The 143,431-nt window shown below is 42.8% G+C and overlaps 3 protein-coding genes across 9 annotated transcripts; all 3 read left to right on the top strand.

Annotated features, from left to right (window-relative positions):
- The first annotated feature begins 38,417 nt into the window (after positions 1-38,417).
- CCDC112 (coiled-coil domain containing 112) lies at positions 38,418-49,823 on the top strand. Of its 3 annotated transcripts, none has more exons than XM_055698586.1 (10): positions 38,418-38,461; positions 39,114-39,229; positions 41,490-41,611; positions 43,817-43,906; positions 45,170-45,245; positions 45,818-46,202; positions 47,015-47,431; positions 48,141-48,236; positions 49,475-49,593; positions 49,676-49,823. In XM_055698586.1, exons 1-10 carry the CDS (start codon positions 38,435-38,437, stop codon positions 49,704-49,706), a joined length of 1,479 nt encoding a protein of 492 aa, XP_055554561.1. In that variant the 5' UTR covers positions 38,418-38,434; the 3' UTR covers positions 49,707-49,823. The 3 variants fall into 3 exon arrangements, with proteins under 3 accessions (XP_055554561.1, XP_055554563.1, XP_055554562.1); XM_055698588.1 differs by having other exon boundaries at positions 49,475-49,598; XM_055698587.1 differs by lacking the exon at positions 38,418-38,461 and adding an exon at positions 38,571-38,767.
- A 61-nt stretch (positions 49,824-49,884) lies between these two features.
- On the top strand, positions 49,885-88,567 carry PGGT1B (protein geranylgeranyltransferase type I subunit beta). Of its 3 annotated transcripts, XR_008730176.1 has the most exons (10): positions 49,885-50,329; positions 56,467-56,585; positions 64,093-64,160; positions 70,035-70,186; positions 73,551-73,683; positions 79,284-79,329; positions 80,901-81,085; positions 81,362-81,470; positions 85,255-85,533; positions 87,593-87,719. XR_008730176.1 is itself a non-coding variant. In XM_055698589.1 (9 exons), the coding sequence occupies exons 1-9, from the start codon at positions 50,028-50,030 to the stop codon at positions 87,775-87,777; spliced, it is 1,299 nt and encodes a 432-aa protein (XP_055554564.1). In that variant the 5' UTR covers positions 49,885-50,027; the 3' UTR covers positions 87,778-88,567. The 3 variants fall into 3 exon arrangements, 2 of the variants coding, with proteins under 2 accessions (XP_055554564.1, XP_055554565.1); XM_055698589.1 differs by lacking the exon at positions 85,255-85,533 and having other exon boundaries at positions 87,593-88,567; XM_055698590.1 differs by lacking the exons at positions 85,255-85,533; positions 87,593-87,719 and adding an exon at positions 84,952-85,237.
- A 21,638-nt stretch (positions 88,568-110,205) lies between these two features.
- LOC102046691 (E3 ubiquitin-protein ligase TRIM36) lies at positions 110,206-141,088 on the top strand. 3 transcript variants are annotated; one of them, XM_055699587.1, is made up of 11 exons: positions 110,206-110,305; positions 119,137-119,368; positions 122,493-122,522; positions 126,957-127,282; positions 130,503-130,649; positions 131,714-131,809; positions 132,720-132,973; positions 133,604-133,728; positions 134,269-134,559; positions 134,863-135,160; positions 136,682-141,088. In XM_055699587.1, exons 1-11 carry the CDS (start codon positions 110,243-110,245, stop codon positions 137,034-137,036), a joined length of 2,217 nt encoding a protein of 738 aa, XP_055555562.1. In that variant the 5' UTR covers positions 110,206-110,242; the 3' UTR covers positions 137,037-141,088. The 3 variants fall into 3 exon arrangements, with proteins under 3 accessions (XP_055555562.1, XP_055555560.1, XP_055555561.1); XM_055699585.1 differs by lacking the exon at positions 122,493-122,522 and having other exon boundaries at positions 110,207-110,305; XM_055699586.1 differs by lacking the exons at positions 110,206-110,305; positions 122,493-122,522 and adding an exon at positions 118,113-118,272.
- Positions 141,089-143,431: the final 2,343 nt, after the last annotated feature.

Here is a 143,431-nt window from a genome sequence, read left to right as displayed (position 1 = left end):
TATGGACAGCATTGTGTCTTCACAAGTATGTGTGATTTTTGGATGGTATGCCAACTTTGGATGGACAAAATCAGTGCTAAGGATCTTCTGAAATCCTTGCCAAGGTAGAAAGAGAAGTTGTGTTGGCCTCACTAATTCTGTCAGGCTCCCTTGATACCTTATGCAGGTAAAGCCATGAAATACTTCTTTTATAGTCTATCCCCAGGTGAATTCCAGGTAAAGTTGTCACTGAAGGATGATGACTCTGTGGCACTTTGTATACCTGTAAGCTCTCTGCCTAGAACCGATAGGAAAAGGAAAGAGCCTGTGTAGTCTGTAGTAAAGCCTTGGGATTAGGCTGCGGAAGACATAGACAATAGCCCTTTGTGATCACTTGGGGGTTACAGTCTCCTAACAAGTATTTCTTTAACCATGTAGGTCTCCAGTTCTGTCTCCAAAACAAGGGAGCTCCAACTGAAACTGCTGCCCAAAGCCCACGTTGCACAAGCAAGCCATCCCAAGGCAGAGAGGTGTGGGGTCTGCAGTGAGACTCCAGCAGTGCTGTGGGGAAAATACATGCCATGGTTTCATCCCTTGTGCTCCAAAGTAGTCCTTCACACTGGCAGGACTCAGGACTGTTGCTGTGCAAGACTAGTAAGGAGGTGGTGTTGCAAGTGAGTGGAATACACCTCACTCAAAAGAGAGAAGCAGCAATAGGTTTTCTTGAGGTAAAATAATAACTTGACAGAGTTAAATAAATTCGATGGAATTTAACAAAGTTTAACAGTGGTTTACCCAGGTTCGATAAGTTTGATGGCAAGGTCCACCTTATGAATTACCACATGGAAGAAACATATAAAGGAAAATTGAGTTAGAATCGAGTTAGAATGATTCATACAGAGACCAGTGATACAAAGGGTAAGGAATAGCCTTCTATTGAGTCACAACGTTCAGAGTGGACCCCTTGTTTTCTAAACTCCTGATAGAGTTTAGGTGCACCCAGCTCCAACCTTAGTCTCAGACCTGGGCAGCAGTTTAAGTCTAATGAAATTATCTATTAAAAGTTTATAATAATTAATGCCAAGAAGCTGCGAGGATTAGTATTGTTTCATTAGTATTAATTCAACATACTATCAGTCACTTACTGAGGATCTGTTGCAAGTAAGGGATCTCTCTGCCTCGGGCAGGGAAGGACCCCTTGGTCTCAGGTAAGGCATATCAGACTTTGAGAGGCGTCCTGCTCAAGGGGAGAGTCACCTGGCTTGCAGTCCACATGCAATTCAGGGTGAGATCAAATTGGGCCTGTCCTGATGGAAATATTAGTACTTGGCTGCTAGTCAATAGTATAGACAAGATAGATGTCTTCATTTTAGCTCTGGTATCTTGTTCCATACTTTGGCTATCTTGCACCTCTGGGCTTCGAAGCCACCTTCTGAAATATTTTTCTAAGGCTCCTTTACTCCCCTGCATGCCAGCCAGGAGCTTTGCAGCTCGCAGGTTCGCCACAGGGCATAGGGCCTGTTGCTCCCTAGGCTTGATGCTAACTACAAATAGAGGTCAGGTGTATCCATCACAGGTAAATCTTTACGTGCATGCTACTGGCTGGGATCAAGGCATGGACAGGCTTGCTGGCACAGTAAGCCTGGACGTGATGAAAGGAAACAGATGTTCAAAGCATGGTACACCTTGCAACGTTCAGGTACGATGGTCCATTCTCAGCACCCAGCAGAGACACAGGAAAACTGCACATATTGCAGGAATACCACAAGGTGTCTTCTCAGCTGGCAGATCAGACCTGTACAGAGCTGCCAGGTCCGCATCTTGCAAGAGCGTCATCGTGTATACAATATGTCTGGTCACACAGACGTCAAATGGCACATCCAAATAGCTCTGAATGAAGCTGGTTATACTGCTGGCGACACAGCGCTCCCATCCCCGGCTGCAGGGCAGCAGAGGTGAGGCCATGCTGCAGCCCTGCATTTTCACAACCACGTAATGTTCAGAACTTTGTTAGCTGCATGGGCAAAACCTGAGACAACAAGGACTCTACATACCTTTAAGTAGGGTTGAGCTCTCTTCCAACCATGGGCTGGCATGCCCTGCAGGGTTATCTGAGGCTACCCAGCTATTTAGCTTGCCAAGCAGATTAGCTCATAGTGTATTTCTGAATAGGTATTGCCTGAGATGATAACCAAGTGAGTCCAGATACTTTTCTCCCTTTGCTATAAAGCATTTGCATGCTTTCCAGTTCATCTGATTTTGTTAATTCTTAGGCATGACTCGTTGAACTTTTTCAGATAGCAGGATCAGTCCCACAGAGTTAAGTACATCAGCTCTTTCAATTATAGAATCATAGAATCATTTAGGTTGGAAAAGACCTTTAAGACCATTGAGTCCAACTGTTTCAACACTGTCAAGTCCACCACTAAACTATGTCCCTAAGTACCACATCTACACATCTTTTAAACATGTTCAGGGTTGGTGACTCAGCTGGTTCCCTGGGCAGCCTGTTCCAATCCTTGACAACCCTAATAGCCAAAATTTCCTAATAGCCAATCTAAACCTCCCCTGGTGCACCTTCAAGCCATTTCTTCTCATCCCGTTGATTGTTAGCTGGGAAGTGACTGACACCCACCTCTTTTAAAAGGAGCAAACCCACGACCTTCTTGTGCAACTAAAAACATATGCACCATACTTCATCCACTTGGAGCAACACGGATACAGGGCCTGGCAACTCTGCTCCTGACTTCTGTCCTTGTGACTCCTTCACCCTGCCCAAACTGCAGTTTCAATAGTCCACAAATTTGTTTTAGGTTCTGTTCTCAAAGAGCCAAAGATCTGTTAGAGTACCTCTGTGATGTCTATGAGCTAGTTCTCTGTGAGCCATGGTAAGGTACAAGTTATCAAGATCAGTCTTTCAGTCATGATAAGAAAGCCAGGGAGAGTTTTCTGTGCACATTTGGGTACACTTTCTACAGAGTTTCCTCAGAGCTGGGCATTAATGCTGGTCAGAAAATATTTGGCTTCAACAGTAATGTAAATAACATTTTTGGGGGAACGAGTTCAACATTTCATGTTAGGAGTACTCCCAAATACCTCACAGAAAACATGTTTTGTGTTCTCCATCCTCCCATTTTGCCTTAGTTTATGTAGTCCTAGTAAGATTTTATCTCCTGTCATGTATCACCTCTCCCCTCCCTTTCCTCCTCTTTACACCAAGAGGACACTCAGGCCAAATGGGAACATTTGATTTGTCTGTTGAAGATGTTTTCTTCAGCTACATATTCTTCCATTGAAACTACCAGCCCTATCAAGCTTAAACATGGTTTCATACATGTTTCATACCTTAAATGGTATGTTGACCTCTGTTTTCCCTGTAGGTGAATAATTTTTTTTTCCTAAAACCACACGCTAGCTAGACAAAGACAACTTTATTCCAACACGTTTCCAATGTCTTTGCTCAGGTTGATAGAAAATCATGTTAAATAAGGGATTTCTACTTATTTAAGCTCTCCTACCATGCAGGAACCCAACATCATTGTCTCCTTACTCTCTTTGTAATATAGAAATCACAGCAGAAGACATCTCCCACATATTTTTTTAAAAAATAAATTTAAAAGAAAATTAGTATGTAGTAGAACTAAGAGAAAGACAGGATCTCAGACATGCAAGAGCTTCAAGAGCTCCAGAACCCAGCTGCAGTGGAGATGCAGGCAGAGTCTCTTCCTTGAAGAGTGGCCAGTGCAGCATCTGGGCAAAGCAAAGGATGGAAGCTGGTGACTTCTGGCACCAAGTGGAAGGCTCCTGCTCTATCTGAAGGCCTGTAACTATGGCATAGATTCACCACCCTCAAGGCTGAGGATAAGCTGGGTATGCTTTCAAGAGAAGCACCTAGGGCCAACTGACCCTTAACCATGCAGTACCACCATAAGGAAGCAGCAAGTGACAGCAGTGGGCGACTCCCTGCTGCAGGGGACAGAGGCACCCACCTGCCTGACTGACCAGTTGTCTACAGAAGTTCACTGCTTGCTGAGGGCCTGGATCCAGGATGCTGTGGGGAGACCACTGAGGCTTGCCTGGCCCTCTGACTAGTATTCTGCATGTGGACACCAACGATACTGCTGGGGCAACCTGGAGTTTCAAAGGTGACTGTAAAGCTCTGGACGTGCCAGTCAAGGGCATGGGGAACAAGACAGTGTTCTCAGTCCTCTCAGAGAGGGTAGAGGGTGTTGGAAGGAGGGCACAGGTACTGCCTGTCAACAGCTGGTTGCAGAGCTGGTGTCTGCAGCAAAGTTTGGTTTTGGACCATGGGATCCTGTCTGGAGAGAAGTGTCTGCTTGGGGGAGATGGGATCCACCCCACTAAGTGGGGCAAATGTATCTGCCAGGAAGATGGCTGCCTTAGTAAGGAGGAAAAAATACAATGACGATCTTTGGTCAATGGCATAATATCTATTTAAAATAATAATAATTACTATTTCTGAGAAATAAGAGAGATATTTTTTGCAGAACAGAGGGCTGAATGTTAAACTAAACACCATGAAAACCAAAGTCCACTGTTATTAAATTTGGAGAAAGCTCCCGGGATGGCACTGGCACATATACACTGGTGTGACATGGAGGACTGATGTGATCTGGTGTTTCAGAGGCTGGAACCTGAGGACCAGAAGAAATGTCCCTGGCTCCCATTCAGATGGTTGCACATGCATCTCCTGGTACCTTCCCTGGTGGGTGCCCACAGGATGGCGGGAGCCCTGCCTGGGGCGGGCACCTTCTCCCCAGGCACAGGACATTCCACCACCTGAGCAACAGGTGCCAAACCAGAGTTAGTCTCTGTGTCCTTCTCCTCCATTGTGTGGGTCCTGCACAGAGGGCTTCCATCTTGCCCAAAAAAAGCAGGAGGAGGTAGATGAATGTCCCCCCTGCAGGATACGTTTGTATTGTGGCACTCATGTTTGACAGTATCAGCCCTTAGCCTAAGGAATCTCAACAGGCAAGGAATAAAACCTCTGCTTGTGTGACAGCTCCAAACAGCCGCTCTGCCTTTTGATGAAGGGTGCTGGCAGCCAGCCCACCCAAGGACTTGCTGGCAGCTCTGGCATGTCCAGCACACTGCAGCAACGCGGTGGCTCATGCCCGCCAAGCAAGCCAATGTGCCCTGGGAGCCATGTGCCATGTCAGCTGGCACCCTTCTCCCAGCCCAGCAGGCCGAGTCCTTAATAATGAAGATGATGGCTAGTGCATGCACTGTGTTTGTTTTTGGTTTTGGTTTGTTGGGTTTTTTTGGGGGGTGGGGTGGGGTGGGGTGGGAATGGAGCAGGGAGAGGGTCAGCACTGAGCAATGGTACTTACAAATCAACATCTTTGTGAAAACACCAACCACTATGCTCAGCGTTCTCTAGCCAGCATGATGTTCTTGCCTGGCATCTCAATTCCTGCCAGGATTTCTGCTCTTTCCTGCTCCTCTGCCATGGGTACACATGCCTTTACATAAAAGAGGTAAAATTAAAAAAAAAAAATAATAAAAAAAAGAGTTTACATGGCAAATTATTGTTTGGTGAAATTCTGGTCTAATGATAGAAAGGAAAAGATAATGTCACAACCGATATCTAGTATTTTGCATAATATTAATAACATAGCATAATCCAAGTAATGCTATTATTACTATTAAGTGTGACTAAATAGACAGGTAAAAATAGCTTTTCTCATCTCTAGAATACATTTAGCCCAAAGTATCCCTTTTATTTAAGATTTTTAATTTTGAGTGCTGAACATGTGAGGCAGAGTTTGACAGCTAAGAGGATTGCTTGTCAGTGAAGACTGGATAATTTTTGCAGAGCTGTGGGTATGACAGAGAAGCTATTTTGCAACTTGAGTCCCCATACCATGTGTGTGCAGTGTTTAGGGGACTGAGCCCTCCAAGCTTAAGGTTGTTACTGCCACCAAAATGCAAATGTGAAGTCATTAAGCTGCAGGAGCCCGTCAGGAGCAACAGCCCCGGGGCCCCCATTGCACAAGGGCACTGTACAAGCACGCAGCCACAACGCCACCAAAAGCAATGTGCTCAGAGGTTATCTTTGACAGTGTGAGCCCTCCCTCTCATTGTGCCTCTCCTTGCATGGTCTCCCAGGGCAAGCCAGAAAAGCCCTGCTCACTTTTGCTTGCTTTGGGAGGTATGAACTGAAAGGGTCAATTCTAGAGGGAAGAAAGGCTCAGTAGATGTGAACTGAAGCTGGTCCACTGTTTTCAACAGAACTGTGCCAGTTTGTACCAGTAGACTGGTACAATTCTCAAATTGCCTTATCCAGTTTAGCCTTGCAGGGCTGACTTTAGCAGTGTTGTTGAAATATCTGACAACAGACAGAAAAATATCTGTGTATTTTAAAATATGTGTATATATTTCTAGAAAGTGATGTCAGGAGCAGGGGGAGGGAGGGTGGAAAAGAAAGACCTAACAAAAACTCCCAGGCTTCACATTCCCTTGCCTTTTTCATGGACTTTTACTGACAACATTTATCTGATGCCATTTTTTTTTTAAAGTGACAGTAAATTTATTATGGCCATCTCATCACCACAACCGGTAATTGGTATGCTGTATGTGCTAGGGAGTGGGAAAGTGGTGAAAAAATTGTGCTACTGTGCGTAATTGTGGACTGGAGCTCAGCACACTGCTGGAGAGCTGCAGTGGGTCTGAAAATATCCAGCTCCTTCCCCTCTACTGCAGCCTTCTTCCTATTCCCCCTGCTGTTTTGGGGGTGCTTCAGGATTCTCCCAACCCTTCGGCAAACCTCTGCCTAAAAAGTAGCTTTAACATCATATCCTTCATAGCATAAACATGAAAAGCCTCTAAAACATGTGCTAAGAGGGGCAATTATTTCCTTGGCTCACAGTGGTAATTATTAGTGACTTAAACCCACTCAGCATTTTGGGTAAGCTGAGCACTGAGTATGAATTTCCAGTGCTTTCTGCAGCAGGTATGAACTTTATCCCACTGCATGTTAGTTTTATTCAGGAGAGTTATTCACACGTTGTGGCAAAGTGAAAAACCAATAAGGGCTTTTTTCCTCCTCTTTTCTGGAGATTTGTTTTTCGGTGCAGGTTAAAGTTCTCTTCCCCCAAAACCACTAGACACTGCTATTGGCTGGCTCACCCATTACTGATAGCAACAGCTATCAAAAAGTTTTCAGTCCTTCAGATTTTAAAGTTATGTCAAAGGCAGTCAGTGTAATAAGTTACTGCAATTTAGTATAAGTAGGAGCCTGTTCTGTGTATTTCATGAGCACACCATGTCTCATCTCCCTCTCCTTTTAGTGTACAAAACCTTTTACTGAATGGGAAGTAGAAAAAAACTATTATTTAACCTTACCTGCAAGTCTCTTCCTGTATGAGGGTAAAGTTTACTCTTGCAAGGTTTTGTGCTGACTCCAGTAATGTTTATTTGTCTGGGCAAAATGCACCTAGTTCAGCAAGGTGATCAGGACTGTGTCCCTGGGTTGCTGCCTCTTTGGCTATTTGTTTTTCTACTGAGGATGAAGCTCCAAATGTTTGAAGAACATTTTGCAAGATCGGGAGCTAGCCATTTAATTGTTATCCTTTCTTAATTTTCCCACAGTCCTGTGCAAAGTAATAGGAATTATTTTCACTTGGCCTATGGGAAAAAATGAAGGACCACCAGTACAGACCTTTCTGCATCTGGTACACTAAGAGGAATGGATTTCATCTTTATGCAGAACTTTTTGCTTTCACACTCTCTACAAAATGATAATGAGTAAGTTCAGTGCAATTGCTCTAAAGGTGGAACGTAGGCAGCCACTGTGTACTCAGTATTGTTTACATTCAGTTGGGTAACGCAGGCTGTTTCACTGAATGGGCTAAAGCTGGCTGAAAAGCAGCACCCTCTTGTAACAAAATCTAGAATTATTGGCCTTCATGATCACTTTCGTTACTTCCTGCTGTGGGCTTCTTTCCTCAGTGCTACTGAGCTCATGTACTCCAGACTACCTGCCCCCTGGCAGTGCTGTGTGCCTGCAGGAGACAGCCTCAAGGAAGACCACCACCACCACTCTCCTTTCACACAGGCAGCCTGCTTTGCAGAGCCAAAGAAAAAGTAAGGCTTTTTCTGTTTCTAACCCAAAATTCTGCTACAAAGAAAGAGCTTCACTGCCTTCTTTATAGTATTTAGGCAGGGCTGGACGGCTCCCTGGGATTGGACCTGGACCTGGAGATGAAGATGGTGCATTCTCTACCCCATGGAGGGGCTCTAGTGTTGGCCCTAGGTGCATTCCCCAAAGCTCTGCCCTGCTCTGTGGGTTGCCAGCTAAGCCAGGACCCAGTGCCACTCAGTTGCCACACCTGGACAAAACAAACATGTCTAAGCAACAGCCTTTTCCTTTTTGTCTCCATCATGCTGAACACATCCTCTTCCTGCCCTCAGTGCAGGTACAGCCTGGTCCTCAGCAGCACCGAGACCTCCCCTATCCTGTAAATACGCTGTTGCTGAAGCTACCCTGACAAGTTTTCTTGTCATCTAAAAACAGCTGTTCCTGTACCCATGATGCTAGATGTTAGCGCAGCTTTGGGAGCCCCTCTTGCTTAGCTAGCTCCCACTTGCACAAAACCCTGCCTCCAGCTGAACATCTCTGTAAGCTCCTATTATGTGACACTTTTGGTCACAACTGTCACTGCCCTGAAACTTTCAGCACAGTGTGCTGTAAAGCAGGAAGAGGACACATACATTTTTCTTGGGTCCAGGAACACCTGTGGCAGGTTCAGTAGCGTCAGCTTACAATGCAGTAAAGCTAGCATTTCTCTCCCTGGGATGGCTGCAGTATGTCATGTCAGTGCCACCTTCAATGCCCCATTCTGCAGAAAAGAGTCCCTACTAAATAACTACAGAGTGGTTCAAAAGCCTGTAAAAGTATGGATTTCAGTGAAATCCTACAGGAATTCCCTATACATATAACTCCTGGCGTATTTGAAATATCTCAGTATGGCCCTCAAACTTGAGAAGAGATAATACCATAGAGTGGAATATGTGGTAGCTTTATTTTTGGTGTCTTTAATCACCTCTGCCTTAAATATATGTGCTGCTAAATATGAGCAGCATGTAAGGATGATGCTCAAAAGCAAGTACAGTCCTCTGAATCTGAGAATACATTTGCCTTGCTACACATCCTAATAGGGTCTCCTCTAATAACACTGAAGCTTTGGTGGAAAAGGTCAGCGAATAACCATGCAGCTCAGAAAATTCACACATCGTAATCCCAGTCCTTCAGCTTCTCTGTTCCCCATGCTGTGCACTGTTCATCTCCAGACGAACACATTACAGCTCTCCACCTCCTGTTCTCTTCCTGCTGTTCTCAAACAAGAGCAAAACAGCCTTCCTCTCGCTTAATTGAACTTGGCTCCTGTGATGCTGTGCATGCCACATTTTGTCAGAGAGTTTATAGTTATTGACATTCATTTTATTAGAAAGAAACCTTTGAAACAAAATCAATGCATTGCTCACGCGTGAAGCATGTTTTGGACAGTGGTGGTTTTGTCTGCAGCCCACACCTCTTTCCAGCTGTGAAAGCCCAGCTGGATGCTGCAGGCTCTCAAAGGACTGGTCAACGAGGAGGTGGGAGAGAGGAAGGAATAAACCTCTGCATAATAAAACACAAGATGGGGAATGTTTCTCTTCCCTTGCATGGATTGCCCACCATCTCAGTTCATGAGTCCACAGTGCAGGTGCTTGGCTTTTTATGTGGAAAGGTGAGGAAATACAGTAAGAGTGTGAGAGCACAGGTGACAGTGCTGTGCTGCAAAGGTGGCCTGCTGGCATGACAAGTGAGAAAGGCACTTCCTACCCCCCTCAGAATTCGATCCTGAATCTCAAAATATTCATGACGAGTCAGGAGATTAAATAAAGACAGTGTAGTTTTCTTTCTTTTTTATAAGAAAAAGATAAAATAAGAGTATATTTCTACTTGTCACAAATGTAAAGAAAAGCTAGAAAATGCAAGTTGAATGTTGTTCTAAAGGTCAAAAAATGAGACAGCAACTAAAAAGAGCCCAAGCTTTATTTTAATCTCCCGATATTTTTTCTAGCTAATTACATGATTCTGCTGGGTCCTGCAACTTTTAAACATCTGGGACCAGCAGTGCTCATTTGCACCAGTCACAAGGCTATGCTACTGCTCATCCCCCTCCTTTGAGCTTTGCTCAGGGGTCAGCTCCTGCGAAGCTGCTCACGTCAGAGCAGAAAGCAAGGCAACCCAGTTCACCAGCAGCCTCTGGCTCTGCTCACAGTTTCTGGGGCACCAGGTGAGGAAACACGTGGCACTTCTGTAAAACATAACATAAATTGTTTTTACAAATTAGAAACCAAAGGAGGTCCGAGGAGAATCTCCATCCTTTACTGGATGCAGCAGGGAACATTGTCACAAAGGATGAGGAAAAGGCTGAGGTACTTAATGTTTTCTTTGCCTCAGTCCTTAATAGTAAGACCATTTGTTGTCTGGGTACTCAGCCCCCTGAGATGGAAGGTGAGGATGAGGAGTAGCAGAATGAAGTCCCCACCATCCAGGAGGAAACAGTTAGTGACCTGCTGCTCCACTTAGATGTCCACAAATCTATGGGGCCAGATGGGATCCAAGGGTGCTGAGGGAGCTGGTGGAGGAACCCACCAAGCCACTCTCCATCATTTATCAACAGTCCTGGAAAACTGGGGAGGTACCAGAAGACTGGACTTCAGCCAGTGTGAAGCCCATCTACATGAAGGGCAGGAAGGAGGATGTGGGAAACTACAGGCATGTCAGCCTGACCTCAGTGCCGGGGAATGTTATGGAGCAGATCATCCTGAGCGCCATCACACAGCACGTGCAGGACAACCAGAGGATCAGGCCCAGCCAGCAGGGCTTTATGAAAGGCAGGTCCTGCTTGACAAACCTGATCTCCTTCTATGACAAGATGACCCACTGGATGGATGAGGGAAAGGCTGTAGATGTTATTTATTTGGATCTTAGTAAAGCCTTTGACGCTGTCTCCTACAGCATTCTCCTGGAGAAACTGGCTGTTTAGGGCTTGGATGGGTGTATTCCTTGCTGGGTAAAAAGCTGGCTGGATGGCCAAGCCCAAAGAGTGGTGGTGAATGGAGTTACATCCTGCTGGTGGCCGGTCACAAGTGGTGTTCCCCAGAGCTCAGTACTGGGGCCAGGCCTGTTACTAAATTGTATCTTTATTGATGATCTGGACAAGGACATCTAGTGCACCCTCAGTGAGTGTGCAGATGACACCAAGTTGGGTGGGAGTGCTGACCTGCCTGAGGGCAGGAGGCTCTGCAGGGGGACCTGGGCAGGCTGGAGCGATGGGCCCAGGCCAGTTGTATGAGGTTCAGCAGGGCTCAGTGCCGGGTCCTGCCCTTGGGTCACACCAGCCCCACGCAGCGCTACAGGCTGGGGCAGAGCGGCTGGAAAGGGCCTGGTGGGAAAGGGCCTGGGGGTGCTGGGTGACGGCCGGCTGGGCAGGAGCCAGCAGTGTGCCCAGGGGGCCCAGGCGGCCAGCGGCACCCTGGCCTGTGTCCCCAGCAGTGTGGCCAGCAGGACCAGGGCAGTGACCGTCCCCCTGCACTGGGCACTGCTGAGGCCGCCCCTCGAACCCTGTGTTCAGGTCTGGGCCCCTCACTGCAAGGGGGACATTGAGGGGCTGGAGCGTGTCCAGAGACGGGCAGCGGGGCTGGGGAAGGGGCTGGAGAAGAAGTTTTATGAGAAGCGGCTGAGGGAACTGGGTTGTTTAGTCCAAAGAAAATCAGACTTGGGGGGACCTTACTGCTCTCTGCAGCTCCCTGACAGGAGGCTGTAGGCAGGTGAGGTCGGTCTCTTCTCCCAGGTAACAATCAACAGGACAAGAGGAAATGGCCTCAGATTGCACCGAGGAGGTTTAGATTGGGTGTTGGGAAAAATTTCTTCACTGAAAAGAGTGGTTAAGCATTGGAACAGGCTGCCCGGTGAGGAGATGGAATCTCTGAAGGTGTTTAAAAAATGCATATGTGTGGTGCTTAGGGACATGGTTTAGTGATGGACTTGGCAGTCCTGGGTTAACAGTTGGATTTGATGATCTCAGAGGTCTTTCCCAACCAGAAAAATTCTGTGATTCTATAAGGATGATATAGAAGGAATCTTGGCTCCCTGGCTTGACCTCTCCTGCTGCCACAGAAATAGCACCTTGAAGCAGTACCAGTGCTGTGCCTTTTCACAGTGCAAAGGCACTGCAGTACCCTCCAGCAACCTCAGAGGCATTTCTGCCTGGTTTCTTCTGGGTTCCTATGGTCAACAGCTGACAGACAAGTACTTTGTAGGCTGATGGGCTACACTTCATACCAGGGTCTCACCACACCCCTCAGGCTGCACCATCAGGTGTGGCAGACTGTAGAAATGGATAAATAACATCATAGTTGAGACCAACCTTATTTCAGGGCCATTCGTGCTTTCTCCTAGCTCCAAGAAAGAAAGAGCTGATAAGATATATGGTAAGAAATAGTTTGAAACACACTGAAAATGAAGGAAATGATCTTGAATGGAGGTGAAGCCTCCTGCCATATCTATTAAAACTGTTCTGGGACACAGAAAGCCATCCCCAGGGTCTTGAAACCACTCACCTGGAGAGGAGTGCCAGAATGGTCTGGTCTCAAATGAATTCTTCTCAGCCACCTCTGGTTGACCCTGGTACTCTTCTCAGAAATGAATGATCTCTTCTCTACCACATAGTTAACATTAACAGGAGTTTCTCAGTCATTACCATTCCTTAGGTGTTAGTGTCTTAAAAGTAGAGCTTGCCAGCTTCTGTCACTGAGCGCTACACACCCAGGAGCAGACTTGGTCCCAGCACGGGCTGTCAGAGTGGATCTTCGCAACAGGTCATTGCTAAGTCATACAGTGGCTAAACCAGTCAGATCGCCTGTGGTAGCTACTAATTGTTTTTGTTTAATTTCACATTTTGGTGCAGCTGTTAAGTGTCAGTGCTGGAGCTGCTGGAGCTGGTTGCTGGACTGAGTACTGACCAGGGAAGTCGTGGCTGTGCAGTGTGGGCCTCTGTTTTATTCTTTTGCGAATAAAGCGGAACCTAGCCCAGATCAGCAAAAATCACCTATTAGACATCTCCCCCTGCCAGAGTAAGGATTCACTTTAAAGCCATTCAAATTGCAAAGGTTTATTCCATCTCCTCATAAATTGCTACAGCTCAGTAGCTGCTCAGATTTCCCTCACACTGAGGAGGTCTAGCAATTTATTGCCACAGCTTGCAAACGGAGAGTCAGACTGCCACCTTGTCATCAGGTATGGTTTGTCTGTAAGGCTACAGCTGTCCTAGGGGTATGCATGACTCCTCACAGTCTGGATGGACTGTGCACAGGGTTGCACTGCTCCAGCTCTGGTGTTAGAGAGTACTGACCCTCCTCTCACTGAAACCACTGCAAATTTTGTGCCTATATAGATACTACATTTATACTCACATCCCTTCAGGCTTGCCTTCTGCTGTCTGCTTGAGAGGAATGTACATGTATGTGTGCATATGCACAAGTATATGTATGCATTTAAACTTTGCTAGGACTGTCTAGACCCAAGGGTGGACACCTCTAGCCCTGTCTACTTCTCACCCAACAGGTGACACCACAAAAAGCCATGATGTACTCGGGCAACCTGGACTCTCAGTAGACATCATCTCTTCCCTGGACCTCAGAATCTCTCTATGGCAAATTTGAACTGTCTAGGCCAATCTCAGGCCCCGCAGAGCCCATGAGTGTGTGCATGCCGTCCTGTGTGTACAGCGAGTGCATGCTGTGGGGCAATAGCAAAGTGCGACACTTTAAAACAAGGTATGCACCTCTCTCTTACATTGATTATCATTAAGATTTTACATTTGTTCTTGGTTCCTTTTCTTGCTAATCTAAAAATAAGCTATGGAAACTAACACACAGCTTCTAGGCCCCACTTTGCCCCCTTTCCATTATGCCTAAGGTTTTGTCTGTACTTGATTATTAATTGATGTAGCAACCCTAGATAATGATACTGGCTTTATATATATATATATATATATATATATAAAGCAAGCAACAGAACAAAAACTGTTATGGAGGCCTTCCTTGGCTATACAAAACAGATCAAAAGGAGGCAGTTACCTATACCAATTACCTAAAAGTTTCTTCCCATTTTTACTCATAACCTGAGTGCCCTGCTGCAGTGTAAAGCTCTAGACAGAAACATTTTTCCTAGCACTTCAGCAGTTCTAATTTCTGGCTGGCAGCAGGTAAACCGCACTGAAAACAAGAGGAGACATTTTCCTTTTCTGTTTCTTTTGAGATTACTGGATAGTATTTCAGTATTTTCACCCCAGTACATCTCATTTTTTGCCTAACCACCTAATTGCAATTTCCTTCTTATTACTAGCAAGCATGAACTAGCAACCTGCAAGAAAATATGTCCAGTCTCAAGCTGTCTGCAATCTATATCTCATCTTGAGAGATGATCCAAGTTTTTGGAGACAAACAATGGGTCTGTGATTAATCCTTGTGATTTTAATAGGCAAAAATTACACCTGCAAATGAAGAACTAGGGGGTTTAAGATGAGGATCTGTATGTTGCAATGTGAGTTCCATTTTGACATTTTAGATGTTCTTACACTGGCTTATCTGAATGAGAAAATAAGTTGTTGTGTTTTGTTGGAAGAAGGGTTCGCCGGAGTCAAGAAGACGCTCAATATGAGTTATGCATCTTGCTCAACTTTATTAGTTTCTAACACTACTTGTATAGAACCGATACACATGCATATTCGTAAATCAGAAATAGAATTGGTTATTAGTCTCTAAGCGTGTGTGGTTCTCACACCCCTAATTATCATGACTAAATAAGCATTCTATCCATGTAGCTAATTGTGTTGCTGTGCTTCAGCCTTGCAGTTTGTTACTCCCTATTTTCCCATACCGGTCCCTACCTTTCTTGGCCCTGCACCTGCTTTCCCAGCAGCTGTAGCTTGTTACAGCCACGGCCTGTTGGCACAACATAATTACTTGGTCTCAGGATTCAAGAGTAGCTCAAGGCTGCCTTTCTTGTTAACTTCAGCACAGCAACTTCAGTACAGTTCTGGTTACAGGCCTATTCTAATACCAGGCCTGGACTGTGCAGATCTTCAGAGATTCTAAAGCCATGTTTCTGCAGCCATTCTTCTGCAGTGTTTTAACCCCATCTGGCATCTAAGCCCCACACAGGCGCTCACTTACTACCCCAACAGTGCGATTGGGTAGAGAACCAGACGGGTAAAAGTGAGTAAACTCGTGGATTGAGATAAAAACATTTCAATAGGTGAAGCAAAAGCCACACACACAAGCAAAGCAAAACAAGGAATTCATTCACCGCTTCCCATCGGCAGGCAGGTGTTCAGCCATCCCCAGGAAAGCCGGGCTCCATCGTGCGTAATGGTTACTTGGGACGACAGAAAACACAGCTCTGAACATCCTTCCTTCTTCTTGCCCCAGCTTTATCTACTGAGCATGATGTTCTAAAGTGTGGAATATTTATTTGGCCAGTTAGGGCCAGCTGTCCTGGCTGTGACTCCTCCTAACTTCTTGCGCACCTCCTTACTGGCAGAGCATGGGGAGCTGAAAAGTCCTTGACTTAACATTATTCTTATACCAAATCAAAACCACAGCATTGTACCAGTTACTGAGAAAAAAGTTAACTCTATTTCAGCCAAAACAAGGACATAAATCCCTTAAACAAATAAAACAGTATGGATAATTTGCTTTAGATTTTTACAAGACGAGTTGCCCATGTGTGTTCTCTGTTTCCCTGGCTACCAAAGATTTAATACCACAGTTAAGCCACACATACATTTTCTATTCCATTACAGCAACTGGAATATGAATGAAAAAAACCTCAAAATTGTTAAGACATGAACAAGACTGCAGGTGTAACCTCAAACAGGAGCCTCCCAGACAGGGTCAGATGGAAGCAGACAGAGGAAGCAGAAAGTTCATCATCTGCATAGGCTTCTCAGTGATGCTCTCTCTTGCTTTCCTAAGTAGGTAAGACTTGCCTGGGCAGATTCTCTTTCCTTCAGCATTCTGAAGCTGCAGTTGTTTTTGCTTTTGGCATCACCTGCTTGACAGCTCAAAATATAATGAATTAGGCCATGCACATATTTTGGACTAAAGGTCAGTCCATTTTCAAACCAGTTTTCATAAGCCCTTGCACAATCATTATTGTGTGATACAATCAGAAGCTCCATCCCCAAAGCTACCTTAGGTGTGCAGATTTACTAATCTTACAAACCAGTTCACAGACAAATTGACTCTTTCTGTTCACTCAAGCAATTATTCAGTCTCTGAATATTTGCTTAGCATTTTCTAAGTCTTTTGCAAGTCATGACTGTTTTTCCAAAAATGGACAGAGTAGTGACTAATTCCAAGTTCGTTGATAATAACAACAACTGGTTTAAATCAAAAGCTGGTTTAAACAGCCTTACAAAATCCACCAGATGACCTTTAATGGGACTTGTTTAGACTGGATGAAAGAGCAGGAAAGACCTAGAAAAAGCTGGTGAGTACTTTCGAAAGAGCTCTTCCATCTTTAGGTGGTGGTTTCTTTGGGTTTAGTAAACCTAGGTGGACTTTTTCCATTAATTTGTTGAGTTAGTTTGAAAATTCAAACAACTATCATTTACAATGTCTTGCAACAAGGAGTGATACAAGTGAGTTGCATGTTTTGCGAAGACCCACCTCCTTGTGCTCAGCTGGTACGCACGATGTTTATTTCAGTCAGTGTTCCCCAGGTTTTGTGTTGGAAAAACCCACAAAATGGTCAACTCCTACAAGTCACTCAAGACTTTACAGACCTTTGAGTTCTGCTCTTTTCCAGACTGAAGTGTCTTAAATTGTTTGAATTTTTATTGTAGGAAAGCTGTTCTCTAGCTTCATAAATCTTGCCATTCCTCTCTGTAACTTCTCGATTCTTTGACTTTTTCTGAACTGTTTCAAACCAAATGCAGTGTCCAAGATGCAGAGATATCATAGATATACATGCAGTGGCATAATGGCATTCCCTTTTTAGTCCTTTACCATTTTATGAGCAGCTCAGGTCTTCCTTCACTTCTCTGACTATTGCTGAGAACTGAGTTGATGTTTTCACTAGATGTACCTCACATTCTACAAGCCCTTTCCTTTTCTTGTTGCCAAAAAAGAGGAGAGACAGTTCCTAATTTAAGTGCCTCACTTCAGTCTGTAAATTAATGTGATGAATTAGGTATTTAAACCTTGTCTGAGAGAAACCGTAAAGAGAATTTTAGGCAGAATATAGCAGAATGTCATTATTTACTTTCAAAACCTGGCAAGACACTGAATTTTGTGCTGTTCTCTGAACACTTGTTTTCTCTTCCACCTACTAGCATCTGCACAAAGCTTTCTCTCCACTTCTTCATGTTTCTGGCTTCCTTCAGAAGGAGAGGAACATGTGTGAGCTGTGGGGTGCCAAGGCCCTGAACTGGTCACTGAATGGAGACAGCAAAATGCCATTACAGGTGACATGGGATTTTACTGAAGCGCTGAGGTGTATCTTATCTCCTTTTTCACATCAGTGGTGGTTGGTGCTTGGTGTCAACGTTTTCACTGAGGGTCCACCACTGACCCCTGCATGTCCCTTAAGCTCCATGAGAATTTCACTGACACTGGGAGATATTCCCTGGGAAGCAATCCGGCAGATCTGAAGTCACTTTTTAATGGCAACATCTGCTGGATGGGGGAAAAGGCTAGTGTGAATCAAGCCATGGTAGTGAAAGGCCCTGACAAAGCTTCTTAGCTGGATTCCCAAATGTGTTCTTGCCCATGGTGTAGGAAGGTGAGCTGGGAGGGACCTACCAGGGCAGGTTTCTTTTTTCCAAAAGGCATCAAGGGATATTACTACCCAAAGCTCGCAGGGCAGTAATATGCTAGAAAATGCATTAGAAATGGGTTTGTAACTAGGCTTTCAAACTTTATTTTGATTGGTTATACTGCAGAAGAAGTCCTAAAAAAGATGGTGGCCCCTGCTGCAATAGAAGACTGCAGGCTTGCGGTTGGAAAGGGTTCCTGCATTGGGAAGCCTTGTAAAGGCAGGATCATTAACTTCAATTCCCTCCCAGGAGGGTGGCTTCCTTCATGACTAATGCTCAGCACAGTTAAGTGGCACAGCTAGAGTTCTTGGCAGAGCAGCATATGGTGTTTTCAAGCACTGTAGACATTTCATTGCATAGGTTTCCGACCGCTACCTTGCAACTTTGTTTTGTTTGGTATGGCTGCGCTAGTCCTTTTTACCTTATTTTTCAAAGTAATTATTTACAGTATTGATACTAGAAATTCATAATACAAAGATAGATAAGCCTGTTTACACACTCTTTTAGGGTTTTCTTGTAACTGAGACTCCAAACTATGCAAAAGCTTTTCAATGCCAGACTGTCGCTACTTTCCATCATACTGTGCATGCTACTCATGAGCTGGGGACTCCATGCAAAGCACTGAAGCCTTGGCTTTATGCCAGCTAGAAACTCAATACACTTTTTGACTGCTTGGTATGTATCGTTTGGAACAACAGCATTTTCATTTGCACAAGTAGCCTTTACATAAATAGGCTTGGTTCAGAAGCAGGCAGAAAGATACATACACACATGGAGCAACCACACCACGGGGGGCTTACCAGTTAATACAGTGTGTTTATTCAGGGAACCACATTTGCCCTCTCTGGAAAAGCCATTGTGGTATTTTCTCCAGAGTCTAATGAGGCAGTTCCAGAACAATCCTAGTGAGTCATCAGTTTCTATTTGCACAAACCTGATGTTAAATGAAAAGAGAGGCAGATAATCTGTTTTCACAGAACTGCTGTTACAGTGAAATGCGATGCTTCAGAGAAGGTCCACAGAGGGCCAGACTGAGCTAACCTGGACTGTTGAGAATGGAGGTGGACTCACCAAAGAAGCCAGGTGGCTGTAACATCGAACTTCTCTTCCCAAATCTGTGTCCCATTTATTTCTTGAGTATACACTGAGGAACAGGGAAAGAGTTGTTGTATTTTGCTGGGGTCTTCTTGAATTGGCTAAACTTTCAATCCTTCACATGTTGAAGAGAACAGATTGTCACGTAAACCAAACAAGAGTCTATGATAGCAGTGGTAATTTTAATAGACGTCCTGCCCTGGGGAAAATGAGAACCTTTGTGTTTTCAACGGCATATGGCCAAATCATTGAAAAGTGATTCATGCACAGTAAGAAATCAAGCATGAACAATGCAAATACATGTAGGGCACTCTCCGCTGTAAGCTGGCTGCTCCAGTCTGGTTCAGTGGTGTCACCCAGCTCACAAAAGCAGCGTGGCACATCATGTGCTGACAGCCCCTGCGTCGTCTTTGCCTCACCACTCTTGCTCCCTGCAGAGATCATTTCACAGAGGGGGGCCAGAACTGAGGCAACCTTTTCAGAGAAATCTTCAAGCTGCTGAAATTGCCCCAAGCCCTGATACCAGCCATCATGCACAGAGACCCTGAATCTGATCTACACTTTGGTGAGATGAGATTGACCCTATAGTGAGCAGAAAGGACAACTGGCCCAGCTGAGTTTTCATTTCTGAGTTTTGCAGCATGTATCCTGGGTGTCAAACCTTAAGGCTTTCTTGGGAGAGCACAAAAAACCCAGAAGCTTCATGACCTTGGGAAAGCCAGGATAGTGACTAAGTCCCAATTGCCATGGTATGTAAAGAAGCAGGGGTTCCTCTCTAACCTTTGTAGGGGTCTGACTGGACATCACCCAACCCCGGAGAAGTCCAGGTGGTTTTCAGCACATCTTCTGATGACTTTTAAATCTCTCACGATAAAAAAAGAAAAGCATGTAATCACTCACAAATGAGCTAAACTAAAATAAATAAATAAATTAATAAATAATCACATGTTGTAATGTGTCACCCACATTGTATATTGACTTCTATGAATGGGAGAACAGCTGAAGAGTAAATCATAGCCAACTAAACCAAATGGAATCAAATGCAGTAAGATAGTACTATCACTGGTTCAAAGTCAAATTTACCTGTAACTTTTGACTGCTCAAAAAAACCCATATAGGCATATTTCATTCACAATGCTGCCTTTCTTCCAGCAAACACTTTTGTTGAAAATCTATAGTGCTTAGTCACTGCAGTATGTGTTTCTGAAGTTTATCCTTTTTTCTTGATTTACGTCCGTGTTTGCAATAATTTGTGGGTTTAGAAAAATCCTACCTCTTAATTTCAGTTTGGTGTGGACCGTGTCAGGTCCCCACAGAAGAAATAAAAGCTAATTTATTTTACTTTAAGATGATATAAACAAGTTCACTAACTTGTTTGTGTTCCCTGATACTTAACTGAAGTTCATTCTCTGCCTGGGCAGCACTACGTCAACCACTGACTTCACTCACTAGATAAGCTTGGCAAATGATGTGATACGATCAGAGTAAGGTAAATTGGGCAATGGTGCATTCTATCTGATAAACAACTGTTTGTACTTGTGGACAGCTCATTTTCAGTGAACTTGAGCTTTGTAGCCTAGTGGTACTTCATTCTCCCCTCACAGGCACAGGACTTTCTTCCGTCCTGCCTTTTATAGGTGTAAATAAGGAATGCATATGTGATGTAAACAAAATCAGTAATCTGGTCAAGAGCATCTTCATTTGGACCAAATGGTGACCCCTGTTTTGGCTTCAGAACAGGAAACTTAGAGTAGTAGGTCTACAGGAAGCACACCAGCAGTCCAGCTTATTCTGGAGCCTATTTCTGGGAAGGATTAGCTGCATGTGTGCCCATCTTAAACCATAAATGTGTCTATGGTTTCATAAATATCAGATTTTGAATAATTCCCTGTAATAATAATATTAATAATAATACCACCACAATAATAATAATGCTACCACATTAATAATAATGAAAAGAAGTAATTTCATGGAACAAATTCAGGAGATTTCACATGGAGGCTTCTAAAAACTCTTATACGTAGCATTATGGTTGGAGTTGATGATCTTAAAGGTCTTTTCCAACCTAAATGATTCTATGATTCTATGCTACATTAATAGTAATACCACATATTGGTAGTAGTGCCACCTAAATAACAGATGCTGGAAAAAGTCAAATCAAAACTGTCTCCCCATGAAAAATGAACTGACATTGACAGAATGTGTAAAACATATTTTCACACACACACACACACACACACGCACGCACGCACGCACGCACACACGCGCACGCACGCACGCATGCACACACGCGCACGCACACACACGCGCACACACACACGCACGCACACACACACACTCTCTCTCTCTCTCTCTCTCTCTCTCTCTCTCTCAACCCATGCTGACTTCACCTAGCTGGTCTATTTTAGCACATTGAACATGTATATTTTTACTATCAAAGTCAACAGCTCTGTTGTGCACAGGTTACTGCAAGACCCTTCCTGTGAGTCTCCTAAATAACTTTTTTTTTTTTTTACCAGATAAGACCATCAGCCTTCCAGTGCAGCCCAAGACACACTCAGCAATTTCTATGCTGGTTTAGAACAAGTCAGTTTCTGGATGGAAACATAGGAAAACACATACTTCAAACTAAACACTAAATGTGTGCTTAAGATTTTCTCTCATGGTAAGTCTTCATGTTTCCCCATTAGCTGAGGATGTTTCCTTTGTTGGAAAATTAGTTTTTAAATTCTTCCTTTTTCTATACAAAATAAATGTATCTACTGAAGAATAAATACGCAGCCACTCTGCGTAGGCCTGTGACATGTTGTAAGCCTCTGTAAGCTTCTGTAAGCCTCTTCAGAACATGTACAGGCTAGACTGCAGGGCAGTACCTACCAACTTGCTCTCATGGGGACCATCGGTGGTGCTCTCAGAGGTAAGCTGTCCACTGTCAGACCTCTGCTGTCTGCAGCTGAAACCTCTGGCCACTACAAACAGGCAGCAAGCATTTACAGCTTTACTACTATGATATTTCAGAACTGATGACTTCTTTCTGCCTCTGTGACTTTCTTCCCTGGTAGACAGTAATTTCTCAGTATATACACTGGAAAGGGTATTAAAGCCATATGGGAAACACAACCTGTACATCTTTTTTAAGTCATGGTCACCCTTCATTAACAAAGAGACAGTTCACCACAGTCTGAAGCTGTACAGGCAGCTGTAACAGGTGAGATTATTGTTATTATTATTGCTATTATTATTGCTATTATTATCAGCATTGATACTACCATTATTCAAAGTAATGTTTCTCAAACACTTTCCAGCTATTACTTCTGTCTAAGGATCTGTTGCAGTAATGAAATGAGCATCACTTTGTCTAGAGCATGTGGGATCGGGCCTTCATGATACGTTCTCCTGTGCCACGACATTTAAGGCAGTGCTTGAAGAGCCCTGGCTCTTTTTTTTTGGTCTCATTCACGCTGCATCTGCCTATATAATCATCAGCTCTCTTCGTCGCTGCAGTATATCCATTCTTCAGCTAAAATTAAACTATCTCTAAACTAATCAGAGAGAAATTAGTTAGTGTAACACCTCAGGCCTCAGTCTTCAGATAGGATTTCTGGCAGATCTGTGCTTGCCTGAGATGCACCCTGCTGCAGCTGCATTGCTGTAGGTACCACACCCTTAAGTGTATGTTTCTAGCTGGTTGCTACCAGACCAACTGTGTAGAAGTCAACAGGAGAACACCAACCAAAAAAGGTGTGATTAAATCACAGTTAGCCCACTGTGTCCAGGAAATGCTGGGAGGCCAGAAAGTGGAATATATACCCAAAAGTTAAAATCCTGATATTGGCTAGTCAAGCTGATGGAAGATACTGGGCATATTTGCAGCTTCCTAGGCCAGCAAAAAAACTGAGCTAAAGTAAATCATTACAAGTCTGCTGTGAACTGCACTCAATCCAAGGAAATAAAAATAAACCATATTCAACTAATGCCTCCATTAATTTGCCATAAGTAATTTATATTTTACTTAGGAACAGGTTTGGCCTCCTAACTTTTTGCTCTGCTGGCACTTGGGCTCTGAGCTTGAAGAGACAGCCTGGGCTGTTCCCTGAAGCAGTGGATGGACCCTCTGTATGTAAGTCCCCCTTAATACAGAAATCTATTTTTTCCTGATATTTCTTTTCAGAAATTGATTTGTTTCTTGATTTAACTTATTTTCTTGTTCTTTCTAAAAAATAAGGCAGGAAACCTGCCCCCTCTTTTCAACTTTTCTTCCAGATGTTAAAAAAATCTTCATAGTTTTTATAAATTCAGGCTTTCGTGGTTCCTTTGGAAATGCTGAAATTTGCATAGGAAGAAAAGAAACAAGAATTCTTGTTGCTTCCATTATGACTGAAATGCATCAGACCTTTTGTTACTCTGACGGTGCAACAAGTCACTTATAAGCTGGTTAGCCAAGCCCTCACAGAAAGTAAGAGTGAAATATCCTTTGCTGTTAGGAATGGAGTCAAAAAGAGAAATTGTGTGGGTTTTTTCCCCAAAAATCTTTTTGCACAGAAACACTGGTGACAGGAAAATTCCTCAAAGTGCAAAGGGTTTGTTCTGGGAAGATTTGCTCTTTTTAACATTTCAGAGCTCCACTTTCCCTTCAGAAAACTGTCATTTTTGCAGATTAACCATCTGCTGAAGGACCTGCATATCTTATCTGCAAACTCAATCCAACCATCACTGAAGTTCCAGGATTTACTACTAACATTAGAAGACACACAGGATTTCAGGCGCCTGGGCTGGAGTCGGGTGAGAACAGCCTGAATGTCTCCCTGGGTTTCCCACAGACAGCCTTTGGACAGGAACTCATGCTCTTTTCAGCTCTACTTTTAGGCAGTACCATGCTTGATCTAAGTTCTGAAGGCTGCAAATGGATTTTCACTTGACCAGTATCCATGCCTTGTCTCCCTCAGGAAGTTTTACCATTCAAATGTTTGCCAGTCTATAAGCCCAAGCCAGAAAAATACCAAGCCAAAAAAAGTATCCCTGTCAAGCCTTGCAGTGTAGAGCAGCTCCAACAAATAGGGACCCCATCTTCACTAGCGTCTTTGCTGAATGCTGCAGTACAGACAAAAGCAAGAGGAAGAGCATGGAGCTAAAACTACCGGCATTTATCTTTCTCCTTGTTTGCCCAAAGAGATCTGAGAACACCTCACCAGCCAAAATCCTTTGAACAATCAAGGATAATTTGAATAGGGTCTAATCTACAAAATTCCTACTGTAACTACACATTTAACAATTTTTAGTATTTTGTGCCCACAAAATGAAGTATTGGAACTGTATGAGGGCATTGACAAGTTTACCCATTTGGAGAACAGTATTTCCCAGAAGAACAAAGCTTTTTAAGGCACCAGATGGTAAAATAAAAAGCTAAATATTTTTCTGTCAAAGAGATCAATAAGCTAAATTAAAAAGATGCCATTCATAGCAGAAGTTACATGATGCAGAGGACAACAGTGGAGTACTTTTCTGCAAACATCTGTTAGATGCATTGGCCTGTAAGGGGATACCTGGCAAGCATGTCTGCAATCCATTCATCAGCTCTGGCAGCTATTTTGAGCCTTGCAAGGGGGCAGCCGTGTGTTTCCAGGTGGTCACCATCCCAAGAACAGATTCCTACCACAACTCCAACACTACAGCCCTTCAGCAAGACACTCTCTGGATTTGTCCCTGTGTTACCTTCCAGGTGACAGTGGACACTCTGCTGCATGATGTTTATTCCCCCCTGAGCTTTGGTTGTGTTTTACCAGCAGCCTTACCTTTTCTTATTTCCCTCTCATCTAGCCCCTCAGAAACTCATTCATTACCACTAAGTCACATGCTAGAGCAGGGGGCAAGTCTTGTCTTCTATGAACTGCCTCATGTGACCCTGGTATCATCATCCTGTTAGGACAATAACTTCTGTTGTTGACTCATTTAATGCATTTAACATTTTAGTGCATATTTTACATCTTAGTGTATTTTTAAACTGCAACAGTAAAAACAAATAAAAACTAGAAAACAGATACATGTATTTATGTACATAATTTGAGCTGCTGCTCAAGCATTGTGATATATGATGTATTTTAGAGCAGACATTACAGAACCACATTGATTTTGTATAGATACCATGGAAGAACAATAAAGTGTGCTAATATTCTTCTAGAAAAGTTTCTGGAAGATATTTAATATATTGACAAAAGCCAAGATAATGCCCTCAAGACTAATGAAACGGACACCTTGGAGAGCAGAATTTAATCTTCCTCTTCCTGATTCACATTGTACTATTCCAGGTATTTTATTCTTACATTTATACAGACAGAACTTTAAAATGTATTTAGAAATCAAACTTTTGCTGATATCAGCAAGAGTTAGAGGCCTGTACATTTCTGGATTGTGCATAAAACTTCCATAAAGTGAAAATGCAATCTATTGGTTTAATTCAACATTAGATTAGTAATTAATTTCTGTATCAATATTAGATTACTTCTTATTTTTGTTTTGCAAAAGACAGCTAAGATTTTTTTCAGCTTTAATAATTCATGTTTATGTTGGATTGTACCTTACCTAAAACGTAAACAGTATATACTCTGGTCTGCTAATAATTTAGGCAATTATGAAGATAACAGAAGTTCCCTAATTCCATATGCACCAAAAGTGTTTACTGTTTGGTTTATGGCTATGCCATTAATATTTTTGGAGTGCACAGTGTTCTTGACCAGTTCTGTGAGCAATGTTTAAAATTCGTAATATAGATCCTTCTCTGGCTTTTAGACAACTGGCTTTTGCGCAGCCATTTCAAATGAAAAATGTAACATTAACTCCTTTAAACCAGCTTTTGAATTATATCCACTATGAGTACTGATGCAAATCTAGGGAAATTTAACAGTATTGTTATTACTAGTCTTTATAATCAGGGAGGCATCTACTTCAGTTTAAATGGGAAGACTCTGGTTTTGGAACAAAAGAGACTGAGTTGTTGTACTCTCCACAGTGCAGGTTTGTATAGAAATGACGCCTATGATTTAGGCCCAGATTAACGTAATTTTTCAAAAGGCTTGTGCATACCATATGCCCAAACACGCTTAAAAACTGTATTTCTGTATTTGATAAGGATATTAATCCTTATCTGTTTAAGATAAGAATTTTGATCCTCATATGCTCTTAGTATGACATGGCATATCTGAGACTCACTGAATACTGTCTATATTTTGCAAGTAAACAGTAAATACTTCTTTTTCAAGTGAAGTCCAAAATGTTACTTCCCAATAACTTTTAATCACTATAATAGAAGATATTTGAATTTAATTATGTTATACTTCCAGTAGCAGGCCACTTTTATAAAATAACAGAGTGAAATGTGAACCAGTATAACGCACACGTTATGTTTGTAAAGATAGACGTTACTTCTGTTATATAGGTGCATGCACAGACAGTGTGGGGAAGGGCACATTCTAAAACTCCAGATAAATACTGAGAGTTTGGTGTAAAGACTTGACAAAAAGGGTGGTTTAGCACTCTGTCCATTTTTTAAGTGCTTTGTGCCTAGTTTTACAATCTGGTTCAGGAAATAGGTTTGAATATTCAGGGTATCCAACTCTGGGCACCCAGCTGTCATGTCACCACACCAGCCGTGTACAGGATTGCCCCAAGCCAGGACAGCATGGGGGAACTGCATAGGCAGTGCTCATGCCTCCCAGTCAATACTCAGTCAATGGCAGACATGTGCAGACAGTCAGAACGAAAATGTCCTCAGGACTGGAGGATGAGAGAAAATGGCACTTACTTACAGAAAACAGGTAGGTTTGATGCTTTTTGGTGAGCTCTGACAGCAGCTGCCATCTCAGGTGCTTCCCACAGAAAGCTTTCCACACATGACGAGGAATGCTTAGACCACTCGGTGCTGGAACTGCCATGTAAGATAGCTACAACATAGGTCTGAGGTGTGCCCATTCAGTACAGTTTTGTATCACATTTACCTGTGGACACCATCTTTTATGCAAGACCTTTATGGTCAGATGGATGTTATCTCAGAAGTGTGTATTGAGAAGTATGGCCTGACTCACTGACAATCACCAACCACACTATGATTGAAACCTTCAAAATTTTGTTGTTTTAAATAAAAAGTATTTGGGAGAACTTGATGTTTGTGTTTTGAATTAATATTAATTCCTGTGCATTAAGTCTCAGGAGTTGCACTGAGATTACGCAAGCATCTGTAGATTCCCTTGCCACTGTTCTTTCCTCTAATTGCCAGTTGTGATCCAAGCAGTTATCTTTCTTTTTCTCTCGTTGCTCCTCTGGGGTCTTTATAGAGAAGATTTCAATGTTTCTGGCACACCAGACACAGCAGTATAAGGAAAGCACCTTGATATTGTACAATAAAGAGAAATAAGTTAGAGCTGTTAGATAAGGAATGATTGCTAAGCCTGTTTTCAGGAGTGTTTAAAATCAGAACATATATATCAGTAGGTTTCCACAAGATTGTGTCTTGAGGCTAACAGTCAGTGATGTGATAAGGACTGTGTAATATATTCCTCAGCACCTTGGAATCTGAGCCCACGAATATTTGTTTTATAGGGGACCTACTCAACCACGTCAAGTTATCTATGCATGTACCTGGTTATGAGATTTGGCAATTGGACAAGGATTTAATACTGATGGATACTGCATGTGACATGACACAGCACACAGGCACAAGCTCAGTCTGAATGGGTGTCTGCACAGCTCTCAAGCAGCTCCTATCCCCCCCAGGTCGCCCAGCAGCAGTGGTAGGGTACTGTCAGCATCTGCTGCCTCATCCACCTGTCTGATAAATGCAAAACTATGTAAAAGCTGTATGAAATGAAAGGGTTAAAATACATTTTGGTCACTTCACATCTGGATATTTCTGAGACTAAGCTGCGACATGACACTTAGAGCCCAATTTGAAAGGCCCAGCATTTCCTTTTGACTTCATGGTTGTGGACACACCACCGTGCCTGCCCCTTTACCTTTGCTGGAACCTGTATCAGTGCAAACACGCTAGGAGCAACTGTGATGTGAAAACAAGCCTGGCAGTCAGATGCTCACATCACATTAATGGCACCCAAAGGGAGACTGAGGGCAGGATGGAAAGGCTAACTGTGGATGCTGGTCTATAGCTAAACCCTGCTCCCCATGAGGGTAACTCATCAAGCCAGATCCCCATCAAATTCAGCTCTTTCCACGTATGTGGTCTCCTACACTTCCAAACAAGCATACCCCCAAGCTGCTTGTCCTGAACGTGCAGACGGGGAATGGAAGAGACACAATGTCAGCTCTTTGCCACCTGGGACACGGGTGCACTGCAAGATCCTTCTGTCATCATAGCTGGCTTTGCGAGAAGACACAAACTGACCTTAATGCATGGCAGGATCTAATGCCACCGGCACAAAAGTAGAGTGTTAGGACTGCTTTTGTTTTGAAGAGGTACTGAAATATGAATATGCTGATGTGCTGATAGATGTCTCCAACACAAACATCATGTTAAAGCCATGAATTTCTCTGCAGTAGAATTCTCCAAGTGAGGGAACTTTTCAAACAACCTTACATCAGCATTGTCAGACAGTTAGTGTACTTAATCACATGCTCATTTGCCACGAGTATCCCTGGGTTCTAGCAAATGGTGCACTCATTCGAGTGCTCAGTGTATTGCTGTGACAGAAAAACAACTGCTAACAAACAAACAAAACCCCAAAAAGGTCAGCAGAGGTCTAGTTAGAAAAAAGGACAATTCCTCTTATGCACAGCAGGGACCAGACAGCTCATAGTACCCTGTCATAAACATTAATTATCCTCACTGCTGCAGGATACTATTGGGATACTAAAGGTTCTTAACAGGGTGGCATACACTGATAGTATAATCTGACTTGCAGGAATATTCAGGATCCAGATTTCCTCTCCCTAAAAGAAAACACAATTAATGGGAATAGCTCTTGACACATATCAGGGCAGGATGGAAGAGACAGCACATATCAATCTTACTGGAGTTCTTCAACAAAACAATAAAATCACACTGGGAAAGAAAAAAAAGACTAACTTAAGCTTGGAAATAGAGAAAATTGCCTGAGAAGTTCTGTCACAGCGTGTAACAGTTTGCTTAATGGTGTAATTGTGTAGTGAATTCATTTTCAAGGAAAATGTTGAACTTGAGGGATGTTTTCCAGCTTTATCCGGTACCAGTCTAGAATACGCTACCAAATGGACAATTGTGTACTCCAGGGTTTAATAACTCTCTCAGCATAAGACTCAGCTAAATATATGTAAAGGTTACCAATCTGTATATTGTTTCCCTTGGGTAGTAACTATCATTTATTTATAGGGCACTTACAGTGCATGTTCATTGCTTTACAGGCATATGCTTTTTGACAAGAGAAAAGCCCTGCCACCCTGCAGCTCATTGTGGGTTCCACCTGTGGGTACTGAAGTGACCACTCAGCTAGAAGGCAAGGAAGGGAGTGGTAGGGGCCAAAGTGGCTTTAAGCAATCTTTTGTGCTGGCTCAGATCTGGGGATTACCCATCTGAGTGGAGTTTGGAAGTGTTCTGTGATGTGGGAAGTGGTTGGTACTTGTGAATAATACCCATGTGAAACACAGGAAAAAATGCAAATCTGTGAATGTTACTGTTAGCCGTGGTACTTAACAGCTTACATGATCACACACCTCTTTGACAGCTGGCTTTGTAAGCATACTACTCTCACCAGCATTTAAACCACTTGTAATCTCACCTTGACCTTTAGATTTTGGGCCATGCTCACACACAGCTAAAACCATCTAATTATCCTGAACTGTCTGTTGACGAATTATCCTTGCAAATTCCCCTAACAGACCCATCTGCTTGTATTATTCTGGAACTATGCAATATACTGCTGTGTTGGGTTGACCTTGGCTGGATTCCAGGTGCCCACCAAGCCACTCTGTCACTTCCTGCATCAGCAAAACAGGGTGGGGCGGGGGAGAAAAGAAGATGGAAAATAACCTTGTGGGTCAAGATATAAGTCATGCACACGGAAGCTAAGGAAAACAGAAGATGTTATTTTCTATTTCCCATCAGCAGGTGACGTTCAGCCATGTCCCGGGAAGCAGGGCTTCAGTACCTGTAGCAGTTGCTCCAGAAGACAAACACCCCAAATAACAAATGCCCCCGCTTCCTCCTCCTTTCTCTTAGCTTTTGTATCTGAGCCGATGTCGTATGGTGTGGAATATTGCATTGGTCACTTTGGGTCAGCTGTCCTGGCTGTGTCCCCTCCCAAGGTCTTGCCCACCCCCAGCCCACTGGTGAAGGGGGGAAGGTCAGAGAACAGCCCTGCTGCTGTGGGACGCTGCCCAGCAGTGGCCAGAACACCGCTGTTATCAGCACCCTTCTAGCTACCAGTACAAGCACGGCCCTACGAGGGCTGCGGCGGGGCTCAGCCGGGCCCCATACAACTACATTAAATATTTTTCCCCAACCCTGCTAGACAGCTCTGTAACATATTGCCAAGTCTCTCACTTTCCTCATGCCTCTCATCTCCCAGAAGTATGTATGGCAGGCTATTTCCTCTCACAGGTGTAATCAGCAGCATTAGCCTTACTTAGACACCTCACTAAGGGGAAAAGCTTGTTTTATGGCTTCCTGCATTTCCTTATGAATTGCCTGAAGCATGGCTCAGCCTGATACAAAAGCTAGTTTGTAAGGGGAAAGGAAGAATACCTCACCTTCTCTGTTGTGCCCCACAATGTTGTTTTTCTCAGCCAAACATATTTCTGTGGATTATCTAACTAAGGGCTGCTGTGACCTGTAGGCTTGCAGTCCTGCCAAGGATAGGATATTGCATGCATGCTCTACATATGTTTGCACAGGTGGGGTTTTTTCTAAATTATAGATTTTACAGGTGTGACTAAAATGCAGATGTGACTATTTGATGTTGTGTGCTGCAAAGTGAGCAGTTAACTGAAAGCTGACATGCAGTTCTCAACACTGTCATTCCTATCATATGTGGCAATACTGCAGTGCTATCCACACAAGCTCCCCAAGCTCTACAGACCAGAGTGCATGTTCCAGTGTAGGGACTAGTGGTGCTTCTGTGACTTGCCTCAGGTCCCCTGAGCAGCTGTGCTGGAGGCAGGAATGACATACTCTGAATCCCTGTCACTGTTCCAGGCCCGCTGCATTGCCATGCCTGCACCATGAGCTATTCCACTCCAGCTGCCTCCAGCACCTTGCATACTTGATATCACATTATGCACGTAAGAATACTCTTCACCTACATGCAATTGACTGTGTTTCATAGATTTTGATAGTCCATTCATTACCACTGAAAGTAACAGCTTACATCTTGCTGTTCTGCCAACAGGCAGCGACTAATCAAAATTGTTTTGCTTTAATTTTCTGCTTTCAAAAGGACAAAATTCTGACATCCCAAGAAAAGCAAAAAACCCAAATAGGAAAGAATAAACAATATAAGAACATAATACAATTACTGACCCTGGGATACTTACTGATTCTAGTGCTTTTAACTATAATCAGTTTATAAACACAGCACTTGACTGACATTGAGGGTTTCCAAGAGAAGAGTACTACTAATATTCCTCAGATTCATTTTCACTTTTGGGTCACTTCAGATCTCTTATAACTTTTATCTACTGCAGACAGAAATCAATAATGGCTGTGTTGATCCTTCTAAGAGAGTTATGTAGTAATAGCAATCCAAGAAAAAAAAAAATACTTGTCACTTTATGCTTCTTGTTGGCCAAATATATAAGGACTCAGTGTCTTTAAACACACCTGCAAATCATCTACACAGAGTATTTTCCAGGTTCCCATCACAGCCTCAGCTTCCTGGAGCTATGCTTGGAACCACAAGACTAGTGTCATGGAGGGTCAAAAGGTATTACTGCAGGTACAGTGTTGTAGGAATGGTATGCAGGCTAGCAGATCAGTCCCTGTAACTGGTAGTTTCTCCTTGCCCTGCTGCTCATCTGTTTCTGCTTCTACAGTTTTTCCACTGGAGCTCTTCTGGCTCTAAATATTGCTTTAAAATCCAGGAAAATGAAAAATTAAGACAATAGTGTAAATGAAGGGCTTTAAAGCCTCCTGAGCAACCCTGTTTCCTCTCACACTCCTTGTGAATGCTGCGTCTTTAGTATTTGTGGTTAAGATCTGACCACAGGAAGTCCTAAAACCTGAAGGCAGTGTTAAAAGCCTGAAAAACCTGTCCAAAACTTTAGCAAAAAGCATGAAGTTAGACAGAAATGGTGTTTGTGTCAACCTGTTCACACAGCAGCATTTCTACTGACTTCACTGGGGCAAACATGAGAGAAGAAGCCACAAGCACTTACCCTAGTGTCACACAACTCAAGCTGCATGCTCCACATGAGAGATACCATGAAAGATCAATGGGAACGGTGCTGAGGTCTTCACCTATCTTTTCCTCTAAAATAGTACCAAAATCCTATCTTATAGCACAAAAACTTACTGCATCTTTTGCCCAAACACTTATTTGACCTAATACTGATATAGACAGGTACATGCTTGCACAGATATTGGAGAAATTAGAGGCAATGTTTGATGTCGTCTGGAAGGTGTTTCACTTTGATAAATGGATGTTGGTCAAATACTCAGTGAATGTGAATAAAATTTGCTAGCCAACTGCTTGTTACAAAAATAGATCTGTGAAATACAAAATGTTTAACTCTGTCCTACTGAATGTACAATATGTGAAACTGGGGTAGCTTTATGGTGGCCATGAAAATAGTAATTGTTGTCACTATTTCAAGTTTATTTTTTAATCTAATTTGGACAGTATGACTGGTTTTGCTGTAAATGGACTTTTTATGTTTTCTCTTTCTGATCTGCAAAGTCTTGTTTCCATGTTAACAAGCAGTGAGTGTGTCTTGCATCTTCCAGCCATATACCCAGAATAAAGGAGGCAAAAATTGTGACTGTAATTGACATATGTGTGTTGCTGTACTGGTTATGCAGTTACAGTTCCAAGTCACACACATGCTCAGTTAGCTGCTTAAAGTGTAAGGACTTACAGGAACTACAAATGAAAAATGTAGAAGTCCACCATTCTAAAAACATAGCTTTTTAATTCTGATTAAAAATTTAATTCTGATTACTAATTTAATCACTTTACTCTCATAGTGAGCTGTAGGGACTAGAACTGAGAAAAATAAAAGTAATCATAAAAATTTAGAGCTCTAATGCACCCATTATGAAATCAGTGTCAAAACTCTTATACTCTTCCAGTTATAGCAATGCCAGGCCACACACCTGCGACAGACCAAGTGACTCTATTTGTGTATGGCAGCTTTGCTTTTGTGAACAAATATTCCTGCACTTGCTCCTAGTAACCACATCTTTGCCAGCCAGCCATTTTCCTCATACACCTAGGAACCCCTCTCTTTTCTGCAGGGCACACTTCCCTAGAGAACCTTCATTATGTTGGTAATGCATTCTCATCTGCCTCGAACTTATTTGAGGTTTCTGGAGTGCTGCTGAGAGTGGCCTGAGTTAGTAGACTCTTGGCCTTTATGTGATGGGAAGAAGAAAATCTCCTGACAGCCCAGTTCTTTGCAGAAGCCACAGAAAAGGCCAATAAAAAGCCATAAGAATGTTTATTGCACTTGACTGCATTAATAACCAGTTACTGACAAGTAGCACAGGAGCTGATAAATTAAAAACTCATGATGAAAAAGTGGCAGAGACAGCTGCTGAATAAGGTCTTGAAGCCCCAGCATGACTGATGCTGTCAGCAGTGTGACCTATGCAGTGTGCCAGTTTCAAACACAAGCAGCTGCTAAGGTTGTTGATTGAATATACAAATGCGTACCAGGGACAGCATCCAACTTTTTGCTGTGTTAAGGTTTGGCCAAAACTAAAACTTTCTGTAATTTTGCCAGAGCACATTTCTGTCCTCTGCTTGCCAGACCTAAGAAGGAAGGAATTTTGGAAGACTGGGACATGAACTTAAGACTATCACCTTCATCACATTCAGAACGATTTTAAGAAAACCTTTGAGGCTTAAGTAATACATTAGAAAACATTTGTGTTTTACTGGCCTGCCTTCAATCTCTTTTTCTTTGTTTATTTCAAGTACATTTGCAGGAACCATTTTCTTTTTTTTTTTTTCTCCTTTTATAACAGGAAAGGGAGATGAACAAGAAGAGCCGAGAATGGAAGATGATGTGAAAATACATGAGGAAATTTTAGAGAATGGAAAAAACAGAAGGAAGGAATTGGAGGAAAAAGGAAGGAATGGGATGAATTATTAAGACCTCAGATTCAGTTGTCATTTACACTTATAAATCAGGAGTGAAGAACGCTAAAATGATGTGTTCATTTGGAACACCTGAATTTGTCACACGGATTTGTTAAGTTTTTTCATTTCCCTTCTGGCCTTCCACTTCTAGTGTGAAATCTGGACTTGAATCAGGATTCAAATAAAGGTTTACTTTCTTGAAAGACATAATGTGTGTTTTACAGAAAGGAAAGGAGATGGTAGTTTAGAAGAGCAGATGTTCCTATGGCCATTATGAATACAGCTTTTTTATATACCTAATATCTATATTCTTCTGCAAGCATTTACAAAAGCTAAGCAACTGACTCCAGGCCTCTTTCTATATCTTGTGCTTTTAGTTTCTTTGGAGTTGCCTTCTACACAGAACAAAACATGAAAGCCAAGCACAGCTTTATTCAAAAATGAGTTAGGGTGAGTGGAATAGGCACTCGTGGGGAACAGAAAAGGGATCTTCTGTCTAGCCTGGAGTTCCTCAGCATCTGGGCCAAGTCAGGCACTGGCAGAAGGTACTGGAGGACACTGACACTGGGGTGTGGCTGCAAAGCAACAAATCTTTGCATGTCTAGGCTGTCAGAGCTGCTAGCACTCCAGGACCGTTCTCTGGAGATAATTGTTCTCTGGAGAGAAAGGGAGAAGCAATGACCACTCTCTGACCCCATGAAATAAAGGGGAGCTGATGGGGCCAGGTACGATCATCCTGTAAAGAGGGCTTCATAGACAGTCAAAGGGCTGAATGCAGGCCAAGTTACCTGTAGACAGTAAAAGTTTACTGTTGGTTTCTAGAAAGGAAAAATACAGAATCTAGGCCTTTAGTAGCTATCAGGTGCTTCTCAGATGACACCTGGTGGACAGAAACTGAAGAGGTGAAAGCAGACTGCTTTCACAGCGCAGAAATACCAACGCTGCTTGCATCTGCACTACCGCATTTACTGCCGGTGTACCTATCAGGTGCCCTCCCTGCTCTGTTTATCCCCCACCAGAGTGCATTATTACAGCACCCCAGAATAAGCACATACCATCTATGTACCTGTAACTGCTATTTTTTGCACCTGCTTCCATTTTTTTTATATTCTATTCTGACACATGAGTCTGAGGCTAGGCTAGAATGGAGACATCGTTTTCAGAAACAAAAATACAAGGAAAGCCTATGTTGTTAGCAGCAACTGGGTGCTTTTATAGGCTAACTAGACAATTTTATGAATGTCTTCACAAGTGGATAGTTGTATTCATAGGGTTAAAGGCGGTGATTTTTATTGACCATCAGTTTACTCTTTCTCTTTTAAACCACTTCCAGTTTGCTCCTCTAATGCTGGCTGTCTTTCCTGCTTGATACTTTACAACTGCCCTAGTGCATTCCCGTTGAGGATGCAGAGATAAAGCACCGATTAAAAAAAAAAAAAAACAAAAACAAACACCACCACTCTGAAGAGAAACATCTACTTAGAAAGATTTGCATCCAGTGAGTGGATGCTTATGCCTCCTGGTAAGACAGGTGGTTTCCTCCTCAAGGATCTCATGTACAGGAATATGATGTTACTGTGCAGTTCTTTTTCTCTATTTGACTTGGAAGGTTTCAGGGAAATGGGAGGTACTGCTGAACTAATACGGTGACAGATGAGGCCTCTTTCATAAAGAAAATATGCTGCTGTGATCAGTTCTTCAATTGCTAGCATTACACCTCCCAGGTTAACAGGGCTTTTTATGTTATTTGAGGGGTTTTGTTCTATGTATACCCAATTCCTCTAAATTTTAACAGCTTTATTTTTTCTCTGTATATTTCCATGCTTTAGTTTTGTGCAAAATCTTGAAAGATTTTATGAAGAACATCATACACAGTAGTCCATGATTTAATAACTTCAAACACCAAATGAAGCGAGAAAAAAATGTGGGAGAGGTCAGGATTACCCTATGTAATCATCTGCCTTGTTTCTTCTGGGTCTAGATTACCTGTTTACAAAAGGGACACAGAGGCCACTCAACAGTTGTGGCATTGTACATGGCCTGGCTGGAATGGAGTCAACATTCCCCACTGCAGTCCACATATAGCTCTGCTTGTGTTTGTAGCTAGAACAGTGCTGATAAGCGCTCCAGTGTCTGGGCTATGGCTGATCAGCGCTCACACAGCATCAGGGCTGTCTCTCCAGCACCACCCCTCTTAAGGCCCAGGGCAAGAGGCTGGAGGGAACACAGCTGGGACAGCTGACCCAAACTGACCAAAGGGATATTCCATACCATATGATGTCATGCTCAGCAATAAAAGCTAAGAGTAAAGGGGGGGGGGGGGGGGGGGGGGCATTTGTTATTAAAGTGTTTGCCTCCTAAAGCAACCGCTACATGTACTGTGACAATACTTCCCAGTAAGTGGCTGGCCATCACCTGCTGATGGGAAGAGGAGAATGAACCTTTTTGCTTTCCTTTGCTTCTGGGTTCAGCCTTTGCTTTTATTCATTAAACTGCCTTTACCTCAACCCACGAGGTTTTAATCTTATTTTCTCCCCCTGTCCTGCTGAGGAGGGAGAGTGATACAGGAGTTTGGTGGGCACCTGGTGGCTAGCCAACACCAACCCACCACAGGCATATCTTGGCTTAGATGAGTCCTGCTCCACAGAGAGAATGAAGTAACATTCTGGCCCAGCTGAAAGCCAGGGTTCATCTTTATACAGCTCGATGCTTGACCTCCCCCAGTGTTCAGACCCAGAACTAGCCAAGCCTAGCCCTGCTCCAATACCTGAAATATCTCTGCACATGGTTTCTAGGGCATCCCTGTAAAGTCCTCAGGATTCTGAGTAACTCATGAGTACACAGATTGACCATTCAGAAATTGGTGAACTATGTAACAGTATCTGAATTACACCATGACTGGAGTCACCTTGCTAAAATGCTTGTTGAAAACAGGTGCTTGCTGTGGAGCTGTGCTGACCAGTTACCAGTGGAAACTTTGGAAGTGCTGACAGTCACCAAAGGAAAGCAAATGCAAACAAGTTCTAGAAGACAGTTTTTTCTCTGGCGTCCAATCGTAATGGACAAGACAAAGACAATTTTGAAAGACTGCTGTGGAGAAAATACTTTTACAAGCCATTTCAGGTAGCAATCTGTGAGAACAATCTTCCTTAATTTATGCTGATTACTATTTTCAGGTTTTGAAATGTTCTCCTTTACTTGTTAATTCCTATTCAGTAAATACAAAGAAATCAAATGTAAGCACAGTCATAACATATAGAAGAAAAATATATCAGGAAAGTGCTCTTAAAAACATCAATTAGGCAACAAAATGCCCTCAGCTTAGGCCATTTGTTTAGCATCTGTGGATGCTTTTGTGCTCTGCAGCTGGGAAAACACCAGTTGGTAGAATCTCTTTAGCTAGAACTGCCACTGCATGAATAAGATTATTTCTATTCTGCAGAAATGCTAACTGGCAACTCATTAAAAGTTTGATTGGTATATGTGAGTGAAAAACAGTATCTTGAGAGTCCCAAAAATGTATGGAATAATGCGAAACTCCTTATTTTCTCTCAGGTTAATGAGGATAAATGAAACCAGGCCCATTAGCAAGCGTGCTCTGTTAATTTAGAAAGGGCAAAAAAAGTGTTAAGTCATATAGGCAAGACAGTTAATCGGTCATAGTCAACTTACAGCCATACACGGCTCTTCCCAATTAACAATTAACCTTAGAAGAGCAGGCCAGGGTGCCACCCTACAGGTTTGACGCATCCCTGCGGGCATGGCTCCTCAGCAGCCCGCCAGCCAGGCCCACTGCCCACTGGCTCTGCCGCGGGTGACCGTGCCGGGACGCCAGCATGCAATGCCCAGCCCGCGGCCCCTGAATTTCAAGACAACTCACGGGGCTCTGCCAGCACCGGACAAGAGCGTGGGGCCTTCGAGGCCTTTCACCGCCCCACACCCACACCGCCGCGGCCGCCGGCAGCCGCTGAGCACTTCCCCCTCCCAGGCGGCCGCTCGCCTCACACACGCACTGCCCGGCTCGGACAACGCCGGGCAGACCCTCTGCGCCTAAAGCACGCCTTTTTCCTGTCGAAATCCCAGGATTTCAGGACGCTTGCACCGACGACACGCCGGGCGCGGCGCCGGCCGCCCCTCAGCACCCCCGGCGGGGCGGGGCGAGGCGCCGCCGGGGCCGCCGTCAACATGGCGGCGTCCGCCCGGCAGCGGCAGGTAAAGGCCGCGTGGCGGTCGGCCGGGGTCCCGCCGTGTGGGCCCAAGGGGGGGCTCCTGCCTGGTGTGAGTTGTAGGGGTAAACGTTAAATGTACACCTGTGGGAACAGCGCGGGTTTGTGGGGCCGGCCTCAAAATGGCAGCTTTGCAACCTGAGCAGGCGGCTTCCTCATCCGCGTTCGGAGCAGTGGTTGTGTTAAGGATGCTCGGGGCTGCTGCGAATCTAAGAGTTGGCAGTTTGCAGGAGTTATTACGCATTTTTTCAGAAGTTAAGCAACGGCTTTTCTCGGACAAGATGAAATGGGGGTAATCCACTTAGTGTAGATCACATGCCGGTGGTCAGGCAGGTGGGTGACCGAGCCATCAGGGGTGATGGCTCTGAGGCAGAGCCGCTGCCCGGGCTTGGTGCTGCGGCATGGTGAGCAGCCTGTCTGCACTCTCCATTTTTCTGTTGAAAAATGCGTTTTTGTATACAGTCATCAGCTTGCCATCACTAGTTTTACACCTGCGTGGCTTAAAATTAGTTGAAATGCACAGGTATAAAACTGAAGTAATGCTGTTACTCTGCACTGTGGTGTTGTCTGCTTAAAAGTAATGAGTGATTAAAAAATAAATACTGTTTTTCAGTAACACTTGATTTTGTTATGCACAGAATGACAGCTGTTCCAGTACTGCAGGTGCTGGTCGACAGTTTCAGAACTGGAAGATGAAAGCTGCACAAGCTAAAAAAGTTGAATTTGTAAGAACTGCAGAAAAGCTAAAAACTCAGTAAGTTAAACACTTAATCATAAGTATATTTTCATGCTGTTCTGGAGGTTATAACCCAAGGTTCAAAGTAAGAAGTTATGGTAATGAAACCTTTAGGCTAAGATTTCTTTTTGAGCTCCAGTGAGCTCAGGCACATTATTGTGGTGGTTGCAGGAGTTCAGGATGGGCTCATGAGCTCCAGAATGCCCTGTTGTTGTAATTACCATTTGGACTTTCGTCAGTCATCTTCTTTGGTAAGCCACTGCTGCACTAGATGCGCAGAAATTAAAGTGCACGTGGCATAACTGAGTTCTCAGTTTTTCTGCTCAGCTGTGCTTACCCTTCTAAGGACCTAAAGCCCTTAAGACATACCACCAAAAGGGGAATTGCAGCACTGGCCTGGTTTCAGGTGGGGTAGAGTTAATTTTCTTCTTAACAGTTGGTGCAGCGCTGTGCTTTGGATTTGGTGTGGGAATAATGTTGATAATATACTCATGGTTTTAGTTGTTGCTAGGTGATGTTTACACTCAGTCAAGGACTTCTCAGTTTCTCAGGCCCTGCCAGCAAGAGGGCCGGAGGGGTACAAGAAGATTGGAGGGGAGACAGCCAGGACAGCTGATCTGAACTACCCAAAGGGATATTCCATACCATATGATGTGACATCATGCTCAGTATATAAAGCTGGGGAAGAAGGAAACAGGGGGATGTGGGGAGTTACAGTATTTGTCTTCCCAAGTAACTGTTACATGTTATGGAGCCCTGCTTTGTTTTGCTTTGCTTGTGTGGTTTTTGCTTTACCTATTAAACTTTCTTCATCTCAACCCATGAGTTTTCTCACTTTTACCCTTCTGATTCTCTTCCCCATCCCACTCGTGGGGGGAGGGAGCGAGTGGCTGTGTGGAGCTTAGTTGCCAGCTGGGACAAGCAGCATTACAACAGCTTCCTCAGAGAACACTGAAAGCACTTCACCTGGAATATCTAGGCCACTGCTTTGTACAGTTGGGGTTCAAGACAGCTTGAACATGAAAGTGATTTAAATCTGTTTCCCCTCATCTTGACTAAGTGCTGTAACTACACTGGCAGCTGAAAGAACAGGGAAGTTTCCTCTGAAATGGATGAACTTTATGAGGAAAAGCTGGTATAGCCACCTGGCTGAAGGAGAGCTTTGTAGTTATGAATACTGAATAAATAGTGACACTTAAGTCTCACAGCAGTGTTTTACACTGTCTGGCTAATCAAGCTTCTCCTTGGTTATTCTGGATCCTGGGTTATGTCTCAAAAATTGACTGATGGATAATGTAGACATTCCTATGCAGCTTCAAACAAGGTATGCCATTTAACTATGGCACATTGTCCTTCTGTTGTGCTTTGAAGGCTTCTGGTGCACCATGTGGGGAGATTTAGCACTTGGGTCTGGTCTGTGAATTCCCATGGACAGCAACGTATTTAAACAGTGAACCATAAACTGCACTGTATAGGAGTTTGAACCATATAGTAGCAACAGTCAGCTGAAGAACCAGGCTACTACTGAGAGAGTTTCTTGGGCTGTCGGTAGATCTGCTTATCGTTGGGAAACCTGCCAGATGTCTCTACTCTGGCACCAGTGTCCTCAGGACTGCAGTCGTTTTGCATGTGCTGTTCTGTAAGTCAAACCTTAGTATACTGCCTGGTTGTAGTAAGGGAAAGCACATCCTGCTTGGAGTTGTGCTCTGAAGCTTCAGACCTTAGTAAGAAAGTATAAGTCACCTGTAGCTCTCTGTACTGTACATAAAACAGTCAGCAAGTAAGGTAGCGGCTTTAATATCTTTAATACCAAAGTTATTTAACTGTAATTAAGTTGAATTTTCAGTTGCACTGGTACTAGTTGACTAGTGTTAAGGCTGAGGGAATGTACTTGTTTTGTCAGTGGTGGGGCTCCATCTATGTGTGTAACTGCATTAATACAGCCTGTCTATCCCTGCGCTTTCCAACGGCAATTGTCAAAAGGCTGCCAGATAGTAAGCGTACAGATGAAGTTTCAGGCCATTTCAGCATGTGAACCACTGCCTGCCAGCAAAGTAATTCCCTTGTTGACTTCTTCACATTCTTGAGTTACTTTGGTGTGTAGTCTTTTAACTGTAGAAAGATTGTCCTTGAAAACAGCTGGAGGAACAAACCGGTGATTTGTATAAAATCTAAGACAGCCCTGTTGACACAGCCTCAGGTGGATACTAACACCGGGAAATCTTGGGGCTTTGCTAACTCTTTATGTCTTACTCAGAATGGCAACCTTTTTTTCCAGGCTTGCAAATATAGAAAAAGGAAAAAATGGACATCTTTACAATAGGAGGAGTAATTTCAGGGTAGAATACAGCATGCTAAAGGAACTGGAACATAGCATGACTGTCAGCAGGAAAACTGAAAGTAAGTTGCCGCGATTGAGAGACGGGACGCAGCTTGATGCAAGCAAATGTCACTTTAATTAGCCTAATATCATGATTATATACACACAGGCAATTGTTACATCTTATTCTGATTGGTCCAAAAACTTGCTTATTCTATAACTGTGTGGCAACTCGCGCAAAGATCTCACGCTAGCTATTTAGCAATTCCGCAACACTTAAAGACAACAATGTCTGCAGTTCTTGCACCACTTCCTTGGGCAAGCTGACAAACCAACCGCCTTATTCCTTGTATAGTCTCAACTTGATACTTATTACTGAAGGGTACAGAAACAGGGACTTTCTCATGTCCCTTATCACCAGGCCTTGTGACCCACAAGCTGGAGCACATTCCTTTCAACTAACTGATTGTTCCTTGTGGTCCTCTTCCCAGGCCCCCTCCTGCTGTAAGTGGGGTCTTATTTAGGGTTTTTTTTTTGCTTTTTTTTACTTTACTGATTGTTTAAATGGTTTCATAATCAGTAGTACAGAGAGACTAGCTCAGGTGGAAGGCAGATGCTGATAAAAGTGTAGTACTTTACCATGTGTACTGCTTATAAAGAAGACTTCCACAATTCACTTGCAAAACTCAGAAGCATAAACATTTTGGGCCTTCCATGTCCTTAACTGTTTTCTTCTAATCCTGAATGTATCTGATACCACTCACAACAACTTTGGTGGAAAGTTACTGTTTTGGAAACTTTGAATCAATTTTGTGTGTATATTTCAAGATCTAATGTAGTCTATCTAAAGTACAAGAAATATACATTTGCTGCTACAGAAGTTTTCACTCACTAATTGCTGCCTTTAAATGTATTTCTAAAGAGTTCTATGTTTGCATTTTTCAAATTCATCGGTAATAAATGTTAATAGTCTAAATGGTCCTGTGAGATGGTGAACAGCCTGACCTACAGTATCTGTTCCGTTTATGAACCAAGTAAGTACTCCAGGGAAAAAATGGGACTCCCTGGTCACAGTACCTACATTCTTTCCAAAGTAATCAAATAAACTATTCTATGCCTTCTGATACAGAAGATCAAAACAAAATAAGTTGAAGAAAGGAAAGGACATGTAAAGATAACTAAAAACATACTTGCCTTACAAATGTGTATGTGTCCTAATGTGCATCTTTTAATTAAGAAAACTTATCATATCCTTTACATCTTGCAATCCTTAAGAAATTTAAGTATTACTGAAGAATGACTAAGATAAAAAGTTCAGAAAATTTTACAGGGGTAAGAAAGGATCTTGGAAGTATGGATGGAGATACTGGTGTGAGATAGTAAAGAGGACAGAGATGAGAGGCGTAAGGCACTGCGTGTGACATGTGAAGGAGTGTTAGCATATGATCTTTTAGGGTGTGTACTACAACCCCCAAACTTCCCATTTACTATGTTTAAGGTCTTTCGGCACGATCTATGTGCTTTTACGCTCTCTGTGGTCTCAGCAGGAACTAGTAGGGTGATGACGTAGCTGCGTTTTATTACATTTAAGTCTTGGACTCTGCTACCCCTTCCTTAAACCTAATCTTTTAGGACAGAAGATCCAGCTCCTTAGTACCTAAGATGTATCCAGAACTACATCTTCATCAGTATCGTATTTATGGACGTAGGAGAAGCCAAGTGGTAACAAAGCAAATAAGTGCATGCATGCGTGGAGTACATGGAAACATTGATTCTACTTTAGTTAATACAGCAAATAAATAAATTTTTGCCGAAGTAGTACATTCACATACGCTTCCCAAATTTGCTTTCTTTTAATTGATGAGTGTTTTGAAGCCTAGGTCAGAGTCTCTGTCAAAATTCTAGATGAGTTGTCATCTGCGTAGGCAATATTCTCCAAATTCTAGTCACCTGATAAAAGGTTTTGAAAAACAAATAACCATATCAAACTGATCTAATCTAGATATGACTATCCTGTTGACCCCATTAGAAATAAGAGCTACTAATTTTAAAATCTGTTGCCACCGTGTGGGGAGGTACATGACCTGTGCAGTCAGCTACATGCAGTTACAGTCATGTTAAAAAGCTTAGTGTTACAGCCGTTTCTTATGATGGAACAGAATTCGTGTCCCTGCTTAGATGAAATCCCCGGTTTATTTTGGACACTTATTGCCCTTGTTCTTGTATTGAATTTAATACACAAATAAACTGTTAGAACTATCAGCACTTTATTTTTTGTTTGACAGGAGCTAAAATCCTGGAGCAGCTGTCAAAAATACAAAATAATGTGAAGACACTTCAGCAACAATTAAAAGATGTGAAGCCTACCCCAGGATGTAAGTTGTGATGACAGATTTAAAAACATTTTTCCCTGTAGATAGATTTCTTGCATAGCTGGGCTTGTGAACCTGCTGCAGACTTGGGATACTCCTCCAGTCTGCTTTGCCAGAAATCTGGGAAGGGAAGAACACAGAAGTTTAAGAAATGGTGAAAGATTGTGCAGTCTGTGTGGAAACAGAGAAAATTCCTCTGTCTTAGAAGTGGTGTTGGTTTGTTTCTTTAGGCTGTTGAAAACCAGGTATTTTATCTATGTAACTCTTTGCCTTATGTAAAATAAAGTTAGTATTCTAGTGCCATTCAGATATAGCTCCCTTTCATCTGGTAAGAGGTCACAGAGTGGTGTCAACAGGGAACTTATTTCTAGCCATCCACATGACTTGAAGCGTGAGTTGGAATATTCTATGAAAAGTGCTGAAACAACTCATCCCATTGGGTTGTTTTGAAACTTTTGGAAAATAGGCACTGAAAGGGCTTTCTGATGCTAACTAAAGTAAGTCTCATGTCATTTCTTCAGTGTCTATTCTATAAAAAAATACATTATGTTTTTAAGCTGTCAGCAAAGATACTGAGAACTAACAAGGCATGAAAGCTGAACTAAGTTTTTGATGATGTAACTGTATTAATTTAGTTTATTATCTTCTAAAGCCAGGTTAGTTAAACTATGTGTTTAATATATGTCCGTAGAGATATGCTCATTTCAAAACAGTTTTTAAAACTTTTTTCTACCATTGCAAAATATATCTTCTCTAGCAGCTGTCTTACTGTCTTTCTTCGTATCAGGGCTACAGCATGCTGACAATACAGGACAAAGTCTTTGATGTTTCTTTGTCAGCTTTGTAAAAGTATGTTAAATAGGATTGCTACAGCCTGGTATAAATGAAAAATTTGCGTGTACTTCTTAAGTCACTACCTGCATTGTTACAAAAAAACAAAAGTGGAAAGTTTTTAGGATAAGGCTGTCTTATGTTGTGCAACAGTTGAACGTTACTCAGAATCAGACTTGTTTAATGGAAATAAACATTTATACTGGCATTTGCATCTAGTTAGCTAAATCACTGTGAAATCACACATTTTGACTAAATGAGAGCCTGTCTTCTAAGGCAATGTGTTTAGGATGGAAATGCATGCTTTTTTTGTAGACTGAATTAAAAGTGTCCTATAAGTCTCTGCAACTGCCTACATTTCTGGATAATGCTGAATTAGTGGTAAATATTACAGACTTCTGAAGTTATATGCTTGTTTCTTCTTTTCCTTTTTAGTTGTTGACAGGCTCAAGGAAATGATGGAAGAAGTTGAAAATGCAATCAGTGCTTTTAAAGAGGAACAGAGGCAAACGTATGTTTAGACGTACTTCAGCTACAAGAGAAAGTGCTTTCATAAGACACAATGAAAACTTTGCATTAATCAAGTAAACTGTTCTTTTGATTTATTATTTTGCTAGTGATCCTGTGGTATGTAAATCAAAACTCAAGCTATCAATGTTAGAATCTTGATAAACAGCCTTTTAGCTGTTTATATAGCTATTGGAGTGATCCAGTATAAGAATAATTTGCTTATGAGAAAGGCTGAAGATGACATTGTGGGGGTTTTGTTGTTGCTGTGTTTTTGGTTTTTATGTGGGTGCCCCCCACCCCCCCTTTCTCTCTGCTGGTATCAGGAGGGGATTGAGTTAGTTGTTTAAGTGCCATAAATGTGTGCTTTCATTAAAAGGGTAACTTAATTCTGATTGTGTAGTACTTTTTTATGGGATCATTACAATCGTGCTGCCATTTGTGCTATCCTTTCAGTTCTTAATCTTTGAAGAATAGATTTTGTCTGGCATTGAACAATTCCAGAATTCATTTTTGGTGAATGTACAATGAATACTGAATTTTTTTCTTACATTTCAGTGTTTGTTCTCTTTTCAGATATGAACAGCTTTTAAAGGAGGAAAAAACTGCCATTAATGAGCTCAGTGTCTTTGAGAGAAAAGTGTGGGCATCAGGCAGCTCAACAACAGAAAAAGTTCTGAAATTACTATCACCCAGGGCCTCAGTTGGTGAAACACTGGAAAATCATCTACCTGAAGAAGTAGTAGAGTTTGAAAGATTTCTTCAGCGAACAGGAGGACGGCAAGGAGGCTGGGATGATTATGATCACCAAAATTTTCTGAAAGTATGGACAAAACACAAAGGAAGGCTGTCTTACATGGATGAAGCCCTTGGGTATCTCTGTGGAAGAACAAAAAAGGATATTGAACAGCATGACAAATGGTATCAAGAATTTCTAATTTTACAGGAAAGAAAGAAAGAGGTAAAATAACCCATCTAGGGTTTTTGTAACTTTAAGAAAAAGGACTTATTTTTTAAATGTATATATATCTTATTTTTGTATTTGCCTCGCTGGTGGTGGTGCTAGGTGGATTTCTATTATAGTTGATGGTATACAACTGAAGTCCTTAGCATCCACAATTTGCCAAAAATATTTGTCTTGAAGAATTACCAATAAGCACAGACTTAACAACACACTGAAATGGACTGTGTATTGCCAAAGTATATTATAAATGCTTTTGGTGGCAACAGTCCAGCAATTTATATGCCAATCCCAGAGCATTAAGTGATCCTGTGTGAAACTGCAGTCTTTGTGGCATCTGTCCTTAAGTCTGTCCCACTGTAGGGGTAGTATACATATGCCATACTGACATACAGAATTATGATTTCTTCCAGAACTGTATCTGAGTGATAAAAAATACACTGACAGAGTTATAAAATAGTAGGTGGATTTTTTAACTTGAAGAAAAAAAATGAAGACCTGAAATATGATTGCATTAAAAAAAGCATATTGCGCTAACATTCGCAACTACCCAAAGTTAGTATGAATGCCATAACTTAAATAATTTTAGCATTCATGTATTAAACCTGCCTGTGTGATCCATAAAATAGGGGAAAAATACTGTGAGAAAGCAGCCGTAGGTGCTTCATTGCCTTAAGTTTTGCCCTTGGCAGACTTTTAATTCTTATATGTGGTTTGTGTCCTTGGAAGGTATGTTTTCATCTGACTTAGTCAATGGGAATGTGTGGAATTTTCATGAAGACCCTTTTTTTCCCCCTGGTATTCTCTTGCAGTCAATTAGGAAGTGGAAAGAAAAGCAGCAGCAAGAAAAAGAAGGAAACTTGAAGGAGAAAAAGAAATCAGAAAAAATGCTCAAGGAAGAATGGCTACAGCATGAAGAAGCTCAGAAGCAAAAGGTGGAAAAAGAAAGAAAAAGACAAAAAACAGCAACTGAAGCATGGAAGAAACAGAAAGCAATAGCATTTGCAATGGAGCAAGCATCACAACTGAAAATCGAAGAAGAGAAGGAGAAAAAGCAACAAAAAGAATGCCAGCGTCAATGCCACATTAAGTTACTGTTGGAAAGATACACCCTGCAGAAGAAAGAAAAGGAGAAACTTGAAAAGCTTGAAAAGGAGAAGAGAGAGGAAGCTGAAAAGAAGGAAAGGAAGAGAATTGCTGCAGAAGAAATAACTAAGTTTCAAGAGCGTGTGCGTAATTACATATCCATTTGTGCACATTCTTTGAAATATGTCTGCTTCCTCCTACAATATAATCTGTTAAACACTTTATAACATCTAAGTTTCATTCATGTAAATCTATTTTTGATTCACTATGATATAACAGCATCTGTTACATACAAGAAACACTATGAAACTATTTTAGACAAGATGTTCCTTTTCCTCTAATGTCAGGATGATTCAAGCCACATGTTTATTTCTACATATAGAAGTGGTTTTATTTAGTTTAATGTGAAAATGTTTGGGGAAAAACAGCTTGGGCTGCATTGCTCTCCATGCTACAGAAAAAGTCGGAAGACCTTGTTGTTCTAGCCACACATGAAATAAAGAGATGTTTCAATGTCCTGCAGGTTTCACTAGCTGTAAGGTCAAGTTAGATCCTATATCTATGTAAATCTGGTTATTGGAGAACTGATATTATTGTCAGCATTCACATTTATATATATAATTCTTATAAGCAGAGATTCTTCAACTACTATAATCCATTTTTTTTACCAAAACTGTAACTATCATTTATGCAGGACAAGTGATAGCAAGTAGTGTAAATTTATTCTGTACTATGACAAAATAATGTAAAGACAAAAAAAAAATTTAGATGTGAAAAACCTGCACATGTACTTTCAGAGAGCTTGTTTTACTTCCAAAGAAAGCTTGCTTTTACATTTGTTATATGTTTCAGGATCTACATAAACTGGAGCTAAGGATTCTACAAAAGCAAGCTAAAGAAGTAGAGAAACAAGAAAAAGAAAAAAGATTGGCAAAGTTAAGAGAGAAGGTAACCGGTGGGTTGACCTTGGCTGGATTCCAGGTGCCCACCAAGCCACTCTGTCACTTCCTGCATCAGCAAAACAGGGTGGGGCGGGGGAGAAAAGAAGATGGAAAATAACCTTGTGGGTCAAGATATAAGTCACGCACACGGAAGCTAAGGAAAACAGAAGATGTTAATCTCTACTTCCCATCAGTAGGTGATGTTCTGCCACGTCCCGGGAAGCAGGGCTTCAGTACCTGTAGCAGTTGCTCCAGAACACAAACACCCCAAATAACAAATGCCCCCGCTTCCTCCTCCTTTCTCTTAGCTTTTGTATCTGAGCCGATGTCGTATGGTGTGGAATATTGCATTGGTCACTTTGGGTCAGCTGTCCTGGCTGTGTCCCCTCCCAAGGTCTTGCCCACCCCCAGCCCACTGGTGAAGGGGGGAAGGTCAGAGAACAGCCCTGCTGCTGTGGGACGCTGCCCAGCAGTGGCCAGAACACCGCTGTGTTATCAGCACCCTTCTAGCTACCAGTACAAGCACGGCCCTACGAGGGCTGCGGCGCGGCTCAGCCGGGCCCCATACAGTAACTTACCTTTTTTTTTTGTTTTAATCTGAGGTGTGTGCAGCTTGGTTGGTTAAACAACCTTTTTCCTCATGGATCTAAAAAGTAATTATTTTATTTATCTAAATGGTTGACAAAGAAAAAAAATAATCAGTCATGTTTGTTATCAGGAGTCAAAAATCCAACAGGCATAGTTCTTCTGTTCAGAAGAAAAGAAAAAAACAAACAACCCAAACCAAACCAAAACAACAACAACAAAAAACAAATGCAAGTATTTATTTTCCTCCCAGCAGTATTTATTCTGGGAGGATGTATATATGTATACATATATGTATATATATGTATGCCTATAGGTCATACAGATGAGCTGCAATATGGGTGGTAGGTTTTAGTTTTTAAAGTTTTCTACCATCAGTTAAATGAGCAGGCTGGCTTCCAGAAGAGTTTTGGGAACAGTGTTTGGGTTCTTAAAGAGTTTAACCTTTTAAATTACTGAAGTTTAATGAAAGCAAGCAGTTGTTGCCTCTCTACTGATTTCACGTTTCTGCTGTTTCCTGTGATAGTGTGGAGGGAAAAGTCTTGTTAGCCAGATGCGTTTCATTTACTCTGCGCCTCTTCATATGATGAAGGCCTAATGACTGTATGTGGTGCATTCTGTGATCAATGAAAATGACCGGTTTGTCTGTTTCACTCTGAGGTCGAGATTCATGTCACCAGAGACCAGACCAGGCTGTACAGACCGACCAAGGGCTGGGAGGAACGCATGAAGGAGACGGCACCATCTGCCGCGGAGCCGCAGTCCCGTATTCCTCACAGGTAAGGTGGGTACGATGGATGCATTGCGTGACAAAGGCACAGTTATATATGAGCTCCTCATGCTTTTTTGCCTCGTTTTCAGAGCTATCCCACCCTGGAGACAAGGGTTATAGATGAGCTGCTGCCTTTCCCCCTCACTGGGCGATGACTTCCTTGACTGCGAAGCGGCCTGCAGCCCTCGGGAGTTGTCACAAACCATGCTTGACACAATGACGTACATTACCCATGTATTTGGTGTGTGTGTGATTTGAAACGTCACCTATCAGACTGGCAGGGTTTGCCTGAGGGCATATTCCCGTGTGCATCAAAAGCGCCTTTCCCCGCCGGTTCCCGCCGCACGCACCCACGGGGCGCGGGGCACGCCGCGGTGACGTCGCTGCGGAGCGAGCGACGCAGTCCGGGCGCGACCGAGTGCGCGCGCGGGCGGCGCCAAGATGGCGGCAGCGGAGCCGGAGCCGTGCCCGGGGGAGCCGGAGCCGTGCCCGGGGGAGCCGGAGCCGTGCCCGGGGGAGCCGGAGCCGTGCCCGGGGGAGCCGGAGCCGTGCCCGGGGGAGCCGGAGCCGTGCCCGGGGGAGCCGGAGCCGTGCCCGGGGGAGCCGGAGCCGTGCCCGGGGGAGCCGGAGCCGTGCCCGGGGGAGCCGGAGCGGCTGGAATTCCTGCGGGAGCGGCATGTGCGCTTCTTCCAGCGGTGCCTGCAGGTCCTGCCCGAGCGCTACTCGACCCTGGAGACTAGCAGGTTAGCGGGGCCGTGCTTCGGGGCCGCCGAGCCCCGTCGCCCTCGGGCTGGCGGCCGGGGTGTGGGCGCGCCCCCGTCGCCCTCGAGCTGCGGCGTGGGAAGGCGGGACAGAGCCCGTTGCATTTCGCTCCGCAGCCCCGTCTCGTCCCGGGGAGGTGGCGGCTCTTCCCTCTCGGACGGGCGGTGGCGTTGACGGGAAACCCCCCCTCCCCCCCGGAGAGGCGACGGCGGGCAGGCTGCAGCTCAGCACCGTGCCGGCCGCCGTGGCCCAAAGGAAAGGGCTGCCTATAGATCCGCCCACCAGCAGACGGCTCGTAAAATAGAGGTGTTGGTGTAGGGGTTTGGGCTGTGCTCGCTTGAACTCCCCGACATCCGTGAGGGGAGACTCATGGTCCTTTCAGTCCACATTCAGGCCTGTGATTCGCTTCTTTTAATCCACCCTGGAAGGCGATTTTGAAATAAATTACTTAAGCCTTTTGTAGCTTGTAATCAGCATGTGGAAGGTTTTTGTTTATGTAACAGGAATAGTTAACTTTATACTAGCTAGTGAAGATGTAGAAGTACTAGTGAAGTATGTGCCTTGCTTTGAATTAGGCTGACATGACAAGCCTGTAATGGCTTCTGAATGCATTTATTTCAGATTCTTAAGGTAGTCAGTTACATCTGAGGCACAAAAGGATCAGTAACTTGATTCTTGGGCTGCACTTGATAAAAAACTTCGAGATATGTAGAGGGTTTGGTATCTTACTGAACCACTAAACGCATGGGATGCTTTTTGCTTTGTAATCTGCAAGTCCTGCTGTGAAGAATGCTTAACGGCTTTGATCTTCATGCTAAATCAAGCATCATTTCAGTTGAGAGTACAAGCAAAAACTTGGCAAAAACATGTAAGGACTAGTATGGATAGTGCCAGACTGTGTGTGGAATAGTACATAACTTAATGCTCAAAAGGAAGGTTATAAATTTTCCTTTCAGAGTGTTACAAATACCGTACCCAAGAAAACTCTCCAAATAAGTGACAGTTGAGAAAGACGACATTCGTTTATTGCAGTGCTGGGTGCAGGGGAGATCTTTCCTCCTAACATGCACACCAAGCTACTCAAGGGTACACATTGTATACCATAGAGTATTTGCATACTCATTGTAACCAGTCTGTCAGTGAATGACAAGTTTCTTACTTTTCATGCAAATTAGTACACATCTCAGATAGCTCTATTGATGCTTTTCACCATACTCCCCAAGGCGGGGGGGGGGGGGGTGAGGGTGGGGGGAGCTGTTTGAGTCATAGGTCCAGATCTCCCACTGCCACAATTACTTTTGTCCTACTTCCAACTGACTTTCTGTTGGTGTGTGTGGACTGGAACACTTTATCAGTTTGTCTCTTCTTAGGGCCAGAGCTTTCTCACTTGAAGGTATCTTTTGCACAGCATAGATGGCAGTGTTCTTTTCGCTTTCTGTCTTTGTTTCCCGACCTTGTGACATCAGCAAAAGGGGGGGAGCTGGTTCTATGTTCTTTCTAACTAAATTGTGTAAGTCTTTGGTATCAAGAGGTATAAATCATTATTCATTAAGAATTAGATGATATTTCAATGTACTTTGTCGTTTATTTTAAATGACAGAAAAAGGAAGTCTGGGCATGCTATACTCTTACCTCTTTCTAGGCATTAAGAGTTACAGTAACACGCAGACATACCAGAGTCCTAACACAAAAGGCCAACCTTAGCCACACTGACATACGGAGAAAGGCCAAAGAAACGGCATTTGTTCAACCAAGATGAGGGAGGATCTCATCACAGTCTCCCATTACTGAAAAGCTAGTTACAAAGAAAGGTGAAGGTGCACCTTTCACAAGAGATCACAGTGATGGGGCAAGAGGCTATGGTAGTGAGGTGCTTCATAGAAAAATGTCTGGATATAAGAAAAATGTTCTTCACTGTTAGAGCAGTTAACCACAAAGAGGTTATTCAGTGAAGCGGTGGAGTCTCCCTTGAACAGTTGACTTGTCAGGATCTTGGGACCTCTCATCTAAAGCCCCACATTCTGCAGAAGGTGACATCAGTGGTCCCCAGAAGCCCTTGTCAACCTAGACATTTCTGTTCTGTGATTTACAATGCCAAGCTGTTGCAGTTTGCCACTGAGCTGAAACAGAGAGTCTAGTTTACATGTGGTCTTCCCCAGTCTTACTGAATAATCCTGACAGGAATGCAGATTGTTTTGAGAACTCTTGAGAAATTAATGTGCTGTCTGAGCTTAAATTTAATGTGTGGTCATAGTAATTGCAATACATTAAATGACCAGTGCCCAATGTATTGTACATAATGGCTGTGCAGGACTGAAAAAACTGATTTCTGAAAATTGGAACCATCAGTTTGAAACTATTACAGGATGCCTAAGTTTTTGATTAACGAGCAGTCTAAGTCTTCAATTAAAATAAAAATTGTCATTGTTGAAAATCATGCATGTTTTGAGTTCGTGAAGTTTTTACTCAGCCAGAGTTTTTTTACTCCTGTTATACTGATTTTTAGATCAGTGTTCTGCAGGTGTGCGTACATGTCTGTTAACAAGCGCGGAATTGAACCATAAATGTGTCATCCCCCAGTTTCACCTTGGAGGTGCTTTTTTTGTGTTTTGTTGTTGTTGTTTGCCTTTTTGACAAGTTCAAGGTCAAAGAGTTCAGCAATCCTCCTTGAGCTGGTACTGCTGCAGAAAGAAATACTTTTGCTCTTTTAGTCTTACTTTCCTTGTTCCTGCATTTATGTGGTTCCATGGTGAATTAGATAGGGAAACTCAAGTAAATTAAAGAGAGGCTTGTTAAAAAAAAATTAATAATTTGTCAGTGAATTAGTTTTGGCTCACTGCACTGCACCAGAAACAACTGCATTTGTTGTCATCAGGCAGGGTGTAGAGGATGAAATTCTCCACAGAGTGCTGGGCTGCTCTGACTTGAGCTGTAATTTGTCAAACAGTAAGGAAGTAGATGCAAAGTTAAAGAAATCTGGGCTTACATTTGTTACTCAACTTACTGGCTCAAAGCCTGCATAAATATTTTTGTCTGTAGTTACTGCATGTAGCATCAGCAACAGTAGTTTTTAAGTGAGCTGATTGGTAGTTTCGTACATACTGATTGTCAGTACTGTGACATTTTGCAGGAGAGTGCAAGCCGCCTAGTCTCTGAAGTCTTTCAGGTCGCTCCCTGCTGCCCTTTTTGGCACGCTTCTTCAGTTTCTCAAATCGGTCACTTCAGATGCTTTCTGAATTTTGCTGAGAAACTATAGTCTTTGTCCATGCCTGAAGATGAAGAGCTTTGAATCTGTCATCAGAAATGTCTTTACTCGCTTGTCTTGGAGGGGAACTTAATACAAATCATACCTATGTTGTAAGCTTTCAGTAGGTCAGTTAACAAATAAATTTCAGCCGTCAAGCTTCGATACTTGACTTCCTAAATTAATACATGTGCAGTAACTAAAGTGGTAGAAGGCATGAAGAAAAGATACAGCAAAAATTATGCCAAACGTCGGGGTTGTCTTAAGGGCTGCTCTCTGTTGCAATTGCTATGTAGAAAGTTTTTACACTTGATGGTATGTGTCAGCTAAGGTGCTGCAAAGAATTGTCATTGTTAGTCTTGGAACATGTGTGTGTTAATTTTCTGTGAGGCAGAACAGCTTATAGAGTAAGGATGCAGCATATAGGTGGCTATATCGGGACCTGTCAATGTCCAGTGGTGCCAGATGTTCTGGCCCATCATATGTGAATTCCAACACACTGTTGGCTGTTCCTTAGTCTGCTGGTACTATTAACACAGAGAATCAACTGAAACCTAACAGTATGTAAAACCACTGTTTACATTAATTTATCTGACATACATATTTTTAAGTATGAATGAGATTTATTGTCTGTCTTGTCTGTATAGCCTTGTGGGTTTGGACCTAGTTTGCAGCAGTTTCTAGTGCTGAAGTTGGCATGTTTGTGCCTCGTTGGAAGTAGCTCTAGCTGCGTAACGTGGTGTGAAAATGTCTTTAAGTAGTTTCAGTAAAATATTGTCAAACTTACTAATTGTGAAAATAGGAAAATATGTGCAAGGTTTCAAAGAAATAATTTACTGTAACTGAACAGTGTTGTTTTTTTTTTATAAAAGTAGTAGTTTTACTTGAAATGGTTATTATGCGGAGACAGTTTGGGTTACACAGATCTGGTCAATGGCAAAAGTTAGTATAAGCCTTGAAGTATTAATTTTGCAGCTTGAAAGACAATTTTTTAGTCATCGGATGTCTTAAAAGATACTCGTTCCACTTAAAAAAAACTTTGTGTGCAACATACTTTTTGGGGCTTTCTATATTCAGAATTTTTATTTGTTACAAGAATAGTAAAGAGACATATTTCAGAATCCAGTGATTACAGAATAAGTTTACACTTCCGCTACAAATACTTGCAGTAACGGATCTGTACACTATTCCATGTTTGATATTTTTTTTAATTATTTTATTTTTTGTTTTTGCAGGGACCTTAGAGCTGCATGGAGGGATTTTTTGAAAAAGGAATGTTCGTGTTCAATATCCAAGCATATTATAGATTAAAACCTTTTGTTTGTAAGAGTGGTATGAAAAACAATGTAAAAGCTGAGGGTCAAAGTAAAAGATAGTGTAAAAGCAAGTAACCTCAGTTTAACAGTACATCATTCAACTGAGTTGTGGCCACTGCTTGTGCTATGTAATCCCAGATGGTAACAGTTTTGAAGTAGAAGTTGTTGACTTAAATTCTACTTGGGAATGGCCAGATAATGATATAGCAGCTGGTCAGGCTACTGGTAGGAGTGTCACCCTTTTGACATTGTGCCATTGTATTGAGATTAGCGTTTGCTGCATTGTTGTTTTTCTGTGATTTAATCAGAAGAATTCTTTTGGAGGTGTGTTTTAGGTTGACTCACATCACCATTTTTTCTTTGGTCTTACTATTTGTGGTTCTGATGCAGAACCACATGCAGAAGTTAAGTGGTTGTAGAGACTTCTGTCTACATCTGTCTCCTCGTCTTCAGAGGTACCTAATACTTATGGTCAGGGTGGCTCACCAGCTTGTGAGGTAATTGGAGATTATAAATTAGTCTGCTAATGAAAGCTGGCATTAACTTTTGGGTTTCTTTAGCATGCTGAACTGTAGTTCCTGCCTGTGTTTCACAATCCATCATCTTATCTGGTGAAAGGAGAGCAAGAATTTCTAGAAGGAGAAGCAGATGCAAGTGTGGGTGGCAAAATATACATCCAGCTAATTTTAACCTGAGTCAGAACTTCCAAGGTACCATCACATGAACATTTTCTCTCATAGGAAGCTATCTTAAGTTCCTAACCCAGTGCTGTTGCTTCAGTGCTTTGTTAGAGCAAGTAGTGCAACTGTTCGAGGGGCCGTGCTGTAAGCTAGGTGACTGCAGTGGTTTGAGGTAAAAAAAATGAACTCCAAGGTGTTAGATAACAGTTAAGGTAGAACACTTTTATGGAAGGAAACGAGCTGTGGGCAAGAAGGACATTCAGCATACTAGCTACTTCACTCCTGTAATGGATACTTGGAGTTGGTGTGATTAATTGTAGATTAAGTTAGTCAGTTATCTAGGCTCCTTTATACCAAAGGACAAGAAATAAGTACCTCTAGATGGTAATTCATACTTTGTGCCTATTTATACATTGACTGGTTACAAAGGAAGCCTTGCTGGTTGACAACTAACTTCTAAGCCTACAAAACTGGGTTTGGGACACAATGAGAGGCAGCTTACTGCAGTTCAGGGTTACCTTGTACTTACTGCGTATTTAGGGATTGACTCATCAGGGAGAGCTAGGGGTCCATATGTTAACAACCTAGTTTAGTTTGTTGTATGGTTTTTTCAGGTAAGCAGCCCTTAGTTTAATGTCTGAATTGGCATGTTATTACTATATAAAAGGAGGCGTGGCTTATATGAAAAGAGAAATGTTTGTACTACAAATAACTTAATTTTGTCCAGTAGATAAATTTCACACTTTCTGAGCTAGTCTCTATGCGTTGCACCACTATCATAGGCTGAGAATTCTTAGATATATCTGTTTCTGCAACTGTTTGTTAATTTCCCCATGATATTTATGGTGGGAAGTGTAAGTCTTATCTTTTTCTTTTAGGTTGACAATTGCATTTTTCGCACTCTCTGGTCTGGATATGTTGGATTCCTTAGATGTGGTGAACAAAGATGATATAATAGAATGGATTTATTCCCTGCAGGTCCTTCCCACAGAAGACAGTGAGTGAGTTTTTAGTTTTTTTTTAATTTATATTAACACCTTTACTTTTGCTTTTCACCTTGGGGAATAGTGGATGGATCTTGGTTTTTATAAAATACAAGGCTGATTTTCCTGAAGGAAGAGTTGCACCTTTAAGCATCTGAGAGGATGTTTCACCTGGTTCTGAAAGAAATGCATATGTTTAAGTATTACAAGTCTAATGGTGATAATATTGACTTCCGCTAATTGTAGCTATGCCAGGAGCTCTGAGCACAGGCATGGTTGTTTGGAACAGGTTTTGGAAAATGGGAGATGTAAGGTTAAGCAAAACGGATAAAACAGTTCCTGCTTTAAAATGAAAAATCTGTCCCTTAGATCTGTGAAGGTTAAGTTCACGTAAGGTTTTTAGAAGGAGTAATGCTGTTGCTACATCGCAGCCGTGCTCAGATTGGAAGGTGCATAGTAGATCCAAGCCGGAGAGGGAGCTCGTGTCCCTTTCCTTGACAGAAGTCGAGGAGATGCTGTTTCTGTGGGCTAGTTGGTATTGCCGACTTCTTTCTGTGGCAGCGCAGGTGAAAGGCTAGTAGTAGTGGAGGAGTGGAGTGGGTGAGGCACCTGCTGCTTAATGGAAGGTGGTGCTGGCGTGTTAAGTGCTGCTGTGGTGATAGCTCCAGGCTGGGTGCTAGAGAAGAGGTAATTCCTGTTGCCAGTCTGTAAAATCGTGAACATGCGCTTTGTATGTTGGATGGTTTAGAAAGAAAATCGTGTGTTTCCTTATATCTAATCTAATTATATATTACAAATTAGGTCTCTTCCCCTAAAAGAAGTTTTATTAAATGAAAGCATTTTTATTAAGTACGCATATGGAAGTCAAGATTGCTGATGCTTTATTTTTACAGTTATAAGAAGATCTGTTCTGGAGACTTACAATCAATCAGATTCAGCCCAGGCATTAGTTCTATTAGATCTGGGTTTCCTTGTGTTATGTTCCAGGACTGATTATCGAAAATTAGAGGATTGGATCATATGATTATTCCCACAATGTTTTTGATCATGAGGAGATTCCTGTCCTTTAGCAGTAAAAAAAAAATCCAGGGTGTACATGCTTTGGTTTTAGGAGTTAGTAATTTTCTGATCTTTATCCCAGTCTTCAGGAATGTATTCTGGAAGAACAGTGAAGATTGCAGGAACAGAGAATGGAACAGGCATTTTTTGTTTGTTTGGCTTTGATAGTATGCAGTAATTCTCAGGGGGGACTTAGCCAGTGTTTGGAATAGTCCCATTGTCAAGAGCCTCCTAGGGAGGGCAGTATAAATCTCAGCATGCAGGTGTGGAAGCTAACACTCCAGGGCAAAGCTGAGATGTGCTGCTTTTTCTAGCTATCATCCCGTCATATAGCTACAGCAGAGTAGTTCTGGGGAGGGTGCTTTTGACAGTGCATTCTGTGCTTTTAAATTATCAGTCTCTCCTTTTCACCAAACTTCCCACCAATCCTGATCTTTATATGACATGTAAAAGCTGTGTTCTTCTTATTCTCTTACGCTTTTGGTAATAAAACTACTCTGTCTGGTCACTTGACTGCTAAAACTTCAGCATTATTTTTACTCTTCTTTTTTCCTTTGTCTAATGGACAATAGATGGTGCAAAACGTAAATGATACAAAAAGCAGCAAGTTGGTTATTGGATGAAAAAATGTACAGAAGGGAATGTATACCTTCCTGTAACATCTACTTTCAATAAATGTATTGATTTTCACTTCTTCAATTCTGGGTGTATGCAACGTTTGTTAACTGGTAGCCTCCCAGCAGTAGAGCTCTAGCTCCCTCTTTAGCCCCTTAGAAGAAGTAGCTGACTCTGATAGACTGCAACAGTGAAGTTTTTTGTTTCAGAATGCTTGTGCATCTCTAGTTAAAGAGAATGGTTGCTAGCTTGATGCATCAGAATCCTACGAGGTAAAAAAAACCCCACAACTTTACTCTGTGTTGAAAGAAAGATCCTATTGCAGCTTTTTTTACATGCATGCTGGTAAACCTCTCATTCTGTGGAAAAGTGATTTTTAAGCATCTAAATTACAACACTGTTTTACAATATAGTTTCTGGAATGATGAATTCCAGTAATCTTCCCTTAAGTATCTGTTGTATTTAATACAAGTCTTTTTATTTGTTTAATTAATTAATTTTTTATTATTTATTTAATACAATTAATTTTGGCTCTGGGACTGAAAACCTGTTTAAAACTTACATTTTAAATTGGAATATATTTTTACAGAATCTTGGGATTTGTTCTTGATCATATCACTGTTTGAATTCCTAAAATGAGGAGCAAGACAATACCCGTAATTCTCATCAGAAAAATAAATTTCTCTGCTGTTCAGGTTTGTACCTCCAAGGGTTCCATATCCATAGCACTTCAGTTGATTTTTATGTAAAACACTTTTTTAAGATGGAAAATTCACTATTTTTTTTGAGAACTACTGCTACCTTACAGTTGCTTTCCCAATGGATGGGAGACAGAGCAGTTGATATTCTGAAAAATTACTATCTGATAATTTTTATCAGTGACTATTATCTTAGGTGTACTGGCTGGGATATAATTCATTTTTTCCATGACAGCCTGAATGCTGCTGTGTTTTGGGTTCATGGTTAAAACAGTGTTGGTAATACACTGGTGTTTTAGCTGTTGCTGAGCAATGCCTGCACAACGTCAAGGGTGTCTCTTCCCCCCCCCCCCCCCCCCCCCCCCCCCCCTGCACTTTTTCTCCCCCACCAGATACAGCCAGGGGACACAACCAGGACAGCTGACCCCAAATGACCTGAGGGATACTCTGTACCATCTGCCATCGTGTTCAGCAGTAAAAGCTCCAGGAAAGGAGAAGGGGGGTGATGTTTGTGGTTGCGGTATTTGTCTTCCTGAATAACCCTTGCATATGCTGAGGCCCTGCGTTCTGGGAAGTGGCTAAACACCTACCTGGCTGATGGGAAGTAGTGAATGAATTCATCCTTTCCTTTGCTTGTGCCCACAGCTTCTGCTTTGCCTATCAAACTGTCTCTGAATCTGTGAGCCTTCTCCCCTTATCTGTTTTCTTGCCCTCCAACAGGACAGGGATGTGAGTAGGTGGCCATGTGAGTGTTTAACTTGTTGGGGTCAATCCACCGCAGCAGGGCATTACAGAACCTGGTAGAAAATTCAGAATTTGGTGGTTTAGAATACTACTTAGATAGGGTCTCACAATATGCTGTCATAGTTTTAGGTAACATGTTTGTGTTTACTGGTATGTGATATGTGTGATGGTTAATGAAAGCTCTATTCAAAGTTTGTAGCCTTTGAAATTTTTATGTGGAACTAAAGCTCATGAATGCAAAGTGGTGACATCTTGATCTTGCTTAGTAAGAAAGCAGATACATACTCTGTGAGCCTAATTGAAATGCTAAAAGTTAAGACCGTTCAGGATAGAATGTATTTCTTCTGTGGGTTTATTGTAACTGTGATTCAAACAAATAATGTGCTTTAGGTACCATAATTCCAGCTCAAATGTTGTAGAGATAGACTCAATACCAAATCTAATTAGAAGGAATGGCATGCCACTGATGCCTCACACAGAAACCTGCCATCTTTAGCTGAATGCTTGGTCTCATTGCTGTCTTCTGCTTATTTGAAAGGCCCCTGCATTCTGTAACTCGTGCAAAACAGTTTGGCTTTATATTTCATAGATTTGGGGTATTGTTACTTTTCCTTCACTTTTAGTAAATGCTCTGCTTAGGTGCATGGCTAATACATGTTTCTGTTTTGTGTGCACTGCAGAAAGACATCACTGTGTTTGCCTTTAGAAAGAATCTGAAATCTTGCATAAAAACTTTATTCTTTTTGTTTTTTTCATTTTGAGGAGGGTGGTGCTCTTCTACAAGCTTTATCAGAAATTATACGTGTTTAGACTAAGACATACTTTTAAAAGTGTTACTGAAATTGGAAAAGGGTTGACAAAAGACCCTGTTTCAACTGCTTGTTCTTAAGATTCTTGTCAGAATAGAGCTTTACTGTTTTTCCTCTCATAAAGCAGCTACTAGACAGAATTTCAAAATTGTTTTAACTATCCCATGTTCTTGCAGGTCACATTTAAAACCAGTTCAGCACTTTTGAAAGAGTGAATCTGGAGCTCTGTACTAAAGTAATCTAATTACAGACACAGTGGGGGCAAGCTCCTTGGCTATATTCATCCACCATCCTTCTCCATAGAAACTGACACTTGTTTGACCCTGCTTGAGAGCTGGTTTAGTTTGTTCAAGTGGCAGAAAAGCATGCATTTATTTATCTAACAGAAGGTTAGCTTTGTGTCATGTTGGTGAGCTGTGGTGGCTGGAAGTGCTACGCCAGTCCAGGAGAAGATTGTACTTTTTGACAACTGGATGCTTCACTAGCTTTGCTGTACTGAAGAAATGGCACCAAAAGGACTAAGGCAAATTGCACTAAGGCAAATTTCATTTATGGGTTTGAACCCCCAGGACCTGTGCATAGCAAGCTGAAAACCATTACACCACATCCGGGACCTAAAACTTTCTTCTGCAGAGTCTAAATTTAGATTTGTTATAATGGTTCTTTCTTGTTTACTTGTGTGTCAGTACTGAAAAAAAATGGATAAAATGTTGTTGACTGTTTTTGAGATCACTGTTACATATGAACTTTATAATCATGAGTTTCTTGAACAGATATACGAATTTTCCTCCAACATAACATAACATTCTTTAATGGCTACATTTGAAGTATTTATCTGGAGGCATAATGGACTTCCACTTTAGAGAATGCAACTCTGCATTTCATGACATATTCTGGTGCTTTGATTTATAAGAATAATTATTTTTTTAACCCTAGTTCAGTAAGAATTGCTTATACTTACTTTTATCTGAATGTACTGACTGTGTCAGCCTATGTTAAAGCTGTGTTGTTGGGGTTTTTTTATAGTAAAATTTTAAAGATGTATGTAAGCTTGCTTCTGTACTTAGCAAAATGAGAAAAGCTTTGGAACCAGAGGAATGCATAGGTAACATGAATGGGAAGAAGTAGTGGTAAAAATTACCAATCTTCCCATGCGAGAAAAATCATAAAGACATAAATAACAAAGATTTCCTGCCCATAACAAACGAGCTCCCAGGATAAGCCGTCTCTGGTCATCACTTGAAGCTTTGTTACGTGTCTTAAGGACTTTCTGGCCTGCGCACACATGAGTAACGTGATTTTCTTCACAGGGAAGTTTCAGCTCTTCTGGTTTGGGCAATGGGTCAGTTTTCTTTAGTTCTGTTTCAAATGTGAAAAGCATTTCCAGGTATGTTTTGTTCTGCTTGCGATAGTCACGCAGCAGTTAATGAAACATTTATTACTTTCTGCTCTGTATTAAAATCTTTTCAGAAGGTGGTTAAATATGCTTAACTCTGAAAGTGAACGCCAGGTGGTGCCACTTCATAACTGCAGGTACACTTGGTGTTTCAGCATGCTGCAGCCGAGTTAATCATCCCAGCAATTTTTTACAAGGGACATAAACTATGATTATATCCTTTTTTCGGGGTTTTTTTGTGGTTTTTTTTTTTTTCCAATGAGGATATGTTTATTTTCTAATTTCTGATTCTGACAGTCTGTTGTTCAGGAAAGTAGGCAGGAGTTTGACTGGCACTACTAAGCTGTTACGTAAGGTAAGGAGTTCAAATATTTTGCAATAAAATCGCAAAACCAGCTTCACAGAAGGTGAGGTGATGTGCATAAACTGGAAGACAGTGGTTTTTCCCTAATTCCCCTTTGGTTCCCATTTGGTTTTGAACTTGTATGTTGACAGGAAAAAAATATTGGAGAGGTTACATCGAAGTACTGGAGTTAGAAACAAGCTGTTCTCACTTCCTGTTTTAACATTTCCTTTATAAGTCAGCATTCTGGTTTTTAATACAAGAATTTTAATGGAAATTTAGCAATTCACTTGTAGAGCAGAAGGTCTAGGAAACATCTATTGCATGCACATTAATGGCAAAGGTTTTTTTGTTTGGGGGAGGGGATAAAATTCCCTCTAAAGGTTGTGCAGTATTAAGGGTATTGAAAAGCCATGCAGTTCTTCTGTTTCTCCTAGGAGCCAGTGTGTGAAGTCTAGGCTGGGAGGTCAGAAGTCACTGATGTAAAGAGTCACAATAGATTTTAAATCAACGATAGCAAAACAGCTAAAAATCCAGCATTTTAAAATTACCAGTGCTGGTTTTTTAGTTGGTAGCTGTTTAGTAGTACAAGAGAAGTTTTAAAATATTGCATGAAAATTGAACAGCTAAAGGGAATAATAGATCCTGATTTCATTCATGTACTTTGTTTTTAATTTCTTCTTTTCATAGCAGCTGTCAATTCAGAAGCCTACCAAAGTGACCTGCTAACAGCACACTGCATTTGGGTTTCATACTGCCATTTCTACCTTGAAATAAATTGAAGTGCTTAGACTAGTAAAAGCTTCTAGCTTAAAGGTTGCATACATGCAGAATTTATTTAAAATTACAAGCTGATGTTTTGATAAATTATATCAGAACTGGTAAGACCACATTGCATAGTGATATTTTTAGGACTTTCCACTTAACTATTCTTGTTTGGTTAGTCTGGTGCAATTTTCCCTGATCTCCATGAGGATTTTTAGATTGAAGGCTGAAGAGCTGAAAAAAAAGGGGGGGAGGGTTGGGGAGAGAATTTTGGAACACTCAAGTGCTGTTGAGTTACAGCAGTCATTAGACTTTCACTTTCAGAGGCTGAGGAGAAAAGTAATTGATTTTTGCTATGCAGAAGCAGATCTGAGCCCTGCAAACCTGTGCTTACCTCTAGACAGTGTGTGGTGCACACTTCTGTATATTGCTTGCTCAGGTATTTTGACATACTTAAAACGAGTTACACTGAATCACTAACAGAAACGTTTGACAGCTAGTGTTCTTGTATACCTGTGTTTTGGGTGAGAGAAAAATGGCTTCAATTAAGAATTTGCCTTTCATACCATTTTAACTATTTCACTCTGACAATATTGAGTTTGATCACTGCAAGCTTAAAACTGTGAACAGTTTGTTTGTACTTGTACATGTTGCAAAGTATCTTAAAACAATTCTGCTTGGAAACAGATGGTATTACCAGGCAGGAATCCAGAAAGGAAAAAAATCTGTTACCTCAGGGCACTTTTCCAGGGGAGCAATCCTTTTTTTTTTTTTTTTTTTTTTTTTTGAGCATGAAAGGCAATTCTGTGCTGATATGAACGCTGTATTTCCACCAATAAAAAAAAAAATCTGCTGCTTTGTCATTATAGCAGAAAGTTTGCTTGTGGTTTCCTTTGTTTTGGTTTGTTGTTTTTTTTATTAATCAGAGTGGTAACAAACTGAGGTCGGGAACATACTGACAGACACATGCAAACTCTAGTAATAACTGTGAATAGTGTTAAACTAACAGATCTTGATCTGGACTACAGAGTTGTGGTTTATAAATGAGTGTTTCAGCAAAGCAAGTTAGTTGAGTCTTTTTATCTTTTCCAGGATCAAACTTGAATCGCTGTGGATTCAGAGGCTCTTCATATTTAGGGATGCCATTCAATCCCTCCAAGGTCAGTTAACTCTGTGTGTGTGAAATATTTTCAATTACACGGTAAATGATCTTGTGTGTTTTATAATGTTAACTGCACAATTACAGAATATCTGGAAGGCATGGATTTTTGCACTGTTAATACACTGAAATGTTTGCAGAGTTTTTAAGAAACATGCATAGGAAACGTACTATACTAAAATGGTACAATTTCCAGAGCAGTGAAGAAACTGACAGAAATTGTCTCAGTGCATTCTGCCCCTTCTCTGATCTGTTACTGAAGTAAGGAAGCTTCTCTAACTCAGGAACTATTACCTGGTAGAGAAGGGCAGAATGACTCCTATTAAGTGAAGCAGCACACGCTGTTCTTCAGTATTCCTTTTCCTGTGATGAGACATGCATATTTGGTTGTACCTGGTATCTGATCAAACATAGGCAAGGCCTTGTTCATCCCAGTTTGTCATGACTGGAAGAGAGGATGCTTTGAAGCCCACAGAACTGAGGTTCAAGACAGAGAAATCTGTGTATGAAAAGAAAGTGCCCTTAATACAGGAGAGAAAAGAGGTTCGCAGAGGCTGCTAAAGATGGTGCAGAAGGTCTGATATGGTTGGAAGAGGGAAGCCGAAGCCAGTGTGTGGGAAGGGCTGCCCAGGGAAGTGGTTGAGTTACCATCCCTAGAGGTATCTAAAAGACATGTAGATGTGGCACTTAAGTACATGGCTTAGTGGTGGACTTGGCAGTGCTAGGTTAATGGTTGGCCTCTATGATCTTAAAGGTCTTTTCTAACCTAAACAGTTCTATGATTCTAAGGACTGTGAAAGAGACACAGTAGTTTTGTCTGGTGTTGGAAAGTGAAGAGTCAAATCTCACTAAAGTGTGGATAAAAGATCTGGAAGAGCACTGAATTATCACCAAGTATTTTATTTTTGTAGTGGACAGATAGCAAGATTTTACATATAAATGAATGAATGAATCTTCAGATCTGAAATTGAAAGCAGGGATTGACATCAGATACCCTAATAGCTGTAGCTGAGTGTAAAAACATTTGAACTAACGAGTATGAAGGTAGTGCAGCAGCCTGTTTTGGCCTTATTTTTGTTTTACTCTTTAACAGCATAACTTTATGCTTCTGAACAACTTGTAGGAATTTTAATCTACATTGGAATAATAACTGCGTATGCCTCTTAGCATAGCAAGTCAGCCAAGTACTCATAACAGTAATATTCAGGGGTTGGGCTTTCTGACAAGGGGAAAAAAATTGCAAAGAGTGTTTTTTTATGTTTCTACACTGGGTTGCTACAGCAGCATGTGACAGGCAAGGTAATTTGTCTCTTTGTTTGCTTTGGTATTTATTCTGTTTCACACTACAGATTGTGTCTGCAGTGAGCTCACACTGTAGTAGCAAGATGAATTCATAATCTGTTTTAATTGGAATTAGCCTCAGTGGCAATCCAACCACCCACTGAGCTTGAAGGAAAAAAGGAAAACTTCTGCTTAAAACCTTAAGCAATTTAGGCTTATATATAGTGGTGACTTACTAGGATGCTTTGTTAAAATGTGAAGACAAAATAGTATGAAAGAATTTCAGTATAATTGTGTAAAAAACCCATACAATTATTCTCAGAAGGAAGATGGTAAGTCATCTAAAGTAGTTGAGGTTACTATTGGTGGCATAACATTATAAGCATTGTAAAATGAATAAAGATATAATTTTATCAAACTGAGATGATACAAACGTATCAGTCATGTTTCCTGAAAGGTTTGGGTCGGAGCTGTGTGGTGTATTAAATCAGTTTGTGCTTTTGGGAACCTTTTTCAAATCCTCTCCAGTTTATAAAGCTTGAGGAGTGAGTTATGGATGTAGTTCTGAGCTCTTGTAAAGGCCCCTGAAAACAAAAAAGTCCATGAGATGGGCAAAGCATCATTATACCTTCCCAGTGCTTTCTTCCAGTGTTTTAATTTAACTCTCAACTTCCAATAGTACATGCTTCATACTTAAATATTCTCTTTTCAGGAAGTGTGTTGTAACCCATAGGTGTCTTATAATGTGTTAGCCAATTTGCAGAAGGGACAAAGAGGTGGAATCATATAACCTGTGGACATTAGCTGCAAGGCTATTATCTCTAGAAAACTGTTTGCAGGATGTGCTTTTTATTCAAACTTGCAATACTTTTTTCATTGCATCTACATTACAAGGATGAGAACTGCTTGATTTAGTGGCATACAAAGGTTTAAAGTATTTCCAGCACTGTTGCCCTGAAATGTTCTTTAATAACTTGGGAAGACTTGGAATTCCACTGCAATGACTTTGAATTATGTTTAGGGTCTTGTCATTTTTCTTTATTCATCATTTTATAATGTTCTATTAAATCTGTGTCTTGGAAAAGTATTTTTTAAAAAGCCTGGAAGTGTTTGGGGTTTGCATTGACAATTACTATTTATTACATGCCACTACAGTGTTTTCATTCTTGAGATATGAGAAGGGTACCATACTGGAGGTAGCCAAATGTCCTCTGTCACTAGGGACCCTTCAAAATAATAGAAGAAAGCAAGGGTTATATTAGAATTTACAACTTTACTAAATTGTTACCAGGATAGCTCATTTGGGTTCAGTTTGGGGTTTTTTTAGATGTTACCTTTTCAATGTTTGATGGTGGTGTTTATGCAGATCGTTGGGACTTTATGAAAAGGCAAAAACATAGCCACTTGACCCTCTCAGACTTAAAAAGTCTTAACTGTAAATTAAAGCTAAGAGTGCTGCTTCTATCACTGCATTTAAACATGAATCATTTAAAATTGGATAACAGTTTTCTGAAATGGCTCCAGGTTCTGTAGTCTCTCTTGATTTGGTGTTATTGGAGTTGAAACTAGCTTTTCAATTTAGGGGTGAACAGTCTCCTTAGTCTTTTGGATGAACCTAGGTCTTTTCAATCTCTTAAAAGTGTTACAAATCAGTTTTAGGGGCTAGATTGAAAGCAAATACCTGGAACTTTTATCCAAGATGTCAGTAAATAACATATGTTTTCACTTAGGGAAAAAAAGATCTGTTTCATGTTCCTGACATAGCATTGTATTTTCTTGAGGTTCAAACAATCCATGCTTGTAACATGGGTGCCTGGTGTGAGAAGAAAGTTTTTTGAAAGTGGGACCCTGCCTGTGTGGGAATATGTTTAGTATTTAGTTTAGCTTTCTTTATTAGTGTTTGGAGAGGTCTTGCCCATGCTTCTGCAGCAGAGAGGGTTCCTTAGGCCTCTCTGCAGTGGTCAGCAGGAATTGCTGGTGACCATGAGTTATGTTTAATTAGCCTTTCTGGATAATGTAGTAGGGAACATCATCGCATCACTGAACCAGATTTAAATGTTTGAAAGCTTCCCCTCAGCTTGCATCTTTAAGTGTTAGTTCTTTCATGGAAGGCTCAGACTGTGGAGACCATGACAGTAACGCCCATAGAGTAGAACCAGTTTACTCCATCGCTGAGATCCAAGTTAAATCTATTTTCTGTGTGACCTGCAAACATAACTATCCCAAAAGGTAAGTGTATAGAGAGAACAGGACCTGGACATATCCCCGTTGTTGTCTTCTCAGAGTATGTCTGCACCAGTGTATTGGTTCCGATCAGCAGAGAGCACTTTATAAGAGCAGTTTAATGTGCTCGCTTCAAAAGAGTGAGACACACAAACTGGGCTCCTTTTGAATAGAACTGAACCAGAAGGGGCACTCTGAATGAGCTTCTCCATTAGTGGGCTGTCAGTCCATGGAGCCAGACTACAGCTGGCAGAAACTGTGGAATGCATACAGTGTGCACACCAGTACTGCAGTACCTACTGTTGTGCCTTCCAGACCCACACCTGTTGCATTACTTCTTCATGTACAGATAACCTTCATTATGTGTATATTTCTTCTGATGGATTATTTTTAAGTGTTTAACAATCCATCAACAATTAGATTGAACAGTTGGACAGAAGGTATTCTGAAAAGAAGATATTTGGTTGTTAGATTGAAAATCCCTGAAATTGGTACAATAAACCAAATTGTTCCTTCTGGGATTAGAGCCTGGCATCCATGCAAGTTAGAAAAATATGTTTCATCGCTACAGTAGCTTTTTCTAAGCTCTTTGAGGGCGTAACTGTCCTCAGTGTGGGGTGCTCTGTGGGCAAGTCTGTCCGGGATTGGTGCACCTCTTCTACAAGGAAAGGCTGAGAGAACTGTGAATGTTCAGCCTGGAGAAGAGGCAGCTTAGGGGAGATCTCATCAATGTATATACATACCTGCAGGGAGGGTCCAAAGAGGTTGTAGCCAAGCTCTTTTCAGTGGTGCCTGCTGATAGGACCAGAGAGGCAATGGGCACAGACTGAAACACTGGAGGTTTCCTCTGAACATCAGGAAACACTTTTTCACTGTGAGGGTGACTGAGCACTGGCACAGGTTGCCCAGGGAGGTGGTGGTCTCCATCCTTGGAGATAATCAAAGGTCATCTGGACATGGTCCTGGGCACCCAGCTCTAGGTGGCCCTGCTTGAGCATGGGGTTGGACCGGATGACCTCCAGAGGTCCTGGCCAGCCACCAGCACTGTGTGTTTATTATGTGTGTGTGACCGGGGGATGCTCAGGGCAGGAGACAGTGATGGGGGCACTGGCAACTCAGGGGTAGGAGTGGGAGTTGTTGAGAATGTGCACCCTTCTCAGCAGAGAGTCCAGAGCTGGAAATGAGGGAGAGGAAATGCAGCTCTCTGTGCCCACTCCCTTGTTCTCCTGCTCTGTTGCATAGCTAGAGCTTTTTCAGTGCTGCCCCATGCACTTTCACCTTGTTTTCTGCCTCCCTTTCCCAACTGTGATTCCCTAGTGTAACAACAGTCCCTTGCTGTCTAGTAGGTAGTAAGTATTTTTCTTCCAATTTTTCATTAGAAGCAAAGCTTTTTGGCTTTGGAAGTAAATGTGACTTGCCTGAAAAATACCAATTACACATAACGTAATCTTAAATTTGGGTTTATATTGCTTTTTGCATGTGTTTTTGGATGAATTGCAAAATAAAGATGGCAACTGACTAGGCAGTAATGCTAGTAAAATGTAATTTAGAAACTGGTTTGTTTCTGCTACTCAGTATTGAAATAGCTTTCATCCTTTTTAAAATAGTTGTCTTCTAGTTGCTCCAAGTTGAACCATCCCAAGTATCCACAGTCATCTTGTTACATGTGGTTTCTGTTTTACTGAAGTGGTACAGTCCAGGATGTTCCTGTAAAATACTAGAAGGAAAAATAATAATTTTAGCACAGCCGTGTCAATCCCCCACCCATTATTGTGATTTGTGTCATGTGACTAGCCAGCATTTAACTCATATTTTAGCTTCTTAGTTGATACTTGCCATGTAAATACTTTGTTTAAGCTTTGATTATTGTTTTAGAATAAGAGATGAAAGTAGATGAGAGGCTAATGTGGTATTGCTTCAATTGACAGAGAGATTACTAATAATCCCTCACACCGCTTCCTACTTGTAGATCATTAGATTGTAAAATCTTTGTTGAAGGGACCTCCAGAGGTCTGGCTGTTTAACAATACTCACCCAGCTGCCAGGAAGCTAATGCCCAGTGGTGTGTCAGGATAAGCTTAGGTACAGGTGAGCACATCCCATATTTTTGCTTAACTCCTGCATAAATACCACTCTTGGCAAAACTTTTTTCCAAAGGTTCCTACTGAGCAACTGTTCACAAGGGTAGCAGAGCTGTGCAATAGCTGGGTTTGATTAGAGAAGCTAAGTGGGATGCCTTCTGTTTAACCATAATGAGTGAAGGGAAAAGAACTTTGTTTACCTCTTAATTTTTTTAAGAAAAGAATGCTTGACTGTAATGTTGGATCTCAGGATGTTTAAATATTTTTATTTTTTCCCCCTTTTTTTCTAGGGTCTGGGTATATTTCATCCCTATGATAGTGGTCACATAGCAATGACTTACACAGGTCTGTCCTGTCTGGTTATTCTTGGAGATGATTTAAGTCGAGTCAATAAAGACGCCATACTGGCAGGGCTGAGAGCTCTCCAGCTGGAGGATGGAAGGTAAAAGATATTTTATATTCTGCAACTCTTCAGAAGGTTAATAGAAAACTCAGATGTGGAATGAAACATAAGAAATGTGGGTTTCATGAAAGTAGCTATATAATAGTTTTCTTTCTATTAGAAGATATATTGGTGGGTAATCAGTATCAGTCATAGAACACATACTAGTTTGCAGGACCAAACAGCACTTCGTATGTAGATTTGCTTTTATATTGTAGAATGATGGTATTTGCTTGTAACTGTAGAAATTTATTACTGGAAAGTTAATAGATTATTTATGTCTTGAGGTTAGTAGTTTTTCCTGCTCGGTCCTTCAGGTAAGTGAACTTTTCAGTGTTAATAGTCTCTGTTTTTTGCAGGGCCCTGGAACACTGCTATGATGATATTTTCTGTTTTTGTGGGAGGACGGACTTTAGTTTTGGGAGACTCAGGATATCAATATACAGAATGAATTAGGCTATGTGTTACATGTAATAGGAGTGTGATATTACTAAACATAATTTTGGAATCTGTCCTTTTTGCATGCATTTTTTTTTAATACATGGTATTGTACATCTGCATCTATTGGTTGGATTTTTTGGTTTTTATGCTGGCTGAAGCTGGTAGCTAATGAAAACTTCTGCTAGTGCACATGAACTGTCTGTTGTTAAACTTTACTGGGTGTCACTTTTGAAAGAGTAATTTATGAAATGCAGAATCATAGATACATTGTTCCTTAAGGAATTATTTTTCACTTCACAATGAAATTGCTGTCAGCCTTTAAGAGTTAAGAAAGCTTTTGTTTTGGTCAAATGGCTCTGTATTGCCTTAGACATGTGTAATGAAACTTTTCTGCTGTAACACAACTAGGAAAATGCAGTGTTTGTGTTTTTAGAAAGAAAAAACAAACACAAACCTCCAGAATGTTCAGACTGTAAGTGGTGAATATGAGCTACATGCAGTACAGTTTTCTGTTAGATATAGCACCAGACTGACGTGAATGGGCCAGGTCCTAATGCATGTGTACACATATACATGTATTTGTTGATCTGCTACAGTTTGCAGTTTCTTCAAGCAAGAGGTGCGTGTTCCATTGCTCCATGCATTCCTGTTATATGTCAGACCATTTTTATTTTTAAAGTATATCGGAAAGGAAGGAGTTGATCCCAACTGACTAGCATTTTGAAATGGTTACTTGTCATCTTGCCTGTTTACAGTAATAAGCCACATACAGTTAATCTCTATGTTCATATCTTGTGTGTTTTTAATGTACAGACTGATCGCTCTTGCACATGATCCTATATTTTAGATTCCGTGCTAAAGAGTGCCAGCTAACCCTATAGGGAGAGTGCTTTGCACTGCTATAGAGTTTTGTGTTGGCAAGAGTCAATTTCTAGTGACAGACATTTTCATACCTATGAAAATCGCTTTTACTGCCCAAAAGGGGAAGGATGTGGGAAAACCAGAACTTGAGCTAACATCTTGTCCAGATGGAAACCAAGTAAGTTCAGTGAGGGAAAGATATATTTTTCTGGTGTTATCCCAGTATAAGTATGCTAGTCTTAATTAATAAAAGAAAGGTGTGAAGAAACAAATATTAAAATTTAAAAAATAAAGTTAATTGAAATTATATTGCCTTTTTTTACATTATGGATAAACGTGTATTTTAATTTCTACTTTACCTTAGCTGAATGTGATTTGAAGTATCTGGATAACATACAATGCAGTTGTCATCTGAGGACGGGTGAGACTGTAAACCACAGTACTGGCACATGTTAAGAGGTGTCCTTATTTCCCAGAATGTCCTGTGCCATATCCCGAGAACAAGGGCGTTCACTCCTGTCTGAGCTGTGGAGAGCAGGGCCTGGCACCGTTGAGGTTGGAAGAGATAGAAGTATCTTTCAGTAGGCATTGGAGGGTTTGTTTTGCAAGAAGATAATGGGGTATATAGTTGAATTGCAAGGTCAGAGAGGGAGTCTCATAGTAGTGATAGTCCCATATTTTTTCCTTCTTTTTGGAAGAGATTTGGCAGGTGGACTGACCAAAATACTCATGTGCTGCCTTGTTGCAAGTGGTTAAGTCATCAAAATAGAGTGACTAGCTCTTTGAACGAAATGGAGGCTTGTCAGGCAGCAAATCAGAACAAACAGTTAAAGTTTTATTTATTGTTACAGGTAATTAAACTTATTACCTATTTCTGTTTATCATAGAATTGTTTAGGTTGGAAATGGCCTTAAGATCATGAGTTTCAACCATTAACCTAACACTGCCATGTCCACCACTAAACCATGTCCATAAGTACCACATTTACACATCTTTTAAACACCTCCAGGGATAGTGACTCAACTGCTGGCCTGGGCAGCCTGTTCCAATGCTTGACTACCCTTTCAGTGAAGAAAATTTTCCTAGTATCCAATGTAAACCTCCCCTGATCTAGCTTGAGGCTGTTTCCTCTTGTCCTGTCACTTCTTATGTAGGAGAAGAGACCGACCCCCACCTGCCTACAGCCTCCTGTCAGGGAGCTGCAGAGAGCAGTAAGGTCCTGCCTGAGTCTCCTCCAGACTAAACACCCCCAGTCCCCTCAGCCGCTCCTCATCAGCCCTGTGCCCCAGCCCCTTCCCCAGCCCCGCTGCCCGTCTCTGGACACGCTCCAGCCCCTCAATGTCCCTCTTGCAGTGAGGGGCCCAGACCTGAACACAGGATTTGAGATGCGGCCTTACCCATGCTGAGTACGAGGGAACAATCACTTCACTAGTACTGCTGGCCACAGTATTTCTGATACAAGCATCCAAGCCACAGCATCCATCTTCATTTTAACAGTCTCTGAGAGAGCCCAGGGTCGTACCTAGATAACCCAGGTATAACTTTCAAATGTTTGTAGAGTTTGCAAAGATTGTAGCCATAAGAAATGAAAAACTGGATTGAAGGTAATTTTCACTGTTTGCATTGGAAATGGTAGTCACAGCAATTACATTTATGTATACATAGGACACCAATCTTGGAAGCTGCAGTCAGGAAAGAAAGCCTTGTGAGCTATTAAGATGTCTAGGAAGGCAAAAAAACCAGTAAATGTTAAAATGGTAAGTCATACATTGGTATATATTGTCGTAAGTGAGACTGTAAGCATTGATGTCTTTGAAAAAAGACCAGTGTCATTACATTGCTAGAAATAAAGTTACTCAGGTTCCTAAATATCCATGTTGCTTGGCTTAGAATCACATCTTCTAAAAACAAAATATAGCATCATTTTGGGATATATTTATGGGAGTACTGTCAATAGAAGTAACTATTTTTAGAGGAAAAATTCCACAATTCCTTGAACTGCTCTTCGTGTTTTCTGACATAACGGGCTATACAGTGTATAATGACAGAAACTTTCTTTCAGTTTCTGTGCAGTGCTGGAAGGAAGTGAGAATGATATGAGGTTTGTGTACTGTGCTTCCTGCATCTGCTACATGCTCGATAACTGGTCAGGCATGGATATGAAAAAAGCGATAGGCTACATTAGAGGAAGTATGGTGAGTATTTGCAAGTGTTATTTCTTACTACATGTTAAAGGTACTAGATCTATTTCTCAGCTGTAACTGAAAATCTCTCCATCCAAATTGAAATACTATGGTAATTTCTTTCTGTTCTGTTCCTACTTGAGTAAGTTGAATACTGAAAACTGCGTTGTTCTTTGGCATTTGTATTTTCATTGTAATGCGTGTACTAGCAAGATAATTTTATTTGTTGTGTTTGTTCACTGCAAATTAAATCTGATCTTTTTTCTTTAAAACTCAATTTAAAATTGAGAGTAAGTTTTTTGAATACTGGGGCCTGATGTTCCTATGACTTAAAAAGTGCATAAATAAAGCACTGAATAAAATTCTCACATTTCAATGAGCTGTAGTTCTGCTTTTTAAATTATATACAGAATCAAAGGAAAAACTAATTGTTGACAACAGTTCAAGTAATAAACCAGTTATGCGCTCGGTTGTTTATTCGGTATTTGGAATGATGGAAAATGTAAGTGTATGCACATTTTTTTTCTGGTCTGTGCAAGCTGTATTCGTAATTGGTTGGAGTAAATGAGTTACCAGTTTTTTTCATGATGTTTCATTGAGTTTCATTTTCCAATATTAAAATAAATGCTTTTGAAAGAAGCTAAGTAAGCTTGAAAAATACAGCCCTCTGAATGGGAGTAAACATATATAGTAAACTCTTCTGGTCCACAAAAAAAGAGCCAAATTTATGATGACATGCAACTTCTGTTGTAAACCAGTATGTTTTAGCAGTTGCTGCCAGCAGTGAGATTGTAAAATTTAAGTGAGAAACAGGTCCGAGGAAGACTTGATCTCCTGCTCTAGACCAAATTGGGGTTTATATTTTATTTATTTTTTAAGGAGGTAGTAAGATGCATATGCATTTCTTACTGTACATCACAAGAAGCTTTCTGGCATACTGCTGTAGCCTTGGACCAACTGAGGTGATCAAGGGCAGGGCTCAGTTATACAAGCATACAGACCAGCAGTTTGTTCACACTCCAGTAGGACCCTTTCCCCCCTCTTATCCCTTGCTTGTTCCTCCCCTCTCTGCTTTAATCTTTCCCTTTCTCACCATTAGTCCTTTCCCTAGCCATCCCATAATAAGTTCTGCACACCCTTGCGTTTCCCAATAAACACCCCATAACAAGTTTTATGCAGCCTCAGGGTTTTCTTCCCCTGCATCCCTTAAGAGCCCCTATATCTCAGTAGTTGGCAGCTGTCTCGTTTTAGCATGGGTCCCAACCGTGAGAATATCCCTGCTGAATCATCTTGGTGGGTTTCACCCAGGGACAATTGTTTATCCGATCTCCTCTCACAGTCTGAGGGAGTAGCTGAGTCAGAGTGCTCACTTTTCACTGATTAGGTCAGGAGGGTTCTTTGTCCTCTGATCCTTGCTTCATGTTTACTGAGGTTAGTCTTTAATCAGATAGCTCAGCAGGGATACCACAGGAGAGTAAAAAAAGAATAGAGAACAAAACCAAAGAGCAAAATCCTCATTGCGTTGTTTTGTACATCCCATCAACCAACTGTTAGTTAGCGTTTTGTACACTTGAGTGCAGTTTCGGTCTGAAACTGCATGGTGGAACTGTGGAAGGTACAAAGAAGGTTGAACTGAATTGTCAGAGGTATGAATCAGCTTGTGTAAAAGAAGCATTTAATATACTAGAACTCTTCATTCTGGAAAGAAGGTGATTAAGTGGACTGTGACAGAGGTATGTAAAGTAATAGGTAGCACCGAAAAGAGGAAGTGAGCAGAGAGCAATTCTAGGACAAGAACTAGAAAGTATCATATGAGGCCATTGGTAGAGCAGGCAAGTGGAGATTTTTTTGAAAGTTTGGAGCTTTGAAATGGCACTGGAGATTTACTGGCTACGGTGATCTTGAACCAAATTTATAGTTTGCTTCTAGAGCCTTAGCATTAATCTTTGTAGCTGCAAATTCCAATTGTAATGTTTGTATTGGGAAAATAAACACCACTTAAATAATAAAATTTAAGCCTGAACAGAACAAGACCTCTTGGAAAAGCTCGTAGTAATAATTTGGTTGACCAGCGAAGTAAAGCTGTAGTACAGGCATGGTCAAAGCCCAGAAGACACTGTGGCTTATGAAGACTGTCTTTTCCTGGCTAGCTTAGAGAGTAAGTTAAAGAGATCCTGTAAGCAGTGTTCTGTAGGCACCAGTCATCTTAGCATGTGCTAATGTGTAACAAGAGATGCTGTATTTTTATCCAGGTTTACTGTGAATTGGTATGCACTGTGTTTAGTATGATTTTTAGAAGCATGGTGTACGATTAGTTCGTTGCAGAGTTGTTACGCTCATGTACACTAGTTTTGTCTGGGTTTCCTGGGTGTACAGTGCTTGGTCAAACCAGTATTTCAATGCACTAAGCGGCTGCGAAGTGTCTAGCACTTCTTGGCAAACACACAAAATCTTTGCATCCTGCTTAGTCATGTTGTAGAGCTGAAGATGTGTCTGAAGAAGTCTCAGACATTTGGGGAGTTGCCTGTTGTGAATATCATTTCACAGTGGTGGTGGTGGTTCCTACTTCTCATTGATCTCTTTCCACAACCCTCAGTGAGGTGTATTGCAATTCAATCACCTATTACATGAAACAAGGTTTTCTTGAAAGTGTATTTCTTAAATAAATACAATGAATGTGAAATGTGGTATCCAAGAATGTTAGCTTAATTTCTCCTCTTTAAGATTTTGTAGACAGTGCTAAAAATAACCTATATATAACAAAGTAAATTATATTTGAGATTATTTCATGTTATTCCTTGTGTAATTAACTATACAGTGAATATTGCTATAGACTTTCCTGCAGGTGCTTATTACTGTTTTCCTACAATGTTACTTCTTTCCGGTACTTCCATTAATTCTGATACAAGAGAGACGCATTGCTCAGTAGTAAACTGCTGTGACAGAAACGTATGGTTTTGTTTTACTATTGTATGTTATCATTTGGATATAGATGAAGCAAGTGATAGTTAACCAACATTTTTTCAGTAATTCAAATTAACATATGCGTGAAGTGCAGTCTGAATGGAGAGTAACAAGACCGGATAAACAGAGTAATTTTTGTAATAAGCTTCTGGATTTTTTAGCTTATTCTTTAGAATTTATTCTCTTTAGTGATTCAAGAATTGTGACAGATACAACTCAGTGCAGCTGAAGGAGGGAGCAAGTTTGTGTACGTTGGGCATGTCAGGAACAGCAGAAGGTTGGAACATGAAACAATGGTGTGCTTTATTCAGATAAGTAACTATGTTAAAAAGAAGTGAATGTTCATACACAAAAGATAGCCTTCTTGTTACAACTTGACTAAAAATTGTTTATACAATACTGGTCACAAAAAATAATTCTGGATCAGTTCTATTGTCAGTAGAATAGATTCCAATCACACAATTATTATCAGCATAATCAGCATAGGTGTGACTTTTGGCTTTCATATTTGAAAGTCAGATGCATTACTAATCAAAAAGCAACAGACACCTGAGTTGCTGAAATTCTGAATTACTTCCACAGATTCTAAAATACTGGTTTTTGCAACATTGGTTTACCACAGATGTGTTTATTTTAAGTAGAGATACTGCAAGAATCTTTTTAAGTATACCATCTGCTTCTTCTAGAGCCCTCTTGAAATGCAGGTATGAATCTGTTGATATAAGTAAACTTGTTGTGAAACTTTTAGATTGTGAAGCAAAGATTGTACCCAACTAGATTTACACATTTCCTGAGGATAGTATTTCATTATGCAGTTTTCATGTTGTAGTAACCTAGAGCCTCTTTTGCATATAATTTCCTGGGTCTATTCAAAATAACAAAGGAACAAAAACTTCCTTGTTCTTTAATGCACACAAGTCCCCAAAGAGCAGCTGTTGTCTGTAAATAAATAGGCACCAGTCAGCCAAAGGTCAACTATTGTATGTTAAAATTTCAAGCTAATTGTATAGCCCAACATAGTGCACTGTCTGGGATGCAGGCTTAACAGCTTTTCTCCAGAGCTAATTATGTTGTCATACATAAAGCAAACCACCTCCTTTTACAATTACTGTTTGTAAAGTTAATTAGCTTTGCCAGCATAGCTTTGCTAATCAGCTTGCCTTTGCTTAGCAGTTAATGGATCTGCGGGGTGTGGTAGCACATTTGCATTGCTTCTCAAAAGGCAACACGAAGAGTTTGTGTGTTTTAACATTCAGATGTTCATAGGTATTTACTTTAAATGACTGGTTCAAACTTTAGAAGGTCAAGCTGCAGCTTGAAGTGTATGTGTCAGATGTTAGTCTTTTTAGTTGCTTCAGCTTGCAGCTACAATTAATAAAGTGAGGAATATAGCTTTAACATAGCTTCTGTGTGTGTTTCCTTTTTGCTTCTCAATGTCATCTTTAAAACAGATCTACAAATTAATCCTTCAGGACATTCCTTCAGAGCTGCTAGCTCCTGTAGCCATTCCTTGGTGAGGACTATTGAGAGTCATTAGTGGTCTTTCAAGGTATCCTGTGTCTTCGAGCCACTGTTAAATGTTTTGGAGAAAACATGAGAAATTCAGTCAGTGCCTGGTGGGGGAAAGTTGAAATCTCTTTCTAACTGTCTGATCAGATATTGAACCAATCATTAAATGAGCAGTTAATATAGAAGATGTAGGACCTGTGTAATTTAACTTCAAAAATTAAACTTAATTTTTGTTCCTACTAAACAGTTTGGTATTTGTCCAGTGATAATTTATTAAATATTCTATGAAGTACTGTAAGATAAACATTTTCTATTTTAGAATAACTTACTATGATCCTTTGTTTCTTATGCAAAATGATTTAATGAATTTTTAGGGAAGAAGGCTTGATATTCCTACATATACAGTATCATCTGCTCCTAGATTGCTTGTAACAGACCGGTACTGTAATATTCTTGGTACTTTGCTCATCAGACTCAACTTCATTCTTTTTTTATCACTTAACAAAGTGACTTTTCAGCATTGTTAAGGTATTTTTTAAAAGGAATATTTTATAGGGCATGTTAATTTTAGTCCAGTAGTATGCTTCATTGTGTTGTCACTTCTGGTTTGCTTCACCTCCTGTCTTCATTTTTTTTTAAAGGCTGATGTTCTTGCTCCTTACTGAAGCATTTCTTGTACTTGAGTGTTGTACACACAGTAGTACCTTGCATTTTGCCTTTTTGTATGTTAACCAGGTTCTAGGTTAGATATCATTTATCCATTTAATTTTGTTCAGAATGATATATCCATTTTCTCTTTTTATGAAGACAAAAATACTGTTTGTTCTTTTTCCTTAATGGTTATCTGCATCTCGTGCTTTCCCTTTTTGGCAAAGACATGTTTACCCATTTTCAGATTTCTAACGTACGTCACAACTAAAATGAATTCCATGAAAGTCATAAAAGCTGCCTGCATTGAAACAAGGATCGTTTGTTAACTGTTTTGTGCTAAGAGCTTTTTGAGGCATAGGTTCAGAACTTAATCAGGTTAGATGGTGGTCATGGTCTGATGATAACTTTGCTAGTAAATTGAGAAATCACAATGTCTGTGAAAGTGATACGGTTTTAAAGTAACTGCTATGTGGGGTTTTTTTCTTCAGTCTTACGATAATGGCCTGGCACAGGGAGCTGGACTGGAATCTCATGGTAAGAATGTTAGTATGTTCTACAACTATTCTTAAGACTGGGATTGAAGATGCTGTAAAAGATGCAGGGTATGTTATGCCTCTCTTTCTTTTCTGATTTTTAAGGAAGTGGGATGAGGAGGAGCAAATCAAAAATACGCCTCAGAATATCGTCTCTCTTCTTCCCTTAGTTCCAGTTTAATAGCAGACCAGATGGGCTCTTAATATATCTTCATTAATCTTACCTCATGAATTTTTTATTGAAAGGTGTTGGCTGTAGTTCTCATCTGTCACTGGGAGAGCAAACTTTTCCCACATGTACTATTGCTACTCTCTGGATTTATCTGTCAGAGATTTTGTGCAATGCACCTGATAATCTCCAATTTCAGCAGCTATTAGTAAAACATAGATGTGTTTCTTCTGATAGATTACAGCATCTGTTGGGGGCTCAAACTGTGAAGCAGCAGTTAATTTTCGTAAACAGTAGGTAGTTGTGAAGATAGGGATTCTCAAGGGACTGATATTTTTAAGCAAAACATTTCTATGCCCTAAAGTAGTGGTCTGCTGACTTTTATGTGACTGATACTAAATCTATCAAATGTTTGCAAATTTTATCTTTAGTGTTGAGCTTTGATAGGATTCCATCTGTTTTCTTTCTGCAGGATAGATGAAATCGTTAAACTTAAATTATACCACTATGTATTAAAAAAATTAATTAATTTGCTGTAGAATGCTAGTGATAACAGACAGCATTACTTCAGCATCCTTATGCTGCGTTTCAGCATCCAAATAAAGATAACCTTAACGTTCCTGGGGTCTTCTAGCAGCAGGATATTGTAAGGAGCTTTGAGCCTCAGGTCTTGTATCAGCAGCTTGCTTATGGTCTTTCCCAGGCTGTATTTTTATCATACCAGGTAATAGGCTGAGAATGAGTTTTGGTGGACTTTAAAGTGATGGCCATGATATATAAAGAACATGAGTTTTTCCACTAATTCCAAATTTTACCATGCAGTTTCCTTGACAACAAAAAAATTCCTTAGAAGTGTAATTTGTGTTTATTACAACCATAAGACTCCAGAAGTCTTTTCACAGTATTAACTATGCCTTTTCTTTTTTTTTCCTTGATTTTTTTTTTTTTTTTTTTTGGCTTTCTGCTCACCAGACTTCTGTCTGTTTATATCCTCTGGGGTATTTTGTCTGAGACTGCCTTTGGCATCTCTGCTTCAGTCTGATTGCTGGCATCCCAATAGCTTTCTTTTTGATGTTATATAGGAAGAAATGTTTTCTGTTACATTGCAATATACTTATTTCTGGACTGCTGTGTAATGTAAATTGTGCAGCATTGGGAAGCAATCCAGCTTTAAGAAAATTAATTCAGGTTTATTTGTGCAAGACTTGGCTGACCTAAGTGCTGAACTAAACTGTTTTTATTTATTTGTATTTTAGACTTAAAATTAACAGCTTCATACTTTTAAAAAATCCATTGATTTAATTGTTACTACCCTAAAGTAGTTAAAGTTCTGACTGATACCGTATAGGTTTCAGTAAAAATCTGGGTATCAGAATATTGCAAAACCAACTCTGTCTTCACAGGTGGCTCTACATTTTGTGGTATTGCGTCACTGTATTTGATGGGTAAACTGGAGGAGGTTTTTTCAGAAAAAGAACTGAACAGAATAAGAAGGTGGTGTGTCATGAGACAACAGGATGGCTACCATGGACGACCCAACAAACCTGTAGACACTTGCTATTCCTTTTGGGTGGGAGCAACATTGAAGGTAGGGTACAAAACAGCTACAGGATAGTTACTGACATGTTTTGATTTCTTTAAGCATTATATCTTTTCTTTCCTTGTAAGAGTTACATATTTGGCACAAGCGCATGAATATGCACAGATCACTATAAAGGTATTTAATCTTGCAAAAATGCTGGGTATGGAGGTTTACCAGACTAGTGCTATCTCTGCTAGACTCCTTCTCTCAAATAGGCACTATATGTTAGTATTAAAAATATGCTATTCAGTATATTACTGTAATGGCCTGATTTCTTTTCAGCTCTTGAACGCATTCCAATATACAGATTGTGAGAAAAACCGAAATTACATCCTGTCAACTCAAGATCGCCTTGTTGGTGGATTTGCCAAGTGGCCTGATAGCCATCCAGGTAAATGTACTTTTCAAAATTATGGTGAGTGTATTCTAAGCTAGAAATACATTCCAGCACTCAGACATCTGAGCGTTGTAAAGGAAGCTTTCTCCTCAGTCTCCTTCAAAAATGGTAGAGTCCCACCTTAAAACGTAATGAGATTTTCATTATCTGAGTGGAAAAAGGTTTAGTTTTCCCTTGTTCACCCACAGAGCAAGTGAGCTGTTGTTATTCAGACTACTGCTAAAAGAATTATCACTGTCTATTTAGGGTTAGAGAAGCCTTTCTCTGTGTGTTTAACTGTTCTAGTTTAAGGCAGTATTGTACAATGTGTATCTTTGTAAGTCGTCTGAGTGAAATATTTCAAAACATTTGTTTCCTTAATAAAGGAATCCTTTAAGCGTATTCAGAAGTCATTGATGTATGTAAGCACACAGTTTACATAGTTACATATTATACTTTGCTATGTGTAACTACAATCTGTAATTGTATGTACTACAGCTGAACATTATCCTTTCGAAGTGGATAATTTGAAGTAGTGAGAAACTTAAAAAGATGCTAAAGACTTTTAATTTGAAATAATTTTTAAAGATGATAGAATTCAATGAAGTATTGCAAACTTGTGAAAACAAACCTGTGTCAGTGCAGTTGCCCAATGACGTTTTGCACAGGGAGATAAACAGTCTGTGAACTGTAGAAATAAGGTAAAAATTTAGTCATAATAAAGGGATGAGTCTGTTCAGAATCTGTGCCCTGATATCTCATCCTTTCATAATTTCATTTTGAACAGCAGTTGAGAATTTTTCAAGGTGGACCTACACTGAAAACAGTGCTTGTGATAGATTTACTCCCCCCATTCCCCTGAAAGCCAGCTTGGGATTCCTGAGAGCTGTAGGTTTATTTACTCTGCATTATATAGATGTCAGTATCACTTGTTTCTGTTTATCTTGATGAAATTTACTTAGGTAATTTTTTTTTTAATCCCTAGCTCACTGTTTAAAACCTCAGTCTTGTGCAAAGTTCCTTAACCTGTCTTTTGGCATAGCTGTGATTGGTTGAGATAAAACCTAAGAAAAGGCAAGACTAATAGTAAAGCTTTTTTCCTTTGATCTGTGTGGTGTTCCAGCCTGATATAAAGCAAGCTTTTCCTCTCTCTTTTGTTTTGTGGTAATAGCTTAGCTTATTGCAGCATTCTTTCCTCAGATGGTGAGATGGTGAGATAAGTCTGTGTTCATGTTTCGGAGGAAAGAGTAAAAACTTAATGCAGTTCTAAGGTGAAGAATGACTATAAACACTACATTGCAAAGATTGTTTCTGTGGAAGTGTGATTTCATTGTCATACATACACAGCTGAGCTCCCTACAAGCTCAGCATAGTATCTGGAAGGCAAGCTGTCTTTTGATCATTGTGTGTTTTCATAATAAAGATTTCACATTTTACTATCATGAAGCATCTGTGCAGCTTGATTGTTCTCAAAAGCCTACTGTTGCTTAAGTGTACACAGTCCTCTTCAGTGTACATGCAAAATGTGAAAGTAATGAGAGTGGTATGGGTCATCTTGCAAATGAGTTAATAGTTCTGTTGAGGTTGAATATGGACAGAAAGTATTAATTCTTCTTGAAGCATTTAGCATTTGTAAAGCTGGTAACAGTGGTCTCAGTTTGGTTTTGTTGCAGAACTCAGATGTGGCAGAATATGCCAGGGAAAGTTTGCAAAGTAAGAGCACGCCACTTTTGCAAAAGTGGTTTTGAAGATGTATTCAGATTTTGAACTTCTGTAGCTTCTGTGTTATAAAAGCTGTGTTTAAATTTGGATAGTCATCTTCTCTCTGCTGTGCAGTAATTTTTTTGGAAGTAGACTAGAAGAAATTGCAGAAAACAGTCAACTGCTTGTGATAATCTGTGTTACATGGATTTCAGAGTTGCAAGTGACTATTCTTCTCGTCATTCAGGGGAATACTATCCTGTAGTCCTGATGGTCCCATGCTAACCAATCAATACATTGTTGGTTCTGGAGACCAGTAGCATTATTTAACACTTTTTCTTGACTTAGTAGTGTTTGGACCAGCACGCTTATTGAGCAATGAGTTTACAAGGCGTTATTGCCTTTGAAAATAAATCTAAAAAGTCAAAAGACTCTTAAATGCTAGTAATCCTCTGAAAGCATGAGCATAACAAAGTAAGACATGACTTGTTTTGTTGATAGTAATTTACAGGTTGTCAAATACAATAAGTGCTTTTATCTGAAAAATCTTAAGAATATCATTATAGTAGTAGTGGTATTACTTTTTTGTAAAGCACGAAGTGACGCTGGCTTAGTATCGAGAGTCATACTTCAAAACAGAACTGAACATCTATATATTTATTCTGTTCTTTGTTTACAAGTGACTGATATGGGGTTTTTTTTCCCAGGTGTTTCATGTTAAGTGGTTAGAACTGCTACCTTGTGAGATCATTTTCTTCCTAGCAGCCCATATGGTGCTGTGTTTCAGATTCATGAGCAAAACAGTGTTGATAACATGCTGATGTTTAAGCTGTTATGAAGCAGTGTGTACATGGTGTCAGTGCCTTTCTTCCTTCTTCTCACACTGACACAAGAATAAATTACTTCAAAAAAAATTATATCTTATCTATAATGAAAAACAAGAAAGAATTTGCGAAACAGAGTATGTTAATCAGCCCTTAAAAATAGTTGTTAAGACATGGCCTTGGATGAAGGAATAGACACCACAAATACATCAAAAAATAACAAAATAAGCATAGGGAGAACCAAATGGTTGGGTCTGTACATACTTCTTGGAACCATTGGAAAGCGGAATACCTGTAATCAGGATTCCTATCCCTGCTAATGTATCTTGAGCAGTATTATAGCCTTTAATATAAGCCGAGGATCTCCCGAAAAATTACTGCACTCATATCCAAAGATGCAATCCCCCAAAAGGAACAGGTAAATTAGATCAAAATAGGTTCGGAGGTTACCATTCAAAATAGAATGGCTCTAGACATGCTGTTAGTATCTAAGCAGGGGTGTGTGTACCAAAGTGGTAGAATATCTACTGACCTTAATGAGATAGAAAAACAAACTAAAATTTTACATGAGATAAAAAAGGATGACGCTTTGGTTGACTTTGCTGGAAGTGGCTGACCTCTTGTGTACCAGCTTTAAGTTCATAGATAAAGAAGGTAGGCATACAATTCAATGTACATGGAGATGTTCTTCAATCTTGAGTGGACTGACTAACGAAAATGTAAGACTAGTACAAGCGGAAAATGTAAATTTTTCCCTTACCATCTCAAAGGAGGGATTTGATTTCAGAATTATTTACTTTAAAAAAATAAATATGTAAATATCTATGATGAAAACCAAGAAAGAATTTGAAAAACAGGATGTTAATCACCCTTACAAATAGTTAACAAGACATGGCCTTGGGAGATGGAACAGACACTATAAAGTACGAAGTTAAGAAATATCATTTGGTTCTTATGCTTATCTTGTTTAGTGAGTGAGACCAAACAGAAGATTACTGGAGCTGTGTATGAACTAGCCTGATTAACATACTAAAAGATCCACCCTGGAGCAAAGAAAGCCCTCTACTAACAAAGACCCTCCCCACAGAACATGCTGAGTGAAAAGAAAGGACACTGTACCTTTAAATGGAGATGAGGCTCCTAGGAACCCATGAGAATTAAGTGTGGCTAAACATAATTGTAAACATTTGTTCAAAGTGTATAAAATGTTTTGCTGTGTGTTAAAAGGTGTGCGAGCTTTGTGGATTTACCACCTAGCACACATCTTTACACAGATGTGTAATAAACATGTATCATGGCTCTGTGTGGGGATCGGCTCTTGCACACTGGGTGAAGAACACGCATTTGGGATAATGACGCTACCCTGCCAGCGAGCAGACTGAGGGCACACCAGAAGCTGGGACAGGGCACTGCTGGGATGGCTGAACCATGCTGGCCACAGGGATACCCCATACCGCATGGCATTGTGTTTGGCAAGAAAGCTGGAAGAAGGCAGAGGAAGCCGGGGAGACATCTGGAGTTGCAGTGTTTCTCTTCCCAACTAATCATTACATGTAAGAATAGCCTTGCTTTCCAGGATTTTTTCCCCATATACTATAACTGCCTCGACCTGTAGTTTTCTCACTTCTGCTCTTCCTTTCCTCTTCTCAGGCTAGGGTTGGAGGGATAAGAAGTGAGTGAGCAGTTCTGTGGTGTTCAGCTCTCTACCAGGGTGATTCAAAGAATCTATCACCAATATTCGAGTGAGCAGAGGTTACCCTTATTTGGCAGCGCTGGGTGCATGGGGGATCGCTCCTCCAAAGGCATGCACACTGAGGGAAACTTTCAGCCCCCTCTTTATACAAGTCACTCATGTCTATTCATTAGCTGTCTGGGAACTCATTAACATATCTCACACCTGGACAATTAGCACACTCCCATTTAGTATATCTTCAAGTTAACAACATTAACATATCTTGTGCCTGGACAACTAGCACACTCCCATTCAAGGATTTAGTATATCTTCGAGTTAACAACAAGGGTCTCCTCAGATAAACATGAGCACACCGTTCTTTAAATAAATCATATATGGCTCATTATTCAGGGTTAATCCATAACATTTTGCTAGAGCACATACCTAAGCCATTTTGGTTTTTTCAGTCCTGTGCATAAGTCATGATGAGATTTAAATAAACTTTCCTTTTAAACTACTAGATGTACTGCTGCGTGCTCTAGGAGGTTGTGCAGCAATTTTGATTTATCTTGCTTGTTATCTTCAAATGATACACAATATAAAAGTATTGGAAGCACATATGAAGTACAGGTTATGCAACAGAAAGATCGTGGCTTGAAACAGAGGAGGACACAGGCTGCATATATGTGTTTTGGCTAGAACTGATTTGAGTATTAAGTTAGCATGGAATTGTGCAGCTGTTGGACTTTGTGGTTAAACCCAGCAAATAGCCATATACAGGTAATTAGATTTGTATGTGGTATCAATGCAGCTGTCCCCAGGGGTTGGTACACTGCACGTCCTGAAGTGCAAGTCTTCTTGCCTGACATCTTTCTGCAAGGTCAGTAGAGGCTGTTTTTGTTGAGCATGCTTTTGTCTGCATGTTAGTACTTGTAGGCAGAAGCCTTCTTTCAGAGTCTCTCTATCCAGATACCTTGTTGTAATATTTTAGTCAGATATGGCTGACACCTCCAGAAGATTACGAAGCATTGAGAATTTGTAAGGGGCACATGAAGTTTGCATCCTGTTCCCATCTTTAGCCTATGATTTCATGGGCAGATAATCCAATACAATGGCTTGCTGCTGCCCAGAGGAGTCGGGTTCAATTCTCTTCCTCCTGGCTTCCCCAGGTACCGCTGTACGTCCTTTCTGCTCTTAGCACTAGCTTTGGTGTATCTCAAAACCTTCTGCAAACCAGTTTAATTCACTGAAATGTCAGAAAACTATCCATGTTCTCATGCTTGAGTTAATTTTCTTCCATGTTTTTTCAATTGCTTTAGGTCATGGAGGGTGTTCAGCAAGCTGTAGTGCTGGTATAAGGTAGGCAGCAGGAGTAGCGTGGGACAGGGGGAAGAAAGCATTTTTTGGTGGCGATCATCTGTTGTGGCTGATAAGCCACCTCATGAATTCCTAATCTTAGGGTATTCTCTCATGAAGGGGAGGAAGCTAGGTAAAGTAATGACTTCTTTCATACTTGTAGCAGTTCGGTAGCTATTGGCATTAATTTTGATGTTTCAGTAGTCAGCTGTTCGTCAAGTAATCAGCCAAAAAAGTCTTCCCTGTTTGGAGAAAAAAAATTTTCTTTGTGGACTGAAATTATTTGCAGATCCTCAAATTATTTTGCTATTTGGGCTGAGCGCTAAGAAGAAATAATTTGTGGGCTGGGATTGTTAGGAAACAGAAGTAGACTGTAGTTAAAGAGATTGCAGACTATCAGTTCATGGCTGGTGGCTTTAGGCAGCAATTTATTTATTCTGTTAAAACTCGACTTTAAAATTTAGTGCCTGTGTGTTTGTTTTCCTTGGCTGTAGTTATTCAGGGGTGTTGGAATCCAAGAAAGCTTAGCTGTTACAGCCTGACAGCCTGACAATTTTCTTTTTCCTTTTCTGTCCTTCTTTCAGATGCTTTACATACCTACTTTGGGATCTGCGGTTTGTCGTTAATTGGAGAACCTGGTATTTGCAAAGTTCATCCCGCCCTGAATGTAAGCACAAGAACCTCAGAGCGCCTTCACCACCTTCATCAGATCTGGAAAACAAGGACTCTAAACACTGATCAGACAACACACACCTCTCTACATGACTGATTTAGACTTGAATTTAGTTCTGGTAGCGTAATTGTAGCCCAAGGTTAAAAGCCATGCATAACCAACGTGCTCTTTTAAGTGCTGGAGTCATACAATCAGATCTGTGTTCCTGGCATAACTTCGATAGGGAGTTGCCTTCAGCAGGTTATTCTGCATTGTGAAAAAAATAAATATTTTGATTATATAGAAGTTTGTCACCGCAGACTGTAATTGGCTCTTCAGATGGCTTTACTTCTAAGAAATCCCTTGAGGCGTTTAAATTTCATTTTTACTTTATTTTTCTAAATTTGTGCATACTGTGTCAAAATATATAATAAGAAAGTATTTTCAAAATCTGTTCTACATATCATACAGTATAGCACAGATCCTTGGAGTTCTTTATGATCTTAATGTCTTACATACTTCTGGGTAGACAATCTCCCATATTAAGTCACAGTTAAAAGTTACCTTTCATTACCTACTTTCAGATTCCATAAAATTTGTTTAAAAAAAAAAATCAAGTAAATACAAGTAAAATTATTCAATATACTGGACTTCTAAAGTTATGTGGCCTTACTAAATGGATTCCATAATTCTTTTTGAGTATCTTCTACACAGATGCAGTTTTCATCTGAAATACTCTCTTCATGTGAAATTGAATGAGAGTGATGTATTGATGTATTATGTGATGTATTATGTCAATAAGAGATACTCAACACAGTCTTTTGGAAGAATAGCTGTGTGCGAGAGTAGCATTAGAACCTGTTTCTGACGTCAAGCCTTTGCAATAAATAAAAATCATACAACTGCACTCTGGTTTATTTTTTTTATACTTATTTCCTTTTTAGTGTGAAGTAATTCCGAGATTCTTAACCATTCTGTGTAAAGAATGAAACAGTGGGCTTTAAAGTAAGTGGCAGTGGTTTACTGTTAGAGAGGTGTGGAACATTCTCAGTTTATTTAGTAGTGGTGCCTTACTTCGATGTTTGACATGCTGCTCAGCATCAAAGCAAATAATTTTGCAGCTGTTGTGTTTGTGGCAGGTGATTTCAGACATATAGTAGACATCAGGGTGTCTTTCTGCTTGCCAGTTATTAAGGCATATTCTTTTTTCTAAAGGACTTCCAAACACTGGTAACTGAAGACCAGTCAAGACAGATTAAGCACAGCACTTCCCACCACTAAGCCCAAAGAGGCAGGACATAGACCCCTAGTCAGCAAAAAGAGCTTCAGGAATATCCATGGTTCTGGTTTTGTGATACAGTGCAAGTGGAAATGGTAGAGTTGTTGCACTCCTCTCAGACATGTCAGAGGGATCCTATGGGCATCTTCAGGCTACCAGAATAATCCTGGTGTCCAAATCTGCAGCAGCCTTCCTACTTAAATTGTTCTTATTTCTATAAGCAGACTGATTTCCATGGTGGCAGTAGGAACACCACCAGTGGTGGTGGTCTGCTTGGAAAAGCAGAGAAGGAGCATGGGGCAGGGCTTGGAAGTAAGATGCATGATCTAGGCAGGTCCCAGCAGACACCTTCCTTCTAGAAAGAGAGGCTTACATAGCTGGCAGAACGTAAGAAATCAGCATGGAAACAAGGACTGTAGGGCTAGTATTTGGGAGGGGGAACGAGGTGCTTGAGTAGTGTCGCGACGGAGGGAAGACACAGTCACTCAATATGAGTGATCAGCAGGCTTCATTTATTGTCCCTTACAGTCACCTTTTATGCCTTGTAATAATTAGCTCATACGTATTACAAAAGTTAAGCTCATTATTGGTTAGTTGCCTAAATACCAAGCCCACCCCTAGTTTCTCTTCTGTAGTTTTCTGTTCCCACCTGCAACATTCTTTTCCCACCAAAATCCTCCTGTTACTGTGTAACAAGGACAGCCAAAGACAGTGTATTTTGCTTTACTTCAGGTAAGCTGAGAGCGATGTGCATTTTTGTCCAGCCAGCTAGACTATGTTTATGTAAACTTTTTCAGCTAGCCAGTTATCCACAATTCCCCCGTTTTCATTTTGGGCGACATAGGCTTGGTTGACCATTTTCAATAACAGCATTTTAACACAGGAAAACTACACAGCTAAGCACTACTAAAACTATTACAATAATGATCAAAAATAATAATCTCGTTTGCTATGAGATTGTATCTTTGCTGTCAAAAGTTCGAGTTTTTCACGCATGGTCCTCTGTGTGTGGGATTGGAACAGATGTCAAATAGATTCCAGAACAGGGCCTATCGCAAAGTGCAGGCGAAGCAGCGTTCTCGCGTCGAGCTCCTCCAGCGTGCTCTACAGCAGGTTTTACCCAACAGCTGGGAACCCAAATAGTGCCTGAATTGGTAGAAATACAGACATAACCACGCCCCACATAAATCACCTCCCCAGGACCTACCCATTGTCCTGGTTTTGCATCCTTATACAGTACTTTCATGTGTGGTGGCCTGGGGGGTTCTGAGCCAGCGTGGTGCCTTATTATAGGCGGCTCATTACTGTCCCCAAACACACACAAATGATTAAGCACAAAAAGGGCCTTCGCTACCCTTTCTCTTACATCCTGAATCTCTTTGAACTTTTCTATATAATGTTCTAGCGTCCCGTTAGCCCGCTCTACAATGGCTTGTCCAGTTGGAGAATGAGGGATTGCAGTAACGTGTTTAATATTCCCCATTTGCATAAAGCGTTTAAGTAATCCGCTACCATATGCAGGACCGTTATCAGTTTGAATAGTAATAGGCACCCCTAAAACAGCAAAGCAACTAGTTAAATGCCGGCACACGTCCCGGACCTTTTCTCCGGGCTGTGGTGTGGCCCATAACATATGGCTATAGGTGTCTATAGTAACATGCACATATTTGAATCGACCGAATGCAGGAACATGAGTAACATCCATCTGCCAAACATCATTAGACTGTAGTCCTTGCGGGTTGACCCCGCAACCAAGCCCCAAGCCTGAGTTATGGTGACTACATATAGGGCAGGCCTTCACAATGGCCCGAGCCTCCTCCATAGACAGTTTGTAGGCTCGTGCCAGCCCCTTCACGTTTTGATGGAAGATCAAATGGGCTTCTCGGGCTCGACAATGTGGTGCTAATGGGGGTTCAGTAGCGATCGCAACGAGACGATCAGCTCGAGCATTGCCCTCTCCGAGGCCTTCCCACTGGTGGCTTCGGATATGGATCACCGCATACGATTCCGATCTCTGTGTGATTGCAAGCTGCAAGCTCACAAGCAGTTCTGTCAAGCGTTGATTCTTTAATTCACGCACACTTGCATCTTCAATCCGGCTGACTATGCCGGCAACATAGAGAGAATCTGTGACTATGTTCAGTGGCACATCTCTCCATCTAATAAATGTCCAGACCACTGCATAGAGTTCTAGCGTCTGTAGAGAATCCTTTGGCTGCGCTTGTAGAATTTGGTGTTGCCACCCTTGCTCATCTTTCCACGTTATGGCAGTGGTCCTAGAGCGTCGACCTGCATCAGTAAAGGCCGTGAGAGCGTGCGGGATAGGCTGGCTGGATCGCTTTGGCTTAACAATCCAGCCCATGTTCTCCATCCACGACAGGATGGGCGATGGGAGTGGTTTAACTATTATCGCTGCTCCATCGTGGAGTAATGCAGCCTGCAGTTCCTCGGAGTTCTGCAAGTACCACTCCAAGTCGATCTGTCTCATCGGCACCCATACCGTGCCAGGAGGAGTGCCATCCACCTGTAAAATACGACAGCGACCTTTCTTGATCAGCTCCGTCAGTGTCGAGATCTTGTCTTGTATTGTGCGTCGTGGTTGCAGCGGGGGAGCTATCCATTCCAATACGATGGTGGAGTACTCCCCTTTCTCCCCCGTTTTTATTATTTGCTGTGTTAGAGCACCCATGAGGTACTGAGCACCACATAAGATAGTCAAATCGATGGGTAACCGTACAACACGCCGATGCGTGGAGCGCGTAGTCACCATTGAAGCTATTTGTTGTAACGTTTGTTCTTGCTGTTCAGTAAGCTGTACTGGGGTTGAAGGATCTGTCCCTCTCAACAGGGGGTGTAGTTGATTTAATAGTTCATTGGGGATGCCCACTACAGGCCGGAGCCATTGCAGATCACCGAGCAGTCGTTGGGCGTCGTGAAGGGTTTGGATATCCAAGTGGAGTGACAACTTCTGAGGCTGAATTGTTGTATCAGTGATGCGCCACCCCAGATACTTCCAGGGGCTTGATTCTTGCACCTTTTCGGGTGCTACTACCAAGCCTCTAAGCTTGAGTTGTTCAGTTAAAACCTGTTTCTGTTGTAAAGAGAAGGGTGTTGGCTGTGCTAACAAGATGTCATCCATATAATGGTAGATTAAAGTCTTAGCCCAGCGTTGTCGCAAAGGTTGTAGTGTGGCAGCAACATAGAGTTGACACAAGGTGGGCGAATTTCTCATTCCTTGCGGGAGGACCGTCCATTCAAAGCGGGAGGACCGTCCATTCAAAGCGTTGGTCCAGTCCCTCCTGGTTGATCGCGGGTAAGGTAAAGGCAAATCTGCGCTGATCATCTTCATGTAAAGCAATTGTGAAAAAGCAGTCTTTCAAATCTACAATGAGTAAATGCCACCCTTCCGGTATCATAGCTGGGTTGGGTAAACCGGGTTGTAAGGCCCCCATATCATACATCTGTTTGTTTACCGCTGGCAGATCGTGAAGCAATCGATATTTTCCAGACTTTTTCTTGATAACAAAGATGGGCGTATTCCAGGGGCTCGTTGACAGACATAAATGACCTTGTTGATACTGCTCTTTAACCAGTTCATGCGCCTGTTCTAGACTTTCCCTTTTTAACGGCCACTGCTCTATCCACACTGGTTCCTCTGTCTTCCATCGGAGTGGGATCGGGAAAGTCCAAGCAATGGCCGCTCCTAGAAAGGGAGGTCTGAAGTGAGGACCATCCCCGTTTGGGCCAAGATATCGCGACCTATCAAAGCATGCACCCCCTCAGGCAGTGGAATAATCGAGACACAACAGTTTATAACTTTGTCAGCTATAGTCCATCGCAGAAGGGGGGATTTGCGAGCGAGGGTCAATCCCCCCACTCCTGCAACTGTGGCATTGGTCGTACAGGTTGGCCAATGCGCCGGCCATTTCTGTGAACTGATTATAGAGACATCTGCGTCAGTATCCAACAGCGCAGTAATCGAGAGTGTCTGGTCTCCATACTGCACTGTGACCGATCGCCGTGGTCGTTGACGCAAGCCAATAGTCAATAAAGCCATTTGCCCTGTAGACCCAAAGTTACCTTGTCCTCAAGGTTGCTTGCAGTGGTTGGAGGGTGCCTGCAAGATGCGGTAGTGGAATCAGCTGGGCTATCTTGGTCCCTTTAGGTGTAAAGAGTGGGGGAAACAGCGTCTGAGCCATAATATGAATTTCTCCGTGAAAGTCCTTATCAATCAGTCCCACCAAAACATTGAGTCCCAACATGGTGGCTGATGAATTACCCTATGAGTAATGCTCCAACAGCTTGTCCGCCTATACAAACTGGGCCTTGTATACCAGTAGCAAGTTTTGCAGGCTTTGAGTCCAAGAGGGTACAATCTACTGTTGTTGCCAGGTCCAAGCCGAGGCTTCCGCTGGTTGCAGGTCGGAGAGGAAAGGATTTTGTGCTGCTGGGCAGGCAGCCGCTTTTTGTGTCGGCGCGGGGCAGCTCTTCCCACTGGGTCGCCCGTTTCCCGATCGACGACAAGCACCTTCATTGTGAGTGTCCGAGCGGCAGTTTCGGCACCATACAGCGTTGACATTGCAGTCCCGTCTCACGTGTCCGGTGGCACCGCAACGGAAGCACCGTAGACGAGATGGGCCGTGGTCATTTGATCGCCCAGCAAAGGCTTGCAAAGGAGCAAGGGCTGCCAAGACCTGACTTTGGGTAGACTGTGCCTGCTCTTTTAAAGCACTCCCTAGTTCTTTTATTGCCTCGACTAACATAGCCTGGGGCCCGACTGGCACTTGTGCCATTCTTTCCAAAGCTTCTTCTATGGTCCATGTCCCTGGTAGCGTAGCTAGGATGTTACGTGTGGCTGGGTTACAGTTCTGTATGGCACACTGCTTTAAAATGGAGCCTTTGAGATAGTCTTGCACCCCAGCTGCCTGTATGGCGTTTGCTACCCGATCGATAAATAACCCAAATGGTTCCTCTCTTCCCTGCTTGATTCCCATATATGAAGGGATTCCCCCGGGCTCCTTTATACGGTCAAGCGCTAGTCTAGCTAGCCTCATCGCTTCCTTGGCCTTATCCGGTCCCATCAGTGCCTGCGCTTCGGTTCGAAAATAGGGTCCTAAACCCATCAGCTCCTGTAGAGTAACCCCATGCAGCGGGTCCCCTGGCTGTCTAACCACTGCTACCGATTCCTGACAAGCAGCCTGCCAATGAGCGTTAAACAGCAGCTGCTGATGTTGGCTCAAGATTAACTTCATTATACTGCGTATGTCACTCGGGAGTAAGGTATTAGTTCCCCAAAGATAATCTAACATTTGTCTGGTGGGTTCCCCTTTTAAACCTGACTCACCCACCGTAGCCCATAGCTGAGTTAATAATTTCCAATCTAAGTTAGTGAGAGAAACCGTGACATTCCCCTGCGCATCTGGCTGTGAATACATGACTGGGAAAGCCTCATGCATGATTCCCGCGGCAAAATCGCGTTCACCCTCAAGCATAGCACTGTCTGCTATCTGCTTCCAGACCTTTTGCCTATTTTGGGCAACCTGAAGACATTCTGCAAAAGGATTCGTACATTCCCTACTCTCTACGGTCTATCATTCCCCGACGGAGGGGCTGAGGGATTCGAAGAGGGCGGCGACGGGAAGGGCGACGGGTCCCAGCTTCCCGCAGCCCCCTGCTGAACCGTCAGCGTACGCACCGAGGGAGGCAGCGGGCAGTCGTGGGGGGAAGCCGATTCCCCCTGCCGTGCGGCTATTGCAGTCCCGCTAGCAACTCCCAGCCGCTCAGAGGCAGCAGCAGCCGCTCTCTGTTCGGCTCGATGTTGCAAAAGGGCATTAGTGACAGCCTGCCACGGTTTCATCAGTTTTTTGGCAGTTTTATTGTCGGCTATTACTTCGGCAAACAGTGTGTCCCCATAATTATGCCACTCTGCATGCTCGAAAACCATATCTGGATTCCCAAAATGACCCCTTGCTACCCCATACGCTAATAACCCGGGTAATGCCTTGTTACAATCTATGCCCCGAATGCTCCGCTTTTCTAAAAAGCCTTTGAGCAAATCATACGTCGCTTGTCTCTCCATACCGTCGTCAGCGCTGTTGCAGCCTTTGCGAGACTTCGGCGACGCGTGGCCGGCGGGACCCTCTGTAGGTGCTCCCGGGCGCGGGGACTGTGCCCTTCCGCCTCCTGCGCTGCTTTCAGCACCGGTACCCGAATCTCCGTTGAACCGTGGCTCGCAGGTTCAGCCCTCTCTAGGGTCCCTGTTCGGGCGCCATTTGTCGCGACGGAGGGAAGACGCAGTCGCTCAATATGAGTGATCAGCAGACTTCGTTTATTGTACCTTACAGTCACCTTTTATGCCTTGTTATAATTAGCTCATACATATTACAAAAGTTAAGCTCATTATTGGTTAGTTGCCTAAATATCAAGTCCGCCCCTTGTTTTTCTTCTGTAGTTTTCTGTTCCCACCTGCAACATTCTTTTCCCACCAAAATCCTCCTGTTACTGTGTAACAAGGACAGCCAAAGACAGTGTATTTTGCTTTACTTCAGATAAGCTGAGAGCGATGTGCATTTTTGTCCAGACAGCTAGACTATGTTTATGTAAACTTTTTCAGCTAGCCAGTTATCCACAGAGTAGGACTGGTGCAGAGTAAGAGAATATTAAATTAATAAGAATATTAAAACTGGGATATACAGAGGGTTGCAGCAAGAGAAAAAACTGGGATATACAGAGGGTTGCAGCAAGAGAAAAATAGGGAAGGGAATGTGGAGTAAGAGGGGAACCAAAAAGGTGGAAAGGATTTGAGTTGCGAAGTGTTAAGTGCATAGATTGGGGAGCAGGAGCAAGAGGGAGGTACTGACTCAAGCAACATGAGGGAGTGAGGAGTGAGAAGGGTAGAGTCTGGGTATTGCCTTTGTTCCCCACATCCTGACATTGACCTGAAATTCAACTGCAAATAAAAAGAAACAGTAGAGATCCCTAAAAGAGAGGACCTACCAGGCTGGGGGTGCACTACAGCAGCCCTGTGGGAGTCTGTTTTCCTGACAGGGCGTAATGGAATGTTGGTCAGCAAAGGCCGAGGTAGCTTCCCTGAACAGAAGATGCTCAGGTCATGGGCTTCTACCTAGCTGAGAATCCTTTAAGAAGAAACAAACAAAAAAAACTTTGGAGTGAAAATAATTCAAAAGTACAGTATTTTCTTGTCCTTGACAGCAGGTGCTAGAGTGGGTTTTTGGAACACGGTGAAGTTACAATGAAAATGAGATGTAATTGTAGCTATGCGTCCCTACGTGTGTCTCTGCCTTGCTGGAGAACTGTCTACAATTTTTTTAGCATTTACTACATCACTGTTAGAGGAAGTAGTGTTGAATTTCAGAAGTTGAATAAGGTGCTTTAAGTGCTGGGAAACAGCCCAAATATTGATTCTTACTTGACTTCAGGGGAATGATGTATTTGATTATCATGGGGCAAATCCGTACTTGCAAAATCCTAAACTATAGTTCCTGAGTTTCCCGAGTTTCCATGATGTGAACTCACCTTCCCTTATCTGTGAGGGGCATCAGGGTAAAGAAGCAGAAGTAGGGGGACAACAGCGAAAAATCTTGTTTGGTGAATAACAAGTTAATTTCTCATGGCAAATAATTTTAACAGTGTTCTATTTTGAAAAGTGGCTAATATTTCTTGCTTTGTTTTCCGTATTCATAAGCTACCTTGGGTTGTTACAGATGTTACGTTTCATATCTCCTTGGTGCCCAGTTATTCTACAACTTCTTTTTCTTCCCAGCTATTTTCTTTCCCAGCATTTTTTCAGGCTGAATGTTGACAGCAGAGTTGCCTTTTTCTAAAGGTTGCAGGAGGTGTACTTGTTTCCCATTAACTCCCAAAGTTTGTTCTGAAGCCAGCAAAATGTGTAGGCCTTCACCCCGCACTGAGAATCTAATCACTTTAATTGGTTTGAAATCTTTAATCTTTTTTAAGTTAACAAAAATCTGTGCTAATAATGAACTTTGCATGCATGATTTGCCATTCTTAATGCCCCAGCTGATGTCAGGCAAACAAACGGTGATCACTGAATGTTCCTGTGTAGCAGACGCTTTTGATTCTGCCTGTGTAGTTAATGCTAGACTGCACTACCTCTCCCATTTTTATGGTTATTGTGTTTTCTGATTAGACAAATTTAAATGATAAATTGATGGACAACAGTTTCACAAGTAAGTAGAGTCCATAACCTAAAATCACTTTCAAAACAGATGTCTATGAAGCTTAAATGTAGCTAAAAATGTAAATGGTGTGATTACTAACCACCTATATTAATTTTGTGTTAACCATAGCTTTACATGTCTGAGGCTGAACCTAAAGAAATTAATAAATTAAATGGTTTTATCATGTGCTTGAAAATGCATAAAGTCTTGGCTGTCAGGGATTGCACTATGCAGAATGGCTACACTGCCACAACCTTTTGATGTTCCAGCAATGGTGTCATACAACAGACCTGCTCCCTATTTCTTACCGTTTCTCAAGAATGTATTTACAATATTAATGCCTTCTGTAATCCTCAGCAGCACTCAAAGCTTGCTGATGTTGGCTAGGGATGACAAATATATACAGCTGGGTGCCCCTAAAGGGCTCACAAACTATGTCTGTGATTCTGCCTCCTCTTCCAGAAAAACAATTTTGAACTGACTTGTTGAACAAGGGAAGTTAAGTATTATTCTTTCAATAGGATCTGAGGACTGAGGAGTCATTGGGGCTTTCACAGCAACTTGATTTGTACATAGCTGCTGGCAGATACAATAACACTATTTTGGAAGACCATTGTTAATTACCTTTAAGTTTATGAACTTTTAATCTTGAGAACTTTTTTTCTAAATGAAACAGTTGTCAGCTGTGAAAGAAGCTAATAGTTAAATTGGGTGTTGAAGAAATACCAAAAATATGTATTTTGAAGCACATTATTAGGTCTGCCTTGCTCCATGCTCTTAGTGCCCTGTAACAAAGTAAAAGACAACCTGAGAGGAGCTGAAGAAGCTACATCAAATATGCAGTTCTCCATGGAAGCCATTATTGAAAATTAAATGCCCTGTAGAAACTATAATATTCCCAGAAAAATGCATTTCATCTTTGTTGCAAGTCCTCAGCCATCCAGTTTGGGGTTACCATTTGTAGAAGGGGAAGGAACAACGATTTCCGAAGTCAGAGCCTTTTTGGAGAGCCCATCTCCTTGCATTTGGAAGAACCTTGCTATTGGTGCTCCTGTGGAGGTAAAAGATGTCAGGATGTAAGAAGGAGAGAGACCCCAAAAAGCAGATCCTATTGCTGCCACTAAAATGTGAACCATCTCCAAAATTCATCAGTTGAATGAAAATACTGGTCTGTCTGGGTTGGTGTTAGATACTGTGGTGGTTATGGAAAGCTCTTGTTTTGTTGTTGCAAGTAGAGACCACTTAAGTTTTTCTCACTTTAGATAAGCACTAGGTGAAAGAGAAGAAAGTCTCATCATCCTTATACTAAATGTTTACTCCACTGAGAGGTCACAGATTTACACTTTCAGCCCACCATTTTAAAGCTTTTGTCTTCCTGGTCTCAATTTGCTTGATTAGTTTCTAAATTTAATAGAAATCAATTAACTGTTTCTTTGGGAATTGGGGAAAACTGTTACTCCTTATGAGCTGTAGCAGTTGTGGGGTGGGTTTTTCTGCAAGCCAGACCGGTGTTGTGGGTGAATAACTGCCCACACAGTTCCCTCTGAAGGGCACAGAAACAACCACCTCCAGAGGCCTTCCAGCTGGACCCACCAAAGGCAGCAAACCCCCACGGTACCGCTTTGTTCTTGAGGCACTGACGAAGTGCCTTGTTTGGTAACCACATTGCAAGGACATCCTTTAAGATGTCCATCTGTAGGTACAGGCTCTGTATTTAGGAATGGGACTGGGCGAAAGTGGCCATTATCACTGGAGATGCAGGATTCCAAGGAAGGAAACAGTCCCACCTCTCAATAAAAAAGGGGAAGTTCGTCAAGGAGGAGAAAGTCTGTGTGAGAATAGTTCGCAGCCTCTCACTTCAAGAATTTCAAAGTGTGCATGAGAGGGGAAACGTCTGTGATAAGGAAAGAGCTTTCAGCTTCCCAGATTGGGTTGTTTATGTTAAACCCACCACGGAAAGGAGGGAGATGATGCATGTGGAAGCCTGTGTTTGACAGTTTTGGTCATCTGTGTGTGTGAAGGTGGCTTCCATGTTAACTTGTAACAGTGCTGATAACCAGGCTCTGGTACAAGGACCAGGAGCTACCTGGTGCACCAGTTAAACGAAGCACCTTGCATGCTTGCATTCGAGGAGACCATGGAGGCTTTCACAAATGTATTTCTGCAAGAGCCATCCTTGGTTTTCCCTCCAGATGTCTCCCCATGTCCCCTTTGCTACAGCACGAGGGATGGAGGCTCTGCCTCACCCTGGGAGGGAGGATCCCACCTTGTCCTTCTGTGTGAAACCTGCAGAAGCACAATTTGACATGAAAAAGTACAGGATCGAAGTCAAGGCACAGCTTCTGTTGTTTGTCACCCTTCCTGAGTGCTTGTGGGAAAGGCGTGGTGCTTTTGCTGCCTAGAAAGCTAAATAAATTTGGTTTATTTAAAGGTTTTGCTAAGCACAGAGCTTAACCTGTCCAGGAGTACTCATTTAGCAACCTTCTTTAAATGATGACCATGCCCTGCTAAAATAGGCTCACTTTACAAAATTACTTTTTATTCTTGGAGTCAGTCTCCATACTGCTTACTACACCACTAAAGCCTCCTTTTACTTCAGACTCATTGTGGAGGAGCATCACACCAAAAGGCATCCTTGTAAACCTGCTGCCCAGGGAGCTTTTGTCGGGTGTGCTCTTTCACAGCAGGTTAGAATAACTTGGGAATGACATAGGGACAGCTGATCCTGTCTTGGAGCAGTTTGGTGGCGTCTTAAGGACCTCCCTGGATTATTTGTTACAGTTCTTTAGTCCTACTTTAAGATTGCAATGTTTTTAATTTCCACACACCCCCCCCCGCCCCCTCCCCAGCCCTCGCACTTGTAAATTAAATGAGGGGAGTTGAGCTGGTGGGATGGTTTAATACCGCGCTGATGTGCAAGGTACAGAGATGGGAATGTGTGTGTGTGTGTTTCTATAAAGCATGAAGATACTTCAGAGGAAATCAGAAATCTTAGAAGGATTGGGCATATTTGCACTCTGGTCTGTATGCTTATACTTTACAGACCAGCTGTCCTCGGGTGGTGCTTGCTGGCCAGCACCCTTCTGAAATAGCTTCTGAAATATGCAGCTCTTTGGTGGGGCCAAGGACAGGATTCTGCTAGAGATGTGCCCGGATGAGGCTTTCCAACACAGCCACAGGGCTCTTCTATATTTTTGTATATGGCTTTATATATAACTCCCAGTGTATGACCAGACAGAGTGTATCCTACGGAGTGGTGATAACACGTGCCCTCTGTGGCCTCCCGGTTGCTATAGATAGCTTCCTATGCAGACCATGCAAACTGCTACTACCACCAAGCTTTTCTGATGGCTCTGTGCCTTGACATTTGTTGTCAGTGTAAATAAACTCCAACCTCAAGCAGCTTCCTTCTGCAAAATGAGGAGCTGCTGGTTAAGAGTGAAGACTGCGATGGTGGGCATCTCAAGAAAAGACGTAAACCATGTTAAGAAGGTGACCTTCCCTGGCCATATGCCAAGTCCTGTCCCCTTCCCCGCTGCCACCCCAGGCTTATCCTGGTTTTTATTAAATGCAGATATGAGGGAACAGCAGAGGCATGTGTTCTCAGGTCTGCCCAAGATGCACACCCCTCCCTGATGACGGGTGTTCTCGGCTCTGAGGCTGAGGGGAATGGCAGCTATCAGCAGGAAAGCTGTTCTCCAGCCCTGTAAGGGCTGCTGGCATGCTGCTGTGCTCAGTGGCCCTCAGCACCAGACCCTGGCAGACACCAGAGCCTGCGCCCTGCCCTGCGGTGCCCCACACACAGCAATAGGTGTTGGCAACAGGTACGTCACTAGCACATTCCTCCTCCTGTTCCTGGGTGGCCCTGACTCTGCACCTCCTTTACCACCTGCCTGTAACCCCTCTGAACTGTTACAGGCTTTCTCACCCCCTGTGACTCCAAGTAATGGGTCCAGGAGCCACAGAACAGGGAGGCTTCACAGGTCTGCCCGAAACAAAGACAAGCCCACTGCTTTTGGCTGCAGCGGAAACCTGAGCAAACACACAGACCGGCATTTGAGATGTTGCATAGTTTCTGGTCCCCAGGGAGGGCAGTTTTTAAGCTGAGGATTCCACAGGCCATGAAGAGTAACAGTTCCCACGATGTCCCTTCTATAAAAGGAAATTAAGTCTGCAGCAGCTGTTGATCTGATAGCCAGTCTGAATTGGATCCCCCTCCCATGTCCTTGCTGGCTGCCCAACTTACTCCAGCTACCCATGGACAGCTTTTGCTGTCAGAACAAGCTGAGCTTTCTGGTGCTTTTTGATGCTAACCAGATCTAGAGTGAACAGGAACATAAAGGAAGTTGGTGGCATTTTTTTTTTTCTTTCAAAATTAAGTGCTCCAATATCAGTCACTCTGGTGAAGGTCTGTACACTGCAAACGCTGGCAAAGGGACATTCAGACACTTTGGAGGTGGTTTGTTCTGTGGACTGAGACAGATCTAGGTTACACACTACTGCTCACCTACTGATACCAGTTGGGAGCAGATTAGTCTTGATTGCTTTAAACTGATGGTAAAAGGAAAAAAAAAACCAAACCAGGCTAAAACATAATTTTGCCAACATAGTTTATTTCACCCACCCCAGCTCTACATGAAAACAGTAAAAAGGTAATAAATAATGCAGTATTCCTAGCTAGCAGTGATTCAAAGAATCTATCACCAATATTCGAGTGAGCAGAGGTTACCCTTATTTGGCAGCGCTGGGTGCATGGGGGATCGCTCCTCCAAAGGCATGCACACCGAGGGAAACTTTCAGCCCCCTCTTTATACAAGTCACTCATGTCTATTCATTAGCTGTCTGGGAACTCATTAACATATCTCACACCTGGACAATTAGCACACTCCCATTCAAGGATTTAGTATATCTTCGAGTTAACAACAAGGGTCTCCTCAGATAAACATGAGCACACCATTCTTTAAATAAATCATATATGGCCCATTTTTCATAGGAGAAGGATTTGTCTGGTCTCTAAGCACTCTGAGACCCTTGGCTGGTGAGTTATCTGGGGAGGATGCTGGGAGGAGCCACCCTTGGCAGACCACCATGGATTTGACTTTCCCCTCCTTCACAGCAGAGCAAAGTGAGCCTGCCTCCTGCCTCTGTGAGGTTAGTGTACTACAGCTGCATCACAGGGAAATCTGTTCCATGTTGCGATGGAGGGAAGACACAGTCACTCAATATGAGTGATCAGCAGACTTCGTTTATTGTCCCTTACAGTCACCTTTTATGCCTTGTAATAATTAGCTCATACATATTACAAAAGTTAAGCTCATTATTGGTTAGTTGCCTAAATACCAAGCCCACCCCTTGTTTCTCTTCTGTAGTTTTCTGTTCCCACCTGCAACATTCTTTTCCCACCAAAATCTTCCTGTTACTGTGTAACAAGGACAGCCAAAGACAGTGTATTTTGCTTTACTTCAGATAAGCTGAGAGCGATGTGCATTTTTGTCCAGCCAGCTAGACTATGTTTATGTAAACTTTTTCAGCTAGCCAGTTATCCACAGTTCCACCCAGCAGGGCTGTGCATCAGGGAGGCCCTTTTAAGTATGCCAAGGAGAGCTACTGAAGTTGTCAAGAAGCCTGTAGAAGGCTTCATTCAAAGGAATGAAAAGAAACTTGCATGGAAACCCAGGGAGATCTCCTTCTCTAGACACTTCAGAATAGCGCCTGAGTGCTTGTCTGCCCATGGTAGGGCCCAGACTCCCATCATCAGGGACCATGCCTCTGCACATCACCATGTGACAAAAGCAACCAAGTTTGTGCAGCAAGGTTTGTACTAGCTCACTGCACGGCAGCGTGTGTGGGGCAGGAACATCTTCAGAGCAACAGCCAGGTGCTCAGGGCTGTAGATCTCTTACACTGCACCCTTGTGATGCTCGGCTTGTCCTGCACTGCAAAGCACACAGGGAACCAAACAGAACCATGATTTGGGGTTTTTGACCCCAAATACTGATGGCCAGCCTTAGCATCCATCTCACATCTGGGACAGATTGCTGCCCCAGATCCTCTCCATGCTCCACACAAAGGAACCAGGGAGCAGGAATGTCACTGTGCTTCACCCTCGGCTTTTTGTTAACACAAGGAACAATTTGCTTTGTGGTGATGTCAGATAAACTCCCCTAAATTACATTTTTTGGCTTTCTGCAGCGAATGAAGAGACGGGACGTAGCTTGATGCAAGCAAGATGTTGATGTATTGTACACAATCAGGAGTTTATACATGTTTCAGAAGCTGCGCGCTTTAAACAGATTGGTTCTTTAAGCTAAGCATTGCATACTAGGCAATCCCCGATTGGTGGTTAACTACAAACAAAGGGCGCTTTAAATAAGTTTTTACAGTCATTAATTAACAGCAACGTGTTACTTCTCCTTGGCACCATCTGTTCCTCATTCCCTTATCTTTTCCCAGCATGACTCATCCCGTTGATTGTTATCTATTCACATTCCTTGTCCTCCCAGGGTTTGTGGCCTACAAGCTCGAGCACATTCCTTTCAGCTAACTGATTGCCACTTTATGGTCCTGATTTCCAGGCCCCCTCCTGCAGCCTTCTGCTCTGCACTGCACATCCCTTTACATACATAAGTCAACTTTGTCTAAGCCAGTGGCTCTTTCAGGGGTCACCAGCACCTCTGCCAGCCTTCAGAGGGGGAAGCAGATGCAGGAACCCTGGCTAGCGGAGTGCTGCCTGCCCATGCTGGCTGTGACAGTGCTCCTGCCCTGCTGCAGGAAGGTACTCCAGCAGCATATCTGCCAAGTCCTGATCCCAGCTGGATACTGGTGTTAAAAGCAGGTTATTAGTGTTAAGGGTCTGGAGAGCCTTGGATGCCTGGAGGACACCATGTGAAGGGGCAGGCTCATTCTGGTGCAGTGGGTTAGCACTTGTCAGGCTCATGCAGAGCATGGTGTGGTCTGCGCTGGCCTTGCTCTGTGCAAATTCAACCCACAGGGATCTTAATCCACTTTCAGTAGGGATTAAAGACTGTATTAACACACGGGTAAACACAGGGGAAGAGCTTTATTGCAGGAAACACAGGGCATGCCATTTTGGAAAGGAAAGTTAACTCAAACCTAATCCTGGTGTAGTTAAGCTGAAAGAAAAGTGCAGGAACCCAGCTGGTGCATTTAAACCTCAAAGGCATAAATTGTACAAGCTTTGTAGAGTGATGTAATAATCTCTGAATGCCAGCTGAGCCTGAAAAGTTTTCATGTCTGTGCTGCTTTCTTCAGAGCCTTTGCTGTTACAGACCTGCCCTTTCTGCCAAACTCACAAAATCACTAAAACATGGGTTTTAGTTGCATGCAGATCTCACCAGATCTCATCTTTCCTTTATCTTTCCCCGATTTGCATGTCTCTGATTTCTTTATTAAGCACATTCTTTTAAGGAAATTAATAGAATCAGTACATTAATAGACACAAGCCTGCTGTGTTTTGCTCTGTTAATATTTGTTAAAACTCTAGATACTCGAAATTCTCTTTATATTGTCAAACTTGATTAACTGGAGTTGCAACAAAAAAAGGCAATTACATTATGTATTCATGGTATGCATCATTACGTACTTTAGCTGATTCCTTATAAATATCTAATAACTCAATACATCAAATATTAATAGTAGTCTGCATACTTAACCCATATTTCTTAAATGAGCTTGTTCTCAGAGGCACGTGATATTGTGCTAGTGTCACATGGGACAGGCTAGGAGGAAATCATACATAAAGATAATTTTTCACGTAGCACAGATGCAGTTTTCACCCTATTTTATGTGTGTTTGTGCCTCACAAATACTGAATGAGTATGTTCACTGCATTTGGGCAGAGATCCTTAAACGGAGCAAGACAGCAAACCTAGAGGTAGACAACTGGTGTCAAAAAGGTCTAATCACAATAGAACAAAAAGTCTGGCTCCAAAATATTGTGGATCTGAAATTCACCTTTTATCTTTATTACATTTGCCTTTGCCAGAGGACCTAAAGCCAGAAGTAAGGGAAATGAGAGGTACAGGCTAAGGGCGAAACTCTTTCTTCTGGCTGTTAGCGGAGGATGATGTTGACTTAGCCACAGTGCAGCAGCAGAACTGCTTTAGAATCTCTTGTCGATCGTTGCTGTTTGTTTGCCATATTCAGTGTCATGGGTTTAGTGATTTTTTTGTTTTTGCCAATATATATTAGAACCAAGTATATAAAAATAAATAAAACCCTGTTTCAGTCTGGGGTGATGGGGAGTAAAAAATTGATCATTAAGGAAAGCTAGAGATATTGAGGAGTCAAAAGTCAAGTTTTCCAACAGAAAGTGAAGATGTGAATTGGCAGCTGCATCGCAGAGAGAGATCTGGAGATCCCAGGGAGTCACAGGCTAAATCTGAATCCTGAGCGCGATTTATTAACACAGCTGTCAGGGAGAAGGTGCAGGCATTTGTCTGCTTGAGGTGGCCTTGGTGGGGCCTCAGCTGAATGGGGAAGAGAAGCAGAAGCAGATGGTTCCCTGACCCCTCATCAAAGGACTGCAGATGGTTGTGCTCCTTTTTCTTCTTCAGAGCAGCACAGGTGAGAATGGGGAGGTTGGGATGTGGGTGGGCGCGTGGAATCCCCCTGTGGTGCTGAAAGAGCTAGAGGGGACAGGGTTTGTTGCAGGGAGAGGTTCACATCTGCATGCAGGTACTTTGAGCTTTGAAATACAGCTTGCTCTCATTTGTCCTGTTTGTAAAACCTTTCCAGCCATCAGAAGGTCTCATCTGTTTTGTGGAAAATTTTTTTTCTGCTAGTGACAGTTCCCATATATATATTACTGCCAGTGGAAGGAAGCAGTTTATACAAAATTCATAAACTATTTACATGAATTCTCTTTAATATTGCTCAAGGTGGATCCAGGCCCTTAAACACTGTTAGGAGAATAAAAGCGGGTTGCAATCCTTACCAGAGGCATGCACACTTGGGTATGCATTTAAGTGGTGTTATTTTTTCATGATTTCAAATAATTGTTCAAATGTACAATTTAACACTGAATACCGGCACAGTTTCCCCCTACCTTTAACATCAGCTTTCTTGCATCTCCATTGCTCTGGCATTGCAATTGTGAATGAGAGCAGAGTCCTCTGAGATGGGATGGAAGTACATCTATACAGATCCATTTCCCCCATGCATACTATAAAATGAAAGCACTTCTTCCTTCCTCCATACTGAATTATTTGTTAGCCCTTCCCATATCAACACCTGCAGCTGGGTTCAAATGCTCTTTAAGTAGATTTCCTCAGGTAATGTACGGGTGCACAGTGGGAGAAGACCCCCCCTCAGGATGCTAAACGGCTGCCAAGGGTCCATGCTTGAGTGGATTTCCTGTATAATGGAAATTATGGAATAAAGGGAAAATGCCTTACTATCCTAGGGGAGCAGAAAGAAAAGAGCATCTGAGCAGGCTTTACTATTCAGATTCAGTTCAGAAGTAGAAATTAAGATGAAGAAGGAGAGCAACCAGAAAATCTAGAGCTGCCACTGCTCTCCTGGGAGAGTCAACATAATTCACAGGTCAGGAAACACAGATTTCCTTTATATTTCAGTTTCTATACCAATGTGCAAAGACATAGCACTGTGTTGTGTGACATTTCAGCATTGCAATACAGAGCCAGTTTTTACATTGGTATAAAATTATACCAATTAGTTTACATCTGTTGATAATCTGGCCTGGGATCCTTGCTTTTTTGGAGACCTGCTTCACGTTCAGTTGATAGAAAGCAAATAAAATAATTCTACTGATTCATTTTAACATAATATGACATGCTCTGAGATTGATAATTCCATGACAACCAAAGGTTTGAATCCATTTTCAGACATTCTGCTTCCACATAAATGAACTGACCAGAGTGAAGAAACAAACGGAGGAAAAGTGTGAAAAGCAATTGCATGTTTGAGATTTATGTGCAACAGGTGAGTAGCTTCCAGCTATTTCTGACATACAACCTACCTTGGTAAAGGTTGTGTAAAACACAGTGACTGGTTACCAAGAGGGGTGAAAGTCCCTGGCCTACCAGCTGCAACACAAAGCTTCTCCATCTGTCTCCAGCCTTCCAAGTGCACATTCCCCTGTCAGCCTGTAGCCACTCAAGACAAAGGCTGGCACAAACTGACTTCCATCCAAGAGGAGGTAAACAGCAGCCCTCAGAATGGCTGCAGGAATCAATATCTGCTGCAAAGAATAGTCACAAATTCCTAGGTAGTCTGGATCTATGGTCATAGCTTGTGTTAATGATACTGAACCAGCCACAAGGCTCTGGCCAGGCTTGCAGAAATACACTCTTCTGCAGGGCCGATGGCAGAAAGCGCTGTCATACAGGGGCCAGGATTATCCCAGCAGGAGCTGCTTGGGAGGATGCCATTGCTGAGGCTGTGAAATCAATGCAAATGTGTTTTGTGGCATCCTCCTGCTTGCCTATCACTGGCAGCCACCCGAACCTGGAGTGCTAACAGAGCTAACACTGAAACTAAACCACTCCAAGGAAAGAGCATGAAAGAACCATAAGCTGCTTCTGTCTTCTCCTGTATCCCTCTTGTTCTGGCTGACTTCATGACTTGAGCTACATTTACATGTCTTTACATTTACAGAGCACTCTAGCAAGAACCACAGCACTCCCCGATCTGGAGGACAGCACAGCTCAGGTGTGACTGGGGTGTTGATCCATTTATGGATGCAGGAAATGAGGAGATGGAGGGAAGGGAACCAGGAATCATCCTTTCTGTCACATGTTCTTGAACTTCAGTGCAGGCTGGCCATAACCTACAGTGTGTAGCAGAAAGGGCAAGAAGAAAAAAAAAAAAAAAAAAAAAAAGAATAAAACCCCACCTAATCACATTGGCGCAGAGAAAAAGGTAATGAGACAGCAGCCAGAAATTCAGAGCACATAGTTCAAAACGCTGGTGTGATCCACGGCCAAAGAATGCAAGGCAAAAGCGCCAATTCAGACCAGGCGTGTGGTGTGTGCACCAGGGGAGAACCTTGTCTCGAAGGCCTTGGGAGATGGTTGTTGGGGTTCATTTAACATGCACATGACAAAGCTGCAGTGAGATTCAGCTGCAAAGGCGCATCCAGCTCAAAGGGTTCCAGTGGAGTAAGGAGCTGTACATTGTCTTCTTGCACTGCAGAGCATGAAGTGTTGTAAATTCCTTGTCTTTTCACACAGTCTGTCATCACTGAGCAGTAAGGTCAAAGCTATGTTTGCTGGTTATCATTTGGAGATTCACACCAATATCATGGTACAACCTTCCCTGACATGGGGATGCTGCTGTTGCTTAGGCCACCCCCAGCATGATGTCCCAGCACGGTGTCCTGCAGATGATTGCTGGACTTGAGCGGCTTGGGAGAAGCGAGGCACTCCTTCAGGCCGTTCCTCAACCCAGCCTCAGCCAGCCTTGCTCTCTGACAGCCCTTGACACTGACCCAAAGAAATTACAGTAGTAAAAATTTCCTACACAAGTACCATTTGGTGAGCCAGAATTGGATCAGAGAAGGAAAATATCTCACATTGATACATTGTGCATCGAGGACCTCTCAGCTGTGTGGGTGATGACAGCTGACTGTCCCCTGCACCGATGCCCATTGTTTATTCCTGGGCTGTTTGCACAAAAGCAATACGTGGAGTGCTGAAAGCCTGCCTATATCCCAATAACGAGCTATTTGATTAATGAGTCATCTGATATATATAATTGTACAGTGTCTAGTAACAGAAAAGTCTGGTAGCTATTCATGAGTCCCGTTTCCTGAGAAAGAAAGAGTATATTGTTTCAGTGAGTAACCTGTAGAGAGAATCTGGGATAACATTACTACTGTATCAGTACACTTAGGAAATACAGCCTCCAAGGGGATATATTATACTGTTATAAAACACCCTTTGGTATGTTTTCGCTACACAAGGGTGATGTGCTCCATGGGCTACCTGATAGTTGCAGCGCAAGGGTGGCTTGTCCCCTTCTGCCTCTCGGTTTGGGAGGGAGCTGGTGAGAGAGCAGTGGACTGGCCACTCACTTGTCCCTCTCCCCCAGGCCTTGGGAGCAGCTGGGACCTTTGGGTTTGGGACAGTTTGAGACCAGAGGAGGAAGAAATGAGCCAAATGCTGGCTGAAGTGACCTGTGGTGCCTCCACCAGAAGCAAGCTATTGCAGTGACATGGAGTGGAGACAGGCATGGAGCAGGGCTGCAATGCCTGCAAGGTCTCAAACACCGTTCCCCCAGCTGTCCTGTGGGGTTCCCTTGCCCACCGTGTCTGGGTGGAGTTCCACAGTGCCTCTCCTGCCAGCTGGCCTTCTTGCCTGGTGTGAACATTTCAGAGGGCCCTGCGGGCTGCCTTCCTCAAGCAGAACAAAGTGCTTGACCTGCTGGGACCAGTTTTTCTGCCACAGTTGTTTACAGGCATTTTGTATCCACCTTGAGTGGCAGCATCAGGCCTGCCTGGGATGCAGAAAAACAGATAAAAGGAGGTGTTGGAGTTACCACGCAGACATGCCACCAGCCAAGTCAGAACACACGAGACAGATCGTACATGTGACTACATACATTACATTAGTAAGTGTTCTCTGCAGATGTGTTTAGACAAACTGTCATCTAAACAAAAGCTTGGACTACAAGAAAAGCAGGTGGAGCCCGGGGACAAATGTGTCATGGGGTACCTCGGCATGCATCCCGCTTGAAGCTGTGCTTTCAAGTCTTTTTGAAAAGATGCATGCCCACCTCGGGCGCTCCCCTGGGCAGACCTGGCTGCGGCATCAGCCTCATGCCACGCGCCCCGTGAAGGCCGAGAGCGGTTTGTACGGTAACACTCAGATTTGGCGAGACCACGGTGGGTGTAACCCGCCGGCTCTCGCGCAGCGCTCACGGCCGCAGCATCCGAGCAGGGACGGTGCTCCCGGCACCTCGATGCGCGGTGACAGTCCGCCCGCGCTGCTGGTGGCCGACAGGTCCTCACGGGCGCCGTCGGTGCCGTAGGCCCCCTCGGCGGGGCGGGGAGCGGAGCGAGGGCGGTGTTCCCCGCAGCGCCACGGCCCCCCCGGCGCAGAGCGGCGGACGCGGCGGGGCCATGGCGGTGGCCGCGGACGGCGGCCGCTTCGGCTACATCTTGGACCTGCTGAAGCGGGGCAAGGTAGGGGCGGCGGGGGCGGGGGATGCCGGCAGGGGTCCCGGCGGCGGCGGGCCGGTGCGTGCCGTGAGGCGGCCCCGGGGTGCCAGGCCGGTGCCGTCGGGGGTGCGCCCGGACCGGGGGGTCGCTTCCCTCCTTAACGTTTTGTTTGGGGGGTACCTGGCGCCGGGTTTAGAGCTGATGCACTTGGGGGCCCCGCCTCGTATCTGCCAGGCGCTTCCAAGGCTGCCGGATGGAAGAGTTAATACATGCGGTGCCCGATGCCACACAGCGCGACACAGCCCGGCCTCCGGCTCCTGCAGGCGGCAGTTGTCCTGCACGGTGCCGTGCCGTGCCGTGCGTGCCCTGCGGTGCCAGCCCGGCACCGGGGGCTTTCCCTGCTGCCCAGGGTTGGGTGGGCTGCGGGAGATGCTGGAGTGAGAAGCGCCGACCCCAGGAAATGATGCAGAGTTTGCGGATATTTTGAGGGGAACTAGCATGTTTTTTGTATGTATCCATCAGTAGCTCACAAATACAAGAAGTTGGATTCCCCCCTCCTTTTTCGAGAATCCAACTTCTTGTATTTGTGAGCTACTGATGCTGATACATACTAAAAACAGTGAGTACTTCTGCTCTTACCAAAAGCTCCTGTGGTGGTTTAAAAAAAATAATTAGTAGTAGTCATGGTATTTTTAAACTTAAAAATAAGTGTGGCAAACAATGGTGTCGTTGGAAAAGATTGTTCTGAATGCATCCTGAAGACCTTCAGCTCATCTCCAGAGGCTGCTTTCACACCTTGGTTTTGTGCCCACTCTTCCTCCCACTCCCTCTTCTGAAAGTTGTGGATGGGCTTTTATAGCTGGTGAGAGAGGAGTTTCCTGGGTGATTTTCTGCTTCTTCTTGCCCGAGAGTAAACATGCCTGGAGCTCAAAAGGAAAATTCATATGGCCGAGTCTTGTTCCTGTCCTTTTTATGCAATACAAAGGGTTTCAGGCAAGAAGCATCTTTTGCCTGTGATTTGTTTGTAAGAGGGCACTACGCCTGCCCCTTATCTCAAAGTTAAACAAACAGCCTGTGCTGATAGCTTGAATCAGACACCCTCTGCAAGAGCATATGGCTTGGCGGGCAGATGATTTAGCACAGTAGAGTGAAACATGCATGTTTATGGAAAACAATGCTGGTGTTTATACATAGGGCATCACATTGCCAAGTTCCATCCTCAGAGGCATTTGATGTACCTGAAGAGAGAAGGAGCAGTAGCAGCTGTGTGACCTTCACAGACTTTCCATAATGGTGGTCACTGCTTGAGGCTTTCTGAGGTCGAGCTCTGACACCTCTCACTCTCCATGTTTTCCTTTTGCATTTCTTTACCTCTAGGCAGGGAGTTTAGATTACAGCCTCTTTGTAATTTATTGATGCTTCCCAGCATCTTGGAGGTGTTCTGCTGGGATAATTAAGCTGCTTTCTCAGGTGATGTAAATCATGCCAGCAAAAGGACTCTTCTGCATGGTAAACTGTATTTGCTTAGGGCAGGGGTCCTCAAACTTTTTAACCAGGGGGCCGGCACGAATGCAGTCACCTGCGGCTGCTTGGTTTCCCCCCCCAACCCCCGGGGGGGGGGGGGGGGGGCGGCCGGGGGTTCTGTAAATACCAGGGGCTGGATTGAGGACCCTGGGGGGCCATATCCAGCCCGCGGGCCGTAGCTTGAGGACCCCTGGATTAGGGGCAAGGTATTACTACTTAGAGGCCCCAAGCACCCCAGTTTTCCCTTTCTCCCACATCAATAAAGCTTTTGAAATGAGGCCTGAGAACATTATCATGCTTTGGATTTACTGTTAAGCATCTGGTTTTCACTGAACGAAGAACTGTTAGAGAAACAGGACGTTAACAACAATACTTTACACTCGCACTCACCTTTCTCTGCATATGATCCCAGCAGGTGTGATACATCAGCTCTTAGACCCTGGGCATGCGACCTCTTTCAGCAGTTGTGCTGTGTTTCCACTCAGCTTCCAGCCTCTGTCAGGCCTCTCAAACAGGGCAAATCATTATATATAATCATTATATATCGCTTTTCCCTGGGGGAATGTCACTTCAAAAACCTGTTATCTCCTTTAATGATCTGTGCTAATTATTCCCCTATGACTCTGTTTCACACACAGACAACTTGCACATCGTACCTGGAACAGAAAGATGCACGTAACACTTTCAGCCCCAATAAAACAGTCCTTGCATAATCCATATACCCACAACATCTGTTTAGATTCACTGCAACACACTGTGAGATATCCTGGGCCTCTGAGGCACCTGTCAGAAACGTCACAGCAGCATCTGAGCACTCCAATTGTTAATCTGTCTTTTAACCCAAGTCACGTTTTTGTGGAAATACCCCTCACAATGCAGACGTAATCGGGCACACTTCTGGACACGTGGTAAATGGAAGAAAGTTGTTGTTCAAGTAAAGGTCTATTCTCCTCACAGGGATCCAAAACCCAGACAAGCTCTTTCCTAACAGAAACAGATTAACAATTCACTGCATTTTATACCAGAGGTACTGAGGCAGAAGGAATTCCATGACATTCTTTCAGGACTCTGAAATCCCAGTTCAAATCACAGCAAGGATGGACATTCAACACTCAAAATGACATAGTATTCTAGAAATGGTTCCAGGTTTCTTTTTTCCTCTTCGTCTCCATTGTCTATAAGTTTCCTTTTGCATCAGTCAAACACATGAACATCCCCACAATTGTTCACCCTCACTCCATTCAAAGTTGTTTAACTTGCATAGATATATGCTCTCTTCAATGGAATACATCTGCTTCTCTTGTATTATTGACTTCAAAGAATTTTTAAATGCTGTCAAGAAATACTTGTTCTGATGGGTAACTGATACCATTGTAGTCCATTTTGTAGAACCATTTTCAGGCATTTTTCTGTAAGCAGAATAAATTCAATAAACCAATGTGAATTTCAGAGAGAGGCTAGCAGCACTGACACTATGTTTGTGCACCGTTGATTTTGTTGAAATAAAGCTCTTGGCATACTCCATTTTGTAATCAATGCCTCACCCTCTGTTTTATTCCCTCACTCATTTCCTTTGTTTTGCCATCTATTCCTACCATCCCCATGGTTTGCAGAAACTGACAGTTTGTGACTCATAAGGAACAGCTTTAAAACCACTTCTCCAGAAAAAAGCATTTAGAGAAATAGTTACTATTAAACCCAAAATATAAACCTCATATAATGTGAATACAAGAAATAAAAAAAATAATTTGAAGAGCATTTCAAATCCTGCATGCTCTCCACCTGACTCCTGTATGTGACACCTGATTTCTGTCCCTCTCTTCTGCCTGGTTGCATATAGTGACTGATGTACAATTCTCTCATGGTAGCATTTCAGCTTTTCTGCTGGTGAACGTAAGGGATAGAGCTACACAGGGATTAAAAAACTGAATCACATGAGAAACTGGAGAAAAGAAATATAGTAAAATTTACTAGCAGCTGTGGGGGCTGGTGGGTTGCTCTGGGCTGCCTGACTTAGCTGGAGTTCTGCTCCTCATCCTTTAGAAGATAAAGCTTTACATATTCCTTGCTTATGTGTAGGAAAGAGCTTGTCTGGGTTTTGGGTCCCTGTGAGGAGAATAGACCTTTACTTGAACAACAACTTTCTTGCATTTACCACGTGTCCAGAAGTGTGCCCGATTACGTCTGCATTGTGAGGGGTATTTCCACAAAAAGGTGACTTGGGTTAAAAGAGCATGTAGAAGATAACTTGTCATTCAGTTTCAGGTGACAGCTGGTTAGACGTTTCAGAGGAGCCAGAATCTGAAATTTAGCTGCTAAGAGAAGTTAAAATCCAGTTTGCCTTCACAGTTTTTAATCTGAGTTAATTAGCTGGGTTAGTCAGCCTGTGTGACAAAGGTGTGTTTCCGCAGTTTGGGCATGTCCTCATCACTCCAGCAGTGGGTTCTTTGAAGCACCTACCAGAGCATGGGATGTGACACAGCGAGGGTGAGAGGCTAGCCATGCCCTGCGTGCCAGGGGTAGCTAGAATCTGAAGCGAAGGAGAGAAGGCAGCAGGACAGAATAGCAATTCCCTGTGCGCTGTGTGTGTATTGTTCATGGGTTTTGTGCCATATCTTTACGGTGCCAGAAACTGAGCCTGTGGCTGGGCTTCCTGTAAAGTTGATTTAATTTTTTTATTTTAATGTAAACCTCTTATATTCCAAATCCTTTTAAAAATAACCGTTTGTGCTAAACAGTAATAATTTGTTCACCGGTATGGATCTTCCCTAGTTCAGAGATGGAGTGTGTTTTGATTTGTCATGTGTTTTTGGGAAACTTTTTCATTATTATTCCTCCCTTTGCTTGGCAAGGGGTTTACTTCTGGAGGGAAACAGCAGGGTGCTGTGTGGACTGCTGTCTGTAGGTGCTCTTTGGATGCCCTGCAGCTGCTGCTTTCCTGGTGTCCTGAGCGTGAAGCAGAGTGCTGTACACATAGCAGTAAGTAATAAAAGTAAGGATGTACTGAGCCAGCTCAGCACACTTTGAGATGTGCCAGCTACAGATCCTACCCAAAGCTGATTGCAATCCCAATATTATGGCAGTTCAATGAGGACAGTCTTTATTTGCTCAGTGCTCTGTGCATAGCAGTGTCTCATATGACCTTCCGGACTTGTTTGGTCCAGCCGACCAAGTTATGGGCAGATAAACACCAGAATGAAAGGATGAAGGATTAATATTTTTATGGCAAGGGATCTTCAATCATCGTTATTTTCATTTTGAAACACCCATGGTCTATAGGCCCTTGGTGGCTGTCCAGGGAGATGCAATGAAGGGTAACCCTCAAGAAGACAAAGATCAGCCTGTATTCCTGAGCCAAACCAGGCACATTTCTCTCAGGCATCTTAAAGTCTTGCCTTATTGCTGAGCAAACAACGTATCTTTCAGCCTGCATGACTGAAAAAATCCTGGGGAAAACAGTCATCTTCAAGGTGCAACTTTTCAAGGCTAACTAGAGAAGCAAACTGCATCACTGACGATGTACAGAGACTGGGATGAGGGCTAAAACCCCACTGCATCCATCCTGGCAGAAAATACTTCCATTGCACAGGGAGAAAAGTGTCTGCCTGCTGCCTCAGTCCCCAAGACAGTCATGTTAGCTCAGAAGCAAATCTCCCTCTTCACCCTCTGTATCTTTGCTGTGGATGCACTGGCTCTCCTCTGATGCAAACCTAGTGCAAGGCAAGTAGTAGCAGTTCAGTTGGAGTGCAGACCAGCAGAGAACAGGCTCACGCTTGAGCCATGGTGGCAAAGGCAGCATGAAAAAAAAACCACTTTGGAAAGCTTTGGCCTGAGGACCTGACTGCTGAAGGCAGGGGAAGTGTTGCCAGAACCTCCAGTGCGCTTTGGGGCAAGGCTGTGTTTCTTCATGCAGCAGGACCCCAGATGTGCTCTATAACAAGCGTGGGATTTCTATAGCTTGTTGAAAGCCGGTGCCACATCCTTCTTTGAATTGTACTGAGAGTTAATGCAAAGGAGCGCTTGGGAGACTGCTGCATACCAGTGATTAAATTAACAAGCCCATTTAAACTGAGGTAGGAGGGAAAATAGGATGACAACCCCCACTCACTCCAGTTTCTCTCTTGTGCTGCTCTCTTGGGAGTGTAAGACATGCCAGCAATGCCTGGTCAGACCCTGCCTGCTGGGGGGGCAGGAGTGAATTATGAAGGATGTGTTGAACTATCTTGACACTTCCTCATGTATGAGTCCATCATTAGCAGAACAGGTGCCCAATCAATGCACGAATGTGGTTGGAAACAAAGCAGAAAGGTAGGTCAGACTTCTGTGGCCACGCTGGTCTTGCTGACTCCTTCTGCAGAGGCTAATGACAGGAGTCTTTTCTGATGGTGGTTTGTACTCTTACCTGTTTAATGTACCAGTGATTCCTAACTGTTGTTTTTTTCTCCCAGTACCATAAAGCTAGTGCAAATTTTGGCACTGCAAATGTAGTAGTCCTAGGCTGGGGGAGGACCAAAAGGCTAGTAAAGTGTGAGTGCTGAAGTGTGGTTTTTCCCTTTGGAGGCCTTTGAGGACCTATTCATCCATGTAACTTCTTAAAGTGGTGGAGGAGGAGGAGGTGGTAATTAAAATCCTGTTCTAAAGTACCCTGAAGCCTGAGCAAACAGGCACACAAACAAGCTAATAATACCTTAATGATCTATTAAGGGATTGAACAAAGAGTCACTCACAAGTCCTGGCAGTAACAGCAGTTGGCACTGTGGTCCATGTGAAGGCTGTGGGAGGACAGGAGGAAAGTGTGTGCTCCAGGTTTGTCCATGCTAGCAACACCCACCTCTGCTGGCACCTACACCTCTGGTATGAAATGCAGAACAGTTTGCATTGCTGTGTCACCAAAAAGAAAATTTCTCCATAGTGTTTCAAAGGCAGCAGTAGAGTGAAAGGGGCTTTGTTCTGGTCTGTGGCCGATAGTTTACTTGGCCCCAGGTCAACCACATCCAGCGTCAGCCACGGGTAGCGTGCAAATGTAGTCAAGGGCTTATTAAGTGCTGCATCCTTCAAAGCCTGCCTGTAACATCGGGAAATGTGGGGACAGTAGAGGTGGTTAAGGGATACCATAGTTATTCAGATATTTGCAAATCATTACTCAAAACATAGTTGGAAGACTAACAGTTCATGTCCCTACCAACCCTTTCTCCCCACCTGCTCAGTTAAGTGACATGTTCCAGTTTGAATATACATACTGCGCATTACTGGCTCCAGTTTGAATATACATACTGCGCATTACTGGCGTTACTGGCACCGTTTTGAGCACAGTACTCTGTGTTTTTATGATGGTGGTTTATAAAGTAAATGTAACATCTTCATGTGTTCTCTAGAAAGTTCTTCTTTGTAGTATTAGACATGCGAAAACATCACCTCTGTCTTCATAATTTCCAACTGTCATTTTCTATTCAAATTTCACGTCCAGGCCACCGAAGACCAGATGTAAATAGCGGCCAAAAACCAAATAAGGCATCTCAAGTGTGTTCCTTTTATTGACTCATATGCAGGGTAATTCTGAGGGGGAAAAGGAACTTCTTGTTCTGGTATTAGTCTTTTAAATAGGCAAGTAGGTCAAATTTAGGGTTTATCAAACTGTCGGCATTTCGTCGTCCAGGCAGTCCAGGCTCCATCCGCTGTGTAACGTAAGGAGACGGTACGCTCTCACCCCCGGGTTTCCCAGCTGGCGATTTTCCCCCCGGGGCCGACGCTGCGCTAACTACCGGCGGCGCCGCGCTCGCAGCGGCTGCAGCCGCGCCTCGGCCAAACCCGCCGAGGCTGGGGACGTAAAACGCATCCCCGTTTGCCCGGCGGGCGGTGAGAAGGGCATTTGCTGCGCCTCCTCCAGCGGACACGGGGCGCGGGGGTCCCGCCCTGCCCCTGCCTTCGCGGCCCAGCTGCCGCGCGAGCCGCCCGGTGGCGCCCGCGCTGGGGACGCGGCGGGGCAGCCCAGCCCGCGGGGACCGGCCCGAGTCTGCGCCGCGCCGGGCACCGCAGGCAGTTAACGGCGGCGCCTCGGCGGGGAAAGCACGAAATGCCCCCGCCGCTGGGACGGGCGGCGTGCCCGGTGCCGCTGGGCGGAAGAACACACTGAAACAGTGACACCGGCGGGGCCGGCGGGCGCGGGCGGGGCCGCGCACCCCCCCCCCGGGGCGGCTGGACAGCTCCGTCGGGCCCGCCCGGCGCCGCCCCGCCCCCTGCCGGCCGCCCCGCCCCTGCCGCGGTGGGCGTTGGCCGCCCCGCCCCGCCGGTGCCCGGTGCGGAGCGCGCTCGCCATTGTGCCGTAGGCGACGCCCCTGTCCCCGCCCAGAGGACGGCAGCCCCGCCGGGTCGCCGCCCGTCTGGCCGGCCTAACAGCGCTCCGCCGGGCGGGCAGCCGCTGCCGCGGGGCCGGCGCGGGGATGGAGGGGTGCCAGCTGAAGAGCCCGGTAAGCGCCGGGGGGGAGCCGGGGGGGCGCGGCCGGCGGGCCGGGGCTTGTCCTTCCCTCCGCTCTCGCGGCTTGTGCCGCGGGCAGGGCTCGCACGGAGACCTTCGGACGGGGCGCGGTGCGCGCAGGGGACGCCGCCGGAGGCACATCGGTGCAGCCGGCCTGACGCCGGCGAGCCGAGCGGCGGCAGCCCAGGAGGGGCCGAGCTGGGCGGGCGGTGCCTGCGCCGGCAACTTGATGCTTCGGCGGGGCTCGGCCGGCAGGTGCTGCGGGCGGGGGGCGACCGGAGAGCTGCTGCACCCACCAGGGCTGCGCTTCTGCGCAGTAAATAACTAAATAAATAATGTTCCTGACGCGGAACTGTTAGCCCAATGAAGTCACAGCGGTTCCAGCCCTTAAACGCGAATTACAGGCGGGAAAGCCTGTTGTTTAACCAGTCAGACGCTTAATTTCCCCACCCCCCCCCTTGAAAAACGAGTGAACAAGCTGACTTAGACGTATGGCTTCCTATTGTTGAGAAGCACGGTTGCTTTCGTTTCACTAGGTCCCCGAGTAGAATTAAGACTACTCCCCTCCTCTCCTTTCCACCCCTGCAATGCAGACGTGACCTAAGGATGAACCGGCTTTGCCTGGTGGCAGTGCTCGTTTCAGCTGAAGTGAACGCTGGCAGCGCTTTCGCAAACCTTCATTGAGATGTGTTTGCGGTGTTAGCCAGAGGAGTGCTCCAAACCAGCTAGAGCTGTGTGGAACAATGATTCTACAGAGCTGGGTTTTGGTGACATGCAGACGTACAGCTGTGCCGTAAGTCTTGCTGGCTCATGTTTTCTGCACTTACCCTTGTTTCTCCCTCTTTCTGTCACGAAGGTTACCATTAAGGGGATCGAAAGGGAGCTCATCTGCCCAGCATGCAAGGAATTATTTACCCATCCGCTGATCCTCCCATGCCAGCACAACGTGTGTCATAAATGTGTGAAAGAAATACTCTTTGCATTCGAAGACTCTTCTGTTGATGGAGGGTCTGAATCCTCTAATCAGAGTAGCCCTCGAATTAGAATCACTGCTAGTGTGGACAGAATTGACAGGATTACTAGATCAGGTATGTATCAGAATTTTTGCACCTTTTCCTAATTTTATGCATTAGATTGATTTATTTGAGCTGAATAGCATCTGCGTTGGTAAAATGCCTTCCCAGTACTCCTGATGTGGTTAGAGAGATGGCTTAGTAATAGTACAAGTCCTGTTCATTCTGTGGCAAGAACAATGGGAGTATTTTTAAGAACAATGCACATTATTTCATATATAATAGATTTGTCTTTGCTGTATCCTGTAAATCTTTGTAACCATTGTGCTTGTTTATTCTTTTATTTCAGTTACATCAAGATGCAATAGCATTACTTTCAGTAGCATTGAGATACGGATTATCAGCAATTGTATTGCCTGTCAGTGGCACTTTTGAGGTGGTTCCGTCAGGTCTTGGCCAGCCTAAATTCAGTAATTCTGACTTCCTTCTGAGCGTCTGCAGACTTTGAAAATGATAGTTTTGTCCTACTCATTTTAACGGAGCACAGATGACTGTAAGATGAGTGCGAACAGTCTCTTTCAGTGAGGTCTGCTCAAAGCTTTCAAGAGGGCTTAGTTGTAAGACTCGGTGCTCTTTGTGACAGCACACCAGAAAGATTCTTACAGCTGTCCATGTAATCCACAGATGAGTTGATCTGCTTTTGCACAGACACATCGAAAGTGCTTTGTGCATCCTATACTGCTTGAAAGAAACCTTGTCTTGGCTTTTAGGCTTCCTTCTGACATAATTATCCACTTTAAAACCACACTCCACTGGTGCTCTGGAAGAGTCACCCATAAGACAAACCCTGAAGCTGTATCTTGCATTTCACATGTTACAAATGTTCATCCTCCCTTTCCCCGTTTTCAAAACTGAAATGTTTCATTTCACCCACTTCTCTTAAAGAACTACTGAGTTGTTAGTAGTGGTACTCTTTCAAACCAGTTTGATAAGTGAATGCTGTGTTTGCTGTGGCTTGGCTGGTTGAGGCTTACATGATTTTGAGGGAATCCCCAAGCCAAATGGTCAGTTATCTTCATTACAGTCCTGTTTTCTGGACATGGGGTGCACAGCCCCACAGTCACCGTGTAGCTCTGCATATACTTTCTGAGCCCTCTCTAGCTGCAGTGTTACGTAAGTTGGAATGAGAAGGACCCACTGGTGACTGCCTTCTTCCGAATCCAAGCCTGTTCCCTTTTTTCCTCAGTAAGCATAATGTTCTGGCATGGCATTGTATTCATGGATTGAAGTGGTCACCAGTTTTGGGTGCAGCTGTCTGGTTTATGTTTTTACAGCGTGGACATAGGAGTGCCGAGTTGGGTGCCTTGTGGACTGTGCAACTTGCACTGTGGGCAACCTGACCTTCCTGTGAAAACTGCCTTGGGAAGCGTGGGAGTGTCACACAGCCTGTGCATGGGGAGCAGCTTCCCCCTGCTCTGGCTCCACCACTGCCATCAGCAGTGTAAAGCAAGGAGCTAGTGCTTTATCTCCCATCAAAAGCTTCCCTCCAGCTTGCTCTCCATCAGGCAGTAGAACCAGTGATCTAGCATGATATGGCCTGCACATGGTGCTGTGGCATAGTCTGCCCTGTGCTCAGGAGAAGCAGAGCTCCCTCAGGAACCTGACATTTAATTACTACTAGATTTGCAGAGTTAAGTTTGCAGTGCCGCCATAGCTCTGCTTGCACGATTTAGCATTGCTACTTCCTTATGCCCATAACGACAGGGCAAGAAAGACCCGTTCTTGGTACTCCTGCCCCCTGCCCCCAAGATGTATACATGGAAATTGTTGCAGCCGTTGTAATCTTTAAATCCACAGTAGTCTGCCACCGTCCCAGTAAACTGATGGGAAGTTATGTGTTTTCTCCTCATCTGACCTGCTAGCAGAGGGAGATGAATGCTTTCCTAAAGACTTCTTACCCGTTTGAGTAGCAAGAGAGGGTTGAGACTTGGAAATAATGGGCTTCCTCCTCTTCCCCTCAAAGAGTGTTGAGCAGATGCACATCACAGGAAGACTATCTCAGACAGTTCAAATCTGCAAAATGAAAAGCATATGGAAGTGTGAGCTTTAAATAATATATTTGGAAATTCAGGTTATACTATCTTCACTTCTAATGTTACAGGCATTATACCTCCATTGCTATGTGGGTGTGATATTTGTTCTCAGATGTTTGGTACCAGTAATGTTTAACCAGCTTGCAATTTACATTTGTACAATTCTCATCCTGCATCTGAAGTGTCCATACTGCACATTGCCTTGCTTAATTAATTGTGTGATCCTTAGGGGAATTTGTAATGAAACAGCTCCGTAAGAGAGAAGAATGTACAAGAAAACATCCCAAGTGGGACCTCACATGTATAACAAAAAACTAATACAATTTCTGGTAGGCTTGTGCAGGGCATGTCACTGTCCAGACATTATCATTATATTTGAAAATGGACATGATACCTTCCTGCTGCTGTGGGTTTTTTCCTTTTTTTCACTTAAGGAATCCCTGCTATCTCCATGAGGAGTATCAGCTATTTACAATTATTTTGGCATTTAAATTCTTGAGCTGCCAGAAGGAACTGGTCCAGATTCTTGTGTTTGTTGTGCAGATGCAGCTTGCATTTTTAAATACAATTTATCTTAACAGAAAAAGGCCAGAACTAGTAGAACTCTTTATTTTTCAGTTGAAATGGAGTGCATTTGTCTCTTAAAATCTAACGTGTTGGTTTAAAAAATTCCCACTGTTTATATTGTATATAAAAATAATTTTTGATTTAAAAAATCATGTTGCATATAAAATGAAAATAAAGGATATTTCTTCTTGCTAATCTATTTTCTGTAATGTTAGTGTAATTACAGTGTTGGTGTAATTGAAGTATGTAATGTGGTTATGTTGACACCTGTGCAGCACTGACAGATGATGCAGAAACTGAATGTTTGAAATCTCTCCCTGAACCCCCCTCCCCATCTATTCTTTCTCCTTTTTTCTGTTCTGCTTAAATACTACAGTTGTTTCATGTGCTAGGAAATAAACATTCTTGCCTTTCAGCCCTGCAGTATTTTAACAGCCACAGGAGAGAAAAGAGTTGATGCTTTTCATTTGAACCATTGTAAACCCAATAGCATATCTAATTTTTTGGTTTCTAAACAGCTTTCTGTTCGTTGTTTGCAGCCTCACAGAGGAAATCTTTTGGGTGGAGAGGTAGAAATGCTTCACTTCTTGTATTGGCTGGAGATAGTCTAGCATTTAGATCTCAAGTTATTGTTGGTCAGCATATAGCTTTTTGTCAGTGGTCAAGTCCACAAAATGGCTTTTGCAGTGAGCAAAGGTACCGCAAAGGACTTCTGTAAGGAAAGCTTTTCATTCTGTTTAACACTGACTTAAAGGTCAACTGGACTGGAATTCAGTTAATGTATTGGAATATATTTTTTTCTTGTGTGTACACATGACTGAACATACATCGATGGGTGCAAACACACATGTTCTCTCTTCCCTTTAAAATAAAACCCCAACAGTCACCCCACCCCAGCCCCTTTTTAATTTTGAAGAGTTTACATGCCCAAGTTTCAGTAAAATTGCTGTCTTGCTGGTAGTGAAGTGCAATTGCTAGATTGATCTTTGTAACATTGAGAGGTCATGGTTGGCCATCGCTTGTAATTGGAAGAAAATACTAGTTCTTCATTCTGTCGGAGCCCACTTAATTTGATAAATAAGCACACTGAAATTTACACCATGTTAACCTGAGTAGGTAGTTCTGGATCTGGCAATTTAGTATGGCACATGAATATATGAGGAAAGCTAAATATTTACGTTTATACACTTGTCACATTTGGCAAGTTTAGTATCACCAGGTTGAAGGATAGCCAGTGTCTTTTTGTTTTAAGTATATCTCATTTCCAAAACTGAGCTAGTCGGATCATCTCAGCCAGTGTGTGGGCTTGTTAACATAAATATTTTTTTTTCATGTGATGCTCTGTCAAAAGCGGAACACACTTCCCCCCTGCCCACCCCCCCCAAGCTCAATGTTGTCATAATATTGGCAGTCACATGAGCAATCTGTAGAAACTGTCTTTCAAGAAAGACATGAACTGAGCTAAACACAAATCTGAATTTCACACTCCGTGGAGGACAAAGCGGCTAATCGAAAGGGGAAGTTTAAATTGCTTAGTTGAAGACTGAAAGTATCATAAAACAAAGATACTGCAGGACACTGGCAGACCTCTTGGAAAGCTGTCCTTATCTGCTCTTTTTGCAGAAAGCACCCTTTATTTGGGGAAGATTAAAGTATCTGAAAATGACATTTTGCGGCTACTGACTTACCTCACTTTTTCTTTTCTTTCTTCCTAAAAATCCACCCAAAAGCATTAACTGAGTTTCAGGGGGTGGGGTGTATGGCAATATACCTTTACATTTTTTTTTTTTTAAATTCTATGAAAATCCAGTTGACTTTTAAAATCTTTATTTTTTCAAACTCTCACACATTTAACTTCCATGTCTTCCATAATCATAAAACTCTGGTGATACTGTTTACTTGGAAAACAGAATTTTACCTTTAAGATGTCCTATCCCTTTGCAAACCATCAGCTGCAGGCTGGGCTTTTCATTTTCAGTGTTGGTACCTCTCCTTGGGGAGAGGACATTTAGACATTATCTTTAAAAGACATAGTGAAGATTGCTCTTTGACTTAAGTCTTTGCAACCTGTATCCTAGTATTTGTGAGTTTGGAATCTTAAGCATAAACATGTTGTACTAATTTTTTAGTTACTGATTGAGGTATTAATTGCAAGTGGAGCAGTCTGTTTACAAATCACAGTGGAAAATTTCTTGTGATGATCCTAATATTTCACAATTTGTTTGTTGTAAACCAGAGTAGCAAAGTGTGAAAGAGAATATCTGGAGGACCTAAGTTTCTCTGAGATGCACATCTAATATGACTACAAAATCCATGGGTTCTGCTGCTCTGTTTCTTTGTGTGCCTGTGTTTTTTTTTTTACATATATATATATATATGAATATTTTTTTTTATATATATTTAAATATATAAGCAGAACTCAGTTTTAGCAAAGTGGACACAAGACAGATAGGAGAGATAGTGCTCAAAGTAATTTATCACTTCATCAGTGCTTTCTGTTTTAATGTACAAGTGTAGAAATCCTATAAGCAGAAAGCAGAGTAATCCTTGCTCCAAGTTAGCATTTTAACACTTGCAAAGAAGAGGATGTTAACATGCTTTAAGTGTTGAAGTGGCAGAGCATGCCGAGAAGCTTAGCAAGTAAACTTCCAGGGTTTAAAATGGGGAAAAAAACAATCCTAGGCTCTTGGAGTGCTGTTAGTGAAAAGAGATGAGACATCTGAAGGTGCACAGGGCTTCCTGGATACTGGATTGCTTTCTGAGAGCAGTGTCACCAGTCTTTGCAGAGCATGGCTCATTCATGATGACTATCTTGTTTCGGGCCACCACTGGCAGAATGAAAGGCCTCCACTGGAATGCAGCTGAAGTCACCTTTGAGTTAAACAAACATCCCTTCCACATTTGAGCCACTTGGCCAGACTTCAAAAGCATGCAACTGGATACAAATTTCAGATTTTTAAACTTGACCACTGCACCATGGGTTTTTGTTTTCTTCTTAACCGTGCTTTGTCATTTTTGTCATTGCTTGCTCTCTGCTACAGCATACTGCTTGTAGGCAGTCCCTGGACATTTGACACTATATGATTATCTTCTTAGTTTTAGCAAATCTAAGTACTCCAGATCCCTTTCTGTAGCTGTTGACTGCATGGCACTGCATGTGAAACCGTTTTTGTTTAGGCCATGGTGGAAGTCTGGAAGATGTGTGTTCCTGTGCGCAGTACTAGCTTGGAGCATACTTTGGAAATACAGTTTGTGTTTCACTCCTGTTGCTGTGCATTGCATGTGTGTGTTGCTGTGCATCAAGTTACAGGTACTGCAGGACGTGCAGTTTGGGTAATTAATTCACTTCAAGTAAGTACTAAAAAAAATTAAAAAAAAATCTCTGCTTCCCTTAGCCAGAGAATTGTATACCAGTGCCTTCTGTCACCCATACTGTTCTGTAAATGCAGTCCAGTCGTTCCGCTCAGAACCTACAGAAAGGCATGAGACCAGCTGGGTTTGTGACTGCCAGCTTGTACACACGTCTGCTGTGATTGTGGCTTCTTAGCTGATGGTCATGCATAACTACCATGTGGCACATTTCAAAGATTATTTTTAAGAGCAATTAGTTCCTTCTGAGAATTGGTTTTGTTTTGTTTTTTAAGAGACTGAAAAGGGTATGATATGAAGGGAGGTTTTGGATTAGGTAGAGCAGCACAAGGCGGATGTCTTTTGGGTAGAATCAAAGGACGCTTCAAAAACAAATGAAGCATCAGCACTTCTGGTGGAAAGATACTGACTAAATACAGATGAGGACAAATTCCCTTTTCTGAAGAAGAGCCAACTCCAACACTAGGAATTCAGCTGTAAGTCATACCTGCATTACAAATTTGTTAGTTACACCAACATACAGCCCTCAAAGGGATCTTAAAACCATGCTCCAGCTACAGGGGATGTTTTATTATTTCTGTGTAAGGGGAAGCTGAGAGGGCACACATTAAGGCTGAACAGTGGCTTAGCCTCCTTCAGAAATAGATAAAAGATTCTTTGATAGTTGTGCCCGCTGGGTTCATGAGTGAGACATGGGAATGCACTCCTTGTTCCGTAGCCTCAAGAATGTTACCCTGTAAATAGCTTTCGGGTCTGAGTGAGCCATCCCCATGAAAGGCTCCAAAGGCTCCTCCTTACCTTTGTGACCTGACTTAAGCCTTTGATCACTTTATTCTGGAGAGGAGGGGATATTTGTGCATAGCTGTTTGGTAGGAGTGCGGTTTCTTTGCCATCCCATTTTGAAATGAGAAGAGATAGATGTACCCTGTGTAACACTGCAGATTTGTGGTTCCCCAGTTCAGGATAGAGGAATCTCTCAAACACAACAATCTTAGCATCCCCTTGGTATGCAGTGCTTACTTACTAGTCCTCTTTTATCAAGTCCATTCAGCAAGGGCCAAGTCAGCCTCTGCATGTTTTGACTAAATGATTTGGCTGAGATTTCATATTGGTAATATCTAGTTCTCTTGTTTTCCCTTTAATTTTTTATTTGTCTTTTGAGATGAGCCAGATAAATTTGACTCATCCAAAACAAACTTTGGGGAGCTTGAAGCTGGCTATCTGTGTCTGGGAATAACCTGTCTCATTCTGGGAATAAGCATCTTTTCAGTATGGGCAGCCAGTTAGCCTAAAACTGGTTTCTGGAGGGTTTTGTGTTCAGTGTTTTGAAAGGCAGCAGATTGAGTGCATCCAAAACTAGAAGAAGACAACAGTATTGGAACAGATAAATTCATCTTAACATGGAATTGAGTTTCAGAGTAGTAGTTTGTGGTGGCCCCTGGACTTGGGCATTACACTACCTTGTCATGGCAAATACATTCCCTTTGGCTTGGCAGACTGCATATGCGTTGGGATTGTACTGGTTTGGATGATGCGCTACAATAGTTTGGAATGGGTTCATAAATTCCTGTGCTTCTCCTTCTAAACCTCTTCTGTTTATGCTCCTTCTAAATCAGGATTTGGTGTCTACACAGGCAGAAAACACAATTCAGTGACTTCTAGATTGAGTCTATTTCCTTGTCCGGGTTGCCAGAGGAATATTGATCTTGGAGAACGTGGCATCAATGGCTTATTTCGCAACTTTACTTTGGAAACGATCGTGGAAAGATACAGACAGGCAGCCAGGGCAGCCATTGCTATTATGTGTGATTTCTGCAAGCCTCCACCTCAAGAATCCACTAAGAGCTGCATGGACTGCAGTGCAAGCTATTGCAATGAATGTTTCAAAGTACACCATCCTTGGGGAACTGTGAAAGCCCAGCATGAATATGTAGCACCAACCACCAACTTCAGACCTAAGGTAGGTATAACATACCTTACAGAATTTAGGTTGCAGCATTTGCATATAGCTTCAAACGTATCTGTGCAACAGTAGTTGCTTATTGGGACCATTGTTGCTTTATTGACTCCAGCTGTTATTTATTGAGTGAAACATAAGTTTCTGTTCTTGTTGATGCTGAAGTGGTTGTTATTGGAGGGGGCACTGAAAACATGTTTTAAGGTGACACTAAAACCAAGGATGTTTTACTTGCAGGAGTGGATCATGTTATTTGTCATTTTGGTTCTTTTTTTTTTCCTTCTGTTTTTGGAAGAGTAAATGGTCTTGAACATCTAGAATGGCAGTGCTTTTCTCTAAAAGTATGGGTAAGGAGGATGCCTGTGTGCAGTAAACTTAAAAAACCCAACACAACTGGCCTCCCCCCTGCCCCTTTAAAGCAGGTTTCCTTTAGATGTTTTGTGCTTGAGCTTGATCCATCACAAAGCCATCTCCTTTCTTGCCTTCTTCTTTGCACCTAGCAATAGCAAAAGGTGGAGTTCAGGTCTCCATTGTTATTACACCCTGTTATTTTTTTTAGCTATAGCAGAGGAGAAGAATGTAATGGCAAGTTTTCTACTTTACGTGCTGCTACTGCTGCACTTGTACAAAACCGAGTGATTGTGAAGTGCTGTTACTGTTGTTTTTCCTGCTAATCATGGTGCAGAACATGGCAGTGCCTTATTGAATTTAAGTTACATGATAGGAGGAATTGTCACAGCTGCCATCTCTCTAACAAGGGACCACAGTAAGTCTTAATGTCCCAGCACTTGCTGCATGCCTGTGGCCAGTGACCTCACTGGAGGTCCAGCAGATAGCAGGAATGCTAATGTTCAAGGAGTCCTGATTAATTTTTATTAAGTTAAGTAAATTTGATGAATGTGCAATGTGTACAAGGCTCTTGCTGGTGGTGTACCTTCTTTCTGAAGCTGCAAAAATTTGAGCCTCAAAGGTTAGTGAGCAGATGATGGTGAACATGCAGAAGTCCGCTTACTGCTGTCTTGAGTCTAACACATTCATTCCAGTTAAGAGCAAGCATGTGCTTGATGTGCTTTAAAATGCGCTAGCACACACCTGTCTTGTCCCTTTATAGGATAAATGAACAAGGTAAAAGTTTGCATGCTGTCTTCTGGCTCTTGGTCCTAAATGCTGTACAGCTCCTTAAAAACTTTCGTTCTATGGTATCTAAACCCTTAAAATACCAAGGGCATCTTGTGATCCGTGTGTATTCTTAAAGGTACCATATGTTGTTATACTACATGCAGCCTGAATTTGATTTTAAAAGTCAGTAGTTGAATTATCCTGAAGTAGAGCAAAGGAGGGGGAGAAGTGATTTAGACCATCCTGTCCTTGATTTATCACGTGTATACATGTGTGGGATTTAGCTTTTTTAAATAATGTGTGAAGACAGATGTACTATTTAAAAAAAAAGAACCCCCTCCCCGCCCCGAACTATGCTATAGTTAAATTGACTATAGATACATCTACTATGTAGGAAGACTTCCCAGCAACAGTAAACTGATGTTTACTGTGCTCTTATAGAGACTTTTTTGAGGACTGCTTGAGCTTAATAGAAAGAAAAAAAGAAAGAAAAGTGCATTTTTCATTGCACTGCATTGTTAAGACCTGAACTGAATGCATGGAGTATTTGCTGGTCTCCTAAACAATGTTCTCAGTCATCACTTTCGTTTAGAACCAGACTGGACAGCACTTTGTAACGTATATGGTGGGGATGGGAGAAGCACATACTGGGCTGATTGTTCTTGAATTTTAAGAGAACTAGACAAGGTAATCTGCTGACCTGCCTCTAGCTTGTGTGCTATAATTCTTGCTTATATGAGCTATGCCCTACTGTGGAAAAATTACTGCCACAGACTAACAGCATGACTGCATGACTTTTTGGAAATGTCAGATGTCTACCTGCACAGCTCATTTTCCTGAAAGTTCCCTATTTTTCTTTCTTTTTCTCAAATCCAGCAGTCAATGAAAATGAGATAGCTTATGACATATTCTGCTTAATGATAGTCTTTTGTACCAAGATGGCAGTGAGATTAGTGTCTTTGGGCTTTTCACCATAGCCTAAGATAACATTTGGGGGCTTGAAAGCTGGTTTTGGACATGGCCTGCTATTTGAGATTAGTGTGCTCATGTTTACGCTACTCACAATTTTCTCCTTCTGTGCCCTTTTCTGTCCTTTTTTGTGTGTGTGTCTGAAAAGGTGATACTTTTAAAACTTGAGTATTGGCACAGCTATCTTGTTCTTGCATATTGGCACACCTGTCTTGTTCTTTTGCTTGACATGCAATGGAAAAGCTTTGTCAAGAGCTCTTCTGTGGTAACAGGGAGTAGATGGACCCAAATCAAATGCTGTCTTTCAGTCCTCTGGAATGAGGCAAAATGTTATTTGTTTGTTTCTTTTTCTTTTTTTTTTTTTTTTTAAACAACCTTTCCTCCCATTTTAGATAGGTTTATGTGTTGCTTGAGCTTGGAGTTGAGCAGCACTTCCCCCCACTTTGAGGAGTTATTTCAATATGTTCAGTTTTTGAAAGATGATTTTTAGTGAACACCAGCATTTTTGCAATGTTGTTTATGCTGATACTGGAATTAGCGCTCAGCATGAACAACTTGTAATTGGAGTCAGACAGAGAAGCTGAAACACTGGAGCCTTTTGTCTTTAAAATGACTGTGACTGGCGGTGGCTGCGTTTCATTTGTTGCTCCAAGAGCAGCGGCTATGTGGCTGGTCAGAGTGTAGCTTAGACTCAAATCATTACAGTATTATGTCAGCTTTTGCTTTAAGAAACAGTTCATGGCTGTTTCAAGAGATGCTGGCATGGACATGGTTAAATTTGACAGGATGGGTATGTTATATATTGCATTTACAGAACAGGAGTGTAGGGAGCTTGAGGCATGCAAACAGCTTCAGGGATTAGCAAAACAGTTGATTGCAGTATAGAGGCTATGTGGTGTGTACGCTGACATTGCCACGTGTTTACTCACTGTTAGACTTCGTCAGACTGTGTGTGTCCATCTGCTGCCTTTCACTGGTGTGGACAAATATAGAAGAGGGAAGATAAACCGAATATAAAAAAATCTACTGATGAAATCAGACACAGATGTGGGATGCTTGAGAGTTTTGATGATTTGTTAAGCACCTCAGTTTTTAGAAGCACACCTGTGTTCTCTCTGCTCTCTACTTTTTTCAGATTTTGATGTGTCCAGAACATGAAATGGAGGGGGTGAACATGTACTGTGAAATCTGCAGAAGGCCTGTTTGTCACCTTTGTAAACTGGGTGGATATCATGCAAACCATAGAGTAACAACCATGAGCACTGCCTACAAAACCCTTAAGGTAGAAGTAAATATTGTTGGACCTGACCTTAGGAAGGGGAAGAGTAGTGAACGGCTGGTGTTAAGGGCAAGTTCCCTCTGGCAGGAAGCCAGGATGTGTGTTTAGAGGACACTGAACTAGTCATGAGGCATGCTGTTGTGCAATATCTGTTACTGTGTATATTAGTGTGGCATAGTGTGTGTCTGAGAAACTGTATTTTCTATGAGGTTTGAAACATAACCCCTTAGAAGTGTTTCCACCTTATTTTAGCCAAGTGTACAGCAGTATTGACCAGTGGAGAAGGTTTAAGCAGTTAACATTGAACAATCTAGCTTTCTGAAAATAACTGTCCTTGTGGCTTGGGTTAGCTGATGCTTTAGAAGCACTCCTGAAAACTTTGCATCTGAAGTGTCTGTTGGGACCTTATAAATTTCTGAAGTTGTGTAGCTGTTACTTCCCTAAGCACAGTACAACAGGGAAGACTTGCAAAGATTGCTTTGTTTTTAAAGAATGATTGCTGCTACCTCCTCTTCTTCCTTTTCTTCCTCTCTTCCTCGCAGGGAAAGAAAAAAAAGACCAGACCCGCCTGTCTTGTGCTCTTTGGCCTCCTTGCAAGTTTGCAAGGCTTTTCCTGTACAGCTGTTAACTCTTGCAACTAAGGAAGTGCAGAGACACTCATAAGTTCATGCTTAGAACTACTCATTTTTCTAGCAAATCTTAATACAAATGACTTAATAACTAACAGGGCTTTTCTGTAAGTTTTAGTAATGTCCTGAAGCCTCATGTTCCTAGCCTTAAGAAAGGGTGACTCCTGTGGCTGAGGAAGAATGAGCCAGGTCAGGCAGTTGCCTCTTGTCTTTAGAGGCTGTGCCCCAAGCTCTGCTCACAGCAGTGGCCTGATGTCCCTGTGCAGCAATGGCAGGTCACCGAGCAATTCTGTGTGGGCTTGCTGCTCCTAACTGGTGGCAGGCTGTTGTCCTTTTAACTAGATCAGCTGAGTGCTAGCTGGATGACGTGCCTGTGCTGTTTGTCAGTTTGGGTGAGACACCCTTATTCTGCCAGCTTCCTATTTTTTTTTTTAATAGGAGAAACTTTCAAAAGATATCAAGTACCTCATCAGTAAGGAGAGCCAGGTGAAAGCTCACATCACCCAGCTGGATCTGCTGCTGAAAGAAACGGAGGTAAGAGTGACTTGCGGGTTGTCTGGGGATGGCCCTTGCAAAGACTTGAACTGTTTTCAGTGAAGTGTTGAAAATCCTTTTTTTTTTTTTTCAGTTAGCCAGTAGAACAATTTCTGAATGGTTTGCGTTGGTCGTGAATCATACACAATAAGACATAATCCTGACAGTGTGGGAAATCTGGGCAACATACAGAGTGAAGTTAAGTTTTGGGTGCTGCTGTTGAATTGAAATACAGCTTATTTGACACTTTAACCAAAGAGACATGTTTTACATTTACAGCTCTTGTGTATTAATGGTGCTGCGCAGTTTATGCTGTCTGTTTACCTTGAGGATGTTGCAGTGAAATCAGAATTAAGGGAAAAATCTCCCTGCAGAAGAGTCATAGTTGGAAATCACATACAAGCTGAAAAAGACAATGGCAGAAATTGCAGGAGCTCCTGGACCTGCCTCTGTCTTGATACAGATTGTCTTTCTCTGCTTCTCAGTGCCTTTTGTTCAGGGCACTAGTCAGAGGTAGCACTACGGTTCTGAGGGCATCCGTGAGAAACTGGGCTGGACCTCCGGTTCAGGGTGATGGGGGAAGGTGGAAGAGCACCTAGCTCTTGGGCACAAAGACTTTGAGACTGACCTGCTTGCTTTTCCATGAGCTGTTTAGACAAATGCCATGCATAACTCAAGGCGCAGTCAGAGGAACACTTTCCTGCTCTTGGTTCTCGGTGTTAGGGTACTAAACGCTAGCTTGGGTGCAGCGCTGATCGCGTTGTCAGTCCCAAAGAGCACAACAGAGCTCATTAGTCTTGTCTGTCAAGCGCCTGACTAGATTGCTGTGATACCTTGAACAACCTTATGTATGTTTCTGTACACAGCCGCAGCTGTGGAATCTGTCCGAGTGTCTTTTGTTCCCTTCTAGTGCAACAGTGAAAGGGCTAAAGAAGAAGCATCTCAGAGTTTTGAGAAATTATTTCATGTCCTGGAAGAGAAGAAGTCTGCAGCCCTTAGGGCAATTGAAGCTTCTAAGACTTTAAGGCTGGAGAAATTGCAAATGCAAGCAGAAGAATGCCAGGGGCTCCTGGAAAATAATGGCCTTGTCGGATATGCCCAAGAAGTGCTTAAAGAGACTGATCCATCTTGTTTTGTTCAAACAGCAAAACAACTTCACGTCAGGTATCTGAATTACCTTCTGTTTGAGGGACGGGTACCCTTCCAGGATGTCTGGTCAGCCGTATTGTTTTGACACCTGCTAGCAAAGTACGGAATGTCTTGCGGAGGCTCAGGAGGTGGTCCCGGTACCGTTCAGTAGCAGTAATTAGAGTGTGCGTTCAAAAACAGCACGCAGGAGGGGCCCTGTCCTGTGGCAAGACCGAGCCTCCCTCAGTAGGACTGCAGTGGAAGGGTGGCTTGCTCAGCTCACTGCCGCTTTCCTTTGCTCAGAGATTGTATCGGGTATTTGCAAGTTAATCAAACATGTCTCTTCCGGCTTTAAACGCTTTCATCTTAATGGCTGCTCTCCATGAGTGCTTCACACCTATTTTGCTCTTTGAGCATAATGCCTCAAATTGTTAAAATGCTCTGCCAAGAGAATTGCCTGTTCCTTACCTTTACGCGGATGTACAAACAGCCTTTAAATGTTGCCTTTGAATTCTGTCTAGAGAGGCAGAACTTTCTGGGAGGTATCAGTAACTATATGAAGATGGAACTTTTTGGAAAGCAAAGCTTAGCAATTTTGTTTAAGGAATGCACACACGTGAATTCCCTTTTCTCTCTTCTGCCATGCCTCTGCTTCTGCGCTGTCAGAATCCAAAAAGCTACCGAATCTCTGAAGAGCTTCAGGCCAGCAGCTGGAGCTACTTTTGAAGACTTTGTGGTGGACATCGCCAAGCAAGAAGAGATCCTTGGTGACTTGTCTTTCCATTCCAATGGTAAGTTGCGAGCACACCAGCTCATTGTCAAGTTACAGCTTTAAGGGCTGCTCTGAAAGAGGCAAAACTTAGGCAGGGCTGCAGCTGCAGAAGTCAGTCTTGTGACTTGTGTTGTCCTTTCTGTCTCTGTGATCCACAAGGCATTACCTGGCAGCAATGTAATGAAGCTTCAGCTTTGGTAACGAAGCTAAGACGCCATTGCTTTCAGTGCCAGTTAACACTGGCTTCCAAAATATTGTAGATCAGTATTACTAGGTCTTTGCAGATGCTTTTTGTTGCACGACAAAAAAGAACAGTTTTCATACGCTTTTTTAGCTGCCAGTAGAAACGAACGATACAACTTTGAAAGTAAAAACAGAAAGCGAAGGTTTTATTTAAGTGCACATCCAGAACCATGCTCATCTGCACTCGTGAACTGAGCCAGGTTCCCCCCTGCGACTCATGGTGCTGTAGCCACTCAACAAAGGGCTTGTACATGAATTCTAGACCAAGGTGTATCTAAATGTGAGGGTTATGCCTCCTGAGTCTCTGTCGTTCCAGGTCTGGAAATACCAGAGATCAATGAAGAGCAAAGCAGAATATACAACCAAGCTCTGATCAGCTGGGAATGCCCTGGGAATGTCGACTCGGCTGATATCTATGTCCTTGAATATCGTAAGCTTAATAGAGAAGACGAGACTGAGATGTGGCAGGTCGAAGTTTGCAGCAAGAGCAAAGTAATATCTGATCTTGATGATGACAGCAGCTATGCCTTTAGAGTTCGTGGATATAAAGGCTCCATCTGTAGCCCTTGGAGCCGAGAAGTTGTTTTGCGTACTCCTCCAGCTCCAGGTATGGGGTTTTCTTCTTTCCGCAAGGTGCTGGATCTGTGTCTGTCGGTGTTGAGAGCTGTGCGTACGTAGTTCCAGTAGCTCCCAGACTTTGACTATACAGTTACTAGTTGCATAAATGTTGAGAAGCACTGTTAATGGGTTAAGTAGGTAGCATGCTGAGACTGTGTTAAATTGCATGATGTTCCTGGTAGCCTTCAGAAGTGGGAAATCCCAGTGCCAGTGTATATGCAAATGTAGTTTATAAGCACAGGAGGCCAAATACCTAACTAAGAGGACAATTTTTTGGGATACTGTTTTTCAGTTTTCAGTTTTCTTTTTGATGACAAATGTGGGTACAACAGTGAACATCTCCTGCTGAACCCAGGAAGAACCTCTGTGGAGAGCAGGGCTGGATTTCCTCTGCTGCTGGGATCTGAGCGCGTGCAGGTCGGATGCTACACAACCTTGGATTACATCATTGGTGACACTGGGATTGCCAAAGGGAAGCACTTCTGGGCTTTTCACGTGGAAGCCTATTCATACCTGGTGAAAGTGGGAGTTGTTTCTAGCCACAAGATAAATAAATTGTTCCATAATAGCCATGACGTGACCAGCCCAAGGTAAATTGCATACTCTTGCTTAACACATGTTTTATAGAAGGAGATGTCTTTTTTAAAATATAAATAAAGAGCGGTTCTGGCCTCAATTAGTACACAAGGTGAACCTAACGAGTGCAAAGTAGCTTGAAGGATATGGTGTAAGCAGGTTGTCCTGTTCATCGTCTACAGTTAGCGGGGAAAATGTGCTAGTTACCCAGAGTCCTATTTTCTTTCTTTTGAGGGTAGAAATCAGGTTTCTATAGATGTCAAGATATGTCACTTAAAGCAAGAAGGTAAAAAAGACAAATATTGCAAGATTGAAGCAATGCTTAATTGTCAGTAGTAAGACTCTGCCTTCATTCCTTAAGCATGCTAAGTTTGGCAGCCATTCAGAGGTACGATGTTCACTGTGCACATCTGTGTATCTTTGCTGTAGCTTGTGTCACGGTGGATTCCAAGCCACTGGCTTATCCCAGGCTGTGTGCTTGCATGTGGTACTGGAGTGCTAACTGAGGAGAAGCTCAGTGGACAGTGGACAAACGAGCAAAAAAGATTTCCAGCTCTCAATTACAGCTGTACTAAGCCTGGACGTGCCTAAGAACTGCAGGCTGGGAGGCTGTCTGCTGGGGACTCTGAACTTTTCCAGGAATCTGACAAATGTATTGGCTTCCTCCTGGAAGTGTAAGAAAGCCAATGTCTTGAGCTGCTTAAAGTCAGATGGAGCCTTTTTGCAAAGTGAGGACTTAGATCCTGATTTCCTGATCTCTTTTTCCGTATCCACACAAATATCTGGAAAAGTTGAGCTGACACACGTCCAGCCTCCCACCAGAAACGCAAATCTAGGTAGGAATTGTCTGCACAGAAGAATGTCTGCTTCTGCAGTCTGGCTTCTTCTGGGGACAGAAGCAGGGGGAAAAGCAAGTAGACTGAACAAAGTTGGCTACAAACTTTTCCCCAGTAACCAGCTGGGAAACAGGGGTTCAGGGAAGCCTCCAGGCAGTGCACTTTAAAAGCAACAAACAAAGTGGCAAGCCAAACAAACCAGATGCACCAAAACCCGAAGCCTACCGTGTTGTGTTGTGAATTTTAAAAGGCAATGTAATACAGCAGTGGTGTGGAAAAGTCATAGAACAACAGTAATGTTAAACGTATTTACTGGTGTCGCTTAACATTATGTAAATGAAGTTAAATGTATCTTGTCTGTAATGGTTAGTCATTTTCGCTAAATTACTTCTCAAGTTAACTAATTTACTGTTCCTGTAGGTTCATTAATGATTGCCTAGCATGAGTACACTCAGATACACCTGTTCCTTAGTAAAGCCTTCTGTGGTCTCATCCGTATTAGTGTTTAGCTGTTATTGTTTGAAGTGGCCCATGTGAGTGTCCTCCACCTACGACAGGCATCTTCCCTCCTGGCTTAGGTAGATTTTTACCCCACAAGGTTTTCCAGGTAATTGTGTAGTGTTACGTATCTTATGGAAGTGTTTTCTCCACTTCACATCACTGTTCCCACAAAAACAAACAGTTGTTTTTCTGTTCCAGATACGAGCAAGACAGTGGTCATGACAGTGGGAGTGAAGATACCTTCTCTGACTCATCGAAGCCTTGCACTCTGGTCACTTTAGGCATGAAGAAGTTCTTCATCCCCACGACACCTGCTGCCCCCAAGGATCCAGCAAGCAGAATCCTTCCCCTCCCATCGTGCTTGGGCATCTGCCTTGATTGTGACAATGGCAAGGTGGGGTTTTATGACGCAGGCCGCATGAAATGCCTTTATGAGTGCAAGGTGAACTGCTCTGGCATAATGTACCCAATGTTTGCCTTAATGGGTGGCGCAGCCATTCACCTTGAGGAAGCTGTCACAGCGAAGTATGAGGAGTACCACGACAACGTTTAGTGCAGTAACCTCTTTCTATTGCTGCTCTGAGATGGAGAATGACGGCAGGAGAGCTCTACCTTGTCCCGATTAATTATGTTCTACATATATGTTGCTCACAAGTCTCTCTGTCATGTCTTTTTTTAAACACGTTGTCCAGACACTTCCCACACCAGTGTGAACTGTTCTGGGAACTCTCCTGCCTTTCTCGTGATCTGTGTGATGCTGTTCTCTACGGACTTTCTTGGCAGGAGGAAGCAGGAAAGAAGTTTAACTAGCAACCAAGATCACTCCTCGTGGGTAGAAATCTGCCTTCTATGTAACTTAAATTCTTACGTAGTCAGTTTTGCACTTAATGAACAAAGCTGACAGCGTGTGATTGCTGTTCTCCTTTTAAGATACCTGCCTGAAATGCCTCTGAGGGATCAAACGCCTTCCAAATAACCCCAGAGCACCGGGGTTGGGCCTTTCAGCACGAAAAATTATACACCAGACAGAAGTCGGAACTGCATATGAACGTTTAGCTTGTATTTGGAAAGAGAAGGGTAAACTAGAATACGATTGCATGTCATATACCTTTGATGTGGCTGTAAGCTAGAACTCTGACACCTGGCGTCATGCAGTTGGTGGCATAATGATAAGTTTCTTTACTCTTCTGGGCTTTTACTATAGGCTGTAAACAATAGAGTGCAATTCTACTTGAAGTACAGAATTCAATGTCCAAAATCAAAGGTGTTTGCATGTGTGAGTAGTTGTACCTGGTATTTAGGCAAAAGCAAATGAGTTCTTGACATCAGTTGTAGTATGTGAACGTTAAATAATCAGGTATTTCTTAATTTTTTTTATCTAGTAGCAGCTTGTTTTTCTAGTAAGAATGTAAAAAATGCACTGATTAAGTTATGAGACCCTATTTCTGCCTTAAAGGATGTCTCCCCTCAAATTTCTGTTCCCGTCATGTTAAAAACTATCCCACGGTAGTTCTTCATAGAAACACAGAACTACAGATCGGTTTGGGTTGGAAAAGACCTTTCAAAATCATCTAGTACAACCCCCTGCCATGGGCAGGGATATCTTTCACTAGATGAAGTTGTTCAAAGCTCTCTTCAACCTGACGTTGAGCACTTCCAGAGATGGGACATCCACAGCTGCTCTGGGCAGCCCGTTCCAGGGTCTTCCCACCCTCAGTGTTAGAAATGTCTTCCTTAAATCTGATCTAAACACACCCTTGTTACCTTTAAAACCGTTGCCCCTGGTCCTGGCTTTACCAAGGCCTGTAGAAAGTTTCTCTCCGTCATTCTTGCAAGCCCTCCTTATCTACGGAAAGGCCACAGTGAAGTCTCCCTGGGGCCTTCCCTTCTCCAGGCTGAGTAAGGCCAACTCTCTCAGCCTTTCCAGGGTGTTCCAGCCTTCTGATCATTTCTGTGGGCCTCCCCTGGACCTGCTTCACGCTGGGGGCCTCAGAGCCAGATGCAATACTCCGCGTGGGGTCTTAGGAGAGCAGAGTGGGAGAATCCACTCCCTTGCCCCTCTGGCCACCCAGCAGCCCAGGATGCAATTGGCTTTCTGGGCTGTGGGTGCGCATCGCTGGTACAAGTTCGATTTTTCACCCACCGGGATGTCCAAGTCCTTCTCTGCGGGGCTGCTCTCCATCCCCAGTCTGTATTGATACCAGGAGGTTGCCCTGACCCGGGTGCAGGACCTTGCGCTTGGCCTCGGTGAACCTCATGAGGTTCACATGGGCACACTTCTCAAGCCTGTCAAGGTCCCTCTGGCGACTGAACTGCTCAGCTTGGTGTCAACTGCAGACTTGGTAAGGGTGCACCAAATCCCACTGTCTGCTCTTAGTGGAGGTACTACCAGTGCCAGTAGAAACCCCTCCCTGAGGGACACCACTTGTTCCTGGTTTCCACTTGCATGCTGAGCTGTTGACTATAAAACTCTTTGCCCATGGCCACCCAGGCAGTTCCTGCTCCATCCATCAAGCCCATCCCCCTCAAATTTAGAGGGAAGAATGTTGTGGGGGATCATATCAAAGGCCTGACAGCAGTCCAGGTATATGTCATCGGTAGCTCTTCCCTTGTCCGCTGATGCAGCCACTCCACCACAGAAGGCCACTAGAGGAGTCAGGCACAATTTGCCCGTGGTGAACCCTTGCTGGCTGTCGCTAATCACCTCCCTGTCTTCCGTGGGTTTTGAGATGCCTTCCAGGAGGATCCGTCATGTGCTCTTACTGGCCACGGCGGTGGACTGCATCTGTCGATAGAAATCTCTGTGAAAAAACATGGGGGTTACTTGCACTGTTAACTTGTGGTGTGGAAAGATCAGGATCTAAAGTGACGGATGTTTCTAATACATACTCGGTGCTTTCTAATTTGGGGATATGCTTTCTAATTTGGGGATAGTGTTGCGTCTTGATGAGTGTGTGTGAGAAGTATGCTTACTAAGTACATGTATACAGCTGTAGAGCTATGAAATGGGACCTGAAAAATCACAACACACTTAGAAGAATGTAGCTCATAATGCAAAACCTTTGTGCCCTTTGCTGTCTGAACTGTCGCACTGACCTGACCCAGAGCCCACCCCTCCCAGTGTCCGCTCTCCCAGGCCTCTGCCTGGCGGCCCCTGTCACCTCTAATCGGCAGGAACGGTATCTGGCCAAAATGCCATCCGTGCCAAGGTGAGCACGACAGCCCTGTCGGGGCTAGAAAGGCCCAGCAAGGGCACCTTCTTGTTGGGGTCTCACCCGCAAATGTTTCTGCCTTAGTGAGGCTGTGTGGAAGCCTGCTGCACAGCTTCGTTGTGTGCTTGTATGAGAAGCACTTGGGCGTCCCAGGCAGCAGCGGGGAAGCAGTGGGTATCTCCTGGAACTTTCTCCTGCAGGAGAAATGGCAAATTGTCCCTCGTTACTTATCCTGTGGGTCATTGATTTTTGTAAAAGGTGGTTATCGTAGCCTTTCTTTCCCACTATGCCCTCCCCTTCACATTTCCTCCTGCTGTACTGGTAACCATCCTGCTACCCTTCTTTCTCCTCTCATCTTCTAAGGCCGACTAAAGGAGTCTTCCATACATGCACTCAGGCAAAGTCAAGGATGGCACAATTCTGTGTTTTCCTTCTTTTCATAGTCCTGAAACTGTATTTGCCTTTTTGGTCGATACTGAATATTAAGCTGACATTCACAAAGGTGGTTCCTGCAGTATTTTCCACACAGTCCTGTGGTCTAGTTGTACGTAAGCCATGCAGATAAGGGTTTCCCCACCTTGTGTGAATTCTGCATTTGTTAATGTTGAGTTTCCTCTGCTCGTTTACCTGATCACTTAGTCCTGAGGCTCCTGCAGCTCGTCATTCACTCCTAGACTTGAATGTTCCCGAGTAGCTTCATAAGTAACACAAATGTGATCCTTTTTTGTTTGCTTGCTTTTCCAGATCTTGGAAAGTTGTAAGTGAGAGTCAGAAAATCTCTTTCTGCTGTTAAAATTGGTTGTTCCTTCTACTTTTTTCCCTCTCGTTTAATAAACCATGATTGGCTGGGCAAGCGCTGAAAACCTTTACACATTACTACGCTGTGTTGAGTAGGTGGCTGACGTTCTTGTGTGTGTGAGCCCAGCAGTCAAACAGACCCAGGAGACAGGATTCTCTCTTCAGTAGCTGTGATTCTCCCATTGCACAGTCACCATTTGCCTGTTCATCTATGAAACCCAGTGTCTGTCAGCTGAAGGCTGTAGATCACAGTGTTGAACTTTCCAGTTTGTTGTTCCCAGGCTAGATGTCCTTCCATAGACAAATGCATCATTTTTGGTTCCTCTGTTTCAGAAACTGGTCTAAACTAGAGGTTTTGCGTCATGGTTAGCACTGCCCAGTTCCACATTTGGATGCACCTGGACCAATACCATGAGGCTGCGGCGTTTTGTTAGTTCATAGAAAGATGCATAATCTGGAACACTCCATCCTGGACACGAAGACGGTCTCTCAGACTCATTTATTAAAAGATAAATTGAGATTTACCGGTTTGAGAATATAGAAGTAAGACATAAAAAATTTGTCCTGTCTTCCGCCGCCCCCCCCCCCCCCCCCCCCATTAGCTTTATCTAGCTTTATCTTACTTTCATTTAAGATTTGCTGTGCTATGCAATTACTTACTCTACTGGACAGAGCCTGATACTATTTTAAACATTTATCTGCCTTTTGGTATGTCTGCTTGTATTTATTTCGTTCTGAGTTTAAAAATGGATTTGGCTTTTGGTGTTACTTGAATACTTGGGATGCATTCATGACAGTACTCTGTGGTGCTTACTCCACCGTATTAAATGACCCCCCCCCCACTGTCAGAGGCACTGGCAACTCACTGTCAGAGTTGTTCGGCTACAATGGAAGCGTCACATTTCAGAACTACAGTTCAGCAGTACTTGGCTATCCAGATACTTATTTTTCCAGAACAATTTTCTTCCTACGGAACAGCACTTTACAATGTAGACTAAGCTAAGAATGGTGTGGTATTGTGTGGATCTTTGTGCAATATAGCTGTTTGGTGACTACTGTGTGATTTGCAAAGCTCCATGCAGGTGTGAATCATGTAGACACTTTTTAGATATCTAAAGCTTTAAAAAAACAGCCTTGTTTAAAAATATCCTGAAATGTAAACATGATGTGTGTAGTTCTTATTCTTTTTTTTTTTTTTTTTTTTGAATAAAAGCTGAAAATACAGGAGCTGGGTCGTTCCCATTATTACATTCCAGCTCTGCAGTACCCCAGCTGGAATTGTATTTCTTACAATCGATGGCAACAGGTGACTTGCAGGGAAAAAGTTCTCAAGCGTGCCCATAAACCAGTCACTCTAATTTGCGGAGAGGCTAAAGAATCTAGTTTGTCCTAATTGCCACATCAGGCTTTTACTTAAGCTGCTCTTTAGGAACTTGGCTGCCTGAGGGTCCCTCCCAGGGAGGGGAGGACAGTGTGTGTGCAGAAGAGCGTTGGCTCTTTGGCCTTTTCAAGGGAACCTACCCTTTCCCTAACGGAGGCAGAAGATGGCCCTTAGCTCTGCAGCTGAGCAGCCCAGCCAAGAGACCTGAGTGCGGTTGGACGGAGCTGCCTTGCTCTGCAGTTCTGCAAATTGGTGCCAGTGCTGGAATCTGCGTTTATTTGAAAGTATGGTGTTTCCATTTGTCAACGCTGCTGCTTTTGGGATGCTTTTAAGTTCCAGCTTATGGTGGCAGCTGCCTTCAGGCCTGCTGTATGTGCACCTGCGAGTGCTGGAGGCTGTATTCACAGTGAGTGTCCTGTGACCTGTGCTGGTGTGGTTAAAGCAGCCGCAGAGCTGATATACGTACGTGTATACTCTGGGACAGCAGGGCTGGAGCTCCTGGGAAAGCAGGAGTGTTGAAACCAAGGGCAGTATTCTGCTGCATTTTCTCAGCTTTCCTGTTTGACTGCCATCCTCACGTACGTGGTTCAAAGACACAAAAGACATGTTCATTGCTTGAAGTGGAGTAAAACCACAAGAGAGAAGGGTGGCTGAAGAAGCGCAGGAAGCAATATTCCTGGCACCATGTCAGCAAATGAACGCAGAGCTGGCGGGCACTTAGAGCCATAGAATCATTGGGGTTGGAAAATATCTTTGAGATCATCATGTCCAACCGTTAACGCAGGACTGCCATGTCCATCAGTAAACCGTGTGGCTAAGCACCGCATCTATGTGTTTTTGAAACAGCTCCAGGGCTGGTGATTCCACCATGTCCCTGGGCAGCCTGTTCAACGCTTGGCCACCCTTTCAGTGAAGAAATTTTTCCCAATACCCAATCTAAACATCCCCTGGCATAGCTTGAGGCTGTTTCCTCTTGTCCTGTCACTTGTTATCTGGGAGAAGAGACCAACCCCCACCTACCTACAGCCTCCTGTCAGGGAGCTGCAGAGAGCAGTAAGGTCCCCCCTGAGCATCCTCCTCTCCAGACTGAACAACTGCAGTTCCCTCAGCCAGTGCTCATACAGCTTGTGCTCCAGACCCTTCACCAGCTTCACGGCCCTTGTCTGGACACGCTCCAGCATCTTGACATTGCTCTTGAAGTGAGGGGCCCAGACCTGAACACAGGGTTCGAGGGGCGGCCTCACCAGTGCCCAGGGCAGGGGGACGGTCACTGCCCTGGTCCTGCTGGCCACACTGCTGGGGACACAGGCCAGGGTGCTGCTGGCCGCCTGGGCCCCCTGGGCACACTGCTGGCTCCTGCCCAGCCGGCCGTCACCCAGCACGCCCAGGCCCTTTCCCACCAGGCCCTTTCCAGCCGCTCTGCCCCAGCCTGTAGCGCTGCGTGGGGCTGGTGTGACCCAAGGGCAGGACCCGGCACTGAGCCCTGCTGAACCTCACACAACTGGCCTGGGCCCATCGCTCCAGCCTGCCCAGGTCCCTCTGCAGAGCCTCCTGCCC

This window comes from Falco cherrug, chromosome Z (genome assembly GCF_023634085.1).
Source record: "Falco cherrug isolate bFalChe1 chromosome Z, bFalChe1.pri, whole genome shotgun sequence".
Classification (NCBI taxonomy): Eukaryota; Metazoa; Chordata; class Aves; order Falconiformes; family Falconidae; genus Falco; species Falco cherrug.
This window is presented reverse-complemented; position numbering and strand designations above follow the sequence as displayed.

Bases quoted from the DNA above. Each gene is read 5' to 3' on its own strand.
- CCDC112 (XM_055698586.1), top strand. From the start codon at position 38,435: ATGGCGGCGTCCGCCCGGCAGCGGCAG. The intron at 46,203-47,014 runs GTAAAATAACCC...ATTCTCTTGCAG, and splicing joins TACAGGAAAGAAAGAAAGAG to TCAATTAGGAAGTGGAAAGA. The intron at 48,237-49,474 runs GTAACCGGTGGG...TTTCACTCTGAG, and splicing joins TGGCAAAGTTAAGAGAGAAG to GTCGAGATTCATGTCACCAG.
- PGGT1B (XM_055698589.1), top strand. From the start codon at position 50,028: ATGGCGGCAGCGGAGCCGGAGCCGTGCCCGGGGGAGCCGGAGCCGTGC. The intron at 50,330-56,466 runs GTTAGCGGGGCC...TTTTTCTTTTAG, and splicing joins TCGACCCTGGAGACTAGCAG to GTTGACAATTGCATTTTTCG. The intron at 79,330-80,900 runs GTAAGAATGTTA...CTGTCTTCACAG, and splicing joins AGCTGGACTGGAATCTCATG to GTGGCTCTACATTTTGTGGT.
- LOC102046691 (XM_055699587.1), top strand. From the start codon at position 110,243: ATGGCGGTGGCCGCGGACGGCGGCCGCTTCGGCTACATCTTGGACCTG. The intron at 122,523-126,956 runs GTAGAAATGCTT...GTGTCTACACAG, and splicing joins GAAATCTTTTGGGTGGAGAG to GCAGAAAACACAATTCAGTG. The intron at 127,283-130,502 runs GTAGGTATAACA...TACTTTTTTCAG, and splicing joins CCACCAACTTCAGACCTAAG to ATTTTGATGTGTCCAGAACA.